General features: G+C 43.6%; 1 protein-coding gene and 1 long non-coding RNA gene across 2 annotated transcripts; both read right to left on the minus strand.

Annotated features, from left to right (window-relative positions):
- Positions 1-382: 382 nt before the first annotated feature.
- On the minus strand, positions 383-56,085 carry LMCD1 (LIM and cysteine rich domains 1). Its single transcript, XM_081903089.1, has 6 exons — positions 55,694-56,085; positions 32,014-32,102; positions 24,596-24,851; positions 13,574-13,909; positions 5,017-5,232; positions 383-4,017 (listed from the first exon to the last, which is right to left on the minus strand). The coding sequence occupies exons 1-6, from the start codon at positions 55,718-55,720 to the stop codon at positions 3,859-3,861; spliced, it is 1,083 nt and encodes a 360-aa protein (XP_081759215.1). The 5' UTR covers positions 55,721-56,085; the 3' UTR covers positions 383-3,858.
- A 51,745-nt stretch (positions 56,086-107,830) lies between these two features.
- On the minus strand, positions 107,831-109,155 carry LOC309365460. The gene is made up of 2 exons (XR_014166168.1): positions 108,045-109,155; positions 107,831-107,978 (listed from the first exon to the last, which is right to left on the minus strand). It is a non-coding gene; the product is annotated as an uncharacterized lncRNA (long non-coding RNA).
- Positions 109,156-144,179: the final 35,024 nt, after the last annotated feature.

A 144,179-nucleotide genomic window follows, 5' to 3' on the forward strand; every position in this document is an offset into this window, starting at 1 on the left:
TAGAGAGCTGCAAAAATTCAGAGAAGTGCATATTTCGAAGTATGGCAGTGTTCTGTGAAAAGAGCAAAGCAGGTAAGTTCACATTTAAAGGTGACTCTAAATGAATTCCACATTCTAATGTGACCAAAAGACAGAGTTCCAAGCACATGCCGCTCATCTATTATTGCTTTCTCTTCTCTCTCAACTATGAGGTGACAAGATGAGGGCCGAGACCTGAACTCCAGCCTTCCAAATCTCAGAGTGAAAGCATTGCCAGCATTATTCTTCTCCCCTTTCTGACTCTGCCCCTTCTGCATAGTATATTCCTTTCAGGAAAAACTTTTTAAAAGCATCTGAGTTGCTTAAAGGCCAAGATACAACAGTGATGAAGACAAGTCTCAAAAGGCTTCCATTTCTTTACATTTTATTTTTCCCGAATACTTTATATTTAAGCATTTAGAAACATTTTTTCTATGTCTTGTCAGTTAATGGTAGGGGAAGTATTCGATATTTTAAGCTCCACAACTTAAAGAACATGACTATTTCTTTATTATTCACACTATACACATATAAACTACCTGTGCTGAGGTGATGGGCATAATTCTCCAAGTGCTATTTCACCTGCAGTCCCCATTAAAAGAAAAAGGGGGATGGATTGTATGGGGGTCAGAGTTTGGTGAATTCTGTCCCCATCAAACTGATTGCCCAGACTGTCCAATCAGAACTATGTGATTCGCCTTAAGACATCCTCCCAAACTTATACAATGGATTACTTCTTTTAGCACTGTGGTCAATGGCGGAGCAACATGCTGCAGCCCCTGGAGCGAAGAACAGGCGGGGGCGTGGCTGGCATGCGTCCCAGGGGCATGATGCATCACCCGCGGGGGCATGGTGAGTGATGCAGGGGCAATGGGATTACATGCAAATCTGATCATACAGTCACTTGATGCAGCTGACTTCACAGACTGCTACGTGGCAGAATGCTACAAAACCATGGACGCCATCTTTACAATCCATTCTGAGGCATTATAGGAAGTCCAGCATGCTTTTGATGAGGCTATTGCTCCTTTGACCCATGTACCGCATGGCCCATCTCTCTGTGGCAGAGATGGGGAATCTGCAGCCTTCCAAATACTGTTTGACTACAATTACAATCAGCCCAAACCAACCATGTCAGTGGTCAAAAATGATGATGGGACTAAGAATCAAACAACATCTGGATGGTCACAGGTTTTCGGTGCATGAGTATGTGTGTTGAAGAGAAGAAGAGTAGAAGAAGAGTTTGGATTTGATATCCTGCTTTATCACTACCTGAAGGAGTCTCAAAGTGGCTAACATTCTCCTTTTCCCTTCCTCCCCCACAACGAACACTCTGTGAGGTGAGTGGGGCTGAGAGACTTCAGAGAAGTGTGACTAGCCCAAGGTCACCCAGCAGCTGCATGTGGAGGAGCGGAGACGCAAACCCGGTTCACCAGATTATGAGTCTACCACTCTTAACCACTACACCACACTGGCTCTACTGGCTGAACACCCAAATACCATCCCTATAGATGTCTGCATTGGAGGTGTATTGACACTTCAATAGGCTTCTTAAAAATAATAATAATTTTTTTAAGTGTTAAGAGTGCCACATTGGTTTTAAAGTAATTATTTTTATACCAGGTGAAATCATATATAACATTGTGGGGATTTTTCCTTCTTTTACCAGTGACCACCTGCTAAGAAATGCTGTTCAAGTATACATTTCCACATCATCTGCCATTGGCCAAACAAGCTGTGCATTTTATTTTTGCTCCAGATTTTAAGTACTCACATTGGAGGGGCTGGGTAAATAAATGAATATATTCACTGGTGTATTTACATTTACAGCCACAGGTAGGTGTCACAGGTAAGCACTACTGAAATCAGTGCACCCCAAGCAAGTTCAGAGGCACACACTGCAATGGCTCTTGAGCAGGTATTTGTCTTCCACAAGCCATTATGTCTTATTTACACATTGCTTGGAGTGTCAAATGCAGATACTACAATGGAACACATTTCTCAGTCATAACTGGTGGTGATTTGCCAGCATAGTTGCATCAACGGATTGCAGTTTTTATTTTCAACCCAGAAACTCACTGTGCATATATAACAGGCCGAATGGAGTTTTCCTGTGCTGCCAAAAAACGTTGTCCAAGACTAAATTTACTGGAGAAGCTTATGCTTTGTACATACCTAGTTTCCATAAATTCTTTAAACAGCCACACTGATAATACGTCTGAAAGCAAAATACAAGCATCTAATATGTGCTATGTCTCAAATCAGAAGAATTAATTGAAATTATTTTCCAGTTCTTCACCTCAAGTAACTTCTGCTCCCACTGTATCCCGACAGATGCTTACAGTACATTGGCGATTGTTGCTGGACTAGTCAACCAAACCAAATATTTACAGAACCAGTAATGACAACATTGTTTCTATAGTTTCTGAGGGCTCCCTTGGTTATCTGTTATAAATGGGCTTAATCCGAGTTAAAGTTTCAGCTTCATAAAGACATGCAACTAATATAGGCCTTGCTGCTAACCCCAAGCAAATGAACACTAAGGAACTAGATAGACTTTACATGTTCCAATGTACTCTTCTCACAAGAGTCAATGCACATCTTGTTGGATGTGCATTGGATAATGTTCAGGATCACATGCTGTTTTCTTAACATCGTACAGTTTAAGCTGATGAGAGTCTCATCATAAACATTAGGCAGAATAAGATTCAGAAGGACTTCAAGGTCTCCATATCTATAATAGGATTCAGTAGCTGAGACCAAATAGTAAGTGAGTTGACATAATGCCCAGGTTCATTATTATTTCTAAGTCACCAAAGCATATGAGCAAGTGTGTTTATGCCAACATTTGAGCTCATCCTCCAGTTTCAATGAAAATAAATAGAAGGAGTGGAGTTAAAAGAGAGTCAAGAAACTGTTGAGCACAAACCAGTTACTCATCACTCCTTCCTGTCTCTTGGCTGTCGCAATAGAACTGCTCCACGTGGCAGATTTTTATAGGTATGAAACTGGGTAACAAACTAATTGGGGGGAGAAAAAGAATATACGGGACAGACTAACAACCAACACAAACCATTTATCCATCCCCATAAAGCCCACTGAAAACTAAGTGTTAAGGCAAACACATTTTGTGTTAAAAACAGCTATAGCTATAGCTAGAATTATTTGAATGCCAGTTGCAATATACATCTGTTCCAATCGCCCTGCATAAGCCATTATTACACCAATATCTTGACGAACATGAAGACAAACAGTTTACTATAGTAATCTTAACAGCACTTGACTTGTAAACACAAGTTAATCAGCAGATCCCTTGCATCTGAGAAGTCGGTCATTACAACAAAGAAGAGAAGGTTCTTGTGAACATCAGGGTTATATACGTTTTGCCACTTAGTTCCATTCTTTAAAGCCACTAATTTGGCTGGAGTTAGTGTGGTGGTTTTGATCTATAACACTTTCATAACAAGAAAGGTAGTGAGCCCTGACAGCAAAATTAAGAATTCTGCATGTTTCTAGAGACCCTTGATTAGTTATTGTAACATGCAGTCAATCAGTAATTGAACATTATGGGCATTGGTTTCCAGAACATTAGTTTATATCTCTCTAGAAAGAACTAGAACATTCCGTTCTCTAGATTTCCACCCGATGTGTTTGCTACCCTGTCATCATTTCCCACCTCATTTCCCAGGATAACATGATTGTAAATAGCCATAGTAGTCCAAAGCTGCTATGAATTGACTTTCTTCACTTGTCCCCCCCTTCCCTGTGTTTTTATCCCATTGATTCAAATCTGGATGGCATCAGAAAATGAAAACTTTGCTTTGAGAAACTTCATGCCGACTAAGGATGCTTGTTTTTGCTACAAGTTGTACATAGCAGGTTGGCTGCATCCAGGATGAATGGTTGGCCTGTCAGAAAGGTCTCGCACTCCAGGCAGGTAAAGTGTTGCTTGTGCCAGGTGAGGCCTTCGACTCGCTGGTAGTCCTCAGAAAATATTATCTGTGGAAGTAAACAACTCCATTTATCATGTCACTTTCTTCCTAGAGCCAGCCAAGTCCTATAACTGCTTCATTATGGAAGCAACACACAAACAAAGCAGTTGACAAGCCAAAATGCATATAAAACAAAGCAGTGTTTGCATCATTACTATTTAGCAACACACCAAAAGAGGATACCTCTCAACATAAACTACGGAAGTAGTTTGGCCTAGCTAATTCAAAGCTGTAGGGCATGTTTATATTCTGCTTTCAGTTTTTATAGAACCTCTGCTTATTAAAATAAAACTGAAACAACAAAAGAGCACCTTAAAATGCTTCTGGTTTCCGTGATTTAAATATATTTCAAACCTTCACAACAGCTCATGGTTAGTGAGGAGAGAGGTTAAGTATCAGCCCAGTTTCAGATAACAAGGTAAGGCAAATCCAAATCCAAAAGTCCCTGGAGCAAAGAAGATGAGGGAGGAGTAGAGTGGCTGAGAGATCATCTCCATGTTGACATGGTTCTGGTAAGTCATAGTTTAGTTCACCACGTTAGGAAGATCAGATCACTGAGTTGAATTTAACGTGGTCCTTAGTGCAAGCAGAACGACCTGCTGTGCAATGGGACTTTCCCCTTCTCCTCTTCCCTCATCTGACCCCTACATCTATTCTAGGGTTTCCTCCAACCCTCTGGAGCAAATCTCAGCTGTGCACGCAGAAGTCATTCTACTCACACTTTTTTCAAAGCTGCACACCACTCCCTATATTTCTGTACCTGGTACTAAGCAGGTTCCTCCTTGAGTCGTTATGTTTCCACCCCCATTCACCTGTTCCATTTTCTATTCCTCAAACCCACCTAAATCCCCACCCCCACCCAAAAAGCACTCATATACTAGAGGCAAGTATTCATTTTGCAGAGGCATTTGGCCAAACGCAATTCCTCAGAGCTGATAGTTTCTTACAGGCCGAGAAATTATAAGCTATGCAGGAGAAGAGACTTCCATTTCCCCAGCTGTCATACCTCGTCACAAGCCGCACAGCGTGGCCTTACGCTCTCACAGTAATGACGCCCACACCAGATGGCCCCATTGTTCCAGAAGTAGATCAGGTCCACAAGTGGTTCAGAACACTTGCAGCACACAAAGCATGCGGGGTGCCACTGGCGATCATAGCCTCCTCTGCTGGCATATACCACAGGGGATTCTGAGGGCAGCACCTGCTTGCAGAGGTCGCAGAACTGAAGAAGAAAGTAAGGCCGTAATGAATATTCATCCACCCTTTTGCAAGGAATAATAAAGCACCGCTCAACTAATTCACAGCCAAAGGTACAATTTCATGCTTCGTGTCAGCCAGCTCCCATTCACCTTAACCTCAGGGCCAGCTTTTAGGATCTCATGCCTTAGGCCCTCCAAGTGGAAGCATTTTGATCAGCAAGTTTATTGCATGCTGTAGCTCAACACATCAATCAGCGTCACTGCATGAAGACTCTTCATGGCTCTGTCGCCAGCACTGGCAAGAGAACGGGACAACGTTGGTCCATGGCTACAGAGGGAGGGCAAAGCGTGTTGACGTGCCCTAAGGGTATTTCAGCAAGTATTCCAATTGTAACTCAATTGCAAAACAAAAAAACCGAACTGGGCAAAATGTAGACTACAATGAAGTCTTTCTCTCTTCTGGGTCATGTTAAGGCATCATAGAAATAATAAAATACTAATCATTCTTTACTGCAAGAACAGTCTTCAGAAATTAGATTCATATTTGTAATACTTATTTGTTTTATTAATTCAACTGTGATCTCCCGTGTTGGATTACAACACAGATAGCAAGCTATATAGCAGACAGTCTGCTTTAAAAAATAGTAGGGATATGAATCAAAACAGTATTCTGTAGAGTTGGAAAAGGTTCCGAAAAGGGGATGATAAACAGGATGGAGCCGCTCTGAGGGAAGTTTACAACATTTGGGGCTTCTTAGCTTAGAGAAAACATGATACAAGTGTATAAAATCAGCCAGAGAAGGGGGATAGAGGAAAGCTTTTCTTTCTCTCATAGCACCAGAACTCAGGGATATCCAATGAATGTTAGAAGTTCCAGGACAAACAAAAGAAAGTATTTCTTCACCTATCATAACTTATTTACCTATTAACTTCTACTTGTTAATAGCTGCAAGAATGTTATTGGATTGAAAATGGAAAGTTACATATACCCTCCCTGGAAACAGTGGCTTAATAAAGTTTGAGATTTGGCTAAGGCAGCAAAAATAACACCTCATTTATGAGTGCAAATGGCAAATGAATATAGAAACAAATTCTAGAAAAAAAGTTGCACTTTATACAACATGGCAAAGAAAATGGTTACCTCCTGCAAAAGTAAAATTCAAGAGTGTTTTTGTTTTTAAGTAACATCGTAATTTCATGTTAATATTATGCTACCCACAGGCACTTGGCTGGCCACTGTGAGACAAAGATGCTTGACTAGATAGCTCTTCTCGTGTTCTTATTTTAATAAAATGTTATTGGGATTTTTGATCCTGTTTCCTAGCAAATATTGCCAAATAATTTTTTAGTAGCATTCGTGAAGCCTTGTATGGCTGTTGTTCAAGAGGGCTTGTGTGATTATGGGCACCTCCTAAGATAACTGAGGCCTAAGACATCCCTCGTCCTTCTCTTTAGCTTCACATAATTATTTAATGACAGAGGTTGAAGGCTCCAGGGGAAAGATTCAGCAAGCTATAATGTTGACATTCAAATATAGATCCTACCGATCACCTTAAATTATTGAATTATTACATTACACTGGTACCTCGGGTTAAGAACTTAATTCTTTCTGGAGGTCCGTTCTTAACCTGAAACTGTTCTTAACCTGAAGCACCACTTTAGCTAATGGGGCCTCCTGCTGCCACTGCGCTGCCAGAGCATGATTTATGTTCTCATCCTGAAGCAAAGTTCTTAACCCGAGGTACTATTTCTGGGTTAGTGGAGTCTGTAACCTGAAGTATATGTAACCTGAAGCGTATGTAACTCAAGGTACCACTGTATTTGTTTCAGCATTTTATAGTCTTGGGCTGTAATCTTAATTCCTGGCTAGCCATGGCAGCAAAAAAACATTTTTGGTTTTCTATTGGCTACTGAATGGGGGGGACGGACGGACGGACGGACTGGTGGTGGCAGCTTTTGCCTGCTCACTGCAGACTCACTGGGGTGCCCCTCACCAATGGAGTTTCCTTGCTGGTGGAACTGGACAGCTTCTACTCCACTGAAGCCCCCTCTAGCATAGCAGATTCAGGGTCTGGCTTGCTCTGCCCATTATGAACTTTCCCCCATGCTGTCATGCAATTAAATAAATAAATAAATAAATAAATAAATAAATAATATTTATTATTTATTATTTATCCCCAGCCACTCAAAGAACAGTACAATTAAACACTATATGGTTAACAGTTGAGAGTGCTCTAGTTTGATCTTAGAAGGCACGCAGAAGAAAAAAAAATGCCTCTTTTTGATATAAGGCTAGTTTGTTTGTTTTTAAGTCTCTGCTATTGCAACCGTAAGGAAAGGCTGCTGTTCGCCTCTTGAGTATCGACGGTGAGAACTTATTTTCAATATGTGGCTTATCACATTGCATGCCAATGAATATTTCCTTAGTTAATACTGACAGCTTTTTATTTCCATTTCCATTTCCACTGAAATAAAATAAAACAAAAACAGCTTCCCCACAGAATCCCTCCCTTAAGCACACAAACCACTCTTTTCCTGTGAAGGGAAGCTTTGGCATCAGTGGAATATTTGTGTTCCAGCCCCAAGCTGAATCTCAAGAAAAGGACTCGGAAAGCCAAGACTTGTACATGGATTTCCCTAAACTCTTTGAAGACTGCAGTCTTTCGCCTCTTCCTTTATTAGGAGCTTGCTATGCAAGTTGACGACGTCACTGAAGGCCTACGGAGAGATGTTTTGCACTGGCGGGGAGAGCTTTGCTGAATGCGGGAGGTTTAAAATGAGACTCCAAGAGGTAGTTACTGTGGGTTCAGTCTTAAGACACTTACACCGAGTTATGAGTGGTTTGGACTGAGAAGAGGCCTCTACTTGCTTCTGGCAGCTTAGCCAGTTTCCTGCAAGTCAAGTAACACAGGCATCACTTTGCCAGTGCAGACTTCCCTGTTTCTGCCCACTCAGTGTGCATGTGCAAAGCCTGCTTGCAGTATCCCTGCTAGTGGGGATGGGTGGAAAGCTTTGACACAGGGCATTCTGAAGAAGGGGATGAGCCGAGGAAGGGGCTGAGCATCCATTGGATCCTCAGGCTGCGGTCACAGCCGGCATCGGAAATGATCACAGTGCCACTATGGAGTCAGGACACCATTGATTTCCTCCTCCTCCTGGTGCTGCTGCTGCAAGTGACTAAGGTAAAGGTAAAGGGACCCCAGACCATTAGGTCCAGTCGTGACCGACTCTGGGGTTGCGGCACTCATCTTGCTTTTTTGGCCAATGGAGTTGGTGTACAGCTTCCGGGTCATGTGGCCAGCATGACATGGCGAACCAGAGCAGTGCACAGAAACGCCATTTACTTTCCCGCCGGAGTGGTACCTATTTATCTACTTGCACTTTGATGTGCTTTCGAACTGCTAGGTTGGCAGGAGCAGGGAATGAGCAACGGGAGCTCACACCGTCACGGGGATTCGAACCACTGACCTTCTGATCGGCAAGTCCTAGGCTCTGTGATTTAACCCACAGCGCCACCCGTGTCCCCTGCAAGTGACTAGGTTTGCCATATTTCAAAAAGTGAAATACGCCAACATGGGCTGCCACACACTTGGATTTTCCCGGACATTTTGCCAATTTCTGCCAGACACCGCTTCCGAATGCAGAATTCCAGGTACGTCCAGGAAATTCCGTACGTATAGCAAGCCTACAAGGAACCGGACTGGGGATGTTGCTCTGCAGTTGCAGCAGCATAAATTTTGGGTTGCTTTGGCCCTAGGTTTAATTGTATAGACAGGGCCAGATTTAGGTTTGATGAGGCTCTAAGCCTTTATATATCCAGTTGTCCTTTGTCAACAACAAATTGCCACTGTTTTTTGTGCTGGATATATGCTATATGGTAATATATGGACCTAATAGGTATCTAAAGCCATTTACACATAACAAAATATGTATTTTATCGAAGTAATTGTTGAACTGAAATACAATTAAAAAGAAGTATATTAATAGTGAAATAATTATTAAGCTGTAACTTAAAATGATTTTTTATTCATAACAAACTTAATAATGCAAACACATTGGCACTTGGCAATAACAAAAGTTCCTTTAGAAACACAATTTACAAAGACTCATAATCGAGTCTCTAGAAACTTGTTTTAGCATGAAATAATAAGTGTAAATATATGATTTTGTTTTTTATCATATTTTGGAAATATACATCCAGTTTTTCCCCCTTTAAATTTTTTTGGGGCCCCCAAGAGAGTGGGGGCCTAAGCCATAGCTTGTTTAGCTCATACGTAAATCTGGCACTTTGTATAGATGTCCAACAGGAATTCCCCCATGAACTGTGGCAAGTCCACCCCCCCTCCCAAAATCAGTATAAACTGTGCTAGTTCACCATTATCTCAGATTTTAATGCTTGAAGCTTGAGCCACCAAAATTATGGAATAACAGCAAAAAGCTTCAGTGCCCCCCCAATCCAAATGGTTTCAGTGTTTGGCACTAATACTGGTGTTCTCTAATGTCTTGAAAGCTGAAGTCCTTGTGGTTGAACAAATGTGGGTACGTTTTCAGCGAGTGTTTATTTGACTGCTGTTGGCTTCAAAGAATGCTCTGGAACAGAGGTGAATTCTGATTAGTAGTAGATGGAAAGCTTGTAGATTTTCATGCTTCTGCGTCCTCTTTGCACAGTTCGTTTTCTTTCAACAGAGCCAGGGTAAAATGGGCAAAGGAGTGACTTCTCCACCAGCGCACAGAATGTTCTGTAACCATTCAGGTGAATCTGACTAATTTACTAAGATAGTACAGTATTGACTCAACAGTGCAGTTAACTTGTAACTTAAGCAACATGATTTTTTAAAAATCCAAACTGTACTATGTATTCTTAACGACTGCATTCTTAAAATCACAAAAATCCTTATACTTTGCAGAGATGCAAAAATTAGATGCATAGCTATGCTGTCACATTAAAGACTGATAGATATATTTGTGGACCAGAGCACACTTTGTCAAATGTATTTTTTACAAGCTGGCAGAGTTTGCATTAAGAAACCTGTCCTGTAGTTTTGCAAGGGATGCAAAAAGAGAGGCCTACTTGGTCCTGACCAGGGCTGGATTTAGGTTTGATGAGGCCCTAAGCTACTGAAGGTAATGGGGCCCTTTATATGTCCAGCTGTCCTTTGTCAACAACAAATTGTTGCTGTTTTTTGTGTTGAATATATGCTATATGGTAATTTATGGACCTAATAGGTATCTAAAGCCATTTGCACATAACAAAATATGTATTTTATCAAAGTAATTGTTCAGCTGAAATACAATTAAGGTGGTTCGAATCCCCGCGACGGGGTGAGCTCCCGTTGCTCGGTCCCTGCTCCTGCCAACCTAGCAGTTCGAAAGCACACCAAAAAGTGCAAGTAGATAAATAGCTACCGCTCCGGCAGGAAGGTAAACAGAGTTTCCGTGTGCTGCTCTGGTTTGCCAGAAGTGGCTTAGTCACCTGGAAGCTGTACGCTGGCTCCCTCGGCCAATAAAGCGAGATGAGCGCCGCAACCCCAGAGTCAGCCACGACTGGACCTAATAGTCAGGGGTCCCTTTACCTTTATATTTATAGTGAAATAATTATTAAGCTCTAACTTAAAATGATTTTTTATTCATAACAAACTTAATAATGCAAACACATTGGCATTTGGCAATAACAAAGTTCCTTTAGAAACACAATGTACAAAGACTCATTATTTGGGGGGGGGGGCAAGAGGGTGGGGCCCTAAACTACAGTTTGTTTAGCTTATACTTAAATCTGGTACTGGTCCTGACCTCCCTTAGAGTTGGGAGGTCACTGCTAAGTTTGAGTTAGGCATAGGGCTGAAAGTGTTTGGGCTAGGGATGGCTAAAACTGATTTAGTCTTAGGGTACACTGCTTCTTCCTTTGAGAACCCAATGCAGAATTAGCAATTTTGCACGTAATTATTTACAAATATGCCAGCAACTGTTATACTGTATAGGATGCTAGAAGACTCCATCCAAACTTTTATCACCATCCCTGGGTTTCCCCTCATCTCTCAGAGAAGTAGGGAACATGCAAGTGTGTATAGCAAAAAGTTTTTTAACAGGAGGGTCAAAACCTCTGTACGTGCAAAGGGACCACACTCAATGTGTCATAGAAAAGGGTTGTTATTGCACTGAAGGAAACTAGTCTGTGAACAATGCAGATTCTCACTTATTGCTTCATAATGGCAGCCTGGCACAGCAAAGTGCTGGCACATCACACACAATTCAATTTTTCCGGAGAATTATAGAGTAGACGTGTAATTGCTAATTTATTTATTTTTTAAAAAATCAAGATAATCAGATAAAAATTATAGGGATTTCAGCAGTGTGATGGTACGCTTACTGCCAAGTATTGAGATGTATTCTAAACAATTTGAACATGGAAGAAGTTTTAAAAAGTAGATCTTTTTTTGAGAGAACACCAGGAACCTGCAGTTGTAAACCAAAGTGAGAAGCAGTCACTTTGCATTGTACTTTGTTTTAAATTCTACAAGATTTTATCAACATCCTAACACTTGTTGATTGAATAGCCTGAGGGCAATCTATCTAACCACCCACCCACAGCCCTTAACACGGTGCCATTTTGCTAATCCAAACAAAAGCTTAAATGTTCCATTTTTTTTAGAATGTCAGAACCTTCCATGGAATTTTGCAGAGCAGCCCCATAGTTTAGCAGTCTCACGACATCTGCACAAATGGAGCTTTTGTAATTGCTTTTCAAAGAATTTAGCTTTTCCACTGGTGCCCAAAGGAAAAAAAAAAAGCATTAAATTCTTCTGGAGAATAAACACCACAGGTATGTATTTACTTGGAGGGATGAACTTGCAGTCAAAATAAACCTCCCTTGCCAAGATGGTTTTTACAAATGCCTTTAAGCGGAAGTCTTAGCCTTCAGTTAGGAAGGGTGGTGTGTATTTTTCCCCCCTAGAATGGGTAACAAAAATCATTCCCAGACTGAGTCACTGCAACGTGGTCTAGCAATGAACTTGCAAAGGGTTTTCACTGTTTGTAATATTCCCCCTTTTGATAGCTTGCCCTCTGCAATCCCCCACCTAACCTTCCTCTAGCAAAAATTTGAGCAGGGACTGAGACACTATCAGATATGGGGACCTTTCAGAGCCAATACAGTGGTACCTCGGGTTAAGTACTTAATTCGTTCTGGAGGTCAGTTCTTAACCTGAAACTGTTCTTAACCTGAAGCACCACTTTAGCTAATGGGGCCTCCTGCTGCTGCTGGAGCACGATTTCTGTTCTTATCCTGAAGCAAAGTTCTTAACCTGAAGCACTATTTCTGGGTTAGCGGAGTCTGTAACCTGAAGCGTATGTAACCTGAAGCGTATGTAACCCGAGGTACCACTGTATGTACGTTTCACTGCTGCTATAGAGCACTGGGCAAGAAAGAAAGATAAAAAGGAGCTCATACCTGCAAACTCCACTCCCCAAGCTCACCTTTTGGCAGTCCTCCACCCACTTCTGCCCAACCCATTCCTCAATCTGTCTCGCTCCCCCTATTCAACTTACCAGCTCACCCAATTCACACATCCATGACATTGCCACCAGTTTGGAAGAATGGATAATCAAGATGATAGAGCAGGCATAGGCAAACTCAGCCTTCCAGCTATTTTTGGGACTACAACTCCCACCATCCCTAACCACTGGTCCTGTTAGCTAGGGATGATGGGAGTCGTAGTCCCAAAACACCTGGAGGGCCAAGTTTGCCTATGCCTGTGATAGACTATGCCGAAATAGCAAAGCTTACCATGAGGATCAGGCAACACGATGAGAAGAAATTCTTACAAGATTGGGTAAAATTTATAGAATATGTTAAAGAACACTGTAAAACATTAGCAGGGTTGTTGTAACATTTACGATGTGTTAAATATGGACAATATATTTATAATTAAGATTTGAAAATTACAAAGGAAAAATAATTATATGCAAGATGATGAATGACTGAATTAGGAAGCCATGGCAAGTGGGAGGAAGTCAAACACGATGAATTTGGTGTATAATTGAATGTAAAAGTGTTGTCATTTTAAAAAATCCTTGGAAAATAAAAATATTAAAAAAAGACATTGCCACCACTTTGTTACAAAGGTTTTTCAGAAAAAGCTCCAAAATTAAGTTTGTGAGCATGATGGCCTCGTGAACTCAAGGACTAAGATTTCCAAGATTACTGGGGAGTCTATACCGAAAAATACACTTAAGTTGTTTTAAGCACTTCTGGCAGACAGATTGTTTTCTTTCATTAAACCACATTTGGCCAAACACAGAAATATGCTCCACCCCTTCCTATGCAACTCCGATTATACGCCTCCAGGGAAGCCTTTGCATACTTACCAATTCCTGCCCTTTAGGCACATCACCCAGGGTTCCATTGGTAGAAACCACTTCTTTACTTGCAGGAATGCCTTTATCAGGTTGTTTCCCATCATCTTTGGCAGTTCCTCCCTGACCTGGCAGTGCAACTTCCCCGACGCCAAGAACGCCATCTTTGTATTTCTTCACGAAGTCCTCCATCAACTTAATTTCACTCTCTGAAAGGCCCCGGCAGTGGGAAGGATCCTGGTCATAAATAGGAAGCTGTCTCATCAACCTCCTGCGACGATAATAAGCACCTTCTGTACCAGCCACTGGTTGCATTTCTTTCGAAATCAGTTCCATGTACTGGGTAGCCTGATTTATGTGGAAGGAAAAGAGAGAGACAAGATAATAATAATAATACCTTTATTGTCAATGTACAACCTGTGTACAATGAAATTAACTGAGACTCCCCCCCAAACACTCAATCTCATTGCACTCTGTGTGCTTGTTGCACAACACACCAAACCCCTAAGTCAGTTGCACTATATTATTTTCCATTCAGCAGCCTGACAGCCCACAGATAGAAACTGTTTTTTAGCCTGTTGGTACGACTGATTATAGGTTCGTATAGTTGGTACGACTGATTAAGGTTCGTATAGTTAAAGCTATGGTTTTCCCAGTAGTGATGTATGGAAATGAGAGCTGGACCATAAAGAAGGCTGATCGCCGAAGAATTGATGCTTTTGAATTATGGTGCTGGAGGAGACTCTTGAGAGTCCCACGGACTGCAAGAAGATCAAACCTCTCCATTCTGAAGGAAATCAGCCCTGAGTGCCCACTGGAAGGACAGATCATGAAGCTGAGGCTCCAGTACTTTGGCCACCTCATGAGAAGAGAAGACTCCCTGGAGAAGACCCTGATGTTGGGAAAGATGGAGGGCACAAGGAGAAGGGGGCGACAGAGGACGAGATGGTTGGATAGTGTTTTTGAGGTTACCAGCATGAGTTTGACCAAACTGCGGGAGGCAGTGGAGGACAGAGGTGCCTGGTGTTCTCTGGTCCATGGGGTCACGAAGAGTCGGACACGACTAAACGACTAAACAACAACAACACGACTGATTATACTTCTATATCTCCTGCCCAAGGGTAGAAGATTAAAGAGGTGCTGGCCGGGATATGAATCGCCCCTGAGAATTTTTCTCGCTCTCTTAAGGCAACGATCCTTTGCAATGTCATCTAGCGGGCTCAGGGGACAGCCCATGATATCGTGTGCTGTGTTCACCACCCTCTGTAAAAACTTTCTGTCCGTGGCTGTCAAGCCAACGTACCACACTCTGATACAATATGAGAGGACACTTTCTGTTGTGGACCGGTAGAAGGAGGTCAACAATTGTTGTTTAACATTGTTCTTTCGCAAGGCCCTGAGAAAATGGAGTCTCTGTTGGGCCTTCCTAACCACCTGAGTTATATTGTTTTTCCAAGTGAGGTCTTCACTAAGGTAAACTCCCAGGAATTTAAAGGAGACTCTCTCCACACAACGCCCCCTGATATTCAACAGGGCTAGTTCCCCTCTCTTCCTCTGAAAGTCCAACACTATCTGCTTTGTCTTGCTAATATTTAGGTGCAAGTTATTCTCGAAGCACCATGTAGAAACATTTTGAACCTCCCCCCGTACGCTGATTCATCTCCACCTGTGAATGCATCAAGTGGCATCTAGACGCCTGAAGGAACGAGAATGCCAAAGGCTGTCCATCTCTGTGACTTTGTCCACCATTTTACTAGGGAAGCCACTCTCTACGCAACACAGCAGATGACTCAGATCTTTGGGGTTTCTCCCTTGCATACAGTAGCAAAGGTGGGGTTCGGAGGCTGCAGAGTCACTGCTGCTTACTGGGAGAGTGTGAGGGGCAAGGTGGTGGGGAGGGCAGGTGAGGGCAAATGTGCTGGCAGGAGCACTGCATTGACTCCCCCACCTTACCACTCCCAAAGCTGAGAGGTCAGGCGAACAATGCCACCAACACCACCTGTGTCATCTGCTACTGCTTGTATCCCAATGGCAGCACAGACAACCAGTAAGGACTTTCCCAGTGGTTCCACACCACAGCCACCTTATGTGAGTCTTGTGCAGCCAAACTGTATGTCAGGTTTAGTCAAGTCAAGAGCATCCTTTCATGATGCAATACCCACGTACAGAGCATGCAGCAGAGATACTGTATCACAGGGGAGGGAAACGTGCAGCCTCCCAGGTGTTGTTGGCTCACAAGTCCTGTTTTTCCTGAGACATTGACAATGCTGGCTGGGGCTGATGGGAGTCGAAGCCCAACAACATCCAGAAGGCCACAGGTTCTCCATCCATGCTGTATCATGTCAAAGGCTTTTCACATTTTCAATTTTTTTAAAAAGCATTTCCCCAAGTATTTATATACTGTTCTTCAGCAAAATTGCTGGTTTTATACAATTAAATTGCCAAAAACAAAACACACAAGACAACTGGAGGATAAAAAAACAGGTTTACAAAATTTTTAACACTTGCAAAATATACAACTATGCTGTACATGTCATAATTCCAGCAGTTTTACTCTGACAAAGGTCTGAAGCTGCTAGACTAACTTCAAAAGGCAGCTCCATGTATAACATATTACAGTGGTCCAACTGAGAGGTCACTGGGGCACAGTTATGCCTTATCAGGATTTCTAGTCACATGAGGTGAGTATGAAGCAAACATGAATATAATCAGCCTGCAGACATGGGGAAGGTCAGGAACTGAGTGGGCAGAGACATTGGGGTGTGACTCATGTGAACATTTGTATTCAGCTGAATGCCTGAACACAAGTCTTGTCTACATCCTTGGACCACAGAAACTGTAACCCACCCCATAAAATCAAACCAGATGATACTGTTAACATTCTCAGACACTGCTGCAAATGAGGCATCAAGGTCTAAGCAAATATATGAGCAACTTTATCTTTTTAGGTGTCTCGTAAAGTCATCACAACAGGCCCCCTGAGGATTTGGGGATGATTACTTGTAAGGAGGATTGGGCCTAGTCTTGAACCACTCAGAATAGATATGCAATATCTATCTATCTATCTATCTATCTATCTATCTATCTATCTATCTATCTATCAGTCAGGGTTTCCTTTTCACTGCTTTTGGCTTGGTGACAACATACCTTGCTCCTGCCAGATAGGGTAGGACACAGATGCCCCATCTCTGCCCCACTCCAGCCTAAGTTTGATTGACATCCCAGAAACACAACAGATTAAGAAAGAGCCCCAGCACACATCAGGTGTCACAAAAACCAAAGGCACAAGTCCAAAACTTCAATCTCCCTTAACCTTTTTGGCATCCCTAGTGTCTAGCAAATATTAAGTATGTGCCTGGAGACATGCTTCCTATTTATGAAAGATTACATTCAAGTGGTTGCCAAAATTTAGCTGGCTAAAAGCCATGGAAAGGCAAGCTTGTTAACAGTTAACCACCAGCTGCAATGCCTTATAAACCCACATGTAGCACACAAACAGAACTTGGGCGAGATGTTAATGATTCTAATTTAGTGCTGGGGGAGGGGGGAGGACAAAAAGAAAAATTACGCAGGGTTGTATACAGTCTGGAAGGTCTTCCATTTTTTCTTCTGTAAAGCCATTAGTTAACCTAAGTAAGCTAATTTATAAATTAGTACTTTGCTGACTTTACACCTTTGAACACCGCCCCCCCCTTGCAATCTCTACTGCTTTTTCGAGTGCCAAACAGGAGAGCTGGTGGCAGGGGGTGGTCACCAGGTTCAGTGGCCAGTGGCCAACTCATTTTATTACTCAAGCACACAGTCCAATGCTATTCGGGGAGACGGGATGAGAAAAGTCTGCACTTTATTTGGAGACCCGTGTTTCAAATCTAACATAAAGAAGTTTGTAAGTAATCAAGTTAGCCATTGGCTTGTAATTCATTAGCTGGAGACAAAAGGCTGGTCTCATTCAAGATTAACATTTGCAAAAAGGATGCTGAGAACTTTCAGTGCAGTTACCGTATTTTTCACCCTATAGGACGCACTTTTCCCCCTCCAAAAATGAAGGGGAAATCTGGGTGCGTCCTATGGGGCGAACGCAGGCTTTTGCTGAAGCTTGGAGAGCGAGAGGGGTCGGTGCACACCAACCCCTCTCACTCTCCAGGCTTCAGAAACACATCCGCAGCCTAGGCAGCCCTGCGGGAGTTCCCGCAGGGCTGTCTAGGCTGCAGATAGCAGCCTGCTTCCCAGAGCGTGGGGCGTGCTGAAAGCAGAGCGCCCAGCGCTTTGGGAACACATCCGCAATCCAGGCAGCCCTGCGGGAGTTCCTGCAGGGCTCCCTACGCTGCAGATAGCAGTCTGCCGCCCAGCGCGAGGAGTGCCCTGAAGCAGAGCGCCCCTCGCGCCGGGCAGACATCTGCAGCGTGGGGAGTCCTGCAGGAGTTCCCCACAGGGCTCCCACACTGCAGATAGCAGCCTGCCGACCAGCGGGCAGGGCGCGCCGGACAGACATCGGCCAGCCCCACAAGCTCGGGGGACAGCAAGGAGGCGCAGTGCCGCCTTCCCGCTGTTCCTCGACCTGGTTTGGTTTCCCCGACCTGGTTTTGGGGGGGGGGAATAAAGGAATTTCCCCCTTTATTTCCCCCCAAAAAACCTAGGTGCGTCCTATGGGACGCAGCGTCCTATGAGACGAAAAATACGGTAATCTCTTTATGGAACAGAGTTTAGGAGAGAGAGAGAGATTCTCTGACAGGGACCTTTTCCCTCTTGTAGTGTGACTTGTTGGCCATTCATTGTTGGTTTTTTTAGAGACCAGCTTTCAGGAGAGTTCAGTTAATTTCCACCTTGGTCAGCACTTGCCTAATGAACAGCACAACTGTTAGGGTGTATATTAAACACCTCAGCAGGCTTGTATTGCTTGTTTGAAACATGCAACATAACCCACAAGTGTTTTGCAATTGAAGATCTGTTCCCCAAATGTTTAAACAATATACCCAATGCAGTTACACAAGCAAAGTCTGCCAGTGTGAGACCTCTTGTGACTGATTAAGTACAATGTTCGTATAGCACAGCTATCAACTGACACACAAAAGAAAGGCAGGCCCATTTCATTGCATAAAACCAGGCCTGTGCAAATTCGCGGGGAGCTTTAAAGTGTGGGTGTGTGCCTGAAATGCAGCACAAATGCATGTCTGGATGAGCCCTAAAATGTTAACCATTATCTATGTTAGTTTTTTATTTTAAAAAGAAAGCTGCTTCATCCCAAGTCAGATGGTCAACTAGCTCAACATTGTCCATGCCAGCCTTCCCCATCCGACTGGTGCCCTTCTAGTTGTTTGGGATTACAATTCCACCATTGGTTACCCTGGCTGAGGTTGATGAAAGTAAACCCTAAAGCAACTAGGGGGCACAGTGAACAAGGTGAACACCACACAAGCAGTCCTTCCTTTCTTCCCAGAAAGAAAATGCTGTAACCAGTGATCGATTAGGTGCGACAGCAGTCATTCCAATCCACATTTGGGCAACTCGTGGCCTTTACCCCTGTTTGGACAAACTGTCCATACAAACATGGATGCAAATGCTTCCAAACTGGGAATTGCTACCCAGCATGCCTCACTGAGGGTTGTCATGGGCGTCTTCTTCCTCTCAGACAGAATGCCGCCATACATCTGCTAAACCAGCAGCACAACACAATCTTCTCATAACTGAGGGAAAATTGCAGAAGTTTAAACATATGCCGAAACAACTTGCTTTTACCATGTTGGGCTGGTGGGGAGAAGCTCATGAAAAGAAAATTATTTTCACTATTTTAGGAGATAGTTCCTTCAGTTATTTTATGAACTAATTTCCTTTTTACCCTCAGCATGGCCAGGGATAATGGGTGCTGTAGACCACAAAAAGGGGGGGGCAGAGGAAATTGAAGGTGGAGTCTGCAGCCTGTTTCACAGAGGTTATTTCCCTTTCCCAGCCCTGCAGGACCAGGAGGGCACCAAACTGGCCACCCAGAGTTTAATCCATCACCTTACATTGAGGAAATGTCCTTATTTTTGGTGTACTCTGCCTCTTAATCTGTTGAATCGTATCACTTTCGCTTCCAAATCCCTCTTGGCATGTAGAACAGAGTTCTGGGAAACAGCTTAGAAATCAACTTAAGTCAGTTTGAAGGTGAAGAAAAAAGTATTTTTATTTAAAGTGTAGATATCACGGCACGCAGCTAAATCAAATCTTGCTGGCTAAACCTGTTCCAGATATCTTGAATGTATTTTCATGTGTTCTCACAACTGTATCAAGTCAGCCAAGTCCAAATACTGGGCATGGAAAGGAATGCTGGACCTGATTTTGGAACTTGTTAGGCTCCAGTCAGATGCTGCAGAAGATTATGCTATCAAAGCCACCGATGGTTCAATTGTAGTATTTGTGTTTCCAAGTTGCAAACAATATGGTCCCATCTGCACAATAGCTTTAAAACAGTATTATACCACTTTAAAGAGTCATTCTTTAAAGGAAAGTGTAATTTGTTAAGGGTGCTGAGAGTTGGTGGGGAGACCCTATTCCCCCTACCATTCTCAGAGTGATTTGACAATCATTCGTTTTCCCCAGGGAACTGTAGTTCTTTAAAGGGAATGGTGAGGGAAGTGAAAACTTTACAGGATTATTTGGGTGAATCCATGACTGCTTCAAGTGGTGCTATAGTGCTTTAAATGCAGCTGGGGGGCTAGATCTGGCACATTCCTTATGAATGTACTTTGGGTTACATGACATCTTTCAGAAGTGCTGGATATGAAAGGTTTCATCGCTATGCATGAGGGATAGAGTAGAGCACTTGAATGAATAAATGAGACCGATTCTCTCTGTGTGTCAAAAGTTATTCCCTCCTATGGAAACTAAAAACATCTAAACAGTCAACAAGAACCCAAAACTTTAAGGATCACAGGAAAATGCAACCAAAACACAGATAAAACTCTAAACAAAACATGTAAACTGTAAGCATTAAATAAATGTACTCGAGTTAAAGGGCACTACTTGTTTTCACAATGATAGGATATCAAATTCCTGAGCTTCACGTGCCTATATATAGAAGGAGAATAACAAAGGTATTTATTGTGGTCACAGAAACTTTATTGAGGGCTTACATAACTTCGTCAACTCAAGTAAGTAATTAAAACTTGTTCCTAGTGACACGAAGAAAACTTCAGTGCTGTATTCAACTAAATTGCTGTGCTAGTGGAAGCCTGTGGACGAAATGTTGAAGAATGCAAGACTTGCTCTTGTTCATTTTTAGAAACATATATAAATTCATACCCATATCTGAGGATGCATGCCAGTGTTGTAGCAATCCATATTACAAACCTTCAAAGTAGAATTCTTGGCACATTCTTTCACCTCTGGTGGACGTGCCCAAGGATTAAGGCTTTCTGGGAAATGATATATAATGAAATGAAAAAGGTATTTAAATATACCTTCTTGAAGAAACCAGAGGCCTTTCTCCTGGGTATGGTCAGCCATGTGGTGTTAAAGAAGGATAGAACTTTGTTTATGTATGCCACAACAGCAGCAAGGATCCTTATCGCAAAGTATTGGAAGACACCAGATCTACCCACCTTGGAAGAATGGCAGATGAAAATGACAGACTACATGGGACTGGCAGAGATGACGGGCAGAATCCGAGACCAGGAGAAAGAGACAGTGGAAGAAGATTGGAAGAAATTTAAAGACTATCTTAATAAACACTACAAAATTAATGAAGGCTAGAATGACATGGTTTTAAAAATGATGTGGCTTTCAGAGACATCGATTAGGAAAAGGAATGGAATTAGTAAAAAATTTTGGGAAACATGAGCATGAATTTGCTGATTGGATAATGAAATTAGAATTCAGAACGGGGAGGTATGAGGAAGTTGGAGAAAATAGGCTGAGAAAATAAGATTTGAAATTATACCTGTTGTTTTATGTTTGTGTATGTTTTTATTGTTGTTGTTTGTATTTATGTGTTGTTATTGAAAACTTTAATACATATCATTTTTTTGAAAAACAACAAAGTAGAATTCTTATCCCAAACTCTCTCAGTCCATCCAACTGTGCTACAGAGAAAGGTAAACTGTTTGTGCATTTGGAAACCGAGGGTTGTGTCAAAATTGAAGGTGTTTTAGAACATAAGAGCAGCCCTGCTAGACCAGGCCAAAGGCTCATCTAGCCAAGCACTCCGTTCTCACAGTTGCCAACCAGGTGCCCACAGGAAGCCTACAGGCAGAACCTGAACAACAGGTTCACATTTGCAGTATTTGGGAAAATAATCTTTTACTTTCCACCTCACAGAACTAGCCACCAATTACCCCAAATAAGATTCTCATAATATGCAATGAGTAAGCAGCTATTGACTACTGCCAGGTGGGGGACATTAGTGATCTATTATTCTAGATTCTTGGGCTACCTACCTCAGCTGTCATTATCCACTGAACCATCTTACACATTACACAGTCAGTCCCAGAGCACCGTATTAGTTACCAAGAGGACTGGGCCAATCCCAGACCACTTTGTCCGTGTGTGTTTGCCCTCTTTTCAAGAGCAACAGATATATTTTGGGACTGAGGCATGCTGCAGGAGATTGACAGGTTTCCCAAGAATTCCAGTTTCATTCCTTTCGTGTGACAAAGAACTTTTACAAACGGGGAGGTTTGAGGTGAACTGTAACTTTAGAAGGTCACCCAAGGCAACTCTAGGATACTTGCTTACATAAGGCTCTTCTTATTGCCCTCTGTCTGTTCTTGAGCATCTCCATCTCTTCATGCTAGTCAAGGATAGACAACATACTGGGCCATGGTGAAAACGTCTGGCCTTGGAAGTCCAGGCCATTTACATGAATGGTTTAGTGGAGAAAGCAACTAATGTCTTATAAGCTTCTAGGTGTAAGGATTGATAAACGACTACTCTGTTATGTATGCAGTGGTTAGAGTGTCAGACCAGAACCTAGGAGTCCAGGGTTCAAATTCCCACTTCGCCATGAAGCTCACTGGCTGAGCTTGGACCTCTCAACCGAGCCTACAGGACAGGATTTTTGTGGGGATTAAATGAGGAAGGGGAAGAACAATCTACACCACACTGAGCTCCTTGGAGGAAACGGTGAGATATAAATGCAATAAATAAATAAATGTTATGTATCTTACTATATAATAAAACTGTAAAGCTGTCATCAAGCTGCGGTTCATGTGGCCACCTACTTGACAGCAGGTGGGCAGTGCAGTCAGGCAAGTGAGTGATCGGACAGCCTGGCCTGTTCCTCTGTGAGCTGTCTCTGCCGCGGTTTGGCTGAGCTGTAAGTGGAGGTAGGTTTGCCTGAACAGGTGAGCAAACGAGCTGCCAAGGCTGGTGAGAAAGAGGTAAAATGGAGGTGGACAGAGCTGGGCAGGTGGGCAGGATCGGATCAGTTGGTGTGGACTTTTCAACCTGTCCTGTGCTTCTCCTTTCGTTGCCTCCACTGGCATAGGGATGGGGAATGAAGGGGAGAAAATATTTCTCCTCTTTATCCACCATCCAATCTCCCACTGCTACTGGAGAAAATAGCCTACATTTTCTGGCTTCCCACAGCAGTGGCAGTGCAGTGGGGCTTAAGGAGGGCAACAAACGTGGGGTTTGGGTGATCTGCAAGGCGAAGGGCGATCCCTCTCCTCCTCCTCCTCCAAGGTGCTATTTTGTGGGGTCTTCTGACCTTCCGGAGCTAGTGTGGGGCATGTGCAGGAGGAGAGGGGAGAATGCCCCACTGTGTCAGCAGGAGCACCGAGTAAGTTGAATTCAGCTCTTAGTATTTACCCCCAACTTCTTGAAAACTAGACCACTGAAGGGGAAAACTCCTCCTCTTGCATCTTACGCCCTACCAAACACCACATATTAATCACATGGGCTTTGAAATTAATACAGTACTGAATTCCATGTTGTTCAGCAGATTAATTTGGGAGGGAAAATTCAAAGGCCTCACGCCATATATAAAGAGGAAAAGCACACCATTCTTCAGATCCCCCCGCCCCCGAATGCACAACATACGTAGCCACAAAAGAGCCATTCATTCCTACTAGATTTTTCAGCACTAAACATTTCAAGCAAATGTGCTGCCTCAACATTATTTATTAATCAAGAAACAAGTAGCAGAGATATCTTTCTGGGGAAAAGAATAACTATTTGGTGCTTTCTCAAGCCCCCCCCCTTTACAACAGCAGAAATGGTCCCAGGAGGCAATAAAAATAAATTGCTTGGGGTGAGATATCACTGCAACTCATGCTCTATGCAGGAGATTTTGAAACACCATAGATTGATACTAGATCTGAGCTTCTAGTTCCATGTATTAACCATGATTAAAAACAGTCCAAGACAAGGATCTGCAGGTCTTGATTCAAAATTCATCTGTCTTTAAGTTTCTCACAGCAGCTGCTTCAAAAGTCTTGGTTATGACCTACAAAACCCTATATGGTTTGGGTCCTGGCTATCTGAAGGACCATATCTCCTTATATGAACCTGCCTGGGCTTTGAGATCTTCTAGGGAGGCCTTTCTCTCAGTCCCACCACCTTCACAGGCATATTGGGTGAGAAAATGAGAGAGTGCCTTCTAGGTGGCTTCTCCCAGATAATGGAACTCCCACAGAAGGCTAGGCTGACCTCCTCTCTTACTTTCCTTTCACTGACAGGCAAATACTTTTTTGTTCTGACAGCCTTTGGCCACTGACTGACTGTTGTGGCAGGGTCTCCTGAGGGTGGGTATTCCACTGTGTGCATGTGTGTTTTTATAAATGGTTTTAAGCATTTTCAGTGCTGTTTTAATAGGGTTACCTGCATGGTGTGTTTTCAGGTATATCTGTTTTAATGTAGGTGGCAAACCCACCTTGTGTGCTGCACTGAGAGAAAGGCAGGATATAAAATCAGTAAGTTAAGAAGATGTGAGAAAGGGAGTTCAGGGTCGGGGGAAAGGGACACACAGTGGAGATGCTAAATCCTTTAGCAGCTATTGAAACCCTGTGTGTTTTGGAAAATTTCAAGTAGTCCTTACAATTAGGTGAGTGATCTTACCAGCTTCTGAGTCAGTCCAGGTGGAGCCCATTCGTATGTAATAGTGTTAAATGTTGGATCTTTCCGAGACACGATAGGATTAGTGATAATCATACGGTTCCTTTTATAGATGCGAACACCATCACCTCCTTTCACCCGGGCAGTTAGCGAAGAGTATTTCGAATCGGAGAGCAAGCGGCCAATTTTCCGATCATCTTCTGCATCGGAGCTCAGACTGTGATCTTCCTGGCTGCATTTACATGACTTGCATATTTTCCTGTGGGAGACAAAATGAGGTCACCCTTTGATATAAGCTGAACCCCAAACAGGCATGTGCTCTTTTGGAGGCTCAGGAATGAACTTTCAAAAACACTGAAGGTTAAATATTGAAATGGATCATGGCGTAGGACAAAAGACCTTTGTTGGCGAGAACTCAATTTGTAAGCTGCAGACTAATGGAATTTGCCATGGTATGGAATATAAAACTGTAAAAACCCACACTGCAGAGACCCCGGAGAATCAGCCTCAGGGCACAATGACCAAGTGTTACTTCTAAGCTGCTGTGAATGCAGCTAGTCAGTTACACAATTTTGGAAAGAATCACCTGAGAGATGAGGACATGAGTCTCACTGCTTTGTTTATTTAATGCATTTATATCCCTCCTTTCTTCCAAATTGGAAAAGAACACCCGAGTCTTCAATATCCATGTACAAACCCAGTGTTATCACGCAAGGTGCATTATTTTCTAATATTTTATATAAGAATACATTCACAATTTTTCCACTGCCCTGATTCCAAAGCTAAACATATGATTTCAAGGGATTTGGATTCAAGCAGCAAAGTCGTTTTTGAGTGCATTGCCTTGGCAGCTAGGTTTAAAGGCATCTGATATATGTAAATAGCTTATTGCAGAATTGCAAAGGAAATATGGGCGTAAGATTCTTTGAAGTCAAGACTAAATAAAATAAAATAAAAATAAAAAGATTGTGGAAATTTCAGTTTATAAGATTGGGTGGGTGAAACAGAACATACGAGTGTCTTGGCTGCAAATTGATAAGATTAAGCTGTAAATTACTAATTCAGGGAAATATAGTATTGTTACCCTGCTCTTAAACATTTCTCCTCCTTTACTGGAAGACTACAATGGGAGAATGAGGGTGGTTCAGAGCTCTATGGCATGAATGGGTTTGTCATTAGTGTATCACTGCAACACATCCTAGGATGAGGTAAGATCAAAACATACAGACTTGAATGTTTAGTCAGTGTAGGTTATGTCAAACAAAGACCCCCCCCAATACATCCTGTTGTGATATCTATAGGCCTCTTGAGTCTCTGTGCTATTTCCCCCTGCCCCAGTTTCTTAAGAATATAAAGCATGGAAATTGTTATATTTGGGAGCAGGGTTATATTTGGGAGTATTCACATGGCAACTGGCCCTATTGGATAGAACTCTTATCCAACAGGCCTTTGGGGCACAATAAGAACAACATCACAGACTTCCCTTGATCTATGTAACTGGGCCTTGTACCGTTGGTCCACTGTATGCAGCTTAGAATCTTTGAAAGCATGAAGTGGCTTAGAAATACTTTTTAATAAAAAATTAACTCACTTGCTTTTGTGCATGCATTTCTATAATTAAAGGCCTGCTGTGCTTTGTACCATGCCTTAACTTTGCTTTAAAGGCTGTATATTTGTTCTTAGCTGCTCTGGGCTCTTGTGAGATGAAGTATTGGGACATAAGAAATAAAAACAGCAACATGTTTGCATTCACAGTACACGGCTGATTCTAAAACAGAGGCAAACCGCCATCCCCTCAATATAAAACAGTCATCTACAATACGTCTAAGCATACAAATACACATGCCAGGGACTTGAAGCTCTGTCGAGGGTATGCTCTGTGGCGTAATGCTGCATAATCTGGGCAACGAATCACATATTTTAAAATCATGTCACGGGTCTGCCACCAACAGACCTACTCCATTTTAAGTTAGTTCCCGTGTCTGCGATAGCAGCATTTCTGATCCCTCACAGTGATGTGGTCACATAAATAGGTTTCTCTGCTCCTTATCATTGGCTGACACTGGAAGCGGCTGAGCAATATGCCATAGTCAGTGAAGTCGCACAGTGAGGTCACAAGGCTAGCAACACTACACATTGTGGAGAAAGGAGAACCTTGATACAGGAATGCAGTTTGGGGCACCAGCTCCACAAGATGCATTGTGTGTGGTTTCCTCTTTACAGTGAGGCAGTTCAGCTAGAATCTCTCAGTTGCCTTGACATAAAAATAAGACAGGAGCGCTTGTAGTACAATAACACACATATCCTCTTTCTACACTTCTGACATTGTATTCAAAGTCTTTGTTTTATTTCCTTCTCTTCTCTAAAATATTCTTATTCTTAATACCCTGGTAAAGCAGTACCAATCTACTGCTGTAGGGTTGGGAGTCCAACCCCAGAGACCTATGGCGTCTAAGGGATTCTGAAAGCTCTGGGGGATTTGCCAATAGCCAGTGCTGGCAATTCTGAGGCCCGAGTCTTCCTATGGAATAGAGAAGCATGGTGGGCCGTTGACACAATTGCACCCAAGTGCTCCCTTTGGTTCCTTGAAGTTTAAGCAATTCCCTCATTTACTAGGGAGCTCTGGGCAATGGAAGCAGCTGGAATGCAAAGTGGTAGGAAGGGTGAGTGAACACACATAAACATATATTCAATCAGATACTCGAGATCTTAAAGTAAGGGTGAAAAGAGATTTAAGGGCAACGCAACAGAAATGCTTTCAAATCTATATGTATGCAAAATACACACTAATTGAGGGAAATTATTGAACTGCAGGGAGTTGCATGAGATGGGGAGGTGTAAAATCAGCAGATGTCACCTCTTATGCTACTGGACACATTTGTTGTATCAAGAACTGCTCTGCAAGTGGAAAGGCGGTGTTGAATTTTCATCCATTATCTCCTCTTAGCAGGACTGCCCCACCCATGAGATGACGCCTCAAGGTGAGATGACGCCGCAAGGTGAGATGACGCCTCAGATAGAAGGATCAACAGGGGCAGCAGATCTTGACATCAGTCTTTATTCTGTACTTGTTCATGATGTAGTTCTTCACTCGCCCCTTATTCCCTGGTGGGGGAGGCATCATTTGGGGGGTTTTCCTGAGGCACCAAAAAGTATTGGTCCAGCCCTGCCACCTAGTTTTTATAAGCATCCATTTCTCCCTTTGGAATTATACAAACCAAGGTCATTCTAGCCTCTAGAGGAACATTTACAGTTAATGTCCACAATTATCCACTAATGAGTTAGATGCAACGTTCCAGGATGGGGTCCATTTGAAGAGATTCTTCAAAGGCTATGCTTTATGTGGAACCACAATAAAAATATGAACCCAGCTCAGATTTCAAACAAAACAGACAGTGAACACACAAATAGATTTTCGGCAGTGATAAAAGAGTAATTTTCAGAAAATAATTTCAAGAGCCTTTCCAGAGCCAACCAAAAAGACATTGCTGTGCCCAGTAGGAGGAAAGTGAATGGAATATACTTAATAGTTTGCTAAATAGCCCCCATCTTGATAGCAAATAAGGAGAACAGGGTTTATTAAACTGTGTTGAAATAATTAGATCTGGAAGCCAGTCTCTCGCAGATGTAGGGAAAGGTATTACAGTGCATAAATCCACATGCAGCATAAAAGGATGCTGGATGGTAAGTCAAGTATAATTACTTTGGCATCTTGCCCTCTTCCCCCTGTTGTGCACATAAAAACCAGTCATGTGGTTGCTCTTCTCCAATTGGCTGATGCCACAGAAGAATGTCTGTTTTCAACCGGCCTTGCCAAAGTTCAATTCAGAAGGAGTACTAGGATTACAGCGTGAGGGCAAATGCTTTCTTTTTAGGATCCCTGATCTCTTCTACTCCCCAAGGAGCATTAAGTCAGTGTGATTGCATGTCATTTATGAAAAAAAGAAAGAATTTTAAATTATAAAAAGCATGTGGAGGCTTGGGTGAGGGGGAACCACTGCAGAGAACTGAGAAACTATTTCAATGTCTTTCTACAAATTCCAGTCTACAAAAGTCATTCTTTGTCCTAAATAGGTTCTTTAAAAAGGCAGAGTGTGAGGCAGACTGTTTAAAAGCATAGATATCCCTATCTGCAGGCACCTCTCCCTGGAAATCGTTGTCTCCAGTTCTGACCTTAGCAGAGGAGTACATGAAAAGAATGAACAGGGCTGGTGGTGCTGTTATTTGCCAAGGTAGGGATATGGAGGGTGAAAGGGTGATAAGCTTAGAGAAGCTCCAGATCTGTGGTGGCATGATGCAGGTGCCGCTGGAGCTTCCATGTCCACATTGCCATCTTACCTTGTCCCATTGTCATCCTGGCAAGTAGCAGCGAAAAGAAGTGCTGATGCTTCACCACCACCCAACTTACTGAACCTCACTAAAATCAATCTGCTTGAGGAGTTGGGCTCTTCTCTCTCAACAATGTCTCTAGAAATGCACAGACCTAAATATTGAGATGTCATTTAATGCACAGCCTGTCATACTGGTGGCAATCATTTTGAAGCTTGGCTAACAGATACTACAGGACCAGATATTACAGAATACAGCACTGCAAATATTATAGGATCTAGGCCAGGGATCTCTAACCTGACTGGAAGTGGTCTCAGGCTGGGTTCTTTGCAAGCCTATAGGTTAGAGAGTGATTTCATGTATTGGTTGTATAGATTGCTGGCTTTGTATATTGTTCTGTGTATTTTAATAGATTGCCTTGGAAACGCTTGGGTCAAAGGGTGGAATGGATCACAGGAAATGCCAGGGACTGACCCCTGGGATCCTTGCGCATGTGTTCTCCCACTCTGCCCTAGTCACAATACTATGATTATTCCCAAGCAGCTAAAGCGTTTGGGAAGAAAAGATGCAACCCAGACAGCAGCAGATTTATAGCATACTTGGCATGGGAACATGGATCCAAGCTGTCTTAAAATGTTATATTCCTTTGCTTTGCAGATCATAAGCCAGAGACTATATTCTTTCAGATTTTATATATTTGCAGACCATTGCATTAACAGCAGGTAACACCATCATGGTTCTTAAAAAGTGTTTCCTGGCTTCACAGTAGCCTTAATGTAAGGGAAGCAGAGCATGTGTTTTTGTGTGGGTAGGATGATATATTGGCACTATTGCTTGTAGCAAATGGAACCAATATCCGAACAGCTCTAATCCAGATCACTCCTTTTAAAAGCTTTTCTGAAACCGCATCTCAAAAGTAGTACACATGGTAAAAAAAAAAAAAGATTTTTGATGAAACGAAATTCATCTTTTTTCAATGATATATCACTTGTAGGTAATGCAAATATTTGGCACTGCATTTTCTATGATTTCTTGCACAGAGCAGAATTTGGAGGAAGCTATACTCAAGGAAGTCTGAGTAGATGCTAAAGGGGGGAAAGCCAGAGAAGACTAGCATCTTGAAAACCTCTCTGTATTATGATGCTCTATCGTACTAAAAGATAAAGGTGAAAGACACCTGGACAGTTAAGTACAGTCAAAGGTGACAATGGGGTTGCAGTGCTCATCTCGCTTTCAGGCCAAGGGAGCCGACGTTTGTCCAGACAGCTTTCTGGGTCATGTGGCCAGCATGACTAAACTGCTTCTGGTGCAATGGAACACTGTGACACAAACCAGAGAGCATGGAAATGCCGTTTACCTTCCAGCCACAGCAGTATCTATTTATCTACTTGCACTGGCTTCAGTACAGAATAATCAGATTGCTCCCCACCCAGAAGAGTGGAATGTGGTTGACAGTACTTAAAAGAGGACCAAAATAAATACCATATTTACTTAAGTCTAATGCGCCATCGAATCTAATGCGCACCTCAGTTTTCAGAACCTTGAAATAAATAAAGGATTTCCTGGCGAATGTAAATGTGCCCTGGAATCTAATGTGCACCTTAATTTTTGCAACGTAATTGGGCCAAAAAAGATGAGCATTAGATTTGAGTAAATATGGTAAATAAAAGTCCCTGAATATCTTTGATGTGAGGAGAAGGAATACTCTCCCAGCTCTTTACCTTAGTGGTGAACTGGAAGTGTGAGTTCAAGACATGAATATCTATGGCGCAATAATAATATAAAAAAATGGGGAAGGAGGAGAGAAATCCAGCAATTTTTTTTTTGCATAAACAAGAGAGAAGTACAACGCACAGATGGAGGAATCATAAAGTGGGTCCAGATTTGAGCAATGCTTTCATTGCCAGCCTGCCGCAAAAAGATGTCCTAATTGTGGGAGAAAGCCTATCTGCGACTGAGTAAGATTAAAAAGCAGGCAGGAAGGGCTGCTGCATTTTTATGTGTGTCTTGGATCACTGGTCTGAAAATGTTTTCCCACCAAAACCAAAACAGACCAGATTCACTACATGCCTGATAGCTTATGCGAACGCTGGCCGGGCAGATATATCAAAAAGCCTTGACTATTTGCATTCAAACGGGTCACTTGAGTCTTTCCAAACTGTTCCCTTGAGAGTGGAGACTTCAAGGAATGTGGCATTTTTAAAAGATGACATCACCGCTGAAAGAATGGTGTCCTTTGACTGGAATGGAAGGGCCAAGAGAGTCAGGGACACAATTATATAGGCTGACCTTTTGGTGGGGAACAAAAGCAGCAAGCTCAAGATTAACCAGTTGAGACTCTGAATCCTACACGTCTGAAAAACTGAAGGAACTTTGGTGTAACTCATTTTAACAGCGGAGCAATATTTGAACCGTCTACTCAGTTGAGTTTTAATTTGGTGCTAGCAATGGCTTACTAAAGGTCAATAAGTATTTTCTTCCTGCAAAAGATGGCTTTCTAAGCAGGCTTGCTTCTAGAAGAAGAAGAAGAGTTTGGATTTGATATCCCGCTTTATCACTACCCTAAGGAGTCTCAAAGTGGCTAACAATCTCCTTTCCCTTCTTCCCCCACAACAAACACTCTGTGAGGTGAGTGAGGCTGAGAGACTTCAGAGAAGTGTGACTAGCTGAAGGTCACCCAGCAGCTGCATGTGGAGGAGCGACTGCTTTCTAACATCCTTAACTCCATCATCTATATAGGAAGAGAACAGTGCTGGACTACCTTTCAACGTTGTTGCAAGAATTACTGAGTGTATGCAAAACTCTCTTGAGTGCTTGTGAAATGAAAGCCAGGCTGCTTTTGAGTACTTAGGGGAAAAGTGCTTTGCATCTTTTTTTTGTATCTATGGCAACCTCCATGTTAATTTAACTGTGAAATCACAATGAAAATCAGTAACAAAACCATTATTGATCTTATTGGGTGCAGGTCTTTCTATCCACTGCAAAGCACAAATGGCATTTAGTCTGTTCACAGCTGCACAAAATCAGAAGACAAGTCAGAACATGAACAACAACCAAAGTGGAAAAGCAGAATCAAGTATTAAAGGCACTACCTCCAAGAATGTGGCTCAAAGCCACTGCACATCCCTCTGCATCTTAAACATGGCACACCTCTCCCTGATGGTTGCTGGCTGATGGACACCTGAAAAACAAAGAACATGCTGTTATTTTCATTGCTGATTCCAGGGTGGTGTACAAGTGTAACAGTTCAAGCAGCATAAACTCAATGGATAAGAAAATGAATATGAGGCCAGGCAATCCCCATTTCTTTGATGCATGATGGTTCCATGAAGAGCAAAGAATGGAGCCAACATTAAAAAGATCATATTCCTCCATACTTTCTGAGGCTACAACAACCAAAATTCATGCCACAAAACCAGAGCAGATGGTGTTCTGGATATATCCTCAGACTGAACCACCATACATGCCTTTTCTTGACCTACACCCTTGTGCAAATTAATTGAAACAAACAATGTAGTTTATTGTACAAAACTCACATATACATGTACAAATCTCACATATACGTACATTAGTAACAGATATGACTTCCACTATTTTTAAGCAGCAGTTGAACACGGTTTGGCATGAAGTTTGCTAGTTTCGAACAGTCACTGTTGATTTTTGGATCCCTGTACCACACTTGAATCAGTGCCTGAATGAGCTTCTCCATACAGCATGGAGGTGACATTTGCATATACAGTGGTACCTTGGGTTACATACGATTCAGGTTACATTTGCTTCAGGTTACAGACTCCGCTAACCCAGAAATAGTACCTCGGGTTAAGAACTTTGCTTCAGGATGAGAACAGAAATCATGCTCCGGCAGCGCGGCAGCAGCAGGAGGCCCCATTAGCTAAAGTCGTGCTTCAGGTTAAGAACGGACCTCCGGAACGAATTAAGTACTTAACCTGAGGTACCCCTGTAGCCCACAAATTCTCATTGGCATTTACGTCCTGGGAATTCCCTGGCCAAACAAGTACAGGCGTATTTGCTGTTGTGTCATGAATTTCGATGTGTGACAGGGGATAAAACTTTGTTCCATTAGGGCCATATATTAACTAGATTGAAATATGTTAGAATTACACTGACTACAAGGCAGATGTTTACATGTCACAAATGGAAACCAATGGACTATACTCCAGCATAGCATTCCGTAGCTCAGCTCTGCATTTGCAAGGTCCCAGGTTCAATCCCTGGCATTTCCAGATAGGGGTGAGAGAAACCGCTGCCTAAAATCACAGAGAAGTGACATCAGTCGATAATCCCGTGTTAGGTGGGCCAATGGTCTGATTCAGTATAAGGCAGCTTCCTATGCTACTGTTCTATAGACTTTGCCAGATGGAATGTGCAGAAAAGGAAACACAGATATACAGAATGCAGAGGCTTAAAGTGAGTAGCTTGTGTTAAGGTTTAATTCTGCTCATGCCATATGTCTTCACATAGTTATGGGCGCAGAGGCCCAGATTTTCTTGGAAGTCATGCTTTGCGATTTGAACATCTCTTCCAAAATATGTGGGCAAGGGCTAGGAAAGGGAAGGTGCTCTTCATTTGCTATTAATAAAAACAACACAGCTCGTTTCAAGAATTGAAAATAGATCCCAGAGACTAAGCCCTGTATCATATTAAGCTCTGTAACCACATGAACGTGTTAACCTTGGCAAACCAGTGATCACAGCTCTGTAGAATGAGAAGCAGCTAGGATGGGTCAACCAACAAGGAACAACTCAGTTATGATAATGGCAAAGAACAGGGATTATTCCAGAAGAGGAATGGCATTAAGAATGGTGATTGGTGCTCTCTAAACAATGGCCAGCACTTTTCCTAGATGTTCTCATACCCATGTTCTCATTTCTGGTTCTAAAATGTAAAGATTAATTGGATAGATCAAGACTGTAAGCCAGCCAAGTGTCCAAAGCGCATTTATACTTAGAAAGGAACTGAGCAGCCATCTTTCACTGTGATAAGATACTTGCTTAAAGTATGTGATGATAAATGACACATTTAAAGCTATATTATCTTGGTAGGAGGTTAAGATAAAGAAACACAGTGCTGTCTTAGTTCTGGTTGTTGAAGAATTTGTTTTGCTGCAAGATAAACAGGGAAACATAAACTGAGCATTCATGAGATTGCAATACGCTAGTGACTTGATATCCAAGCTCATTTTTATAGGTGCTCTGTACCCAGAAAGACCTAAGAGTTATTTTGAGAATGTGGTCCTAGTTTCCACATCTTTGCTGCTACACTTTGTAGATGGTTTCCATGGTGAAAAATAAAAAGTGTCCTAGGAGAAAGGAAAGGGTGGGGTTGGGGGGGGGAGAGATTGCTGCAATCTTGCTCTGCTGTTCATTCATGAGAGGGCAGGCCCATTGAGAAAAGGGCCTATAAAAATTAATTCAAACGTAATGTTGGTCTTTTAAAAAGGTGAAGAACAGAGAACACTTCTAAGTTTACATGGCACAAATACTCCGGTAATTGTGCTCAAAAACGTAACAAATTCCTGCCTTTAATCTTCAGTAAATGATCCAGTGTGACTCTGTATTTAAAGAAGGGGAAAAATGTACTGGTGGCGCCAAAAATGAAGTTGTCCTAAAAGGAAATATTCTAGAGAAATGGATACCGTGGAATGCCGACTTCATAATCGGCCTTGTCATTGTCCCTCTCCCCCACCCCCAAGGAATTTTTCCAGGCTCCAAAATCCATTTCCTCAGACCTGGCAGAAATTCTTCTGCATGTCAAAGATTATACACAGAGGTGCCAGTCTGCCCTTGAAAGCAATGCAGCCTTTTCTCTCTCCTCGCCCCCCCCCCTTTAACAGGAAATATATTTGTGTGTGTCTATGGACGTGTAGAGGGAGCAAGCTGGCAGAAGTACAGTGCATTTTGGTACAGACATCGCACAGCCCTTCCGTATTCAAGCAGCTTATTCGCTCGTGTGGTTTACCCTCACATGAAGGAGAGAGCAAGCCTGTATTCACTGCTCTCATTCCTGCTGACCCTCGCTATCAATACAAAATCTGAAAGTGTGGGGGAATGGGACAGGCGATGGGGAGGACCTTCTATATCAACTCCCCAAGCATTTTGAACCCTGGTCCTGCAGGGTCCTACATACACATACGCAACATGTCCCTTGCTTCAGATCTTTCCAGCACGTGGGTGGTGGGGCTGGGGGCGCTACCCTACTCTATCCCTCATACGATATCAATTACGCAAAGCTAATCCTCACCAGCGAATGCCAGGCCACCCATTGCAACAGTTTTGCTTTGATGCCGCAGCAACAAGTTGCATTTAATGTTCCCTTTTCCTTTGCGAACGCTCTAAATCTCATCTGCCCCTTTCCAATGCCACTCTCTTTGATGTAGCTCCCTGCTTATGGAAGGCTCTTACCTGGTGCCATCATTACATATCTTTAGGCGCCAGGCAAAAACATCCCTTTGGCTTTGAATTATCTATGGCCTTTTCATGTGGGTGGGGTGTTTTAATCAAGTTTTTTAAATTATATTTTTTTAAGTGCTGGTTTTAATGCATGTTTGTGCTTTATTTGGTTAAAATAATTGCAGATAGAACAAACAAACAAACAAAAGAATAGCACAATAAAAGCAGAACAAATATAAACCAGAATGTTTGTGTTATTAAAATCCTCGAGAGAACCAGAGGGTGGCAACATGAGAATGGGCCTTTTCTGCAGTGGCTCCCTGTCTGTGGAATGCTCTCCCCAAGAAAGTTCACCTGGTGCCTTCATTATACACCTTTGGGCGCAAGGTAAAATGTTCCTTTTTTACCAGGCCTTGAGTTGATTTGATTGACATCCTACGCCCTTTTAAAATAAAATGGTACCTTGGGTTACAAACACTTTGGGTTATAGACTCTGCTAACCCGAAAGTAGTACCTTGGGTTAAGAACATTACCTCAGGATGAAAACAGAAATTGTGTGCCGGTGGCGCAGCGGCAGCAAGAGGCCCCTTTAGCTAAAGTGGTACCTCAGGTTAAGAACGGTTTCAGGTTAAGAACAGACATCCGGAACAAATTAAGTTTGTAACCAGGTACCACTGGTTTTGGGGGGCTTTTGGGGGTGGGGTGGGGTTATTTGGTTGTTTTTATTTTGATTATATATTTTTTGGTTTTATATTTTGATTTTGTTCTGTGAACTGCCCTGAGACCTCCGGGTATAGGGCGGTATATAAATTCAACAAACAAACAAACAAACAAGTTAGTTATGGCATTTCAGCAGGTCATTATGGGATATGTACTGATTGGAAAAACAAGCAGTGTGGCTACCCCAAAACTTTTGCAGGAGCCAACAGTACTGAAAGCTGGATTGAGTGTGACTGCCCCAATAGCACCATGAGCACAAATCATAATGAATGCACACAAAAAAGATCTCTGGAGGGGCCTCAATCTTCCTATAAAATAATCACGGCATTTCATGGTTCTCTAGAGCTTAGGGTTGCCACCTAACCAAGAAAAACTTTGTCCCTGTGCCTTTTTACTGATCAACCATTAACACTTATCTCCTTCGAATGCCTGCACAAAAAAAAGGCATAGCTAGAGAGGCTGGCTAAAAAGCTGGCAACAATTGCAAGCCTTAGATTATAGAACATCACTCGTAATGCCCCTGCCAAAAATGATTCTCTGTACGACAAGACTTTCAGTGTACTTAGGTTTTTGTTTTTTTTTAAAGAGCCTTCTATCCAGAAATATGGGTCTCTTTAGTTCGTGTTCCAAAGTCTCATAATAGTTGCTGGCAAGCTTTGGGAAAATGAGGGAGTAACTGAAAAAGACAAATTAGGCACAGGGGAAAGCACATTGCGGGAGATAAATAAGGAAGAAGCCTGGATTGTTATCCTGGTCTGAGTTTCTCCAGCTCCACCCATGCGCAAATGTTTCTTGAAAGAATGATGCAGTGAAATATGAGGTGAAGTTTCATAGGCTGAAAATGAGAGATGACTGTAAAAAGGCATAATCCTGCTAGATAAATTTAGATGTCTGGGTGTCTGGTGGATAAAACTGGAGAAAAATAAGCTCTACTTATCCGAACAAGAGATAACATTTATTTTTAAGATCTTTTCTTAGAAATTCATATTTAAAATGGTGCTTGACAACGCAACGGTGACTGGCTTCACAAGAGGAGAAGAGGGCCAAGACAATTTGTTCCAAGGAAGGCTGGTCTGGGGGTGGCAACCTTAGCTGGCAATCATCACCACAATCCTAGAGCAGGACACAGATGGGAGCGGAAAACTGCCTTCTCTCATGCTGTATGCATTCATTCCTATTGTCCATTTTTGGCTCCGAGCCAAATGGGTTTTGCAGGTTTTTGAAATAACAACAATAATAAAAAGGCGGTCTTCCTTCCTTCGTCTTTGACATTCTAGGCACAAGCTGCTTCCGTAGCACAAAGTAATTTTCACCAGCTGGTATGTTAGGACAGAGAAAGCTTGGCCTCATTTCTTCTGGGAACCTCCAAGTTAGACTACTGCAATGTATTATACATGGGAGTGCCTTTGAAGGCTGTTACTAAGGGTTACTGAAGGTTACAGAAGCTATTATGCCATGCTGATTGCATTGGACCTGAACTGCAGACGGTTGGACTAGATGGCCCTTGGGGGCCCTTTCCAACTCTACAATTCAAAAGTGCTGGATTTAACCTTTTCAGGTCCTTCACAGCTAAGACTATAGTACTTGAAAGACCACCTATACCTCCATACGTACAGTCTAGCGGCAGCTAAACTGGTGACGGAGCGGCCGCCGAGACCACATAACACCAGTCCTGAAAGACCTGCATTGGCTCCCAGTATGTTTCCGAGCACAGTTCAAAGTGTTGGTGCTGACCTTGAAAGCACTAAACGGCTTCAACCCAGTATACCTGAAGGAGCGTCTCCACCCCCATCGTTCAGCCCGAGCACTGAGGTTCAGCTCCGAGGGTCTTCTGGCAGTTCCCTCACTGTGAGAAGTGAAGCTGCTGGGAACCAGGCAGAGGGCCTTCTTGGTAGTGGCACCCACCCTGTGGAACGCCCTCCCATCAGATGTTATGGATATAAACAACTATCTGACTATTAGAAGACATCTGAAGGCAGCCCTGTTTAGGGAAGTTTTTAATGTTTGATGTTTTATCGTGGTTTTAATATTTTGTTGGGAGCTGCCCAGAGTGGCTTGGGAAACCCAGCCAGATGGGTGGGGTATAAATACATCATCATCATCATCGTCGTCATGAAGAACTTCAATGGAGGACGTCCTGCAGGTATTCCTACCATCTGAAGTGGGGCAGTCATCCCAGGGGCTTTCTCAGTACTCAGTACTCAGTTAGCATAGCTAATGGTCAGGGATGATGGGAGTTTCAATTTGAAACATCTGGAGGACACCAGGTTGGGCAAGACAAGTCTCATCGATGTAGGTTTTTCATTTAAGAGATGAACGGATGTCGCTCAGGAGGAGAGAATCGGCTTTGCATGGAGATTCCATGTTCCGTCTTGATATCTGCAGCTGGGGCTGAGAGAGACGCCTGCCTGAAACCCTGGAGAGAGTCACTGCCAGTATTGCCAATACTAAGCTAGATGAACCTGCTTGGTAGAAGGTCACTTCCTAGTCACACGTGGGGGATGCGAAAAGAATCCATTGACTTGGTAAGTCTTGCTTGTCAAAACAGCCTTCGAGTGACTGCATCTAGCCTCAACATGCCTTTTGGCAATGCGGCAACGCTTTTTTCATCCCTAGGTACAAGCATCTTGGTCTGCGATGCCGTGTTGTGGTGCAGCTGTTATTACTTTGAATCCATCGTGCTTAGTTGCTAGCACAGCAAATCCAGAATTGGCTGGCACTTTTAGAAGCGGTGTTAAGAACAATTGAGTTAACTTTTTTTTGGGGGGGGGAGGGAAATGGCCAAGTGGATAGAGTTACAGGCAGATCAACCAAGTATTCTGAACTCTGGCACCTCCCGCTGCTGAACACATGTACTAACCGGAGCCAAGAAGGACCCCTCCGAGAAAGTTATTCCACCCTTACGGGAATCAGAATGAACTGAGACATTCTTCCCAATATTAAGCAATTGGCTTGAAATGGATTCGCGGCTAGTTACTAGTCAGGATCTTGTGATGTGGTATTCATGCATCCAGCAGAGTATTCTGTTGATGAATGGCTCCAACGCACTGCCAGATACAATCACTGACCCTGTCGACTGTAGAGATCCCAAAGGCATAAACCTCATGCAAATGGTGGCTAGCAAGCGCTACAGACTGTGCTCTTTAGCCAATGGTTTATTTCAGCGGTCATGATACAAATGGATGCACTGCCCTTCCCAAACATCCTGAAGACATACTAAGAGGGCCTGGGCATAAAATACAAAGAAGGGCATTGGGGAATAATTGAAAGTGAATTCTCCATAGCAGTGGTGGCCCGTGTGGCGAAGTGGAACTGCAAAGCTGTCCTCTTGACCCCAGGGTCACTGCAGCATACCTGAATGGGGCTGGTCAGGGCAGCAGTGAGATCAGAACTGCACAAGTGCCTCTGCCGAGCCAACCGGGAAGCTTGCTGAAGCACTTGGAAGGAGACAGATCTGTATCTACTGGTGTCTGGCAAGGATTCCCAGCCCCTATCTGTTTAACCACGGAAGTGGGGAAAAAAAAGATCTCTCCTTAATTATCTTGTTACAGATAGGTAGCCGTGTTGGTCTGAACAAAGACATTGGATTCTTATCTCATTATACATGACAAAGCCATTTTTCACCTTCTCACCCCTTGCTTTTTCCTGTAAGACCTATTGCAGTCGTTAAGAGACCTCAACAGGCTCATCACAGCTATCTGCCAATCACCCATTCCCACCACCCTTCTGAGTAATACCCTTCCCCACCTTCTCACTATATAGAAGGGTCTGGTAACTTCTGTTTCAGTGTATCTGAAGAAGTGTGCATGCACACGAAAGCTCATACCAAGAACTAACTTAGTTGGTCTTTAAGGTGCTACTGGAAGAAAAAAATTTTTTTGTCTTAATTATCTTGTGAATGAAGAAATGGAAATGAAGAAAGATTGGGAGGAAACAATAATGATTTGGGGGCTCATAATGTCTGGGCTTACATCTTTTGCACCAGCCTCTGGATGGCTGGCCTTCAAGTTATCACTAAAAACCAAACCAAACCAAAAGCAAATCCCGCAAGCCAATCTGTCCACTCAAGTCCCGCCTTCGCCTACGAGGGAAGAGAAACACGGCTTTAGGGAAACGTGCAAGAAATGGACAATCACATATTGGCAGAAATTTAGAATCCAAGCAGATCTATACTACTGCCCTCTGTCTAATTCTAAGTTTATTCAAGGTGTCCCTTTGCTATCAGCTGTACTTTGTTCATTATATCATGATTTTATTATGTTAATGAGTTTTTATCCTCATCTACACCAGTTTCCAACTAACTGTACTAGGTAGTAGACACATTTATAAAGAATTTTGAGTTGCTTTTTGAAGCAATTCGACGGCATTAGAAAATGAATCCCCTTAGTCACACAATGACATCCTTCGCTTTAATCTTTCTCTTGTCCCTTTAGTATCATGCTCCTAGCTGCTGGTGCCACTATTACACACACACACTTGCTTCTTTCAGGAAGTTATTTAGAAGTGCTCAGTTCATAGAAAGCTGAATGGCTCTCGCCCCTTAGTATAAAAATCTCAACCACATCACAGCAGTCCCATACAGACCAAAAATATTCTGTCTGGCAATCATTAGTGCAATGCAGCTGGAGCTCAGGGTTTCCAAGTGGAGCTAAAGGCAGCCTACACATGAGTCGGTCAAGACGCCATCAGCTGCCAAACTTCCTAGGGAGTGATACTAGTCCCTTGAGAACAAGTGATGTCCAGAAGACATAGTCATTATCGTCCTGCACTCCCCACTCATCCTTAATGGTTTGCAAAGCAAGTTGCTTCCATTGTTTATTACATATACCAATTTGTATTAAAGGTCTAGTGTTGCTTTGCTTCTCACCTAGGACGATGAAGAGCTCCAGAGAATTCAAAAGCTTTTGTGCTATTTTGCCACAGTTTGGTTGGCGGAATAAAAGATATTGTCCCGATGTGGGTTGGGGCATTTCCAAGTTTCAGGTGTCTATAGGGCTGGGGATTCTAAGAAACATATTATGTTTGTAAGATGTTTTGATAAGACACTGTCCTAAAAAAAGAAGAAGCTTTAAGTCAGTGACTACAGTTACCAGCAAGCAAAACAAACAGACAAACATGAAAGAATGGTTGACAACAAAGAAGCTGAGAATAAAGAGGCTTTAGAAGCACAATAATGGCATAGAACTCCTGGCTATAATCCACCCAAGCCATGTTATTTCCAACAATCTGGAAAGTCAGGTAAAGCACATGTTTTTAAAAGGTATACATATTTGCAGATATACAACACAGAAAATCTTTTGGCCGTTGAGATGAGCTAAGAAATATCACTCAGCCAGGACTCAGGAGCAGTAGCCCAAGAGAAAAGTGACTTCACATTTTTACAGAATTATATTTTGGGCAAGAGACTACTGCACAGGCAGTGCATGGACTGTATCATCAGCACCCAATTATTGCTGTTCTTGGAGCTATTTTTCTAGAAAAAGAGGTGCCAGAACTCAACTTGTTTTCTTAGAATGGCAATGACACCTACCTGAGACATGCCAGAACTGAGTTCCGGCGGGTTCCGGCTGACCCCACCCCCCCGTTTGTTCCACTTTAAGCTGCAAGTGGAATAGCAGCTCTGATGCCAGATTTTGGGAATCTAAATGACGTTCTGCAGCAGGTGGGCAGTCCACCTAGCCACAAATGGTTTGTTGTGGGAGATAAAGGTAATTTTCATTGGGACTGTGGTGTTTTGAGACCAGGGAGGGGGTTCAATACTTCCTCCCCCCCCCCACCTTGCTGTACTCCCAATAATTGCCCCATTGTAATTTAAGGGGAAGAAAATAGATGTAAAAATACACAATTAATGTGATACAATGTTCATAGAAAGCAACGATGGACCATAAAAAATAAAATGGCTGCCACAGTCTATATAGGCAATGGCCAGCCAGAAAAGCTGTGTGACAAATCATCTATCTGCTGGAGAAATTGTGCAGCTGTTCCACTGCATTCAGAAAACGAAGAAATGATTGTAGAAACCTGGGCTCCCCTGGGAGGAAGGGTGGGATATAAATTTAATAAATACAATAAGCAGGTTATTAAGAAGCTTATCCATCACTATAAACCAGTTGTAATATCTTAACAAAAGTAGTTTCCAGGATTCTTTCAACATTCACCTTCAGAGTTGCTACATTATGTGGGCAAAAGAGTCTTTTGCAGGCATCTAAAATAATGAACTCTCTCTCTTTACTACAGAATCACTCTGAGGCATCAAAGATAAACAAAGCCTTGCTTTTTGGCTCAGTTCCACACTGTTGGATAGGGTTGTTACAACTTGGGGAGATGGAGGAAGGAGGGAGAAAAAGGATCTTTCAAGCAGAGAGCTATCAAGTGTTTGTGCATAAATGTAAACAAGGCAGCATCCCTGTGGTAAAAGCCGCTGTGGATTGCATTTGGCAACCATTAGTAGCCTTAATGAATCAGTTTGTTTTCTCTATAGTGGATCAGTTACATTCATACAGAACACTGATGAGTTGGCAGGACTAGGAGGCTTGCCAAGACCAAATCTACTGGGCGGGGGGCGGGGCGGGACGCAGGCAAATGAAGTTGCTAGACTTGCCCTTAATCCAATACAAATCAGGACATTCCTGTCAGGACTGTGTCCGCTGCCTTCTACAAGCAACAGGAGAGCCTTGTCTACAGAGGTTTTTATCCTTGTTTGAACTTCTGCACGTATTCATGAATGCAAAGAGTGTGCTGTACCAAAGTTTACTTTGAGTCTAAGGTGACAAGTATGGCAAAAATAGTCTGGGTAAAATAACCAAGGACTAGGTTCAAGGCTTCACCCACTCCTAGGAACAAAACCAAGGCAAATATTTGAGGTTCAAATTGTTTCAGTGCATAATAATCCCATTCACTCCTGCATTTCCTCAGCTGGGCCAAGACTGGGGATATTGTGAGAAGAGCTGAAAACACTGCAAGGATTCATTTAAGCCACTACTAAAGGATTCATCTTCAGCATGCAAGCCAACAGGCTCCTGCCCCGAGAACTTTTAGATCGTAAAGTCATAAACACTTCTCTCTCTCTCTCCATGCTTCTGGGGTTGTGTGAAAGAAGCAGGACTGGTTCCATCATGTCAATATGTGGAGTGACTCAACAACCTTTTGGAGCTCCCAGGGCCTATGGGAAAACTATCCATGCAGTCCAATCCTACCCATGCTTGCTCAGGTGCAGGGGCACCAAGTTGCCCCCAAGTTTGAGGGGGCCCAGAGTGTGTTTGTGTGTGTGGGGGGGGAACATCACACACATGCAAATCACGTCATCTGAAGGAGGCTGCTCAGTTGTAGAGATGGGTAAGTTTGTCAATTTCGGTCTCTAATTTTTCCAGTCAGTTCTTCGCATCAGTTTGCAATGTTTTCAAAAAGTTCTCATGAAAATTATTCAGCATTGTAGTGTGAATTTTTGGAAATATATTTCCCCATACGCATATACTGCATTCCTGTATGTCATTTACACCAATGCCTGCATTTTCAGCCACACTTTCGCCTCGTACAGTACAGTGGTACCTTGGGTTACATACAGTTCAGATTATATACGCTTCAGGTTACAGACTCCGCTAACCCAGAAATAGTAACTCGGGTTAAGAACTTTGCTTCAGGATGGGAACAGAAATCGCGCGGTGATGGCAGCGGGAGGCCCCATGAGCTAAAGTGGTGCTTCAGGTTAAGAACAGTTTCAGGTTAAGAATGGACCTCCAGAACGAATTAAGTACGTAACCAGAGGTACCACTGTATATGCATTGCACACAGTACTTGGCCACAGAACTGCGCTGCAAAATTTGAAGAAGTGCAAATTTCAAAAGACGCCTATGTCTCGGTTCACATATTATTTTGGAAAGTGCAAATCAGAGAGATTCACCTTAAAATGTGAACCAAATCAAATTTATTGCCCATTCCTACTCAGAAGTAAGCTTAGAAATATCAGCTGCTTGTGAAAAACATCCTAATGACACAGTAGCTTTATTTCCACATGTCAGCATTGTTTACAATAGAGTTCAACATTTTGCAGCATGTGACAGGAGTTGACAACATCGGCTAGGATCCAACAGATAAGTAAATTCTGTTGCACATTCATGTTCTACTAACAGCATTCTAGCAAATCCACAGATACAGATTTCACAACTGGTCACAAAATTCTGTCAAAAGTTTGAGGTTAAATTTCAGGATATTAATATTCAAAATTTTGAAACTGACAATTTACTGGGTTATTTTTTAAAAATAATAATAATAATTGTGAAATAGCATTCAAGCACCACAACATTGCAAGCAATGTAAAGCATATCATGCAGGCCAAAATTTAGTATGCTATTACTATGTCCAGACACAACCAGGGTCTTGGTGGGCCTTTGTAAATGTCCAGGGTGTTTTGACCTTTGTGGACAAGGCAGCAAATTGCAATGGATTAAAAACTCAGGGTTACTGTTATTACTATTATGGAATGCATTGGATGCTATGCAGTTTTATTCTAAGTTACAGCACATTTACATTCTCTCTCTTTGCAGTTCACTGCTGTAGATAGCCTTCTTGGGGGAAAACGAGTTGCTAAATGCTCTGCAGTGGGCAGAATTCAAAGCCTGAAGGAATTAGAGCTTGCTTCATATATATTCCACTAGGCAAACCCCAGAAGAGCCCAACAGTTATGAGTATACAAAAAAAACACAGAATGGGCTTTCAGGTTCTCTCCTCATTGCTTCAAAGAGAATATAAATATTCCCACGGTTTCTTGTATATAATATTTCTTTAAAGGGGGAAACAAGGGTGTATCAGTTCTGCATTGTTTATCAGGGCTCTCCTTGTTATGACTAGTGAGCAATTGTCAGGTCATTCAGCATTTCCGCACCCATGTGTCCGTACTAGTAACTGATGCTCCTCTTCTTCTAAAACCAGAGATAAGGAGCTGCTGGTGAACTATGTAGGGATCAACACCCTCAGACACCCGACATCCAGTCTCTTTCCCCCTCCAAACAAGTCATTAGGTTTGCAGTCATAAGGTTAACAGGCATCAGCTAGAATTAGTCGCCAATCCAGATTAACACTATACCACTCTTAATGTTGCACTGCTCCAATATGGAGCCAGGGGCAGTATTCCACTAAAGGATTAGTGCTAGCACAATGCAGCTTTCACTGCCCTGTCCCCCACAAAAAACAACACCCCCAAATCTGGTCTAAAGGATTGGGGAAACCCCTGGAAGAGATTTAGGAGGTGCATGGGAAGAATGAGATAGAACATTCTGTTGCACAAGAAAATCCTTGCTCAAAATCCACTTCCAACCAACATACTATCCTGTTCATGCACCGTTTCATATTCTTCTCTTATGCAATAGAGATTTCGATTCCAATTTCCCATGAATTAAAAAAAAGGGAAACAATTGGAAATATCATTGGAGAGTGGGGGGAAACTGGAAAAGGCATGCAAAGGCAGCAAGTTCACAAAATGGTAAGGCATTCTTGCTGATTTCTTGTTTGGCCAGAAATAATTGACTGCTCATTTATCAGTATCCCCCAGCAGGCACTCTTTCTAAGAGAAACTCAAGAATTAGAGATAGCAGATTTGATTGTGAATTTTTAGAAACTACCAAACCCAGAGCAAGGTTCAGTGCCGTCAGAATTATTTGGAAGCACCCCGTTTGACAGTGGTACTAGAAGGTGAAGACAGTTTTGCCAAAGAAACACTTATTTTGGCTATAGGCACACCCACACCAATGTCCAAGAAAACTAATCCAAGTGTATCTGCCAGATTTCAGCATCCCTTCAGTGTGACCAAGATATAACAGTGCAAAAGTCTCTGCAAATATCATGCCCTTCCAAGCACAAATACTTGACAGGATTCTTTTCGCAGGCAACAATGTGTGAATTCATGATAAGCAGGGGTGGGGGCAGGCTTTTAAAAATAGAGTAGAAAGATCTCCCACCCAACCCTGTATTAATTGGATTTAAAACTGGTATTTCAAAAAAGAAAAAGAAATGGACCTAGACTCCAAAAAAGAGAACAAGAGAGGGATAAGGTGGCACTTTGCTTGCGGCAAAATTCAAGGATATTCTAAATACAGAAATACAGAGAGCCAATGGGTACCTGGGGTCTCTAAACTTAATCTCAGAAGAGGAAAGAGGAAACTCAAGTATACTGTTGGACTAGGGAAACCCCCTCTGTGATTTGCTTGCTGGGAACTTTAAGAACAAAGATTGTACCAAACTAAATTCTACTCAAGAGTAGACCCACTGAAATAGTTAACCATGTCCACCTATTTCAACGGGTCTACTTTGAGCAGGAGAAGGCTGATCGCCGAAGAATTGATGCTTTTGAATTATGGTGCTGGAGGAGACTCTTGAGAGTCCCATGGACTGCAAGAAGATCAAACCTCTCCATTCTGAAGGAAATCAGCCCTGAGTGCTCACTGGAAGGACAGATCCTGAAGCTGAGGCTCCAATACTTTGGCCACCTCATGAGAAGAGAAGACTCCCTGGAAAAGACCCTGATGTTGGGAAAGATGGAGGGCACAAGGAGAAGGGGACGGCAGAGGATGAGATGGTTGGATAGTGTTCGCAAAGCTACCAGCATGAGTTTCACCAAACTGCGGGAGGCAGTGGAAGACAGAAGTGCCTGGCGTGCTCTGGTCCATGGGGTCACGAAGAGTCAGACACGACTAAACGACTAAACAACAACTTTGAGCAGGTGCAACCTCAAGTCATTTGCTTTTGAAGTGAGCTCGGCGCCTTCACTGAGGCAGGTTTCCAAATGCTCCATGAAGACTTGCTTTGCGAGATCAACTTTGAGTTCTTGCCTTGAAAACCTTTCCAATGTCTGGAGCCCTCAATTGATTAGAACAAATGTTCCCAACTTTCCTCCACCCCGCCCTATGGACCACTGGAAAATTGCCGGTGGTCTTGATGGACCACTTAATGGTTTTTCTGCCTGTTGTAGCAATTGCACCATGCCAAATGCTGGATATTTTTAGCTATAATTTTATTGCTTCTCCCCTCCAGACATACTATATTTTATTGTACTACAGTTTGAAATCCATAAAATTGTAAGACCATATAACTTAACATTAATACGACTATTTAATCTCCCAACCTAACCACAAATCCACAGACACACCGCCGAACTACCTGAATGAAGCTCACAGGCTACTGATTAGAAGGCTAAAGGAAGAATTATGATCTACTGTTGTATTAGCTTCTGGGTGGCCAATTGGGTCAGGGGCAGATCAGGGGTAGGGAAGAGCAATGCTGTGACACAAAATCAGTAGACTAAATCAAGAGGATGCCCCAGGCTGCCAGTTTTCAAGCCCCACTTAGAACTGGCACATAGCAGGTTTCCAACAACAGAATCCATGGCACAGAACCCAGTAGTTTAAATAGCAGTTGAGTGGCTTTCCTATAATAATAATAATAATAATAATAATAATTTATTATTTATACCCCGCCCATCTGGCTGAGTTTCCCCAGCCACTCTGGGCGGCTCCCAATCAGTATTAAAAACAATACAGCATTACATATTAAAAACATCCCTAAACAGGGCTGCCTTAAGATGTCTTCTGAACGTCAGGTAATTCTTTATAGTGGTAAAGCCATGTTTGGTTCTCAAACTAATGGAAATCTGCATTCCTCAGAAATCCTCTGCATGTACATGCAAATATTTCAGTCAGAATCAGGATGCATAAATAGCATTACAGACGTACCTTGGAAATCAAACAGAATCTGTTCTGGAAGTCCATTTGACTTCCAAAACGTTTGACTTCCAAGGCAAAGCTTCTGATTGGCTGCAGGAGCATCCTGCAGCCAATCGGAAGCAGCAGAAACCATGCCAGACATTTGGTTTCCAAAAATCATTCGAAAACTGGAACAATAATTTCAGGTTTCCGATCGTTCGGGAGCTCAAATGTTCGAGCTTACAGGCGTTCAGCTTCTGGGGTTCCACTGTATATCCTGCAGGTTGTTAAGAGTAAAGTAAATCTATTTTAAGGGCAAACTGCAGTGGAAGACAGAAGTGCCTGGCATGCTCTGGTCCATGGGGTCACAAAGAGTCGGACACGACTAAATGACTAAACAACAACAAATAGGAAGCCGTCAGAAAGACACATCCACCAATGCTAGCACCAAGGAGAACGTCTGGCTCTAAGCCAAATAGTGCCTCAGGCAAGTCACACCATTGACACCCCATATGTTCATCCCCCCCCCATTGAATTTAGAACCCACTTGTACATGACTGACCCCCCATCATCCAATTTTCCTCAGTGAATCAGATCACATCCATTCACAATCTCTTCAAATGCACACTGTTGAAAAATGGAGACAAGAGTCTTAACTTTTCCCATGCATCAAAACAAAATGTGAAGAAGGAACTGTTTGTACTATTTGTTTCAGCTGCTGAGTAGAAACCTTGTGACAGGCAGGCCCAAGCTTGCCCCCCCCCCCCCCGCTTCCCAGGTATTCACCTTTGGCTTAATCTAGCCCTGCCTACTTGAAGGTGCAGCCCAGAAACAGGCTTACCATCCTAATGTGAAATAGGCGTGAGGTTTTTAGGAAAATCTTTCAGCTGGTTTCTTCAAAGGTTTCAACATTTAAATTCAGCAACTAGTTTACTTGAAGTGTCAGATGGACAATGGGGTGAGGAATGCTGTTATCATATTCCATCCCCACAACTGCTGGTTGTCTCCACACCTCCCTTTCAGCCCAGGTTGGCAGCTAGAAAACCAGACAGGACTTCTCCCCGGGGCCAAATTTGGCCCAGGAATCTCCATTGGCTGAACTGTGCTGCACAAGGCAGCTGTGGAACCAATAGCTTTCAATATCACAGTGCAACCTTAGCCATAGCTACGCAGAGGTTAAGCCCACTTGAATTCAATGGCTCTGACTCCCAAGTAAGTGTGGTTAGGATTGTAGCAGTAGCATTAGCAGAGGTTTTCATATTATGGAGAGGTTTTCAGATCATGGTAAGGGATAAACTCATGCTATATGGATCAGGAGCCAAGCACACATTTCTATATTTTTTTAAAAGTCTATGATGTCACTGCAAGCACATTCCATGTTACAGTGGTACCTCTGGTTACTTACTTAATTCGTTCCAGAGGTCCGTTCTTAACCTGAAACTGTTCTTAACCTGAAGCACCACTTTAGGTAATGGGGCCTCCTGCTGCCACTGTGCCGCCGGAGCACGATTTCTGTTCTCATCCTGAAGCAAAGTTCTTAACCTGAGGTAATATTTCTCGGTTAGCAGAGCCTGTAACCTGAAGCGTATGTAATCTGAAGCATATGTAATCCGAGGTACCACTGTATAGGGGCATAGGAGTGGCTCTATAGTTAAGAGGAAAGCGAAGTCTCATTATTCTAAGCTTCAAAAATTGATGGCTTATAAAAGTGGAACCTGCTGAGTTTAATACCTTGAAACTTGGCATACATGCTACACCTAATGAGCCAACCATCAAACTAATCTGATACATAATACCACCAGGTAGAGCATTAAAAGCAGTGAAATGGACACTTCTGACCCTTTTTTCCTCTCCAGCTTGTATGCCCCTTTTTCTTTTGAAGAAACTACCAGTGCATTTTATTTAGGCTTGTCAAGGAGCATGTTTGCACTGGATTGGTGAAATTCTATGCAGCCTTTCACACATTATGTTTTCCGTGCCCCATTCAAGTCTATGGAATGGCAGGTACTGGCAGACAGTGCTAGGGCTGTTCATCATGGGCCCACTTGTGGCACTGATCTGTGCCCCCCTCCCAGGGGCCACCCACCCACCCCAATTTGGGAGAAGAGCTAAGGGCTTTTTAAACACTCTTTTAACATACAGTTCAATAAGGCTTAAAAATATGGACAGGAGGAGATCTTGTGCAGTGCTGCTCCTTCACGAATGGCTTCACTGATCTCAAGGCCTTTGCTTGTGCATCCACTATCCATTCTACTGTAGCCAATAGAACAGGTTGCAGTGTGTGTGATGCCCATTGCAGCTTCTCAGGTGTACAAATGTTTGCTGGCAACCCCTGGCCTACACAGAACTAGAGCAGTACTAAAGGAAGAAAAACAGTCAGCTCTCCCCTTTTTGAGAATGACACTGGGAACACATTTCGTTCGTGCTAGGTTTCTGTTGAAGGAGTTGTTGTTTCAATTCAGCGGGAGTGGGTTGTATTAGATTACATCTCCATCTTGGCGCCAACTGTTTCCAATAACGTTCAAAAGATGGAAGCCATCAAGCTCCATTCCAGTTTTGTCTTAAGATTCTTCATTTCAGATTTCTCAAGTTAAGCTCTTCCAGCTTTGAAATGGCTACCCTATGCACTGCCTCCCTTTTTACTAACAGGATGCCGTTTAAGGTATCAACAATAATTAAGCCCCAAAGTGAGTGAACAATCAACATTGCAGGACCCTGAAATGAGCCATAATGGATGCCAGATTCTGTAGTCACAGACTTGCACACACTGGCATTGCTAAGCCATGCTCCAAACTGACAGCAGTTTGCCTAGTGCCCAGAAAATGAGGAGACTTTCCCCCAATTTGGGGGGGGGGGGAGAGAGAGAGAGAGAGAGAGAGAGAGAGAGAGAGAGAGAGAGAGAGAGAGAGAGAGAGGAGTCATGCCGCCATAATGATGCCAGGCCTAGGCACGCCTTGGGCATCATAGTGTTATTCAAGGTCTTTTCTTCATTTTGACTAGGCAACAACATTTCTGTTCCGAAGTGTGGCCTAGCTGCACGACTGTTTTCTTTCTGGTCAGCCAGTGTTGTACTTGGTTCCAGTTCAGGTGTCAGGCAGCTTGGAATGTTACTCCACAGCAGTACAGGCCTCACACGCCATCTATGGTGCTGATATTTCTTGCTCAAGATGGCACCATTTCAAAAGAAAGGGAGGGGAGTGCAGATTTCGTACCTGACGAAAGCTAATTCTCAGAAGCTCTAGCCGGACCTCTCATGTTGATGGCTGGGCACCTGATGAGGGTCGAGGAGATCAAAGGGCCCCATTGCTGATCCATCTGAACCACTCTTCAGTGTTTCTGCCCACACCTTGAGCTAGGACACAGAACAGTGGCTGTTGCTAGTCACTCACAACTCCTTCCACCCCCCTGGTGGGTGAGCGATGGAAGCAACACTTTTATATGGGGGTTGTCAGTAGGATCCATGGCAACCCTTCCACCCTGTTGGGTTACCCCACATGCAATACTTGACCCAGTGTCAAAATCAGGGGAAGTATTTCATTCTGGCAAAACTTGGGCTAGTGCTGAGGAGGGGGCTTAAGCAGGAGTCCTGCTTAAGTTCAGACAAAATGCTAAGCCAATCCTTGGTGTATAGCTTAGTGCAGTGCAGCCATAAAAAGGACAAAGGAAGAGCAAAATGATTTCCAACTCTTCTCCCACAGCCTGTATGTCCATACCAACATTTGGGCAGGGCCGTCTTACTCATAGGTGCTAGGGGTGCGGGCACCTGGGCGCTGGGTTCAAAGGGCACCAAGCCGAGAGTCCGGGGCCCGAGTTGAGTCCGGGGAAGAGCCCGTCTGTTGGTCAGAGCGCAGCAGCGGGCTCTTCTGCTGTGGGCGGCTCTGCGCCGTGAGTTCAGGGCTGACTGAGCCAGCAAGACGCTGAGGCAGCCAGCCGGCTCTGCCGTCCTGCACGCCTGGGACTGGGCAGCCTGGGGGGGGGGGCGCCGAGTGGATCTTTGCACCCCAGCACCAAATATGCTTAAGACAGCCCTGCATTTGGGTTACTGTGTTGCATGAATCAAATATCCTATTTGCACTGAATTGGGTTTTCCATTACTGAAAAGACTTTTTGCTACTTCAAGCTAGCATGAAGCATTTTTGTCCTAGCATTTTTACGTTCAGGTGTACACTGTGATTAGAGGTCCTAATGCATGCCTAAGAAAGTCATTGGGTGTAGAAAGGACTCTAGATGCCTCTTCGAAGCCTAAATCCCTTTCGTCCTTTTACCAAAGGCACACAAGCTCCATCTTTTAACTGGACACCATTCTCAAGTTCACCAGCAGCTACGTGTTGTGAGAAGATGCCCCATGATGTTTTGGTTAACTGACGAGGAGCTATGTGCTAGCCATTTAAATGCTTTAGCACATGGAAGTTGTAATAAAAGTAGCATTCTGTTGCATCCAGCAACACTGATGAAGCCAGCTTTAGCATTTTAGCACCTCACCTATCCTTTACCCAACAGCATCACTAGAAGCTAGAGTCACCACCAATGACAGCATTCCCATATTATTGATGCAAGGAACATTTAAGATGCCACCACATAATTTCTAGTCACCCACAGGTACAACTTAGGGGAAATTAAATATGAAAGCCGTATTATGTTCTTAGACAAGATGGACAGCAAGAGAAGACGTGAAGGAGGGTTTCTGACACACTTTGCTATTGTAGCAGCATACAACACTCTTTGTGCTAGACGCACCCATGAAGTTATACAGTACTGGCATGGGGACTAGCCACATATTTGGTCCATTCTACATGGTTCCCTGAAAGCAGACCCTGGGTTGAATCCACACTTGTTTCTGTGAGAATGAAGGGGCTCCTTCAGTTGTGCAGGGAACTAGGATTCAGTGGAGTCTCACCACTGGAGGAAAGGAGCAAGGCAACAATTTCACAAGTGCCAGCTTCCATGCTTTCTTCCCATACACTTCCAAAATTGTTTGGGTGTGTGTTCCCAAGGAGACACAGGAGGCTGAGGACAATCAGCAAAAATTACTACCTGAATCCCTTTCCTCTAGTACTGATAGAGCACCACTGCGTACAAGTCAGGACCCAGCCTACTACCAGAGCAGTGTGGAATGGCAGTCCCACCACCACTGAAATGAAAGATCAAGTCCCAAGTTAAAGCTGACATGACGAAGACATGAATGTTGTCAATGTTCTCAGGAGTGGAGCATAAAGGATTGAAAACCATAAGTAAAGGCAAGAGTGAGTAGTCAGTTATGATAAAGTGATGAATATTTATTTTTTGAAATACTTATAATCCAGACTTTTATAAAAGTTTATCAAGGTGCCATACAACATACAAGATTTTAATAAAATCAGTAGAAGCATCAATAAAAACCATCAATACATACTGGTTGGTTAGAATGGTGGAAACAAATCACATTGCAAAGGCTGAACCACAGGGGCAGGGGGAACCACCAGAAGTGTCCCCTCAGAGGATCTCACTGAGTGAGATGGAACATAAGGGATCCCAGATTTTTGGGCCCAGAATAAAGTGACAGAGGAAGCTAAGGACCAAACTCTGGGGTACACTAACATAAAGGGGGGAGAGTATAGAAAAGAACTACAGTAGTACCTCGGGTTACATACGCTTCAGGTTACATATGCTTCAGGTTACAGACTCCGCTAACCAAGAAATATTACCTCGGGTTAAGAACAGAAATCGTGCAGCAGCAACGCTGCGGCACCAGGAGGCCCCATTAGCTAAAGTGGTGCTTCAGGTTAAGAACAGTTTCAGGTTAAGAACGGACCTCCGGAATGAATTAAGTACTTGACCCGAGGTACCACTGTAATGAATACAGTATGCATAGATTCAGTCATAGATACACAGAGAGTTAAAGGGAGAGAGATAATCAACTGTGCCAAGTTACTGAAGAGAAGCAGAATAGAAGTTGCTTGACAGAGCAGCTTGGAAGTCAGAGGTGGTTTCCCCCAGAAAGCTCAGAAAAAGCAAACTTAAAAATAAAATCAGCTGAAAAACTTCATATTCAAGGAATCTGAGAACAGGGGGCAGGAGAGATATTAAATTATCATAAGAGAGACAAGAAGGGTTAAGCAATAAGCTAGAAATGGACCTTTTGTTTTGAACAAGTCCGTTCCTGGATTTGTTGGTATGCACACAACAACCATCCCATGCCAATTGTGGAAAAGGTTTTGCAACATAAGCATGTTGAGGCTGGCTTTTAAAGTCCCTGCACCTAGTTTATTGGGACGACTATTTCCATGCTCCACTGTGCTGTGGTCCAGGTTATTTTAACCCTTTGCAAATACTGTAACACTGCCACTACTCAATTTTCTGACTATTAAACAGTTTTGTTTGCAAGCAAGCTTGCACACCTATTATATTACACACTAGACAAAGTGTCTTACAACATAATCACCGTCTGTTAGGAAATAGATCAAGTCCAGTACCTTGAGTCTCAATTTCTGCACCAATGACATCTAACTGCCCCCCTCCTGAATATCAAGATATATAAAGCTTTCACCCTCCCAGTCCCAAAGTTATGGCTTGAAAATGCATAAAGCCAATCTGAACAAGGAAGGGATGGGGGAAGGAAATCAATATTCTTATAGTTAAGAACAAAGGGCATGCAGTCCTGTTATATGCGATACCAAGTGAAAGGCCTTCTTTCAGGGCACAGGTTCCCAGAAATTCTTCTGAACTGCATCCAGGAATTGAAGACATTCTTATTTGTGACCCACCCATTGATCATTCCACTGAACCAGCACCTACTTCAACATAACCTTCCAATTCCACACAGGTCCAGACACTCAGTGCAAACAAGTCCAGTGATCGACCCACAAATTATTCAATACTTCTTTAGCATTTCCCAATACACAACATGATGCAGAGATCTTCTTCTCACGAGCCTGACCTTAACCACTCTTACTCGGAAATAAATTCCATTGATTTCAGTAGGATTTACTTCTCAAACAGTATGCTTAGGAATGATATCCTGGTCATTTAACCAGGGAATAACCCCCAACAAGAATTATGCCTACAAGCTGAAGGTATGATTGGATATTGACCCACAGTTCACAGGTCCATTTGCAGCGAATTCAATTACACCCATGAAATCCTGCCCCCAATGGCACAGTCTTAAACTTTATTACATAAAGAAAACTGCACAAGGAATAGCAATAGCTTCATGGCTACTTTTCCATATGCTTTGTGAAAGAAAGTGATCTGTATTCAAGCTGCTGGAGCAACTGAAACGCCTCTCCTTTTTGTTTTGTGTGACCTGTAACATCCAGCACATTATATGCACACACTCACAGAGCCTGGGCATCAGGCCAACAGACCAGGTTTGCCGCGGGAGAAGCAAAGGCTACGAACCTTATACTTCGCCTGTGGCTACTGCTTTTCAGCACATGAAGAAGTTTATAGACCAGCTGAATTTCTTTCCTTTCCTACAGTTACTGAAGTTGACTGTGCAAGTGAAAAAGCACGCACACAGTTTCCAGCCACTAATTTCTTAGAATAAAATCCAGAACAGTAGTAGAACAGTCTGTGCAAAACTGGATTCCCCTTATCACAATACAGTAGTATTGAGCGCACTTTTTAGACTCTTCAAGTCTGGGGTTTGTTCCCCATAAAACACCGACTGGAATCTATCAGCGATAAGATTACGGCAGCAGCAGCGCGTCCCTTCAACACGCTGAATGTTTCAGTCAAACAATAATTCCCACTTCATGCGATTTAATCCCAGGCTAGGTGTGTACAAAGGTCTATTTAAAGGGAAGCCCCAGTGATTTCAGTGAAGCTTCCTCGCAGGTAAAGTCTTTGTTTGCTGCGGTCTGCTGGAAAGCCACAGCTGTTGAGAGAGAAACTAAAACTAACCTCGAATATTCCTCAGCAATAACTACGGAAGCAGGAGGAAGTAAAGCGGAAGAAATATTGCAATTTACCTTTTGGATTCCTGAACTCGGATCCATTCTTCAGCTTGCCTTCCCTGCTTCGCGCTTCCTCCTATTTGAATCTGCCTGAGGCGTGCAAATATTTATTGCTGTAATTCTTTAGCTGGGACAACAGCTTTGGAGTGAGTAAAAATCGCAAACTGCTGTAGGTACCGAGGAGTCCCGGGAGCTATTAGCAAACCCCACGTTCCAATCCCCAGCGTTTATTCACAAGCTGCCTGCATGGAACCCCGTTAATTGGAGCTCACAACTCCTCTAAACACCCTGCCAGCCAATCAGATGAGGGCTTTAAACTTTTCCAGCCAATGGGAAGTGAGGCTTTAATCCTCAAGGGTCTTCGGCTTGCTTTTTAACCCCCAGAGGGAAAGGATGGAGCGAGCAGAGGCACGCTGTTTTCCAGCTGTGGAGGCAGCGCTCGCCCAGCTGCTTCGAGCGAGGAGACTGCAGTGATCCCGCCCCGGGATCTCTCGTCTCCTGCTTTCCCTTTTAAAGGATGAAGGGGAAAACCTTGCGCTTAAGCAAGCCAGTTCATTCACAGAAAGAGGAAGTGAGTGTGTTGCGGGGGGCGGGGGGGGGGAACCTGAGATATTATTAGCCCATTAAATCCAAAAATAATTTCTGATCTAAACTGTGGCCCTCATCGCCGTTGCGCTAATCAGACATTTTATTTAAGCCAAATGCATATTTTTAAGCCATGGCAACGTTTGTTTGTTACTGGTGTCTGCAGCTGGGGGAAAAACAGGGCAGTGCCTGCAAAAAGGGTGGTGTAACTCAAATGCCATTTCAAATACTTGCTTTTCCTCTGCCAGACTTAGGATGGCCCATGTAGTGATGTTGGGAAATTTAGCAAGTTAAAACTTTGGCTCATGTTAAAGAAGAGCATTGTGGAAGAGCCAAATGCTGTGGAATCCTGGGAAAGTGTATCTTTCTTTAATTGCAGACTTTCTGTCCTTAAGAGTGTTATTTTCTCCATCTGTAGGAAAGGGAGTTTCTAGCTGATTTGTGGTTCTTGACACCTGGCTGTCCCGTGGATTCAGTGTGAATGGGTTATCTTGTTAATTTACAACTCAAAGAATCTGTTTGTCTGTGGCTTTGCTTTAATCTTCAAGGTCTTGGGATAAACAGGATTCAGCTGCCAATTCTTCTAAAAAGTTTGAGTTATTGTTCTTCTATCTAATCATTGGCGAATTGCTAATTAATCTAAAGAACTGATTGGCTTTTGAGTTTTGAATCCACGTGGGTTCAAAGGGGATAAAACCTTAGGAAACCCACATGCAATTCTGCAGACCATCTTGCCAAGCAGCAACCAGCCTCATCTATTCTAACCTACTTTGCTATGTGAGACCATTGTCATGCAGAGAGGGCCTGCCCTGATGCCGGGATGTGCGCAGGCACAGGACACTAAAATGTGAGATCCAATCCAAATTGTAAAGAACAAGGCTCCCTGCTTGTTCTGGAGACTCAAAACATACTTTCCCAAAAGTTTTAAAGGAGGGTTTTCAAACTTATTTTCCTATTTTCTAGCCTAGTTGTTAACTACGTCTCTGTGAAGTGGCCCTAAACCAAACCTGCCATTTCCCATTTTTAACACACTGTTATGTCTTACTCAAATTTCTTCCACATGTTCATGAGGAAGAAATAGGAAAACAACTTTCGTTTCTTTGTTCAATAATGTAAATGGAAATAGGTTCTTAAGCGAACAAGCGGTCTTGTTCCTTGGGCTGCAATTCTGAGCATATTCACAAACCAGTAAGGCAGCAATCCTAAATCCACTTCCCATGGAGTTAACCCCAGTTGAACACAGTTGGACACACTTCCAAGTATGCATGCGGAAATTTGTGTTATATGTCACACTGAAGCAAGTGGGGTTTACCTTTGATACATGGTCTAAGATCTCTAGTCCATGAAAGCTAATGTCACAATAAAATGGGATCATCTTTTAAGATGCCACAAAACTTTTTATTGTTTATACTTGGGCTGCATACACTTTACTGTTTCCTCTGACCCCAGCATGCTGACACCACTGGTGTCAGAAGGCACGTACACATGTATCCTGCGGCTTCATAAGTAATACACCCGCTTGATTCATTTCCCCACAAACCAGGTTCCAACTGATTAGAAAACAGAAGCCTCAGTTAAGCAGAAGAGTGTACATTGGAGGCATCCATTGTGCGTAGGCAGATGGCAACTTAAGTGAATTGGAGTTTGGCACAGAGGAACAAGTCAGTTATGTGCATTGGCGTGTACAGCAAGACAAGAAAGTGGCTTGAAATGCAGTGACGAGAGGGAAACACAACCTTGCTGTGGTCAAGCAAGGTCTTTATGCTGCATCCTATACCCACTTACCTACTTTTATGATTTTGTGGTTTTAAGACCTATGCCACCTGAAAGCTAAGTGATACAGGGAAACAGAATTTTGAATTGTAAATAAAATTGCATGTGGGCTGTAAGGGTGACACCTTGTGACAGAGTAACCATCTAAGTCCATCTGCCATGAATTAACATTATTATTTTTATTATTTTTAAATTACATTGCATATCTCCCTTCATTCATAGATCCCAGGGTGCTTCACAGCCTATGTGTTGACAACTTCAAAGACTCAAACATGTTGCTTCCAAAGCTTTTGTGGCAGGTGTGGAGAACTTTTGGGCCTCCACATGTTGCTGAACTACAACTCCCATCAGCCCCAGCAAGCATGGCCTATGGAGTATGGGAGTTAGAGCAACATAAGGCGGGCCAGGGATGCGGGTGGCACTGTGGTCTAAACCACTGAGCCTCTTGGGCTTGCCAATCAGAAAGTCAGTGGTTCAAATCCCCGCAACAGGGTGAGCTCCTGTTGTTCGGTCCCTGGTCCTGCCAACCTAGCAGTTCAAAAGCACCCCAAAAAGTACAAGTAGATAAATAGGTACCACTCCAGCAGGAAGGTAAATCGCATTTCCGTGCGCTGCTCTGGTTTCACCAGAAGCGGCTTAGTCATGCTGGCCACATGACCCAGAAAAACTGTCTGCGGACAAACACCGGCTTCCTCGGTCTGTAAAGCGAGAAGAACGCCGCAACCCCAGAGTTGTTTGTGACTGAACGTAACTGTTAAGAGTCCTTTACCGTTTTAAGGAAGGCCAAAGCTTCTCCACACCTCTTCTATTGGAACAACATGATCTTCAATTATGCTCATTTGTATTACTAATAGATTGAGTTTCAGATCCTTCTTAAATTCTTTTTATCTAATTTTGCATAAGCAGATAGCAGCCACACCTGTACTGAGCTTTGACGAGAACCAAATAGCATATAGAGAGGATTGTTGGAGTCATCTCACACATTGTATCTGCCGCTGAGTGTACACTCAACAGAAAACAACAGCAACAACATGGTCAGACCTTGGTCTATGATGGTCTGCTTTCATGAAAGAAGTTTGCAATCATATTTGCTACATTCACACACATTATTAGGTGTTTGCGTAAAACATCTTACATAATAAGATGCACACCATAAAAAAAATCTAATATGAAAAGCAGCCCATAGTATCCAGCTCCACATGAATCAATAAAATACTGACCAAGGGATCTTTACAAATACATTTTGAGTTTTGGGTGTGCTTCAAGATAGTTCCTCAAGAGTTATCTGCAGCTGCTTTGTGTTTATCATGGAACACAAATTTAAGTGTCTCAAAGCTTACAAATAAATAAACAAGAATACAGTGGTACCTCGGGTTAAGTACTTAATTCATTCTGTTCTTAACCTGAAACTGTTCTTAACCTGAAGCACCACTTTAGCTAATAGGGCCTCCCGCTGCCGCACGATTTCTGTTCTCATCCTGAAGCAAAGTTCTTAACCCAAGGTACTATTTCTGGGTTAGCGGAGTCTGTAACCTGAAGCGCATGTATGTAACCTGAAGCAAATGTAACCCGAGGTACCACTGTACATGAAATGGTCTGTAATCAGGTTAGCTTAACAGGTAGAATTCTAGTCCCTTGGGGTTTTTCTAGACTTTCCCAGTCCCCATTATTGGCTTGAGAAGATAAATCATTTGATTCATTGAAATTTATCATTGTCTCTGGTAACATTTTAAAACCCCATCAAAAAGAAAAAGAAAAAAAGGGTGCTCTGAATGTTAATGAAACATAGGAGACAGCAGTAGCCAGACATGACTATTCAACTTTGAAATGGCATTTGAGCATCAAACAAGCTGAGTAATGAAAGCATTTGGGTTAGAAACATGGGGGAAATAAACAGAAAGTTCTGAAGGACATTGTCATGGAAGATGCTGAGATGCTCAGGCAGTGTGTTGTCTGGGCAGGGTTCCAAAAAATATTTTCTCTGACTGCCTCTGACTAATACATCTGTCTTATGCCTGTCTGCTTGTTATGAAGAAACTAAATCATTTTCTGACTAAATGTAGATTAAATCTCTGTAACGGTCATACTCTGGGAACTGACGTGACAGGCTGATGAAGGAGGAAATGGTCTTCATTATTGGAAAGTGCGCAGCATGGGAGATCACCTTCTTCCTGTGTATTTCGCAAGTCTGATGCATCCTGAAACGTATTCATGGGTGAGTAGTCCTTTAAGGCAGCCTACAGTGACAAAAGGAAAAGAATGGTTGCAATTTGGTAAATCTGCAGTAACTTGGAATTAGCGTGATATCTTAACTAAACAGAATTCCTTTCTTATTCTGAAAAGACGTTTAGGAAAGAAAAGCCTAGACTTCATGTCTCCTTTTACATCCTTTTATAGTTGTTTAAACTAGATTGCTGAAGTAAAAAGATGTGATAGGGTACCTAGCCTCTCACTTTTTTTATATCCACAACGTTTTTGATCGAGGTGCAACAAGTCATCGATGGGTGAATCTCATGTGTTACCTCACACATTACAGATTAAGAAGACATAGGCACATAAAACTGATGTTTGTGTTATAATTTACGGTAACTTGTTATGGTACTTGTAGAGGAAGGAAGGAAGATAAAAAAGGGAATTAAACCAGAGGAGGAGCAACCTGCTCCAGTATCCAGGGGGCGTGGCGTGAGTCCCAGGGATGTGACACATGTTCTGGGGGCATGGCATGGCGCCTGCGGGGGGCATGGTGTATGTGCTGGGGGCGCGCGTGGCGCCAGCCCTGGGAGGTGCCGGCGATCGGGGGTCAGCATTTTGTCACCCTCCCTTTGGAATAGCACATGAGGACAGTTTTTTGCCACCAATGTTGAAATAAGATGCAACTGCCAGTCTAATCAGTTTCAGTATATGGAAGGAAGTTGCCATGTTTTCTACCTCAGATAGCATAATGTCTTAATGTAGACTTGACTTTTAAAGCCCTTGGGACCAGGCCGGATACCTGAATCATTGCCCACTTCTGCATCTACTTACCTGGACCGTAAGAACTACTTTGGAGACCCTTCAGCAGGTGCCGTCACCACCAGGCAAAGTGCAGAGAAGGCCCACGGACTTGTCATTTTAGTGTGATGCAAAGGCATTTACATTTTTCCAGTCTTTATCCCTTCCATATGAGCTTGGGTACTCATGTCATTGACAGTAGTGTAGCAACCCCGCCTACATCTCTGCACCTACCTCATGTGAGAATGGAATGGGAGTAGAAAAGAAGTCTATTTGCCACTCTGAAGTGGGGTAGGGTTCTTTTAAGTTATGAAATAAATTAATAATATGGACATGAACCTTGTTTGTGTCTTGGATCCATACAGAGAAATCCACACATGGTATCAATTGTGCATATATTTATTGTTCTAAAATAAAAGCAATTTGCAAAGATGACTACTGATAAATATATATTTTCACACTGCTTTTGACTCTTTAGGTTTTTGTATTGCTCTTTTCTCGGGCAAAATTCAGGGATTTCTTTTGATAAGACCATGAACTAATCACTAGCATAGAGGAGTGGGGCCTGGGGGAGATGAACACTTCTACAGAGTTGGTTTTTTCCCTTTTTCTTTTTTGGCGATATATTTTTTAATCTACTCTTTTGAAATGAGGAATAACAATACCAAGAATCATTGACAGAGAGGTCAATATTCTTCACAGATAATCTAATCCTGCAGACTCTAAAATAAATGAAAATGAACTTGAGAAATGACTGGAAGAAGAGTGTGAAATGAAAAAAAGGGGGGAGGAACACAATTAAATCCAGACATCAGCTTTCATATTGATTGCCAGTAAAGCAAAGGAAGACGTTTCTGTATGTCAATTTTAGCTGTGATTATTTGTCCATAATTATATACTTTGGTGGAAAGGCAATATTGCTCTCGTTCCGGTCTGAGAGATATTTTGTGGCAATGAATTTTGGGCTCCCCCCCCCCATGTTGGATGCTACTAAGTAACTCAGTGTCAGGGAACTGACATCTAAAGCGCCGGAGGCGCAAAGGCTCACTGAGGGTGAGAGAGCAGTAGCAGCGGAAGAGGGAACCAGTAGAGGGCGAGCAAGAACTCCAAGGGAAAGTGAGTCGGAGGGATGGCTCAGAGACGCTTCAAGCGAAACCAGTGGGGAGGTCTCAGGACCTCCTATAGGGACACCCACACCTCGACGGAAACTGTCACGCCGAGAGGCCAGACGACGTGTTTCCGTTAAGGAGCTTTTATGTTGGAAACGTTTCCGAAAGCAGCCACTTTCGGATTCTACTAGTGATTGACGCAGCCATGCTGGAGGGGCTCCGTCACAGGCAGAGGTTTGAAAGCCTGATCAAACTCTGAGGGACTTGCATTTTACGCACAAGCAGCTCATCGTCCCATCACAGCAATCCGAAAGTCTCCGAAAGCCAGCTTGTGCAGGGAGAAGCATCATGAGCAATCCAGCCGGAACCGGGGAAGCAGGAGCAGCTGGAGGAGGTCCAAGCCTGGAAGAAAGGTACAGGGCGTTGGAGATCCAGTTGGCGCTGCAAACGGCGAGGCTTGAGGAGAGGAGGGCTCAGGATGCAGAAAAGGGAAAGGAGAAAACCACCCCGCTCGCCAGAAAGGTGCCAGGATTGGTGCAGAAATTCGGGGGGGATCCCAGGAACTATCATGCCTTTAGGACAGAGATGCAATACGCTCTAAACTTGCAGTTTGATGACTTCCCCGATGAGGAATCGCGAGTGGCGTATGTGATTGGCCATCTCGAATCCGGGGCGAAAGATTGGGTTAGACCCCTGATGGCAGCGAATAATGAGATCTTAAAGGACACGAGGAAGTTTTTTCGTGCCATGGACCTGATGTTTTCCAGCGATATTGAGCAGGGGGTGGTGCGAAGGCAGTTAATGGCTTGCCAGCAAGGAAGCAGATCTGTCCGTGAGTACTGGACTGAATTTACCATGTTGATTCACAAATTGGGGTGGGACCTATCGGCGGAGCCCATCCAAATGCTTTTCGAAGAGGGGCTTTCTTCAACCGTCAAAGATGAGCTTTCCCGGGGCCCCAGGGCGGAGTCTATGGACCAGTTAACCAAATCTGCGCTGGCCATAGGAGCGCGCCAGGAGGCGAGGGCTATGGAAAAGCGGGAAGGGAAAGGAGACCGTTGGAGGGAGTTCCGCATTCCAGACATTCCAGAGCCACCTTTCCCGCCGGCAGAGCCGATGGAAGTTGGAACAGCGCGGGCGCGCGCAGTTTCAAATCCCAGTGAAGGGCGGAAAAAGGAGGGAAAGAGCGCCAAGAGATGTTATCTCTGCCAACAGCCAGGGCACTTTGCCAGAGTTTGCCCACAAAGAAAGGAATGGCAAGGGATGGCAGGAGCTGTTGGGGGAAAGGAAGAGGAAGGCAAGGAGCAAGTAAAAGCCAACGCCTGGCTGCCACCGTTGGGGCACAGCAGCCAGGCCAAAGAGCAATGAAAGTGCCCATGCCAGAACCCCCCAGACCCGCTTTAGTGATAGAGGTGTTACTAGAACTGCCAAACGGACACCCACTAAAGGTCAAGGCGCTTTTGGATTCAGGCAGCTCCTGTAATTTCATGAGTAAGGAGTTTGCAGCTGAGCACCAGATACAGACTATCCCTTTAAGTAACCCCTTGCAGGTGACTACGATTGACGGCAGAGAGCTGTTGGGGGGAGAAGTTAGCCAACAGACTGTCCCGATGATAATGAGAGTGGCAAGGCACACCGAACAGATAGCGTTTAATGTGGCCATCCTGGGAGGAGCGCCCATCATTTTGGGGATGAGCTGGCTGGCGCTACACGATCCGCTAGTGGGCTGGCATCAGAGGGTGGTCTCCTTTGGGTCAGCGCATTGCCTAGAACACTGCAAGGAGGGGAAGGTTTCGGGAGGAGACAGAGTCACCCTAGCGGGGATGGAAGTGATGGACAAAGGGAAGGTGCCCCCGCAATACGCAGATCTGAGCAACGTATTCAGCGAAAGGGAAGCAGACAAACTGCCACCGCATAGACCCTTTGACTGTCAAATCAACCTACTCCCAGGGGCCCAACTCCCAGTAGGCAAGCTGTACGCCATGTCAGACAGGGAGATGCAGGAGCTGAGGGAGTTCATTGACAAAAACTTGAAGCGAGGTTTCATCAGAGAGTCCCGAGCGGTGGGGGGCAGCCCAGTGTTCTTTGTGGACAAAAAGAACACAGACAAACCGAGACTGGTGTGTGACTTCAGGGCCCTCAATGCAGTGTCGGAGCCCCTGGCTTTCCCTATGCCCCGAATTGATGACATTTTGACCAGAGTAAGGAAGGGAAAGATTTTTACAAAACTGGACCTGCGGGGGGCGTACAATCTGATACGCATAAGGAAGGGAGATGAATGGAAGACCACCATGTTTACCCCGTTGGGAGCCTTTGAATACCTCGTTATGCCCTTCGGTCTACAAGGGGGCTCCGCGTGTTTTCAAGCTTTTATAAACCACGTTCTGGGACCTTTGCTCTACAAGAATTGTGTGGCCTTTTTAGACGACGTGTTGGTGTATTCGGAAAATGAGGAACAGCATGTGAGGGACGTTCGAGAAGTGTTGGGCAGGCTGCAAGCCAACCAGCTGTGGGTGAAACTGGAGAAGTGCCAGTTTCATACCAAGGAGGTGGAATTCCTGGGGTACCGCTTGTCAGACAAGGGATTGGCCATGGATCCAGGCAAGGTCCAAGCGGTACTGGAATGGAAGACACCGAAGACCAAGAAGGACGTGCAAAGATTCTTGGGATTTGGGAACTTTTATCGGAAGTTCATCAAGAACTTTGCCCACTTGACGGCGCCCATCACCGACTGTCTCAGCAGCAAGAAGAAATTTGTTTGGACGGCAGAGGCGGATCGAGCCTTTGAAGAACTGAAAAGGGCTTTCGCCTCGGAAGAACAACTTCTGCATGTGGATTTACGAAAACCCATGAGAGTGGAAACAGATGCATCCGACCGGGCGGTAGGGGCGGTCCTTCTTCAACCGGGGAGGAGTGCGTCGGAGTGGAGACCGTGTGCCTTCTTCTCGCGGAAGCTGAATAAGTCCGAGAGGAATTACACGGTGTATGACAGGGAACTACTTGCCATTCACGAAGCATTCCGGAGGTGGAGACATTTATTAATTGGGGCACAACACAAGGTGCAAGTGTGCACCGACCACAAAAATTTAGAGTATTGGAGAACAGCTCGAGTGCTCAACCAACGACAAGTGAGATGGGCACAGGAATTCTCCAAATTTAACTTTGAGATTTGTTATGTGCCAGGCCCAGAAAACGTCAGGGCGGACGTGCTCTCACGCAAAGCAGAATATTGGGAAGGGGAGGGGGTGATCGAAGAGAGACATGTCATCCCGGAGGACCGCTGGGTGTGTGGGGCGGCGATGGTGGGGCAACGAGAACTGGTGGAGGAAACGGAAAATGATGAATATGCCCAGGATAAGCTCAGAGGTCTCAGGGGGGAGGGCGAGAGCCCCGGAGGTTTTGAGGAAAGAAATGGGGCATTGTATTACAAAGGGGCACTGTATATACCCGAAGGTGAATTGAGGGGGAGAGTACTCAAGCAGTTGCATGATAGCCCCACGGCGGGACATTTTGGGCAACACAAGACCATGTGGTTGGTTACCAGGGAATTTTGGTGGCCTAAGGTGAGGGAAGATGTAAGGGAGTATGTAAGAGGGTGTGACCAATGTCAGCGAGCCAAAGGGGAAAGAAGGGCGCCGGCAGGGTTATTAGAACCTTTACCCACACCAGAACGGCCTTGGGAAGCGATATCAATAGATTTTATGACGGATCTGCCAAGGTCCAAGGGGAAAACAGCCATCATGGTAGTAGTAGACCTGTTAACTAAGATGTGCCACTTTGTAGCATGCTCACATGCAGTCACAGCGGAAGAAACGGCGAAGTTGTTTGTGGAACATATCTTTAGGTTGCACGGGGCTCCCTCGAGGGTGATCTCAGATCGAGGCAAACAATTTACTTCCAGGTTCTGGAGGAAGCTCATGAGCTTGTTACACGTGGAAGTCAATTTTTCAACTGCCCGGCACCCTGAAACCAACGGGCAGGCGGAAAGGGCAAATGGCATTCTTCAACAATATCTTAGGTGTTATGTCAATGACAGAGAGAACGATTGGGTCGAAAAGTTGGCGTTGGCAGAATTTGCCTACAATAATGCGGAGAATGTGTCCACAGGGATGAGTCCCTTTTTGGCTAATTACGGGTGTCACCCCAGGGCATTTCCAGGGGAAGGAGGGGAGAGATGGAGCGTCCCAGCGGCTGAACATTTTGTAGAAGAGATGGAAGCCATCCATCAGCAGCTCCAGCTCAACTTAGAAAGGGCTAAGGCACAATATAAGAAGCAGGCAGACAAGAACAGAAGGGAAGGTGAAACCATAAGGGTGGGGGATCAAGTGTGGTTGTCAACCCAAGGGTTGCCGTTCAAAGGGGGTTGTAAGAAACTGAGGCCCAGAAGATTGGGACCCTTTGAGGTGATTCAGCAGGTCAACCCGGTAGCTTTCAAACTCCGATTACCCAATCACATGAAATTGCACCCAGTGTTCCACAGGTCGTTACTGTCACCATACAGGGGAGGAGGTGAAGGGGAGCACGTCAGGGGACCAGCCTTGGAAGAGAGGGAACGCCGCAACCATGTAGCGGAAATCCTCGATTCCAGGTGGAAGGGAAATCAGGTGGAGTATTTAGTGGCGTGGGAAGGGGAACCGGAGTCAGAAAACACCTGGGTAAGTGCGCAGGAAGTCAATGACGAGGTTTTAACAGAAACGTTCCATCAAAGGTTCCCGAGGAAACCTCAGCCGATAGCAAGGTTTAGGAGGGAGTATTTCGGCACCACCGATGAGGAAGAGGAAATGGAAGGGTTCGCGGAGTCGGAGTTGGAAGAGGGAGTGGACTCTGATGACGAAGAGTACCTAGAGAGTAGGAACAGCAACAAGTGGAAGGAAGTGTTCGCGACGTCGGAAGATGAGGGAGGTTCTTTCAAGGGTTTTACCTCCTCACCGCCAGTAGGAGAGGAGACGGGAGGGGGTGAAGGGGGCCCTGGAGGGGAGGTGGATGTCAGGGAACTGACATCTAAAGCGCCGGAGGCGCAAAGGCTCACTGAGGGTGAGAGAGCAGTAGCAGCGGAAGAGGGAACCAGTAGAGGGCGAGCAAGAACTCCAAGGGAAAGTGAGTCGGAGGGATGGCTCAGAGACGCTTCAAGCGAAACCAGTGGGGAGGTCTCAGGACCTCCTATAGGGACACCCACACCTCGACGGAAACTGTCACGCCGAGAGGCCAGACGACGTGTTTCCGTTAAGGAGCTTTTATGTTGGAAACGTTTCCGAAAGCAGCCACTTTCGGATTCTACTAGTGATTGACGCAGCCATGCTGGAGGGGCTCCGTCACAGGCAGAGGTTTGAAAGCCTGATCAAACTCTGAGGGACTTGCATTTTACGCACAAGCAGCTCATCGTCCCATCACACTCAGCAAATTTGATCTCATAATTTCAGCATAAAGGTGCATGCCATGGTTGTGAAGATAAGTCATCTTGCCCATTTCCAAATTTTGTTATGTTACAAATAAGAGAATTGGAATGCTAACCCTACTCGCATGGAAAATACAGTGGTACCTCGGGTTACATACGCTTCAGGTTACATATGCTTCAGGTTACAAACTCTGCTAACCCAGAAATAGTACCTCGGGTTAAGAACTTTGCTTCAGGATGAGAACAGAAATCATGCAGCAGCAGTGGGAGGCCCCATTAGCTAAAGTGGTGCTTCAGGTTAAGAACAGTTTCAGGTTAAGAACGGACCTCCGGAACGAATTAAGTACTTAACCCATGGTACCACTGTACTTGCTCAACAGGATTAATTCAACAAAGTTACATTGAAGAGACATGCATCTTCTCTGGTGTCATGTACTTTTCACTTGTTCAAATAATGGTATACCAGTGTGCTGTTCTGTAGGCTATTTGATCCGTGTGGCCAGACCAACATGATATCTGTGGGTATAAACAGGGCTACCAGTGGATTTACAACATACAAGCAACATGTGAGAACAAATCCCTTCAAGCATATAGTGTATCAGCAGCCACACGTTTTAAGCCTCTTTATAGATGCCACCATCACCAGAGGAATTGGGGTATCTGTATCTATGCAACCCACATGGGAGCACAACATATAAATAGCCACACTGTTTGGTCCCAGTCAGGCTGTGAGGTCAGTATTAATCCCATGCATTCCAGAAGCATTTATGTGTTGGCTGTCAAAGTCCGTTTAGGGAAAACAAAGGTTCATTTGCATTTGACCTAGGCAAATTTTCCCCACCACTCATATCCTTTCTTGAAACAAGCTAGAGTGAATCACCGAAAAAAGCCTCCTTTAGAAGGCCTCAGAAATCCAGACCTCTGACCAGAGAACAAGTCAGAACCGATAAAGTAGGCCAAATCTCTGCCTTACTATCAGTTATAAATGGCAAGAATCATATTTATAACAAGGTGTTGTAAGCTATTTTGCAAGGAGCTGATCATTGCCTTGCCCAGCAAATAATCTTTTTATTTACTTATTTTGCCTGAGAAGCTTTTCCCCTTTGGATTTAAAATGCGTCCTATAGCATCCAAACCATTGCTTTTGTAAAAACTTTGCTGTATTGCCTCAGTTATTCATATGTCCCAGCTTCTTCTTGGCTGACAGTAGGTATTCTTTTTTTAATTAACGGTGTATTGCTTAAGTGCCCCCACTTAAACTGCCATTTGCATCAGCAATAAATATTAATCAGCATCTATGAAAAAGAAAAGTGCCATTGTTGGAAATGTAAGCAATTTTGGTGCTACCTAGAGCTCCCTTACTTCTTCACAGACATGAGAACAAATGGTGTTTACATGCTGTGGTATTTCAGCAGACAAATACTCCAGGGTCTCGGTAAATCTCTCTCGCTTAAGTGCTTGCTTGTAAGATCAAGAAAACAATTATAGGTTTAGAAGAAAGTGGCTTAATCGTCAGAGTTTTGCATCAGTTTACAAAATCATCTTGGTTAAGACGAAAACATGCCTTACTTCAAATTGAACATGATAGGATGCTGCTCTTTTCCCTCTCGCTTTCAAGTTGGATAAAATGACAAATCTATTTATTTTCTCATTTTCTCAGTACAAGATTGAGAGAGGGGAGATGTGTGCAATCCAGTTTAAAAGGACATTGGCTCAAGACCATCATTTCTAAGTGTCTAATCTGAGCTCCGATTAAAATCACAAATGGCAAGAAAAACAATGTTTGTAACAGGAGCACTGACAGGGCCAGTCAAGTAGGAATAGCACCACTATAATCATGTTTAAACTGATTCATGCTTTCACACAGTTAATTACAATGATCGGCTCAGAACTGTAAAGCTACATTAACTAGCAGAGGTTTGGAGTGTGTGGGAGGGCAGAGCTCTGTAGTTGCAGAACATCTTACAGTTTATTCCTACATTAATCATACATTGGGACACCCTGCACCCCCACGATGGCTATGAAAAAGCATCATAGGTTGACCCCATAGCTCCCATAGTTGTACAAACAGAGAAAAGAATTGCTAGTGCTAGTTGGCCCATGGCTCATGAACCAGGTCAATGAGGAGTTGTGTTTTCAGTTTTGTTGACTCAGTGAAACTCCCTCCCATGTAATGCATTTCCGCCCACAGCCATCCCTGGATGGGTTTGAACCACCAACCTGGTTAAGAGCCAGACACACTGACCCAATGTGCTACCTCAGGGATTTGCCTGAGTGGAAGCCCTTTGCGCAAGCAGGCCGACACCATTGAATGTTTTACAATTGTATTTGATTGTTGTTTAATTTTTGTAAGTTTCTTAAAAAGCTGGTTCTTGAAAACAGGTCAGGCTCCCAAGAAAGAAACTATGCCACTGTTGTAATGTGTTAGATTGGCCTCAGATTAATTTACTCTGATGTGAATGTTTTTAAATAACATATTGCACTTGGCTTGTATATCTTTACAACTTAGTATCATTGGTTTGCATGTTAGCACCCAGGTAAAAGGTACCTAATGTTCATTGGTCTGTATTCCAAAGCATGGAACAAATTAGTCCATACTTTTCTACACAAGCAACCATAATGTGAATGAATTGAATTTGGTCTTTGAAAAGAAGAGCTTTCTTATTAATTTTAATGCAGGGCAGGATCTGTTGTTAATGATGCGATCGTAGAAATGATCATAGATATGGCATATTGTGCAATGACAAACCTAAACAACATCTTAAAAAGCAGAGACATCACCTTGCGAACAAAGGTCCGTATAGTTAAAGCTATGGTTTTCCCAGTAGTGATGTATGGAAGTGAGAGCTGGACCATAAAGAAGGCAGATCGCCAAAGAATTGATGCTTTTGAGTTATGATGCTGGAGGAGACTCTTGAGAGACCCATGGACTGCAAGAAGATCAAACCTATCCATTCTTAAGGAAATCAGGCCTGAGTGCTCACTGGAAGGACAGATTGTGAAGCTGAGGCTCCAGTACTTTGGCCACCTCATGAGAAGACTCCCTGGAAAAAAGACCCTGATGTTGGGAAAGATTGAGGGCACAAGGAGAAGGGGACAACAGAGGACGAGATGATTGGACAGTGTTCTTGAAGTTACCAGCATGAGTTTGACCAAAGTGCGGGAGGTAGTGGAAGACAGGAGTGCCTAGCGTGCTCTGGTCCATGGGGTCACAAAGAGTCGGACACGACTAAACAACAACATGTCATATTGTATCTTGTGCCAAGATTTCCTCCTGACGTCAGCTTGAAAGATCCCTGTGGAAATTTTACAGGAGAAATCCTAGCTCCAGTGGTATTAGTGACAGGGCTCCTGCAGACTTTAACAGGCCCTGTATTTCACCTTGTGGATTTATCTCTGTTCATCCATTTAGCTTAATGCTGAACTTGTTCATTACCTTGTTGTTGCTCTTTTTTCCCTTAAAAAAAAATCCCAGCAGCCTATTAATCTTACAGAGGCTCCCACTCAGAGCCTGTCTGCTAATTTGATTTAGGACACCATAACTCTTTAGTCCTGTCGCTAGAAAATATATCCTCTCTTTGTTCAACCATGCTTAGAGAAGCACTCAGTCTGAACTGGCATCAGGATGGAGGGATTATTACGACACATCCTTTTGGCTGGAAGACATCTGAGGATAACACTACACTTGCTGGCCTAAAAGTTTAGCTTCTACAAATACAACCAGATAGGGATATCAGACTGAAGAGTTAACCAGTTGAAAGGGACATCTACTAATCAATAGGACCCACTTATTATGGTGTGTTAATCTTAGGCATGTTCTGGGGAGGGGGAAGTCGCTGGGATGAGTGTGCTATAAACTGCTGTGCTCCCAGACGGTAGCTAAGTACCAGGAATTTGGTGAAGTTCTTTAACAGCAGAAAAACAGTTTTACTGGGCCAAAGCAGCAGCCAATGTATCCCATTATCCTTTCTGCAAACGAATCTTAGATGCTATAATGAGCTTCTCTGATTTCCTAAGAAGAGTTTCCTAAGAAGGGTTTCCTAAGAAGGGTTTCAGAGAGAGCCAGAACACGTTATAGTTGCCATGAAAATGTCAACAAAATGAGCGATTCCTGCCTCAGCTGTGTGACATCATTCCTTATATTATTGAACTCTGGAGGTCTGCTATGTATCACTCTGGCAACAAAATGGACTACAGTGGGTGGTGTAGGACGGCTGTGTGTCTCACCTGCAGCATACCAAGAGGGGGAGGGGCACCACAGTGGCAAGGTTGGCATGGTGCAAATGCACAAGTGGAACCAATCCAGCGCTCCTGCTGGCCCGTTTGCACCATGCCAACTCTGCCACTGTGCCCCTCCCCTTCTCCATCCCAGTATGCAGTAGTGACTCAGCACAACCCCACCATGCCATCCACTGCTGAAAATGGGGCAACAAGAGGGCACTTTATTTATAAAATGTATAATTCACTTACTATACAAACCTGGGCCTGTTCAGATGTGACCTTCTTGCCCTCTGCCCTTGGTTCCATCAGGATGGCTCCCCTCACCTGCAATTTACTTTTAATTAAAATTCACTCAATTGCCAGGAGCAGTCAGCATGGCAAGGTGCTGCTTAGGAACAGACCTCCTGGTAGCAGCTTCACTCCCACTTACTGAGACTTCTGATTGCAAGAGTGACGTCACTTCTAGTCTTGCCTGTAGGATATACTGGCTGCAGGCATTAGGATTGGGCAAATCATGAGTCCTTCCCTCACTGCAAATATAGGTAGGTACATAAGGTAAACAAAAGGGGGAGGCACGTTTTACCCTTTCCCTTCTTTTATAATTCTTCTAACCCTCCAGAACAAATTTTAGGGAGGGGGCACTGCAGACTGCAAAGGAGAGGTAGAAGTGAGAGAAATTTTCTCCTTTCCTCTTCTGTTGGCAGATACCTCCACTGCAGGAATAGTGCAAGGAGGTATTATCCACCATTTATATTTATTTATTTAAGGGATTCACACCCCACTCTTTAACAATTTAACAGGGCTGCTGCTTGTGGGAATGTTCAGGGTGGTAGGAGAGGATATATTGTTTATTAATATCCTTCCTAACTTGCGCTAGCAAGTTCCTTTACTTAGCAGAGGTTACATTCCCCTTCTCTCACACAGCAGAAATCTGGTTGCAGGCTCGTGAGAACCTCTTACTATTACGCAATTCAATCTCTCTCAGATTGAATTGTATGTTCCTGGTAAGATCCCCTTTTAAATCCCTCCTAAAAGAATAAAGACACCACAGTCTTATTCATCAGCAATAAAAAAAAAAAAAAGTTGACTCACGATCAGGCAGAGCATAGTGTGACCCCTGTAGGCAGGCTTTAGGCTGAAAGTTACAAACTCATATGAACAGGTTTATCCCATAAGGGAGATGACCTGGGGGACTGCTTGGCTGGCAGCCAGCAGTTCATTCCAGGAAGTTCACAGGACGAAAAGAAGATGGAAAAGAGAGAGGGAGTGGCAGCATGCCTTGTTCTTTTACCAGGTCTGAGAAGGTCACACCCACCCACTAGTCACAAGCAAGGAAGGATGCTCCAGGCCAGGAGGAACAGGAAGTTTGACTGGCTAGATCAAACATTCCCTTGCATGTCCACTCTAGCCAAACAAGGAATGTTGTACTTGACTGCTCCCAGTGGATTACATCCCACACTGCTTACTGTGGTTAGATTGACACTGACCTGTTTAACATTATTAGAATGATTAGATATATAATGCAGAATATAAAAACAGCAACTAAGCTATCACAAGGGCAAGCAGTATATTGCACATAAAAGCACAGGTATGAAATGCAGGGTATAAATCAGCAGGTAAAACTTAACAAAACAGAAATAAACAGCAAGCAATAAAAAAAAAGCTGAGTAACTGGCATATTAAGTCAAACTCTGTTGTACCATCAGGAGTTGCCATACAGGACTGTTATTGGTAATTGCAATGTAATAGATACAGTATACAGTGGCGGAGCTTCATGCTCTGGCACCAGGTGGTGGAGAGCATGTGGGGGGCGGGGCTGGCACGTGTCCCGGGGGCGTGGTGTGCATCCTTGGGATGTGGTGTGTTGCCCGTAGGGGCGTGGCACCCTGCACGGGCGGGGGGCAGCCGCGATGGTTCCCCCTGCATGCCTCTTCCTCCGCCAGTATATGAAGGGTTATCCTCAAACCAAAGTTGGTACCAAAGAGAATTAACCAACAGGATGGATGCTGCTGGATGGGATGGATTTAATTGAACGGAGTGAGGACTTAAGCAACCTGTGCACAGGATTGCAGCCAATATTAGTGGTTCCTGTTTTATGGGTAGACAACTGTTTGAGTGAAACAAAAGTATACTCTGCACTACATAAGAGCTGCCTGGGGATTGTAGTCTGCAGTTTTATGTGCCCATTTCCTTCAAGCAGTCCATAAAAATAACAATTTCTATAGAAACTGCCTCTTCGTCACTTACACAGAGAGACATAATGCATTGTTTACAGATACTATTGCCAATTAGACACCATATTTACCAGGAATCCCTTGGCGAGGATCTATTAAATCATAGAATCGGAACCGTAGAGTTGGAAGGGATCCTGAGGGTCATCAAATCCAACCACCTGCAATGCAGGAATCTCAGCTAAAGCATCCATGACAGATGGCCATCCGACCTTTGCTTAAAAGTCTCCAAAGAGGGAATCTGTTCTCAAACAACCTTGATATGGACACTATACTTCTGTCGATGCAGCCTAGAATAGAATTAGCTTTTTTGCTACTGCATCACACTGTGGACCCATGTTAAGCTTATGGTCTGCTAAGACTGCCTAGGTCCTTTTCACATCTAGCGCTGAAGCTTGGGATTTATTCAAATGAGATAACTTGATGCTGAAGAGAAACATCTCTCTCTCTCTCTCTCTCTCTCTCTCTCTCTCTCTCTCTCCCCCTCTCTCTCTCTCCCCCTCCCTCTCTCCCCCCTCAATTAAACAAATCAATAGTCCTGATCCTAATGCTCTACTGGATCATGAATCAACAACAAAAAATGCTGCTTATCCTTCAGATGGAGTATTGGATAGCCTGTGTCAACTGAACATTTTTCTGTATGTCTGCATAACTCATTATAGTAAAAGCAAGTAATCAGAATAATATATTAAAATGCCACCATGTCTATTATATGGTGCATTATGAATGTTTGGAAAAGCTATTTTTAGAATTAATAGTACTGTGTAAACCTACATCAGGCCACTTTTCAACTGAATAATATTCATTTTAAAAATACGATATGAAGTTTAGGAACATACCAGTTTAGTGATTCAGTGCATACCCTGGATAAGCTGTCATGCTGAGAATCTAGTACTCTCACCCGCTAAATCACTGTGGTACGTTGCATTATGACGTTCACTCTCTTGCAAGTGTGTGTGTGTGTGTGTATCTCTTTGTTTTCTCTTTTGCTGGAATAGGTGGTTCAGTATTAAAAATGTACCTTCTAAATTAAGCACTTACCCCCATGCCCAGGCAACTCCTGAATGCACAAAATATCCAGCCAACCAGAAGCATGGCTATATGGAGGTATTATTTCTGTACAGGTATCAAGCGCTGGTTAGAATTACAGTGGTACATCAGGTTAAGAACTTAATTCATTCTGGAGGTCCATTCTTAACCTGAAATTGTTCTTAACCAGAGGTACCACTTTAGCTAATGGGGCTTCCTGCTGCCACCGCGCCGCCGCACAATTTCTGTTCTCATCCTGAAGCAAAGTTCTTAACCCGAGGTATTATTTCTGGGTTAGCAGAGTCTGTAACCTGAAGCGTCTGTAACCTGAAGTGTCTGTAACCCGAGGTACCACAGTATAGGTTGTATTCATTTTCTCCCATATTACTGGATGTCTTGCATGGACTTCTGAATGGGTTGCAGTTGAGATGGGGGAGTAATTACAACTGCATCTAAGGTAGTATTTCTGCACAGTTTAAATCAGGCTCCCTTAAACTCGGCCCTCCAGATGTTTTTGGCCTACAACTCCCATGATCCCTAGCTAGCAGGACCGGTGGTCAGGGAATGATGGGAATTGGAGTCTCGAAACATCTGGAGGGCCGAGGTTGAGGAAGCCTGGTTTAAATGTTGGATCAAACAAGCGTAGATATTGCTTTCCCCCTCCTTTTCCATGTCTACTTAACCAGCTTAAGACACCTTATCTCTCTTCGCCACCCCCCCCCCGGCATGTTTATTAAGATTCTTGTCTTTTTTGGTAGTGACACTCTGATATTGGAATACCAGACTCCTTAGGTCCTTTTGATAGCTCATCAATACCATCGTATTGCATGCCAAGGCCCCATGAACCCGTTGCTCCCATAGCAAGGACAACTGGGATCAAATAGGTCACAACTTTATTGATTATAGATGTGCATGGTTTGGCTTAGGCATTGGGTATAACCATTTTTCACTCTGGCCCACCTGCTGGGAGTGCATCTAAGGGTGGACCAAATTTGATGAGGGGTCCCTATGACCAATAGGGGTAAAATGAGTGGCCCCTGCTTGAGGAGTGCTATGGCCCCCAGGGATGTTCTGTGCCTGAGCCTGCCTGCAATTGGTCAATCTGCAGGCAGGCTGCCGTCCCCACCAGTCAACGACCTCAGATCGTAGACACAACCGTGGCCAGGCTGCAATGCTGCCTGACTCCTAAGGTAAGCAGACTTCTCCAAAACCTTTTAGCTGCAGCTGACTCCTTCGTTCTTACCACAGTCTTATTATTATTATATGTTGACTGCATCCTTAGACTGAGCCAACTGAAATCATGTACTTAGATTTTCAGAAAGCTTTTGACAAAGCTACCGTACATCAGCGCTTGATGTTTTTCATAAGCTGTCAACATTGAAAAGGCTTTTGTGTTTGAGGTGTGCTTGCCATTCTGCACATTTATTTATTTATTTCATCAAATATATATATATATATACAGCGTTTGCTTGTTAAATAAAACTCAAAGCCATTTACCAAAAGAATAAAAGAATAAAATTATTGGTAAAAACCATTTAAACAACTATTTAAAACATTCAAAAAAATAAATAAAACCAGCAGTAAACTAAAAAACACACATTAGCATTCTAGGTAACTAGGTAGGATTGTTTAAGCAAGTTTTAGCAGGCACTGAAAACAGTAGAGTGAAGGAGCCCACTCGATATCATATTGATTTCCAACATATGATTTCTTACAAATGTGGAATGGGCATTATGTGGCACCCAGAACAATGCCATTCTTCAGATTGAAGTGGCTGAGTGGGCAAATGAACATTCAGTGTGGCGGTCGTCAAGTGACAAACATGCATGTGTGAACTCACCAAGAGGGCCAGTAGCAGGCATCACAAATGCTGCCTGACACCAACATTCTTCCACTCAAGATCTCTGAGCTGACATAAGATGGATGCTCACATTGCTGTCCCAACTGCATTCTGCCACCTCAGTTTTGTGTGGGGAAGAATGTCAGGATGTCTTCCCATGGTGCCATTTCTCACAATAGCAAAACGGTGTGCCTTGCCACCACAAATCGAAGCCTTTCAGTTATCGAGAGAAACAGAATAGTCTTCATTCAGGAACACTGCTAATTTAAGTGTTGAAAATAAACTTTTGAGTACTTCATTGCTCCGAAGTTAGTTTACACAGTGTGATGGTTACACTCAAATTGATTTCTTGTGCTGCCAGAAGGAAGGAATAAAAAATACTCAGTGCTGCTTAACAAAGCCTGTAACATAAATATGCCTGAGAGAAACTATCAAAATTATTAATGGTGTTTTTCTAACCTGTGTAATGAGGAGATACTCACTTCAGACAAAACTGGTATCCCTGGGTATGTGAGATTTTGTTCTGTCTCCTCCTCTAGGTGATTTAATTGAGCTAGTTATAAATAGTGTATCAGTAAACAAGACCTATTGGGCCTGTGAATCATGCCTAAAATATTTGGGAGCCCTCCACAATTTGTCTGCTGGTAAAGACTGTGCTCATTAGGCCAGTCCAGATGTATTCAGTGATCCAGTGAGAGTCTAATTCCACCATCCGATAAATCACTGGAGCAGTAATGCTCTTGTTTGCTGACAGCTAGTGCAACAAGACTGAAAGAGCAGCCTGCTGAACTGTGGAAGGGATGTCTCTGTTAGAGCTGGGCTGATGCTAGCTGGCACTTTCATCAAGCTAGACTTTTGACAAGGCGTAATTATTATTATTTTCCCGGTGCTTCAATTTGTGCTTCAATTAGTACTGAGAATTTCAAAGGGCAAGGTGGTCAAGGCAGTCTGCTTCTGTGACCCCTCTCCCATCCATTTGGATGCATATGGATATAATATGATTTGATCAGGAATCAAAGAAGAAAACCCTTTGTCCTCCACAGCCCAGTTGGTACAAAATGGCTGCCATTGCTTCCTGTCAGACATTTTAGACTGTGGCAACAATTCAGTCTTTTGCAGTCAGGGCGATGTTAACAATGTTTTGCTCCAGAAGGACAGGGTTCAAAATAGCATTGATCTTGTGGTCTTTTGACTTCTGGTGAAAATGTCAAACTTGGATGCAGATTCCCCAGCCAGCAGTCCTTATCTGACAATACTTCTTTTCTGGGAAGGCTCTTGAGCAAGTGGTTTCCCAAAAGACAATTCAAAGCATGTGAAATTTCTCTGGAAGCTTCTGAGAATTTATTTAGCATTGATGTGCCATTGTGAACAGACTGGGATGATGACAATCGAGCTGGCTGTCAATCAGGGCAAGATGTAACAGGCCAGTAATGAGATTACGAGAAATGGAGGATGTTCTACTCGTGAAACAGCTTTAAGGATCAGAATTCCGTGATCTGTGACTGCTGCTTCAGATTTCGTGTGCATGCACACTTCTTAGGGATGATGAGGTGCAATGGTGACAGCTCAGATAAGGTTTCTATTTGTAAATTCCTTAAACTCCACTGATGGTAAATGCTTAGCCATTGTCAGAAACTATTGTATCAGGCAATCCATGTGTCACATATAATTTGTGCAGAGCTGCAGTTGCTGCAGTAGAAGTTCATTATGGGACCAAGACCACCTCAAGTCATTTTGAGGAGGAGTCTGCCACAATCAAAAAGTTATTTCCCTGGAAGGGACTTGCAAAGTCAATATGGATTCTTGACCAACGAGTGGCGACCTTGTAGTTTGCAAATCAGGCTGTGAAGTTACAGGGGCTTTTAGCTCAGTCCTACTCTAAGATAATTATTATGGTGTGGACTAGAGAATCAGGCCTGATGTTCCCTAGCTACAAGCTTTGTGATTCAGCCAGGATAGACCCTGATTCAGCGCTGTACAAAGCACAGACATAATTTCCAGAAATTCTAAGCATTACAGTCCCACAAAGCAAAGTATGCACCTGTTAATGTGTGTCCTGAGTAGATGTGAAGATACATAGCACTGAGTACAAAAGGCCAGAACAATGCCCTGAAGTTGAATACATTATAATAACATCAAAGATCTGGAGCTGGGAGCTGATGGGTCATGTATCATTTAAATCTCCCTGGTGTTCTAGGACACGTGAAGAACAGACAGATAAAAATCAAAGACAGTGCAGTCAAAAGATTTTGCACATCAAATCCTACCAAAGCAGATAATAATCTCAAAGATGACCTGCCTTTGAAGGCAAATTATACTGTTTAAATGCAAGCCAGTAGACTCTGAAAACTGTGCGTGGCTAGGTGGCAATGGATATTTCATACTAATAACCCCAGCAATGAATGAAACAAATCAATGCAGTGAATGCTTCAAAGAGTTTGGCTCTTGATCCAGAAGAGCTGCATGCCATGCACAAGAAATCTGAATGTGCATTTTGGATCATCTAAGAGTGTAATCCTACTGATGTCTACTCAAAAGTGAGTCCTTCTGAATGTAGTGGGCTGTCTTTCTAAACATAGCTAAATGCAGATATTGACTGCGATCCAGCAAAATGAAATCTGATCACGTGAGCACACATGCATGGACCACACATGCCTTCCCCATCCCATAATTGTTTCTGCAGGCACCCATCTATCAGGCTTTTTATTTGGACTTTTGAAAATTCCCCTCTGCATTGGAAAGGAATGCAAAACATTTTGAATGGAGAGATTACTAGCTGATTTTTATTTATTTTTTACAAACATTGAGTAAAAACGTTATGAGTGATTCATCCATTTCTAATCAAAACGTAGCCCTTAACCATCCGTCAAATATTTCAAACCGAGAAAAACACTTCAAACTAATATTTCTGATATTACAAATGCCATATACTATAAAACTGTATTGCATCTGGTGTGTTTGAAATTGAAGACGTAATTTCAGTTTGGGAGGCTTGACCAAGATAAGGATAATGCAGACTTAGGTAATTATGAGGAATGGTTTTGGAGGTTACCAGCAGTGACAAGTAGGTGTGATCCTGTCATGGAAAGACCCATAGCTCACAGACTTAGCACCCTCTTTGCATGTAAAAGTTGTTAGGTTAAATCTTGACACCTTTAGTTATTTATTATTTATTGTTATTAAAAAGGATTTCAAGTACTGGGCTAGGAATGGCTTCTGCATGACTTCATGGGTTTATGGGTAAATTTGAATCTGCTTTGAAGTTCCTGCGTGATAGTGGCACCCAGGACTCTCAATCATTCTTGGTTGAAGATTGCTGGGTACAAGCTGTAATCTTGAGCATGTTGCTTTAGAACCTCAAGCGTGCTCTCCAGACTACAGCTTCCACCAGGCTTATCTACTTAGGGATGATGGAAGTTGGAGTCCAACAACATCTGGAGAGCCCCATGTTGGATACCTAGAGCTTATGTACCATAGATTGTTAGTAGGTACAATCCAGTACTATTGTAATTCTTGTCATGTTCATTTTCTTCAGCTTGCTTCTGGTGTCTAGAGCATGTTAATTAATAGAGGCCACAAGATCATCTTGTTTTGGTTTCATGCCAGTTAGCTGGATCTTATTTTATAGGTTTCAGTGAGAGTGTAACCAGAAACTACTTCTGGGAATAAATGCATCCTATGGAATAATGAATGATATCCAAAAGGCAAAGCCCTTCCCTGACACTCTGATGGGAAGCGTTTCAGGGTATCAAAATATTTATGCAATGTGATATTAAGCTGCAGTCCTCCTTTCACGGCTTGCTTCAGTCTGAGTAAAACTGCCAATAATTAAATTGTCACTGCTTTACAAATTGCACCAATTATCCTTCCATTTCATTCCGTTGCTGCTGTTAAGACCACCCCATTATTAATGATATCCCAAATGTTCCATTTCTAAATGGAGTAAAGAATATCTTTACAACTGAGGTCATTCCAATCTGTCAGATTTCATTAATTTTAATTAAATGTGCTTTGCTGGCAGGCTATGGTATTCCGAGTTTGGGGAATATGTGTTGTGGCTGGAGATGCAACAGCAGGATAATGAAGTCTAAGAAATTCTGAGATTGTACAGGATATATCTCCTTTGAGACAATCCTGGTTAAGCAGTGAGTATGCCCATTACTGACGATCCCTCATGTGAATATTTGATTATTTGATTAGATTATTTAATTTCTGTACTGCTTAATATATTAAAAATATCTCTAAGCAGTGTACCAAAAACTGAAGCAACAACAGATAGCTTAAACAAAAATATTACAAAAATACAGTTACATATAAAAATGTTACATTCTTACAAAGATAGATAGTTGATAGATAGATACAATAGATAGAGATAGATATTCAGGCCCTAAACGGCCTCGGTCCTGTATACCTGAAGGAGCGTCTCCACCCCCATCATTCAGCCCAGACACTGAGATCCAATACCAAGGGCCTTCTGGCAGTTCCCTAATTGCGAGAAGTGAGGTTACAGGGAACCAGGCAGAGGGCCTTCTCGGTAGTGGCACCCGCCCTGTGGAATGCCCTCCCTTCAGATGTGAAGGAAATAAGCAGCTATCTTCTCTTTAAAAGACATATGAAGGCAGCCCTGTTTAGGGAGGTTTTTAATATTTAATGCTGTATTGTTTTTAACACTTGATTGGAAGCCACCCAGAGTGGCTGGGGAAACTCAGCCAGATGGGCGGGGTATAAATAATAAATTATTATTATTATTATTATTATTATTATTATTATCTGACACATTCATTTCCATTTCCTACCTCTTAGCCTCCAGGTTCTCACCCAAGGTCCTAAAAAAACCTCAGCTCACCCATAAAAGTCTCAAAATGAGAAAAGTTCCTGGAAACAGCAGCCATCACCATAGTCTCTCACTCTAGACTTGCTTTTTATGGGAAGGCCCAAGGTAGATCCTCAGGCATTCCCGCAGCTGTGTCCCATTCAGCTGCTGTGTCCACATCCTGTTCCAGGTACAGCAGATCTGTGGAGTTTCCCAGGAGCTCCAGAGGATGGAGAAAGCACCCCCTTCTCCTACACTCACACCTCTTATGCAAGCCACTCATACTTTGGCCGAAGTCCTTCATAGTTTAAACATGGACATTCCCCCAATAGATATTTCAAGCATTTGGTATCCTGCTCTTTCACAGGAATAAAAGAAAACACCTTTTCCCCAGGCTGTCTTCCCAAATCATACAAAATTCAAAAATTAAGCTCATTATCCTTCATTTTTCTTTTATCATTTTTACAGCACGGTTTCACTACAAAAACAAATCAGCTAGGATTGGCAATCACAAATCAACATGGAGCAGACAGTGGATGTGGAGCAATTAAGAGACCATCCACCACTAATCCTCACAGGTTAGATTACGCTATGCATTTGATCATAAGGAAACACTCAGAAGGTCTGGTTTCTTTGTAGTATCGAAGGTGCATAGAGAGCCCTCTGCTTGCCATATGTGAACTACACACTTTGTTTCTAAGTCCTGGAAACCTGTTTGTAAAGAGAGCATAAGCTCTGTGTTCCAATCTGTTGCTCAGAAAAGCATGAAGCCAAGGGCTTGTCCACACCAGAACAAAACATGGACCCCATCCAGTGTTGCCCTGGACCTTTCCCACTTTAAATCTGGTTTTGTTCTGATTTTGATGTCCCAAGGGTGAAAACTCCCCACATTTAAAGGCGGAAAGTTTCCCAAAAATGCTGGGATGGGGAGGACGCCATGTGGACACTCCAGCTTTCATGGGGTGACACACCATTGTGAATCCACGTTTTCCTCCAGTGTGGACAAGTCCCAAGAAACATTGAATGATCATATACGTGGCTTGTATACCACATTGATATCAGGCTATAGAACCATAGCTGGAACTGGTTCTGTAGCCAGGAAATTCTTCCTTAACTTCTAGCTAACCCACTGTTAACTCCTTAATGGACAGATCTTTTGAACCTATAATCTTAATGTATAGATAGATGTATAGTCTTTTAGTATCTGCTAGGTATGTGTGTTGGCTCTGTGTGGGAGCTGAATAATGAGGTAAATCAGGGTGATAGGGGGAGGTGTCTCCCCACTCCTGAGTCAAAGCATGATGTCAGTAACTTCCCTAAATCAGATCTGTCCCACCTCAAAACTTGGGTTGCCTTGTCATTATGTTTCTTTACTTTTCTGAGCATTGTTCTTTGGTTGTGATTCCTGCATTGCAGAGGGCTAGACTACATGACCCTTGGAGCCCCTTCTGTGATCCTATATTTTCCTATATATCTCTTATATTTCTCTAGGTCCGTGTGTTTCGTAAGAAGGGTGGTTTATCCTATGACAGCTGAAAACAAATGAAATGAAAAACAGAGAGAATGCTTCTCGAGAAAAATCAATGGTATGGATTGATTAATAATGGCAGATAAACTTGACACTCTAATTTTATTATGCCATGGTTGTTGTGTGCTCGGTTGTTGCACAGAGCTGGCTTTCTTCTTCTTCTTCAGTCATTGCATTCCTCTTGCCCAGATACTGAAGCCCTTTGCAACAAATTGTTCTTTTTCGTTCAGTGGTCTTAAAGTTGGCTGCAACAGGGGATCTAGACATTGTTCTCTAAGGGTATATGCACACAAATCACTTGTTTGTGATTTCTAAAAACAACACCAAATGAAAATGGGCATTACCTCTGCCCCTAACCCCCCCCACAACCCTCCACTTTTGATTTTGTGAAACACGACTAACTTTGTTTTTGTTTGTTTAGTCGTTCAGTCATGTCTGACTCTTTGTGACCCCATGGACCAGAGCACGCCAGGCACTCCTGTCTTCCACTGCTTCCCGCAGTTTGGTCAAACTCATGCTGGTAGCTTCGAGAACACTGTCCAACCATCTTGTCCTCTGTCGTCCCCTTCTCCTTGTGCCCTTTCCCAACATCAGGATCTTTTCCAAAGACTCTTCTCTTCTCATGAGGTGGCAAAAGTATTGGAGCCTCAGCTTCACGATCTGTCCTTCCAGTGAGCACTCAGGGCTGATTTCCTTAAGGATGGAGGGGTTTGATCTTCTTGCAGTCCATGGGACTCTCAAGAGTCTCTTCCAGCACCATAATTCAAATGCATCAATTCTTCGGTGATCAGCCTTCTTTATGGTCCAGCTCTCACTTCCATACATCACTATACGGACCTTTGTTGGCAAGGTGATGTCTCTGCTTTCATGACTAACTAGTGGTTGGTAAAACGTGCTCTTCCTCTTTTGCACCTGTCAGGGAACTGACATCTAAAGCGCCGCAGGTGCAAAGGCTCCCTGAGGTTGAGAGAGCAGTAGCAGCGGAAGAGGGAACCAGTAGAGGGCGAGCAAGAACTCCAAGGGAAAGTGAGTCGGAGGGATGGCTCAGAGACGCTTCAAGCGAAACCAGTGGGGAGGTCTCAGGACCTCCTATAGGGACACCCACACCTCGACGGAAACTGTCACGCCGAGAGGCCAGACGACGTGTTTCCGTTAAGGAGCTTTTATGTTGGAAACGTTTCCGAAAGCAGCCACTTTCGGATTCTACTAGTGATTGACGCAGCCATGCTGGAGGGGCTCCGTCACAGGCAGAGGTTTGAAAACCTGATCAAACTCTGAGGGACTTGCATTTTACGCACAAGCAGCTCATCGTCCCATCACAGCAATCCGAAAGTCACCGAAAGCCAGCTTGTGCAGAGAGAAGCATCATGAGCAACCCAGCCGGAACCGGGGGTGCAGGAGCAGCTGGAGGGGGTCCAAGCCTGGAAGAAAGGTACAGAGCGTTGGAGATCCAGTTGGCGCTGCAAACGGCGAGGCTTGAGGAGAGGAGGGCTCAGGATGCAGAAAAGGGAAAGGAGAAAACCACCCCGCTCGCCAGAAAGGTACCAGGATTGGTGCAGAAATTCGGGGGGGATCCCAGGAACTATCATGCCTTTAGAACAGAGATGCAATACGCTCTAAACTTGCAGTTTGATGACTTCCCCGACGAGGAATCGCGAGTGGCGTATGTGATTGGCCATCTCGAATCCGGGGCGAAAGATTGGGTTAGACCCCTGATGGCAGCGAATAATGAGATCTTAAAGGACACGAGGAAGTTTTTTCGTGCCATGGACCTGATGTTTTCCAGCGATATTGAGCAGGGGGTGGTGCGAAGGCAGTTAATGGCTTGCCAGCAAGGAAGCAGATCTGTCCGTGAGTACTGGACTGAATTTACTATGCTGATTCATAAATTGGGGTGGGACCTATCGGCGGAGCCCATCCAAATGCTTTTCGAAGAGGGGCTTTCTTCAACCGTCAAAGATGAGCTTTCCCGGGGGCCCAGGGCGGAGTCTATGGACCAATTAACCAAATCTGCGCTGGCCATAGGAGCGCGCCAGGAGGCGAGGGCTTTGGAAAGGCGGGAAGGGAAAGGAGACCGTTGGAGGGAGTTCCGCATTCCAGACATTCCAGAGCCATCTTTCCCGCCGGCAGAGCCGATGGAAGTTGGAACAGCGCGGGCGCGCGCAGTTTCAAATCCCAGTGAAGGGCGGAAGAAGGAGGGAAAGAGCGCCAAGAGATGTTATCTCTGCCAACAGCCAGGGCACTTTGCCAGAGTCTGCCCACAAAGAAAGGAATGGCAAGGGATGGCAGGAGCTGTTGGGGGAAAGGAAGAGGAAAGCAAGGAGCAAGTAAAAGCCAACGCCTGGCTGCCACCGTCGGGGCACAGCAGCCAGGCCAAAGAGCAATGAAAGTGCCCATGCCAGAACCTCCCAGACCTGCTTTAGTGATAGAGGTGTTACTAGAACTGCCAAACGGACACCCACTAAAGGTCAAGGCGCTTTTGGATTCAGGCAGCTCCTGTAATTTCATGAGTAAGGAGTTTGCAGCTGAGCACCAGATACAGACCATCCCTTTAAGTAACCCCTTGCAGGTGACTACGATTGACGGCAGAGAGCTGTTGGGGGGAGAAGTTAGCCAACAGACTGTCCCGATGATAATGAGAGTGGCAAGGCACACCGAACAGATAGCGTTTAATGTGGCCATCCTGGGAGGAGCGCCCATCATTTTGGGGATGAGCTGGCTGGCGCTACACGATCCGCTAGTGGGCTGGCATCAGAGGGTGGTCTCCTTTGGGTCAGCGCATTGCCTAGAACACTGCAAGGAGGGGAAGGTCTCGGGAGGAGACAGAGTCACCCTAGCGGGGATGGAAGTGATGGGCAAAGGGAAGGTGCCCCCGCAATACGCAGATCTGAGCAACGTATTCAGCGAAAGGGAAGCAGACAAACTGCCACCGCATAGACCCTTTGACTGTCAAATCAACCTACTCCCAGGGGCCCAACTCCCAGTAGGCAAGCTGTACGCCATGTCAGACAGGGAGATGCAGGAGCTGAGGGAGTTCATTGACAAAAACTTGAAGCGAGGTTTCATCAGAGAGTCCCGAGCGGTGGGGGGCAGCCCAGTGTTTTTTGTGGACAAAAAGAACACAGACAAACCGAGACTGGTGTGTGACTTCAGGGCCCTCAATGCAGTGTCGGAGCCCCTGGCTTTCCCTATGCCCCGAATTGACGACATTTTGACCAGAGTAAGGAAGGGAAAGATTTTTACAAAACTGGACCTGCGGGGGGCGTACAATCTGATACGCATAAGGAAGGGAGATGAATGGAAGACCACCATGTTTACCCCTTTGGGAGCCTTTGAATACCTCGTTATGCCCTTCGGTCTACAAGGGGGCTCCGCCTGTTTTCAAGCTTTTATAAACCACGTTCTGGGACCTTTGCTCTACAAGAACTGTGTGGCCTTTTTAGACGACGTGTTGGTGTATTCGGAAGATGAGGAACAGCATGTGAGGGACGTTCGAGAAGTGTTGGGCAGGCTGCAAGCCAACCAGCTGTGGGTGAAACTGGAGAAGTGCCAGTTTCATACCAAGGAGGTGGAATTCCTGGGGTACCGCTTGTCAGACAAGGGATTGGCCATGGATCCAGGCAAGGTTCAAGCGGTACTGGAATGGAAGACACCGAAGACCAAGAAGGACGTGCAAAGATTCTTGGGGTTTGGGAACTTTTATCGGAAGTTCATCAAGAACTTTGCCCACTTGACGGCGCCCATCACCGACTGCCTCAGCAGCAAGAAGAAATTTGTTTGGACGGTGGAGGCGGATCGAGCCTTTGAAGAACTGAAAAGGGCTTTCGCCTCGGAAGAACAACTTCTGCATGTGGATTTACAAAAACCCATGAGAGTGGAAACAGATGCATCCGACCGGGCTATAGGGGCGGTCCTTCTTCAACCGGGGAGGAGTGCGTCGGAGTGGAGACCGTGTGCATTCTTCTCGCGGAAACTGAATAAGTCCGAGAGGAATTACACGGTGTATGACAGGGAACTACTTGCCATTCACGAAGCATTCCGGAGGTGGAGACATTTATTAATTGGGGCACAACACAAGGTGCAAGTGTGCACCGACCACAAAAATTTAGAGTATTGGAGAACAGCTCGAGTGCTCAACCAACGACAAGTGAGATGGGCACAGGAATTCTCCAAATTTAACTTTGAGATTTGTTATGTGCCAGGCCCAGAAAACGTCAGGGCGGATGCGCTCTCACGCAAACCAGAATATTGGGAAGGGGAGGAGGTGATCGAAGAGAGACATGTCATCCCGGAGGACCGCTGGGTGTGTGGGGCGGCGCTGGTGGGGCAACGGGAACTGGTGGAGGAAACGGAAAATGATGAATATGCCCAGGATAAGCTCAGAGGTCTCAGGGGGGAGGGCGAGAGCCCCGGAGGTTTTGAGGAAAGAAATGGGGCATTGTATTACAAAGGGGCACTGTATATACCCGAAGGTGAATTGAGGGGGAGAGTACTCAAGCAGTTGCATGATAGCCCCACGGCGGGACATTTTGGGCAACACAAAACCATGTGGTTGGTTACCAGGGAATTTTGGTGGCCTAAGGTGAGGGAAGATGTAAGGGAGTATGTAAGAGGGTGTGACCAATGTCAGCGAGCCAAAGGGGAAAGAAGGGCGCCGGCAGGGTTATTAGAACCTTTACCCACACCAGAACGGCCTTGGGAAGCGATATCAATAGATTTTATGACGGATCTGCCAAGGTCCAAGGGGAAAACAGCCATCATGGTAGTAGTAGACCTGTTAACTAAGATGTGCCATTTTGTAGCATGCTCACATGCAGTCACAGCGGAAGAAACGGCGAAGTTGTTTGTGGAACATATCTTTAGGTTGCACGGGGCTCCCTCGAGGGTGATCTCAGATCGAGGCAAACAATTTACTTCCAGGTTCTGGAGGAAGCTCATGAGCTTGCTACACGTGGAAGTTAATTTTTCAACTGCCCGGCACCCTGAAACCAACGGGCAGGCGGAAAGGGCAAATGGCATTCTTCAACAATATCTTAGGTGTTATGTCAATGACAGAGAGAACGATTGGGTCGAAAAGTTGGCGTTGGCAGAATTTGCCTACAATAATGCGGAGAATGTGTCCACAGGGATGAGTCCCTTTTTGGCTAATTACGGGTGTCACCCCAGGGCATTTCCAGGGGAAGGAGGGGAGAGATGGAGCGTTCCAGCGGCTGAACATTTTGTAGAAGAGATGGAAGCCATCCATCAGCAGCTCCAGCTCAACTTAGAAAGGGCCAAGGCACAATATAAGAAGCAGGCAGACAAGAACAGAAGGGAAGGTGAAACCATAAGGGTGGGGGATCAAGTGTGGTTGTCAACCCAAGGGTTGCCGTTCAAAGGGGGTTGTAAGAAACTGAGGCCCAGAAGATTGGGACCCTTTGAGGTGATTCAGCAGGTCAACCCGGTAGCTTTCAAACTCCGATTACCCAACCACATGAAATTGCACCCAGTGTTCCACAGGTCGTTACTGTCACCATACAGGGGGGGACGTGAAGGGGAGCACGTCAGGGGACCAGCCTTGGAAGAGAGGGAACGCCGCAACCATGTAGCGGAAATCCTCGATTCCAGGTGGAAGGGTAATCAGGTGGAGTATTTGGTGGCGTGGGAAGGGGAACCGGAGTCAGAAAACACCTGGGTAAGTGCAGAGGAAGTCAATGACGAGGTTTTAACAGAAACGTTCCACCAAAGGTTCCCGAGGAAACCTCAGCCTATAGCAAGGTTTAGGAGGGAGTATTTCGGCACCACCGATGAGGAAGAGGAAATGGAAGGGTTCGCGGAGTCGGAGTTGGAAGATGGAGTGGACTCTGATGACGAAGAGTACCTAGAGAGTAGGAACAGCAACAAGTGGAAGGAAGTGTTCGCGACGTCGGAAGATGAGGGAGGTTCTTTCAGGGGTTTTACCTCCTCACCGCCAGTAGGAGAGGAGACGGGAGGGGGTGAAGGGGGCCCTGGAGGGGAGGTGGATGTCAGGGAACTGACATCTAAAGCGCCGCAGGTGCAAAGGCTCCCTGAGGTTGAGAGAGCAGTAGCAGCGGAAGAGGGAACCAGTAGAGGGCGAGCAAGAACTCCAAGGGAAAGTGAGTCGGAGGGATGGCTCAGAGACGCTTCAAGCGAAACCAGTGGGGAGGTCTCAGGACCTCCTATAGGGACACCCACACCTCGACGGAAACTGTCACGCCGAGAGGCCAGACGACGTGTTTCCGTTAAGGAGCTTTTATGTTGGAAACGTTTCCGAAAGCAGCCACTTTCGGATTCTACTAGTGATTGACGCAGCCATGCTGGAGGGGCTCCGTCACAGGCAGAGGTTTGAAAACCTGATCAAACTCTGAGGGACTTGCATTTTACGCACAAGCAGCTCATCGTCCCATCACAGCACCCTTTCCATGGGGATTTATTTTTAAGATGAATGTGCACAGGTACAGAACTAGTGATTGAGGGGACAGAAGAGAAAACACAGCACCAGCAAGGACCACTGATGGATGTAGACGGGATCCATTGGAATACCTTAAAAAAAACCAACCAGTTTGTAGAGAGTATCATGCCAATTGTGCACTCAGAAAGGATGGATCAGAATCACACACACACACACACACACACACACACACACAGAGAGAGAGAGTTTAATCAAAAACATATAATTCAATGAAGTACAAAAATAAAAAACAAAAACAAAAAATACAATTCAATTAACTCACCCCAATGGATCATGTTACTCACCAATCCCTGGGAATAATAACTATGATTTTTTTATGTTGGAGGGTGATAACATATTTTATTTTATTTTATTAAAAATATTTGCAAAATAAACAATGACCCATTTGTAACATAAAAGCCCCATCTGGAAGCACCCTAAGGGACATTGGCATGAACTGGAACAGGCCTTCTGTTGACTCTGAACACATTGATTTAATGAACTCCTGTAATTGATTCTAATTTAATTCAAATTGTGCTATTGTTTAGACTATGATCTTTATGGGACAGATGAAAACGCATTGTAAGGCCCCTTTTAACTAGGTCCACAAAAATCTAAATGTGGCTCCATGAACGTATGGTAATTGGCCATAACATACTGATGTGAAATTGAGCATTCTGTAATTGATTTTGGATCTGTGAACCAGCACCATCTGTATCATTAGGATTTTGTATCTCAGCCTTACAAACGCACTGCTGTAGGAAGAGTGGGTGAGGAAATGCAGTGTTCGTTTCCTGAAGTTCAGCCAGTAGCCAGGTAGTTCAAGAGCAGGAAAGCAATCTCTTGCATTCCGTCCATAATCGTCTTATTCTTTGAAATGGAAGCCTCTCAAGGGGAAGTGCAGAATGTTTATTTGGTTGAAATATTGGAATTAAAACATTCTGGCAATGGGTAGCTATATGCTTATGTATAATACAGGGGTACCTCAGGTGAAGAACTTAATTGGTTCTGGAGGTCCGTTCTTAACCTGAAACTGTTCTTAACCTGAGGTACCACTTTAGTTAATGGGGCCTCCTGCTGCCGCTGCGTCGCCGCTGCACGATTTCTGTTCTCATCCTGAAGCAAAATTCTTAACCCAAGGTAATATTTCTGGGTTAGCGGAGTCTGTAACCTGAAGCGTATGTAATCTGCAGTGTATGTAACCTGAGGTACCACTGTACAGAGGAATATACACAGCCACTTGCCTTGGCTGCATACCTATCCTTTAACACAACAGAAGTCCTCCTGGATTAGGCCAAAAGTCTGCCAAGTTTTGCCTTTCACAGTGGACAACCAAATGTCTATAGGAAGTGCTTTTTTCTGGGGGATTGTGGTCAGAATTGTCCACTCATGAATTCTGGGCTAACACAAGCTATACTAAATAACAAGCAGGTGAAGAACATACGACAAGCCCTGCTGGACCTATCTAGTCCAGTATCATACAGATACCTCTGGGAAATTCACAAGCAGGACATGAGTACAGCAGCACTCTCACGCTGTCATTACTCAGCAAGCTGCATTCAGATGCATTGTTCCTCTGAGCCTGGAGGTAAGATACTAGTAATATGCTATATGCCTGGAGGTAATATACTAGTTAAGGGACGTGGGTGGCGCTGTGGGTTAAACCACAGATCCTAGGACTTGCTGATCAGAAGGTTGGCAGTTTGAATCCCCGTGACGGGGTGAGCTCCTGTTGCTCGGTCCCTGCTCCTGCCAACCTAGCAGTTCGAAAGCACACCAAAAAGTGCAAGTAGATAAATAGGTACCGCTCCGGCGGGAAGGTAAACGGCGTTGCCGTGCGCTGTTCTGGTTTGCCAGAAGCGGCTTAGTCCTGCTGGCCACATGACCCGAAAGCTGTACGCCGGCTCCCTCGGCCAATAAAGCGAGATGAGCACCGCAACCCCAGAGTCGGTCACGACTGGACCTAATGGTCAGGGGTCCCTTTACCTTACTAATATACTAGTAGTATAGTATACTATTGGTTTCATGACTAGTAGCCATTGGTAGCCTTATCCTCCATGACACTGTGTGTCTGAACGGTGGCCCTTACCCATATCCCCAATGATAGCATTGTTATTTTCCAGGTCACAATGGTTCTCTATGAAAGCACTCTTGGGGGATTCAGATTTTAGCTATGACAACCCAGTCTTTCCCCCATGGAACGAAGGGAAAACCCACTTTCCACTTTATTTTGTGTGTTAGTGGCACAATCATTTTAGAAGATGAATAAAAAGGTTTTGTGATCCAGGCAGAGCTTTATATAAAGAGACCACAGTTTCCTGGCCCCCCTAGAGTTCTGCTTACATCTTTTCCAGTGTAGTAACACGGGCATGCCATGACATTTTGAAGCTCCTCTCAGCTATCAGCCAACTGCGATTTTTTAAAAATAATAATAAACAAACCAACCCTAAGTTGTCACACAGGATTCCCTTAGGAGATGAATGCAATGGCATCTGAAAGCAGTGCTGGAGTTTCAGTGAATACAAGGAGTCTGATTCATTAGGTGGCTGGCTTGCCAGGCAGTGCTGTTAAGTGCAGCTGAAATCTTTTTGTTGTCTGCTGCTCTGAAAAGTGACCTGTGGGACCGATAAAACCTTGCTGAGATGGCAGTTTTGGCTTAGCAGCACCATAGAATCGACACAGCGGTGTCAGGATACAACAAACAGATAAATAAAGAAGCCCCACATAGAAATAATGCAGGACCTGGTGTGTGCAACCTTGTCAGAATGCCGGAGAAGAGCTTACCAGATCAGGCGTAGGAAGAATCAAAGACTAGCAGTGCGCAGCTGCAGTGATGGGATAGTTAAATGGCTGCAATGCTTTGAAGCAGGCAGGGCTGGCCCTACTATTAGGCAGAGTGGGACAATGGCCTCAGGAGGCAGATATTGGGTGAGGATGGAGTGACAGCAGCCTACATTGGTTCTTTGAGAGCCAGTGTGGTGTAGTGGTTAAGAGCGGTAGTCTCGTAATCTGGGGAACCGGGTTCGCGTCTCCACTCCTCCAAATGCAGCTGCTGGGTGACCTTGGGCCAGTCACACTTCTCTGAAGTCTCTCAGCCCCACTCGCCTCACAGAGTGTTTGTTGTGGGGGAGGAAGGGAAAGGAGAATGTTAGCCGCTTTGAGACTCCTTAAAGGGAGTGAAAGGCGGGATATCAAATCCAAACTCTTCTTCTTCTTCTCTTCTTTGTCCAGAAACCCCACCCTCAGTTGTGTGTGCCAAACGACCTGCCTGTGTCACCTAAACTAACTACCTGCCCTCAGGTGTGTTAGAAGATGCCATCTTGTTGTCAGCATTGAAGTATGATTCAATGCCAGTCAGTGGCCAATCAGTTGTCTTCTGTATGTGGAAGGGGAGGTACCATCCTCCCATGTGCCTCAGGCTTCAAAATGTCTTGGGCCATCCCTGAGAGCAGAGTGGAGTGTCTTTTTCTGTTGAGGGCCACATGCTGCAGATATTCTATGGGGAGAGTCATGCTGGTGGTTGGTGAGGCCATAGCCCAATGAACCCTCCTTCTTCCTCTCCCCCGTTTTGACACTTGCATGGAATTAGGCTGAGGACTCCGTGTAAAGGTGTTTGATTTTGTACAATGAACATAAGAATTGCTTTGCTGAACCACAGCAAGGTCCAACTGGTTCCAGATTTTTTGTCTCCAAGAATGCATATTTTAATTTAATGTTACCTATACAATTTCTTACTTTCTCATCACCCTAAGACTCCAGAGTGCGTTGCTACAAAATAATATGCAATGATAAAACCAAGGGAAAGGGTTTAATGTCACATGAGATCCTGCTGGTTTTTATCACTGCAAGGAATGGACAAAAGAAATTGAGCTGTAACATTATTACAGGATTTTATGATGAGATTTAAGAATGTTTTTGTTTTATGTACCCAATACAAATGAAATTCACATCTCATTTAACCAAACCTGGAGATATCAAAAATGAATCAGAGTTGGAAGCCTTCATATCTAGTAAATGGAGATTACAATAGAATGGTGATTGTTTTTATATCTGAATCAAAAATTTTAAAAGTGACACACTTATCTCTGGATTGGAGGTTGTTGGTGGTAGTATTTGTTGGTATTATTATTATTCTCCCCTTAATTATTCTAGGGATTAATATTTGAGGCAGGAAAATGAAATCCTCTCAGGAATCTGTTGCCTGAAAGGACTTGCATTGTTTCTGATGAGACCAACCCTAGAAGTAGGGAAGTGAGAAGACATCATTTTCCATTCTGTTCCTTATTTGTTGCATGCAGCACTGTTTCCGTTCTGCTATAGTTTATCTTCTGCCAAAAACTACATTATTCACCTCACTGTTTGCTGTGGAGAAATTACATAACTTAACAGAACAAGGCACCTGTTCTGGTGTGACATCTCCCAGTCTCATCTTCCATTTCAGTCAGGAAACTGCTATTCATATGTGTAACTTTATTTCTTTCCCCCAGTAAACAAAGTGCTCATGTTTCATTCATTCCCAGAGCAACCCTGTGAAGTCAGCCTCTTACATTTTCATTTGGCAGCTAAAGAGCAGAGGCTGAGAGACCATTACTTGCTCAAAGTCTTGGGTTGAGTAAGGTTACTCTCTGTTGACTGCACCACAGCCACTCACAATAAATAATTCACTTTAAAAAAAAATCATTTTCTGCTGTGTTGCCCAACTTTTCTTCCATGTTGATTTACATTCCTAGTAGAATGGAACCAGACCATTAGCAGTTACTACTTTGTAGCCTATGGCAAGGTATGTTCCTTCCTCTCAAAACCAGTCAACAGCTTTGCAAATGGTATTCTGAACCAGGTATGAGGAACTTTAGGTCCTCCAGATGTTGCTGAACTACAACTCCCACCAGTTTCAGCAAGCATGATCAATGGCTGTGGATTAAGGGAGTTGTAGTGCAGCGACATCTGGAGGGCCACACCTGAACTAAAGTTTCCAAACTGTGTTTGCAGGCAGCTTTGTTTTTTAGCACATTACAGTAATCCAGCTTTGATGTTACCTGAACATAGATAACTGTATCTAGACGATGGTCACATTTTACCATCGTGCAGGCTACCATCTGACTGCCTGAGGCAGCAGGTTCTGGGTTACAATTAAAGAGCAGCAAACTGACAATTGTTTCATTTTTATTGAAACCACCTGTGGGAAGGCTGCATGGATTTTCTGTGCAAGGCACCAAAATGTCTTGGGCTGTTCCTTACACTATGGGACTATGAAAACCATGTCCGTTGCACTTGGGTCTTGTTTATGGGCTTTGCCCAAGCATCTGGTTGGCCACTATGAGAATAGGATGCTACACTAAATAGGCCTTTCAACCAACCCAGTGGAGTTTTTCTTATGCTCTTATATATCTGTTCTCTTTTTGCAGGCCTTATAAAGTGACTTTTCTTAAAGCATCTTCATTACCATTGTACTGGATTTCATTGTGTGCAGAGTAATATAAGGCCATGGGCTGCTGAAAAAAGTGAATTAGTTTATGCTTCTTAGATTGTGCTTCTTTCCATTTCTTTAATGCTCTTTATCACACAGAGAGGGTTCACGTGCGAAAGAGTTAACTGCAGTACATTGTCTGATTCCATTGCAGCAAAGCCGGTATGGACTATGACCTAGAAGAGCTGGGTTCAAATCACCAGTCAGCCATGAATCCCATTGGTGTCTTTCTCTCGGCTTAATATATCTCACAGGATTGTTGTGAAGACTAACTGGGAATGGGGGGGGGGGGAGCGCTCTATATGTCACTTCGAGCTCCTTTGAGGAAAGGCAGGACATAAATGTGATAAATAACCTAATATAATTTATGTAATAAACAACACAAGCCCCAAAGGAGAAGAATACACCAGGTAAATAAATAAATAAAAAGAGCAGTCTGCTCAAATTCACTTAGAGGAATTTTATGGAATATATAACGGATGTAAAGGGCAACATAAACACTAGCAAAATGCTAAATAAAATGGTTCCTGCGCTCCCAGGAGAGCTTGTGTCTGTTTGCAGCATCTTGAGAGGAACAAAGATACCTAAACTATAATGATCTCATAAAATGGGTCACATTGTGAGTGACAGAATAGGGTCAGAACAAGCTCTAATGAGAAGGAAATTGGAATCCCTCAAGCGTAAGTGAGCTATTCCATGTTCTGTAATCAAGGTGATTGTGATTCCTTATCTGGGAGCATGATAAGTGCTTTGTCCGATATGCCAGAGCTGACATTTTAGATCGGCTGCACAATGAAAGATACTTCCCTCCTCCTGTGCTCATCCACCCTTTCAATCTGTGTGTCATGTAGTCGCTGGCCACCTTGTAGGCAAACTCAGTCACTGGTCAGTATTTTGTGTGTGTGCTTACAAGATTTAGGACTGATTGCCACTGTTTGGCTGCTTGTGGTGGAGCAGCAGCCTTGCCGCATGGCCAACTTTGAAGCCAGTTTGAGGATTCCTAGTTGGTTTAACCATCTGGCTGGCAGTTGTATGGTCCAGGCAAATGTATAGAGCTTGACATTTTGCCTCCTGCGGTCAACCTTGCCAACGTGGTGTGAGCAGTGTGTGGCCTTGCCAAAACAGCAGGGTAGATTTGTGGGGGCTGAGTGTAACAATCCATTTGCCAAGACAGGGGCTTGGTACAGGCTGTGAAGAAAGCAGAGGCCACAGGCAGCATATATACACGAGCTGGCCTTAAACTGGAAGCCTGAACAATGACTATGGAGAAATCAGCCCAGAATTTCTCATCACTGAGTATACACGGAGAAGATTGAACCTTATGAGTTGTTCTGAACATTCTTCTTTCTGGTGTATTGCTGTCAGCGCACAGGACTTTGCCATGCTGGGAAAGGGCTGTGACTCAGTGGCTTTGCATGCAAAAGGTCGCACATAGAATTGGGCATGTTGACATTCCTGTCCAGCAATCTTGAGAGTCACTGCCAGTCAGTGCTGAACTAGATGGACCAATGGTTTGATTCAAGACAAGGCAGCTTCCTATTTTTGTGGGATGAAAGCTTCCACAATACTAAGCGAAGAGTTACTGCTCTCAAGGATAAAGAACTCTGTAATGTCATACATCTGAGGCAGTTATTTTCAGTTGGTACAGTTATGGCAGTTATTAACAGTCTTAACAGTTAGAACAGCAGATATGTTCTGTTGCACTACTGTCTGCCTCAGAGTTAGTCTGTAACCGTTAATATCTCAGATATGTAAAAAATGTAAATGTAATGTAAAGGACCCCTGGACGGTTAAGTCCAGTCAAAAGCAACTATGGGGTTGTGGTGCTCATCTCGCTTTTCAGGTTGAGGGAGCCGGCGTTTGTCCACAAACAGCTTTTTGGGTCATGTGGCCAGCATGACTAAACCGCTACTGGCACACGGAGGACCGTGACAGAAGCCAGAGGGTACAGAAACACAGTTTACCTTCCTGCTGCAGTGGTACCTATTTATCTACTTGCACTGGCATGCTTTTGAACTGCTAGGTTGGCAGGAGCTGGGACAGAGCAACGGGAGTTCACCCTGTCATGCAGACTCGATCTGCTGACCTTCCGATCCGCAAGCCCAAGAGGCTCAGTATTTCCAAATGCAAGTACACTAAGTAAAAGCTCTTTGTTATTTAAACTTTATCTTGGTGTTCTTTTACCGCTTAAACTTGCACGTGCCCAATTAGGCTGTGTGACTCTACAATAAGGGTGGGGAATTTATTGCCCCCTATATGCTGCTGGACTCTAGTTCCCATCAGCCCCAGCTAACATGACCGGCGTTCAAGGATTATGGAAGTTGTAGTCCAGCAACATCTGGAGGACACCAGGTTCCTCACCCCTGCTCTACAAGATACAGAAAGCAAACCCAGCCCAGTATGTTACAAATCAGTGGTACTTCCTAGCAAAGCCGCCTGCAGTTCGAGAAGAAGAATCGCTGCAATTATTCAGCTCTGTTTTACCTAAAAAAAGAGGAGCTTGCAGACACAGTAACTTCCGAAACAGTCCCTCTTTTTAAATATTCCAGAGTGATGTAACCTAGTCTGACAAACTCACTGACAGGTGAAGCACGAAAGGACAAACTGTCAGCTGGGAAATGTTAAAGGGACTCACAGTTGCAGCCGCTGAGCATCTGAAAATGTTAAGTGCCCTTTCAGTGTACAGTAGAACATCTGTTATCAGGTACCCGGTCAGCAAAAAGGGAGAGTATAGGAAAAAAGACAGCATAAGGCTGTGTACGCTCTTGCTTACATTGTGTGTGTACTGTATGTGTGCATATACACCCATCCACACATATAGTACTCACATCCCCTTGAGCAAAGTGCACACATCATTTGGTTGTGTGTGTGCATAAATATAGTCATTTATTTAGTGACTACATTTATGCCACATCCTTCCTCAGGAGCTGAGGATGGTATTCCCCCCCCCATCTTTATTTTATCCTCACCACAGCGCTCTGAGGCAGGCCCAAAGTAACCCAGTTAGCTTGATCTGAATGTGGGTCTTACCTGTCTTTCTTCAATACTATGGGTATGATCATTTGTATATTACTGGATGTTATTAGACAGCACAGGGGTTGTGTTCCGTATTGATAAGCTGGAGGAACGAGTTCTGCTCCATTTCTCTAGAGAAGCAGCTAAAACAAAAACAAACCCCTCAGCTCTGCAGAAACTCATGCCATGCAGAGACTGCCAATGGTACTTGTCAAAACCTAGCATGCAATATCTTTCTGCTTGTCACTTTTCCCATCTATATGAGTCATTTTTTAAAGAACTCTTTTTAATTGGCTACTTCGGGACTTTCCAGATAGTGAACTTCTTAGTGAAATAAATGACGTTGTTATCCATTTTGCTCTTTCCCTCAAGGCTTTGCTTCTCTTCCTGGGGGGTTAACATTGGGATCCGTGTATATTTTGCACCACTGAAATGCAATAAACACCCAGGATGTTGGTGTGAACAATATATCTGCTTCCCCAGCTGAATATTATATGTTTGCAGCTGAATATTATATGAAGAAACAAAACACTAGAGCTTGTGCAGAGAGGGGCCTTCCACGCAGATCAATTTCCATGGCCCCAGACATAGCATTCTCTGTGGCAGCCCCTAAATTGTAAAGTTCCCGCCTCACAAAGGTGCCCTTGGTGTCGTCACTATACAGCTTTCAGCAAATGCTGAAGACACAGTTTTAGTTTACCCTGACATTTGACACATGAAATAAATGTTTTCCGGGCCCACTCCTCTATTCCAGTGATTATAATCTGCTTTACATGTTAAAAATGCTTTAAATTGCTGTACAGTCATACCTTGGGTTGAATATGCTTCAAGTTGAGCGCGTTTGAGTTGTGCTCTGCAGCAACCCGGAAGTAATGGAGCGCGTTACTTCTGGGTTTCGCCACTCGCGCATGCGCTCAAAATAATGTCATGTGCATGCACAGATGTGCCGCCGCTAGTTATGTTGGCTTCTGGATGCGAACGGGGCTCTGGAATAGATCCCATTTGTATCCAGAGGTACCACTGTAATTCACTTTGGGACCTGCTGGTGAAGGGCGGGTAATAAAACTGCCTACAAAGCATAGTGTTTCATGAAGTGGGGTGGGGGGTGGGGTATGATTACCCCAACACTGTCTTTCTCAAGCCTAAAACGCTGGAAACGTCAGTGCTGGGACAATTGTGTTGGAGATGTCTGAAATGCAAACACTAAAGAAACGTTTTGCGCTCACAAAAGCGTGCGACTGTAACCAGTTGCCAACCCACTCCAGGCTTCTTAATATTTTCAGTCTTGCCTCTGCAAAGTAATTATGATAATTGCTTGCCTCTTATCCACATTTCTTGAGACTGTTTGCTTGGTAATGATTATTTGCTTGCTTCAGACGTGGTTTTCTCAGGTCACGAACAAAAGCAGCTAATTAAGCACTTGGGAAACAAAAGCAAACAAGTTTGAGTCCCCGGTTTTCTTGCTTTGTGACAAAGCATTAAAAAAAAATCTAGCACAACAAAGAAGTTGAAAATAGCAAGAAATGCTGTCCCTTTTGTGGATATATCCTTGGCACTGTGAACTCTGCTGACTTGCCTGAACAAACAAATGCAGTGGGGGGGAGGGAGCCCTGGAAAGGGATGAGATGTTTAGGAACCACCAATATGGTGGGACTAAAGGTCATTGAATGAGTTTGGTATATTTGAATGCTTAGTAGTCATATTTCATATAACTCAAACCTTTGTCTCAACTCTGTGATTAATAACACACCAGTCAATGCTGGATCCAAGAGCAAGCTCCCTTTATGTTAATCGGTTTCTATGTGGAGGAAAATCACATCTTAATAAGCTGTTGAAACTAGAAGCCAGCTTACAGGTAACCTCGAAAATATTTTGCCCATTATCTTCAACTTGCCAGATAATTTTCTGCTGAGTCTTGGACATATTTCCTCACTTTTTTCTTTCCCCCTAGTATTTCACCAATTCCTTCTGACACTTTTCCCTGTGCCATTTGCATATCATATTTTCCCTCCTGCTGCTCTTAGACATTAGCTGTACTGATAAAAGCAGCACTGTCTCCTCAGACTTCCCAGACATCAAGCCACAAATGTCCCGAGGGACCGTGTTTCTGTTTTCTTCCGAACACCATTAACTCCCCACTCGTCTTTACCCATCTAGAATCACCATGTGTTCTTTGTTAAGCTCTCCACAAGGTGGCAATGTAGTAATATGTTTAATTTTAATCAAATCCTTCCTCAGACAAGCCTCTAAGTGGCAGCATTGCATGTACAAATGCCAAACGTAAGCCATCCTGATAGTCCTTAAAAAATGCTTTGCATTTATGGGAAGGAGATTGATCTTTAAGGTGATGCTGTCTAATGTAAAAATGATATTTCCATTTAGCATCTTTGCCCAACATGGCAGCATGGAAAAAGCAGGTCTTTCTAATTAAGGGATCATCCATGGGACCAGTCCAGGAAACACTGCCATCACTTATTTTCCATCAGCATGCAATCAAACCTGATTGGTTATGTAGCACTGTGATGTCATCCTATTGGTGTTCCCTGATTAGCTGGGAGCCATGTACATAGGTTGAAGCAGCACTAAGGAGGGAAAATTGCACTGAATCAACAGCAGACTTGTGGAACAGAAGCCGTGAAGCTGCAAACTAGATTGAATGTTCTTAGCAGTAGACTTGTTTTTTAGGAAATATTTTGCATGCCCTCAGAAAACATTACTTTCACCCTGACCACCAGCAACTGACAGCAATTCAACACAGCCCTAGTTTAGGGCGAATTTTGGCTGCATTTTTTTCTGAATAAAATCAGAGCATTTTAGTAAATGTCCTACTTTCAACTAACATAGCAATAATTTGTGCAGCTATAGCAAAGGCTGAGCTGGCATAGACACTAATAGTGTGGTGTATGTTATTAGTGCTTTTAATGACATTCAGTCAAACTGATCCTGGTTCAGAAAGCAACCTCTTGAAGTGAACCCCTTAGTAAAAGATGAAATCCAACAGTGGCTCCCTTGTGTATTATCAAAGATACGTCAACAGCAATATATTATACCACTGATGGGAATGTCTTCTTTATGGCCCTGCTTAAGATTACTGAGATGCATTCTGCTGCCTTTGGAGAAGGTTCAGAAACTTTGGTTAGCACAGAAATTTGACGTCATCTTGTATTCCTTTCTGGAGTGTTTTGACTACCAGAATGCGGTCCTAAGAACAGCACCTTGGGACCTGATGATCTGACTGCTTGTTTATTTATACAAACATTTGGTATGGAGGGAGGACCAAGAAAGTGGGGGCGGGGACAAAGGAGAACATGATACGTCAATAATAATAATAATTGGTGTTAACACATGAATAAGGAGTGCACTGTCTCATCTTGAAGCTAACAAGCACATCAGGTTGTAATTCGAGTGAACCAATTGTAGAACTAGAAAGACCCCAAAACCCCTAATCACACATGAAGTGTGTTGAGCAGCCTTTGGAAATTCTGCTGCCTTTTCAGCCCAACCTCACTGCACTCTTATGAAAATAGTTTTGGAAAGCATCTTATCTTCCTCTTCTTTGGCGATCACTCGTAAGATTGTCTTCCAAAACAGTGTTTTATCAGTGAGTCCATAAGTGACTGTGAAGGCCAATTCTGGACCCACACGCCCTTCCACAGTGGGGACATAGGTTTCCGGGCAGGAGTTGATCACAGTGTGGATTTGCCAAGTGTGCCTTCCTCTTAGCACGTTTCTCCCTTGCGTCCTGAGTTTGAGCGTCTTCAAAGTCCACGACATCTTTAGTAAAGGCTGTTCTCCAATTGGTGCGCTTGCAGGCAAGTGTTTCCCAGTTGTCAATTTTTATACTACATTTTTTTAGATTTGCCTTGAGAGAGTCTTTAAACCTCTTTTGTTCACTACCAGCATTACGCTTTCCATTTTAAAGTTAGTAATAGAGTAGTTGTTTGGAAGACGCATCCGCACAACATGAGCAGTCCAACGAAGTTATAGAATACCCTAGAAAGAGCGGACTGGCATGAAGCCTTACAACGAATTGTTGGATTAGTAGGATTATTTATATATAATCTTAGTAGGATTAGAGCTCAGATGCACCGTGGATCAGTGCTGCCTGGATGCCACATCTATTCTTCTAAAAGTGCCATATCCTAATCTGAGAAAATGGTTTGATGCTTATGGTTACTCAGAAATTGTTCTTTGTACATGCTCAGAGGAGCTCTGCTATTTGGATGTTCCAGGACAAAACCCCGAAAGAATTGCTGCGCTTACTGAAATCCCTGGATTCTTAACTGAAATTGGCACATTGCAGGCAACACTGACAGCTGCCTCTTCTGCTGGAGTGAATTTATTTTCTGATGAACGGATCCCTGCCGAAGCTTGAAGAGCAGAGCTGGAATAAGGCAGCGCATCTGACCGCTGCCTGTCTGCTTCATGATTTCACCCCTTATTCATTTTTGTTTCAGCTTGACAAGGCTCTGAGAACACTTTGTTCCAGACTAGTGGCCTATATCAGGCTGGGCTGGGGGCAGTGTGGGGCGGGAAGAGACAAGACTTCATCCAAATACGAAATGCACACAGAGAAGTCTGGAAAATTGAAACAGAAAGGTTGGGCTGCTAACTTAGGTGTGGCCATTCCAAGACAGGAGCACTGAAGAAGATCTGCCGACAGAATTTGCAGCTCTGCATTATCAGATGATGAAGTCTAGTTTTCTGAAAGGGAGATTCAAGAAAATCCCAGGAGATCAGTATTTTTGCAACTGCGGCAGTACCTTTTACTCTTTAGTCCCTTGGTAGACTATATGCACTATAGGGGGTAGGCAACCTAAGGCCCGGGGGACGGATGCGGCCCAATTGCCTTCTCAATCCGGCCCGCGGACGGTCCGGGAATCCGTGTGTTTTTACATGAGTAGAATGTGTCCTTTCATTTAAAATGCATCTCTGGGTTATTTGTGGGGCATAGGAATTCATTCTCTCTCTCCCCCCCCCACTTCTTCAAAATATAGTCCGGCCCACCACATGGTCTGAGGGACGGTGGACCAGCCCATGGCTGAAAAAGGTTGCTGACCCCTGCACTATATGCTATGCTGTAAACTGTATGAAACACTGAGGCAAAAATATTTAGAGAAATCTTCAGCAGTGGTTCCTACCCTCCATGGTATGGATAAAATGAAGGATCTGTTGTCAGATTCAGACAGGTCTATAAAGCAGCTAAATTTGCCCTTGAGATCTAAGATCCTGTTTTTCATGTATGTTGTATGTATTCTATAGGTCAAGGTGTTTCTTTCTGACCTATGTCCAGACCTTTCTGTTTGGCTACAATCTGCATTTGGTTGCTTTGTTTTTTAAAAATAAGCATTCAACTTAATAGCGCCCCCTTCCAATCCTTACACTGTTTCCTTGGCCTCCCCCCCTTTTCTCTCTCTCTCTGATTTCTTGTCCTATCCTTGGAATCAAACTTAGGAAGGTCTGAGATGCAGAGAAGGATGGAAAAAAAGAGGGAGAGAGGCAACCAGGCACTGAGTTTCTGTTTGGTATGTTGGCGCAGGCTCTGCAAGTCAATTCTTCACCTTCAGGCTTCTTGTTCTCTTGGATGACTGTCTGGCAGTAAATCAGATGGTGCCCTGAAACAGAGATTATCTTTGTAAACCAATTCCCATTTATCGCCACATGACGCTTGGGGCTTATTTCGGTGCACTTTGTTTAACAGCAGTTAAGTAGTTTATTACAAAGTGGAGGCAGACTCTTTGCAAAAGATTCTGCATCCTCTAGAATCAGAGGGATGGACTCTGCTTTTTGTGTAGAGCGCAGCAGATCGATACCAAAGAGTCCCTGCTACCCCCAGGCTACTGCTCAGGTCCCTTTCATCCTAGACAAGTTTCGTTTCGAGTCCTGAGTCACTCCGACTTCAAGGAAAGAGCAGAAGTGGTCAGCAAATAGGCAGAACCAAGACTATCACAAAGAATTAGGTTTCATTCACTCGTGTTTATTCATTGCAGAAGCCCTGGGAGAAAACTGCTGGTTACTATGTGGTTCATGTGGGGTGGCAAAATGCTCACCTGACACCAATGTTGCTGTGGATGACCTCAACAGAGCTGGAACAGGCTGGTAGGGTTGGGAGTGCCACCACCAACCCAGTGCTCCCATTGGTGCAATGAAGTGGCCTCAACCTTGACATCACCCTGCTCTGGCCTCATCCTTACCCTAGTACAGGCAACCCCCTATTTACATGTATGTATCACACACATTGCACCTAATGTGGAAGTGACCTGAAAATGTCACAAAAAGGGGTGGAAAGGGCAGAGACATAATAGGGTGTTTGCAGGCTTTTTCAATGGTGTTTCAAATATATGTGATTTCACATGAATACATGGTGCCTTGGAACATAATCCCCATGTAAATTGGGGGTTGCCTGCATATGCATTTTGTACACTTGGCTGGAGAACTGGGCTGCAAAATTCAGAGAAGGCTGAATTTCAAAGGATGGCTGTGTTTTGGTTTGTCTGTTGTTTCAGAAATTGCAAATTAGGTACCTTTAAATGTGATCTGAATCACATTTCTCCCTGATCCCTACTCCCTGTGTATGGGAGTATTAGACAGGCACCCTCACAATATTGCTTTAAGTAAAGGTATAGCGACCCCTGACCATTAGGTCCAGTCATGCCCGACTCTGGGGTTGCGGCACTCATCTCGCTTTACTGGCCGAGGGAGCCAGCGTACAGCTTCCGGGTTATGTGGCCAGCATGACTAAGCCAGTTCTGGTGAACCAGAGCAGCACACGGAAACACCGTTTACCTTCCTGCTGGAGCGGTACCTATTTATCTACTTGCACTTCATGCTTTCAAACTGCTAGGTTGGCAGGAGCAGGGACCGAGCAACGGGTGCTCACCCTGTCACGGAGATTCGAACCACCGACCTTCTGATTGGCAAGTCCTAGGCTCTGTGGTTTAACCCACAGCGCCACCTTCTCCCAATATTGCTTTAGGCACCTGCTAAAACTTATTTAGCAACCTGTGCAGGTTGAACACAGTATATCCTGAATCATGTAGGGCCATGCATTCTAGTGCAGTGCCTGATTCCCATTCAAGCTGTCCTGCTCCCCCTCACATTCCCACATTGGTCAAGAAGGTCTGAAGAGGGATTGTAAGAATATTCTGCTTAATCGTTCTTGTGATTTGGCTCCCTAGATCACTGGGGTTCCTGATTGCACAGGGCTTGAAAGTGCAGCTGGTCAAATGTCTTTGCAACCCTCCATCCGATTTTCTTTCTTGCTCACAGTGCAGGAAGGGCTCTGGCAGTGATGGGGATAGTGGAGTCATGGACTGCATGCATGATCTTATGATTGTCTTCACACATTCTCAGCAAACACTTTAAGAGGGCTCATAATCCTAGTCAATATGCAAATGCCTATCTGCTCATTAACACCATGGAAAATACTGCTCATATCAGATTGTGGATTGCCAGGTAAGAATATTCATGGAAGCACTCTTGTGAGCGGAGATCTTTACATTCCCAGCATGCTCTGCTCACAGAACCAGAGCTCCTCCATGTTCCATCAACATTCTTGTCTGACGTTATGGTTCATGCAAGTAGATGACACAAGCCGGGGTTATTTGCAGGGGTTAACTGGCTATCAAAAGATGTGAACCAGTTCTAACCACTGACCATATATAATCCAAAAAGTTTTTGACTTCTTAAAAAAAATGTCATTTTCCCCACTGAGACAGAAAGCATTTGAAATGTGCAAGTGTTAAAAGTGAACATGACAAATGTGGCTTTTACACAGAATGTTTTCTGCATTTCTTGTTTGAAAGCGTTAGAGACCACTGGGGAATTATCTGACAGCAAATGGCACTTTAGGTGGTTTGCCTGTGCTAGCACCATGGTTAAGATAACTCTGAATTCATCTTCCCTCTGCCCTTTTACATACCTGAGATTGTGGCTCTCCAAAGCCCATTAATTCAATACGAGCTTTTTATAGTCTCTCTCCTGTCAATGGTGAAGTTCACCTTTACCTTAGACAATTCCCTGCGTTGTGACAAAGGGAGAATAAAGAAGATGTAGCCACTTAACGCTAGGCTGGAAGATGGAAGATAACGAACAAAATTCTGGGACAGTTCAAGAACTGCAGAGAGGCTGGCAATCAAGCGAATTCTGCTTCCTTTCTTGGACGTCATCCAAACACATATTCCTTTTGTTGTTGTTTAGTCATTTAGTCGTGTCCGACTCTTCGTGATCCCATGGACCAGAGCACGCCAGGCACTTCTGTCTTCCACTGCCTCCCACAGTTTGGTCAAACTCATGCTGGTAGCTTCAAGAACACTGTCGAACCATCTCGTCCTCTGTTGTTCCCTTCTCCTTGTGCCCTCCATCTTTCCCAACATCAGGGTCTTTTCCAGGGAGTCTTCTCTTCTCATGAGGTGGCCAAAGTATTGGAGCCTCAGCTTCAGGATCTGTCCTTCCAGTGAGCACTCAGGGCTGATTTCCTTCAGAATGGGGAGGTTTGATCTTCTTGCAGTCCATGGGACTCTCAAAAGTCTCCTCCAACACCATAATTCAAAAGCATCAATTCTTCGGCGATCAGCCTTCTTTATGGTCCAGCTCTCACTTCCATACATCACTACTGGGAAAACCATGGCTTTAACTATACGGACCTTTGTTGGCAAGGTGATGTCTCTGCTTTTTAAGATGCTGTCTAGGTTTGTCATTGCTTTTCTCCCAAGAAGCAGGCATCTTTTAATTTTGTGACTGCTGTCACCATCTGCAGTGATCACGGAACCCAAGAAAGTAAAATCTTTCACTGCCTCCATTTCTTCCCCTTCTATTTGCCAGGAGGTGATGGGCCCAGTAGCCATGATCTTCCCCCTTCATGGATCACTGCCTTGCCGTGGCGAAGGTGCTTGAATAACTCAGAGAAGCTATGAGCTATGCCGTGCAGGGCCACCAAAGATGGACAGGTCATAGTGGAGAGTTTTGATCAAACGTGATCCACCTGGAGCAGGAACTGGCAAGCCACTCCAGTATCCCTGCCAAGAAAACTCCATGGACAAGGACAAAGACATATTCCTTAGAGAAGGAATATGCATGTCTTCCAAACAGATTGAAAAATGTGTGTGTGTGGGGGGGGAGTACAGGGATGTGCCGCTTTGTACTGTCCATTCTGTTAAGTTCAATGGGACCTACTTGAAGGAAATGTGCATTGTATTGCCTAATGAAGAATAGCAGAGGAGCTAAATGAGAAGTCAATGTTCTGCTGCAGTGTAATTCTGAATACTGGATGCCGGAGACAAATAATGAAGGAAGGCTGTTGCTGTTGTGCTTTGCTTACATGAGAATTTTCCAGAATCTTGTGTGTTTGAGGAGGGACACAGGATCCATCAGATCTTGGTCCTGTTCAGTATTGGCTTATGTTCTTATCCATTTAAATGACTTTACAATGGATCAGACAAATTGAGAACATGTAGACACACGAAGAGATCTTGCCAGAAATATACTGGATGCTCTAATCAGTTCCTTGCCACTCTGTTGCTCCTTGATAACAATCCTGTTATAAGCTACAAGGTGGCCAAATTTTGTGCAGCAGCAATCAAAATATAATGATTAGCGCCCAGGATTAGTATAATACATAATATAATATATCAACCAATGGACATTTCTTGATCAGAAGGGTTTCCTTTCTGACAGATAAATGACCACCTAGAACTGCTTTTTTAAAAAGTATATGTGATTTTAAATCATTTTATCTTGTTTTGAGCTTTTAAATTTTGTAATTGGTGTTTTTGTCTTGCTACTGGTCATTGACCGTAATAAAACCACTTGTGCTTGTACATGAAGAGATATTTTGCATCAGACAAAGACCCACTTAGGCTGACCAGAGGCCCCTGGGAAATCCACAAGCAGGATAGGACAGCAATAGCATTTCTCTACTGTTGTTCCCAATAAATTGGTGTTCAAGGGCATATTGCCTTTGACAGTGGAGGCAGAACATAGTCATCATAACAAGTAACCATTGATAGCTTTATCCTCTATGAACAAGCAGGTGATCGGATTGGCAATGTTGACCTGCTTTGCCTCCTCTTTGCAAGTAACTAAAATGTATTTCACCCAATGCATGATCAAGGGGAAAATGTCCTTATCACTGTTTGTAAATTTCTGCTTGGCACTTTCTTTATCCAGGAACAATGGCTTGATGAGGAAGCCATTGCTACATTTGACAGCCTGTGAATGGAATCTTGACAATGTTACTGCAGGTGGGAGAGACAAACCATTCAGTGTCTATGAAGCCACAAGCCAGTCATGGCACAAAGCTCTTTTCCCAGGGAATCTGTCATCTCAAGGATGAGAGTATAGCACTTTCAAGTTCAAAAAAGAGGGAGCACCATAGAGAGTTGCCCTCAAGGGTGTTTCTGCACTTGCTTGTTTGCACTGGCTTTGCTTTATGCTGTCACTTCAGAAATCAAGGGGTTGGACTGCAGCGTCTATTTATTTTAGAGTTAGTTTTACTGGACATGTAACTCTGCAGTGGTCAGGAGTGCGTTTGCACAGTTAAAGAAACTTCAATTGGCTCAGAGAGGTACAGCCAGATTGTTGACTAGGGCTGGTTATAGGGAGCACGCAACCCCCTTGCTACAACAGTTCTACTGGCTTCCAGTAGATGCAGAAGAGGGCCTTCTCAGTGGCTACTCCCAGCCTTTGGCAATCCCTCCCTGAAGAAGCTAGACTGTCTTCCTCCTTGTTGTCTTGTCCTTCCACTGGCAGATAAAGAGCATCTTGTACCAACTGGCTTTTCGGAATTGACTGCTTTTAATGAAAGAGCCGGTGCAGTGCTGTTTTTATTGGCATGCTTTAAGCATATTTTATATGTATATAGTTTTAATTCTATTAAAGTTTAATTTTTTATTAATTGTTTTTTTCTTTTCTTTTTTAGCTATTCTTGTTTCTGTTATCTGCATAAGGAGAAAAGGTGAGGTATAAAGTAACAACAACAATTTTACTGGACATTGATCCAAAGGAGCATTAAGATAGGCGGACAGGGTTCAATTGCATCTGAGAATGGTAATAATAATAATAATAATAATAATAATAATAATAATAGTAGTTTATTATTTATATCCCGCCCATCTGGCTGAGTTTCCCCAGCCACTCTGGGTGGCTTTACAGCATATCCAGTGCTGAAGAGGCAAACTGTGTGTCACGAACACACAGTAGTGTCTGCCCAAAGTAGAGAAGTCCAGCATGAGTTAGAAAGCAGCCAGGAACAGAGAGGCTTGCATTTCTCTCAGACAGCTGCAAGCAGTTGGCTGTCAACTCCCCCCCTTCTGAAAGGATGTAGATAGGCCATTAGCAGAGGCTGGGCTGGAGAGAAGCTAACTCTCTCAAGAAGCACAGGCAGGATCAGAAGACGGGAGGGGGAGCATTTCCTCACCGGAAGAGGCGGACGTTAACCCCATGAACCCCAGAAGTAGATAAATGGGAAAGGTATTAGGGTCATAGGTTCAGGATATTCTGCAGAAGCCGGAAACATTCCTTAGAAGGGTCAACTGAATCATAAGACATGGACACTGGGCTAGAAGAAGAAGAAGAAGAAGAGTTTGGATTTGATATCCCGCCTTTCACTCCCTTTAAGGAGTCTCAAAGCGGCTAACATTCTCCTTTCCCTTCCTCCCCCACAACAAACACTCTGTGAGGTGAGTGGGGCTGAGAGACTTCAGAGAAGTGTGACTGGCCCAAGGTCACCCAGCAGCTGCACGTGGAGGAGCGGAGGCGCGAACCCGGTTCCCCAGATTACGAGACTACCGCTCTTAACCACTACACCACACTGGCTCCAATGTCAGAGGCTAATTGTTTTGCAATAAATCTTCAAGCTAATTACGTCTTGCATGCTGTGATATCAAGACAGCAGCCTGGGCTCCTGACACTGTGCTTGTGGTTCACTCCAACTCATAGGGAGATATCCAATGAAGCAATTATAACACAAAGCCTTTGGGCTGTGCAATGGATCTTCCCCTCCTTCTCCTCTCCCCATGTGGCTTGAGTGTCTCTCCCTCCCCAAATCTGTTCTGGGTTTCCCTCCAACCCCCTGGAGCAGATTTGGGGAAAGAACCGGGAGCCCATGAGGGGAAGTTATGTTGTGCAAGTGGAAATCTTTGCTCTAGCTAAAGTATGTTCCTCCTCCTCCCTGGTCTTGGAGTTAAATAGGAGATGAGAAGTCAAAGAACCTGAAAAGCATTTGCTTGATTTAAATGTTTTGCTACATCTGCAGAAAGAAATCCACTTTCCCCTCACTATAATCCACCTAAACACACAGAGAGACTTTTTGCAGATAGAAGTGTAATGGGGAAATGTATGAAAAAGTGTGGGGTAATTTATTGACTGATTGGCGCCATGCAGGCAAATCAGTATGAATGTTCATTGCAGCATAAACTCCCCACAAACCAGAATGAATGTACACTTAAGGGTGGGCATAATAGAATCTCTGTGAAAGCTTCCTGCAAACAAATCAGGATGGATACTCAATGAACAGGTCATCTGGGAGGGGCCTAAAAAAGAAATTCAGATCAGGGTCCCATTCTAGTAACTAACTGGGCACATAAGAGCACAGATATATAACACTGAGTCCATTAGTTGTCCTGTGTCTGAAAAGGCCTTTAAGGGTGAGCAATTAGGCTCTATAACTGCAATTTTGAAGTTCACTGTGCCTTTCCTTGTTATAAATCTGGTTACTGTGCTTGATGCAGTGCATCTAGAAACTCTATTGGGCCCTTGGAAGCTGGTGGCAAACAGCCCCCTCCATAATTTCGGCAAGTCATACAAACCCTTCATGTGCAGAAACGTATTTCAACTCCATCCCAACACAGACTTCTTACCGTCATCCCCCAGGGAGCCTTTTCGTTCAGATCCTTTGCTCAATCTGGACTCTGCACTGCTATTATTGGGGAAACCTGAATTGTCAGCACATTGGGAGTTTTCATATGCACATGTCGAAGACACACAGCTCTACTTTGCTTTCAAACCTTCTCCCCCTGAGGTGCTGTCTGACTGCCTGTCTGATATTTGTGGCTGAGCGAATGGAATTTTCTATCGCTTAGTGCAGCGAAGAAAAGTCGTGGGAGATATTTTCTTGGCTGGATGGAAGCAACTGTCCAAACCAGGTCTAGGGCTAACATTTGAGTTTGAACACAAAAGGGAGTCCAGTAGTTTTCTTCTGTCATCTCACACTCATCATCATCATTTTATTTATATGCCAGCTTTCCATAGTTGAAACTATGCTCAAGGTGGCTTACAACATGGCAAGATTTACACAATTACAAACATAACAAAAGTCATAAACAATAGAAAACACCAAAAAGTACACAACCAAATGGAAACAATTTCCACATAAATCGTAAGATCCAAAACCAATGATACTACAATAATAGCAACCACCTGTCCCAAACCCCCATAAACAATACTCCAGCCCAAGAATCTGTTCAACACCCTCGTTCATTGCACATTTCAGAAATGAACCTGTAGTCAAATTTAGAACGAGAGTCAAAGGAGTCAGCTACATTGGTAAAGAAAAAATGCTTTATATGTGTAAAACACTGTGACACCAGATGGCGCTGTGGAGTCCCGTCTTTCACCAATGGGATTTCCCTTTATGAAGTTTACGAACTGAATTGCTTTTTTGATGTGTATAGATCCAGCCATAGTTAGGGGAAAGGCTGTAGTTCACTCATAGAGCATCTGCATTGTGCCCAGAAAGTACCAGGTTCAGTTTCTAGCATCTCCAGGAAGGGCTGAGAATATCCGCTGCCTGGAACCCTGAAAAGCCACTAATGGCCAGTATTAGTATTGAGCTAAATGGACCAGTGACCTGATTCAGAACAAAGCAACTTCCGAAATTCCTTTGAGAATGGATCTTTCACTACCAATTTAAAATTCCCAAGCTGAATCTCAGACTCGGTGTTTATTTTTACACTGATAGCCGACAGAGTTCAATGAAGGAAATCGATTAGAATTGGGAGGTAAGAATTCAGATCCCTGTTTAGCCATGTTTTTATTGTATGTGCTTGAGCCTTTGGCTCTCTATCTTCAAAACTGGCAGAAAAAAATAGAAAGAAAAAAAGAAATAGGAAAGAAAAGAAAAAGGGCTACTTCAAAACATTCCTCTCCTATGGCAATGGTCTGTATTTGATGTAGTTCTTATCAAAATGTTATGGAAATGCAAGGTTTACTCCTTGCATGACAGAACATTTCCTCTATTTCCTCCACACCTGTAAATCTGTTCTGGGGGTTCTCTGAAGACTACGGAAGGTTATGGAATTGCCAGCAGATAGGCACAAAAGCAATGACAAACCTAGACAGCATCTTAAAAAGCAGAGACATCACCTTGCCAACAAAGGTCCGAATAGTTAAAGCCATGGTTTTCCCAGTAGTGATGTATGGAAGTGAGAGCTGGACCATAAAGAAGGCTGATCGCCGAAGAATTGATGCTTTTGAATTATGGTGTTGGAGGAGACTCTTGAGAGTCCCATGGACTGCAAGAAGATCAAACCTCTCCATTCTGAAGGAAATCAGCCCTGAGTGCTCACTGGAAGGACAGTGAAGCTGAGGCTCCAATACTTTGGGCACCTCAAGAGAAGAGAAGACTCCCTGGAAAAGACCCTGATGTTGGGAAAGATGGAGGGCACAAGGAGAAGGGGACGACAGAGGACGAGATGGTTGGATAGTGCGGGAGGCAGTGGAAGACAGGAGTGCCTGGCGTGCTCTGGTCCATTGGGTCACGAAGAGTCCGACACGACTAAACGACTAAACAACAACAACAAGGCAAAAAAGTATGGGGGGGAGCAGCAAAAATGTGTGTATGTAGGAAATCGGCCATCACATAACTGACATCTTGCACACACACCCCATTATGTGTATCCTACCAGTCCCTGAATTTTTTTTAGATCTTTTGCCCCTATGGATAAGCTTCCATGCATTTCACACACTAGCAAGCCATTGGGAATTGCTTCCAAGTTCCATTAGAGATGCTTGAAGGATTCAGTCTTTGTGAATTCCGATGAGAACTCAGCTGATCAGCACCTCTCAGACTAATGTGTGGATTAGAGTTAATTATCCACTTCTCAGATGTTCTGACACAGTGCTGAGCTCTAAAAAGTATCAAAGGTATGTTTAAAATGCATATTTTGGGACAAACTATATTTAAAACTAGACATTTATGCATGTGTAATTAAATGTGTTATATGTATGAATGCACTTCTTTTCAAAACCACAGATTTCTGCAGAAATGGAACAAAACAACTCAAGGGTGAATGTATGTAAAAATGAAACAGACAAACTCACCCATACCTATGAATATACAAAGAAACCAAACTTTGTGGTGAACATTTTTATACACTCACAGAAGCAAAGTAGAAGCCAGCAGATCACCTTTGTTCAAGTACACTGGACTCACCCATCATGAAACTATCAAATCCATTTGTGCATAGAGCAGACTACGTACTGTTTTGCAGATACTTAATACTGTCCATGTACAGAACATAGGCATGACATAGATCTAGCTTGAAACATTTTAATAGCAGATGACAATCACTACTAGAAATCTGCTACCAGGGGAGGGAGTTAGCAATCTGTATAAAATGCATCAGGTTTGTTAGCTATATTTTGTCGCGCCTTACATATTCTTGGGTTGGTCCCAGAAACAATCATTTCTGAAAAAACATTAGTTTCATTTTTCTTGAAATAAACATAAACCATCACAGCCATTGTGTATGTTGGATCTGATGGATTGCTCTGCTTTAATGACACTCCATCAATTTCTAGTGGTATATTAAGCTACTGGATATTTCTAAGATTTTTTGTTGACAAAACGTATTTTAGATTGTAATACAATCACTCAGATATATTCCGAACATCTACTCAAGCCACCTCCTCTAAAACTGAAGAACATTCCAATGGATCACTCCATGGCTTACAAAATTTTGCAGGGCTTTTTGTATATAAAGTAAAGGGCATATTCACACCATATGTTGGAAGCTCACCCAATTCACCCAAATAGCACATTACTTCTCCCAAAGAATCCTGGGAACAGTGGAATTATGGCTCCACAAAGTGATACCCAGGATTCTTGGGGGGGGGGGCAAGAGTCATGTGATTTAAATCTGTGACACATATGCCTTAAATGTGTGCAAGTGCCCCAAAACTCAAAATTCCAGAAGTTGGGATCACCCCTGACATATGCCTCCCTCAACACTTTGCCCAAGGGAAAAAAAACCTACCAGTGTATATTGCTATTCTGTCTGCTCAGACACAAACAACGGAGGTTGTTCCATTTATTTGTAGTTGTTTTATGTTTATATACTCTGAGGTAGATTTGTGGTTATTCAGGATGGCTGAGCGATGTGCACATTATTCCAATACATCTTATCAAATGTCCCTGAGGTGACCAGATGCCCTGCTCTGGGAAACCACAGTCAAAAAGGGCTGGAAGAAGTCCAAAAGATTTCATTTATTTTCTTCTGATTAAGGGGAACACTACAAATTTACTTGGATATGTAGTGGCCACACACTGACTGGGTCCCATTGACTTTGAGCTGTAAGTATTTTAGTAGAATAATTGGTTGTCGTTGTGATTGGCTTGTAAACGGCACTTTCCCTTAATTGTTTCAGGTGAGGTGAGGAAATATTTTTTCCCTACCTGGAAGTTGCAGTTGGCAGAAAAGGCAGGAAACCATAACAAATTGATGGCTTCTAGGACAATTCCAAGGCAGGCATGTTTGATGAAAGACAACCCCCTGGTTATTTTTCTCAGGAATGATCTTCCAATTTGCAAGGAGACAGGTGAAAATTTATCAACTGATTGATAGGTAACACACTTGGGAATTAATTTCCCAACAGTGTCACTGAGATTACTACAGCTGGGTTTTCCTACATGTGCTCAATGGACTGCAGCACACCGTAAATGGCAGCGACACCTGGAATGCTATTTGTTGCCATTGCTGATGGGTGAGTTTGGAACTTTTCTTGCCTGGAGGAAATGGAACACACATAGGGAATGAAGTGCAAAGTCTCACCTTCTCTGCTCTTGTATCTCCATGCCCTCAAATCTGCCCTTCTTTTTTGTGGAGGTCTTTGTGGCGCTGTGGGTAAAAGCCTCAGCGCCTAGGGCTTGCCGATCGAAAGGTCGGCGGTTCGAATCCCCGCGGCGGGGTGCGCTCCCGCTGCTCGGTCCCAGCGCCTGCCAACCTAGCAGTTCGAAAGCACCTCCGGGTGCAAGTAGATAAATAGGGACCGCTTTCTAGCGGGAAGGTAAACGGCGTTTCCGTGTGCGGCTCTGGCTCGCCAGAGCAGCGATGTCACGCTGGCCACGTGACCCGGAAGTGTCTTCGGACAGCGCTGGCCCCTGGCCTCTTAAGTGAGATGGGCGCACAACCCCAGAGTCTGGCAAGACTGGCCCGTACGGGCAGGGGTACCTTTACCTTTACCTTTTACCCTGTTGCCTTTAAAGGTAAAGGGACCCCTGACCATTAGGTCCAGTGGTGGCTGACTCTGGGGTTGCGGCACTCATCTCGCTTTATTGGTCGAGGGAGCCGGCGTACAGCTTTCGGGTCATGTGGCCAGCATGACTAAGCCACTTCTGGCGAACCAGAGCAGTGCACGGAAACGCCGTTTACCTTCCCGCTGGAGCGGCACCTATGTATCTACTTGCACTTTGACGTGCTTTCGAACTGCTAGGTTGGCAGGATCAGGGACTGAGCAACGGGAGCTCACTCCATCACGGAGATTCAAACTGCTGACCTTCTGATCGGCAAGTCCTAGGCTCTGTGGTTTAACCCACAGCGCCACCCGCGTCCCCCTTTTGCCTGTAGTTCTCTCCAAACTTCTTTAGGATCCCTCCTCTTCTGTCTTCTTGTATGTCTTTGAATGTGTCAGTGAATTAATTAAGTCAATGTATTCTGAAAAAAATGGGTTGTGGTATTTCAGTGGAAGAGGCCCAGGATGAAAGCTTACTATCGTTCAAGAAAGCTAGCCTACCAGGTCTTTGGGTGCATGGATGGCAGCATCTACATTTTGCATGGATAAATGACTTCATTATCAACCAAGACAATGCTGGGATAACATCGTCCCTTGATCTATGAAATGTCATTCTGGGAGAAAAATAGGACAGAATTATAGAAAATGAGCTTGGCTCTGTCCAATTATTTCTGTTGTATTGATTCTACTCATTTCTCATCTAGGTATTGAACAGACCAGTTGAACAAGCCCAAATCCATGTTATAGATTAAGGATCAGCAAACTAAGGTCCGCAGGCCAGATCAGGCCCAATTGCCTTCAGGATCTGCCCAGCAGACTGTCCATGGATCGGCGTGGGGATTCTGTTCATTCAGACTGTGCCACCCTGACTTCTCCCTGCCCTGCCTAGAGGAGGAAGGGGGCTGGGTTGAGCTGGCTGAGCGCCATTTTAAGCAGCCTCTCCGGAGCCAGCCCTTTCGTGCTGCTCATCTTCCCTCTGCCCTCGCCGTCCTGGTGCTCGTGTGGGCCAGACAGTGGAGCGGACGAGCTCGCTCTGCCTACCCATGAGAAGCAGCAGCAGTGGTGGTGCTGGTGGTGGCGGCAGCCCCTGGGAAGGTAAACGCAGTGCTTGGGGCTGGGGAGGAGGACTACTTGCCCTCCTCCCTTCTTCTTCTGGTGCTGCTTCTGAGGGACAGTGGACTGGCCCGTGACTAAAAATTTTTGCTGACCCCTGTCATAGATAGATGGGTAGATGGATAGATAGATAGAGTGTGTACTAGTCATCAGCATCAGGGCACATCTACATAAGTTTGAGACCACTTGGTTAATTTGTTTCCGTGACATTCATATAGGTAAAATACCCAGCACACAACCTGCTATGTGGACTACTCTGAGTGCCTATATTTTGAAATATATTCATGCCTCTGTAGATTTGGATCTCTCATTAGGAAAGAAAAAGAAATGGAAAATGCTATCTTGTTATGTAACCCTGCCAAGGGCTAAGCTATTGGTTATTAACTATTCATAAGTGACATAAAAAATAAAGAAACTAATGAGGTATATCGCAAATGCAGAAGAAATTGACCAACCTGTTGTTTTGGTTCTTATTATCTCTAGTATTACCTGTCTTGGTAAATAGGTAGGTCAGCAAAGAAGATTCCTGGGGCGAATCTCTATGTACTGTATGATTGAATCAAACACTCCCTCCTTTTGCTATTATAGAATGCAGGTCATGTGTTTTTTGTCTTCCCAATCAAGTCCTTACCTAGAGGGCAGGAACAACTATGCATTTCTTTCTTCTCTAGTGAATTCTTAAGGAACGGAAAGTTCCAGAAATTTAGGGACCTGTGGTGGAGGCGGCTCAAGAGTCATTTCAGGTCCTTTCAGTAGGATGGGCAACTCTTTAACCTAACTTGGTGCTGGACCTTCTTGGGTAGTTTAGCTAGTAAAACTAAAATAAAGACAAATCACTAGGACCAATGTATGGTTCATTCTCTAGAAATTATTATTATTATTATTATTATTAATACATGTCTGTTAAAAACTAATGTTAATTTATCTCTCCCTTCACCAAAGAGAGAGACAGAGATACAGATGTATGTATTTTCCCAATATTTTCCAGAGAATTGGCAGTTTTATGGGTAGAATAATGCATATTCTACTGCAATGCCTGTCAATCCTGTTAACCAAGAGCCAGCGGGAACCACTTATTTCTGGCCAAAAGGAAATCTAATTTGCAGCATACCTAATTAGTTTAGCCTGAATGCTAAAATAGGCTCAGTTTGCCTAATGAAGAGCTCTGTGTTACTTTCAGCTTCCTCGTAAATGTGGCCAGTTGGATCAACCTTGAATATAAGATGGGTGGTGCTTTTAAGTGCTGATCAGAAAACCTTCTATATAACACCCTCTTAATGGAGACAACTCAAGCCCAAGTGAGATAAAAATGTGGCCTTAGCTGATGAATTTTGATTCTAGAGAAGCAGAAAGGATCTCAGTACTGTATAAAATATCCTCATTAGAATTAGAAGGGAGATGGCCACAAGATTCTGATAGCATTGGAGTAGAGATGTTTGGGCTTAAAGTTCAGTGTACCTGACTAGTACAGTGTATTTCTCATATATATGTTTTCAAAAGCCACCTGAGTTTCCATAATCAGATGGATTTCCCTTTTAGTGACAGAACAAGGATAGTCAACATGGTGTCCCCAGATGTGGTTAGACCCCAATTCCAATCAGCTGTAGCCTGCGTGACTGATGGTCAGGGATGCCGTGAGTCCAAAAACATGTGGAGGGCATAATTGTGCCTGAAAAAGAGAATTATCAGAAAATAATATTTTTCATAATTTTGGGCTTATCAGTGAATGGAACTATAGTGTTAGTTCATACTGCTGGTTGAAGGAAGCAATGATTTCAGAGAGGAGGGACAGAAGGAGCAGGGAACAAGCCCATTGCTTTCTTGAACAATATTAAAACATTTAAGCAATCATTAAAACTGGATCCACAGCTGCATCACCTTCGTCACAAGCAGAGAAGCTTAGCAGGCATTTCACAAAATATTCTCCTCAACGGCCTGGCAGTAGAACCTGCAATTGACTAGTCCTCCACTCTCCCAGGTGTGTTGCTGGTGGGGGTCTGATAGTGGAAGGGTCTCAGAGACGTACTATGCATCTTGCTAGGGAAAGCAATGGCAATGTATACAATTTAAAACATAACTTTATTATTGTACAGCTGGCAACTTGTTCCTTTTCATTTGTGCTAGTTATTAAAAGCCGCCCAGAGTGGCTGGAGAAACCCAGCCAGATGGGCGGGGTATAAAGAATACATTATTATAATTATATTATAAAATGACATTTTCAAAAATCTATCAGAAAATTGTTTTCTGAGAAATTTCAGCCCAACCCTGATATTTAGGCTTTGTCAGATGAAACAGAAGGGATCATTTATTTTCCTTCTGCCAGATGTTGCTTCTGGGAAACTCTGGACACTTTATACTTTTCATTCATTTGGAAGATTTATAAACAGCTTGCTTCAAGAGCTCTCTAAGCAGCGCGAATAAATAAATCAAATTGTGGATAATTATCTACAAACAGGATTGCACATGAAATTGCAGATTCATGTACTGTCAAAGCACAGAAGGGTTTGTCTTTTGAAGCTGCTATGTGGAAACCCATTTTCTTTTGAGACAAGGCTTAGTGCAGTCATTAATTCAGGCCTGCACAACTTATGACTCACCAAGCTCAGGGTAGCCCACTGCTTGATAATGAATTTTCTGATGTAACTCTCATCTTTGCTACTTGCTGATGGCTGTAAAAATGCAGGCCACAATATGTGGTTGATCGCAAATTGTGCAGTTCTGGTTTAATATTGAAAATACTGTCTGACTTGAATGCTCTTCACCTTATTTCCAGACCTGTTTGTTATCCCCCAGTAGTGAAAAGAAAAGACACTCTGGACAATTTCAGAGGCTTTTACCTATTTACGAAATATTTTCCTGCATTTTGAGCTGGCCCCCAAAGTGTCATTTGTGAAGTGTTTCATGAACTGAAATACAGCGATGGGGAAAGTTTTACCTGGTTAATTTGTGTTTGTCAGGCTGCTTTTAGGAGGAAGACTGATAAATCTGTCTATGCTCGAGAATGATTGTTTTGTTTCAGGACTGAACCTTCCACTGAAACAAGGTCCTTGGGCTTACACACAGATGGTCACATGGGAATGCTTGAACAAGTATTTTTAAATTTTTTAAATCACTCCAGGAAGATTTGAGAAGTCCTGTCCCGTGTTGTACTCGGCAACTAGGATGACACAGCGGCCTCATCCCCACAGGAGTTTAATCTTTAATCCGAGGGAAGTTAACAGTTTGAGAGACAGCAGTGCTATTTGGTTTCTAGACCCCAGCTCACATCCACTGCCTGCTGCCAGGGCATTGCTGCTCCTGAAGCTCATTAGAGGATTAGTTAGGCCCTGCAGTTGATCAACTGACTTCAGCAACTGATCTAATTAAGAAGTTTAGATAAAGGATGAGAGAGAGCAGTAGAAAACTGGAAAATAGAAAAAGTATACTTTAGCTTGAGAGAGAGAGGGAGAGGGCAGAATGTGTAAACACATTACAAACGCATCAAGTATTTTACTTTCTAATTGGCCCCCTTGAGAAAGTGTTTTGCCACTGGGGTCCTTGTCCTAGATCTGCATTCAAATCCGACCTTGTCGAAAGCACCCTGTCTGCTTCCTCTCTTCATGTGCTAATTGTGAAGTTGGACAGTTCCCTCTGAGCAGTTGGAAGTTCGGGAAGGTTTCTTAATTGGTACATCTTTTTACGTACAAATTGAAAAGAGAGGCTTCCAAGTGGTTAAGAAGAAGCAGGGAAATTGGCAGCGGTCTTAAAAATACAAACGGTTCTCGTTTTATTTTTAAAACCCCTCCAGGGCCATCTTACCATAGGCGCTAGGGGTGCAGGGCACCTGGGGGCCGGGCTCTCAGGGGCACCAGGCCGAGAGTCCAGGACCCGAGAGTTGAGTCTGGGGAAGAGCCTACCCATTGGTGGGAGCGCCGCGGTGGGCTCTTCTGCTGCGGGTGGCTCTGCATCGCGCGTTTGGGCTGACCGAGCCAGCGAGACGCTGAAGCGGCTGGCTGGCTCCGCCTTCCTGCACGCCTGGGACTGGGCAACTAGGGGGGAGAGTCCTGGGTGGATCTTTGCACCCTGGCGCCGCATATGCTTAAGACAGCCCTGAACCCCTCCTCCCTGATGTGACAATCCTTAGCAGTCCCATTTCTTAAACTCCCTCTGCTGCAACCAAGCTTAATGAATCATTGAAGCTGCATCAATATTTTTCTTATTAGTAGTAAGTTGCATTATCTTTCTCCTTCTCATGCCTAGCCTGTGAGCAGGGTGATAACTATTCTGATTCTACAGATGGGAAGAAACTCAAGCTGAATCACTCACCCTGAGGGCCATGATTGGGTTAGACTGCATCTCCAGCCTCCCAGGTGTGATGGCACCCTAGACCACATACCACTCCTGTGATGTTATACACTAATCTGTGTTCATTTGTGATCTAAAAGAATCAATGTGTCAGGATGGTGTCAGTGGCTCCTAGCTGGTTGCCCAGGAAAGTATGAAGACAAGGAAAGTTTTTGTCCTTTTTTATTTCAATATTTACACAGAGAGGCTATAGAACCCAGCCTCTTGGATAATGGCATTGTCCCGAGTGAGTCTCCACCTCCCCCGTCTCTCCCACTTCTTCATTTGTCACTTCTATGGGTGCTGCTACGTGCCCTCTGTCTTTGAGCTCTCTACTCTCCTACTTTCAAGGCCTGCCAGGTTCTGGGAGATGGCGGTTCTGGGATGCTTTCTAATGACACCGTGTCAGTCAGCAGCCGCTCCGCTTCTGCCTCCTACTCTCCCATGATTTCCCAACTTTCCACCTCATCTGCCTCTGAGCTGTGACCTCCCACAAACCCCTGTTGTAAATCTATACTGTCTTCCTCCTCCTCCTCCTCAGGATGGGGAGGCAGTCTCCACCATTCCTCCTCTGCCCAGTCCTTGACACAATGCATATTAGATGGTATGCACTGCATTCTCCTCTTTATTTATTTCTCTTTCACATTTGAAGTCACTGTAGTTGACTCTTACCCGCCATCAGTAGGAGCTGGTGGGGCTGTGAGGGTGGGGCTGTATGGCTCTCCTCTTTTCTCGATGCTGCACATTGCTGTGCTCACCAAGAGGGAGAGGGGCAAGGCAGCGGGAGCACTGCATCATGTTAGCGCAGTGTCAGGAAGGTTGGCTTATGGGTTTATTGCATTTCTATCCCACCTTTCTCTACAAATTGCTCAAGGTGGTGTCCATGGTTCTCCCCTCCCCCATTTAATCCCCACAACAGCCCGGGGAAGTAGGTTGGGCACAGAGACAGGGACTAGCCCAAGGTTGGATCCAGTGGGCTTCATGGCCAAGCGGAAATTTGAACCCTGGTCTCCCAGGTCCTAGTTTGACACTCTAGCCACTGCCCCACACTGGCCATGCCATGCTCACTCTGCTTTGCCCCCTCCCTCCGAGGAAGCGGTAGCAACACACAGCAATGGGCAGATTGGAGAGCAATGTGGGCCCACCCACAAACCATAAGTGAAACGAAATTTTGTCAAAATCCTAAATTTAGAAAAAAATAGTATATTTCTGTAGTTTCATGTAGAAATGCATGTTTAAGAATAACCCTATGAGCAATACCTTTGTCCATTGTACTCATTAGCTTAGTCATAACAATAAAGGCAGTAAATAATCCAATAATAACTACTCAGTCATACAGATGAAGTGAGGAATGAGAACAATGCTAATATGATTAGGTAATTCAATCCAGAAATTTAAAAGGAGGCTGAACGGTTGTGTGGTTGTCAAACCAGTCATAAATGTACCATTTTTCTTGATAAAAGAGAATATACTGTGCACACTTGCTGTTGAATTAGTTCCATTGAACTGAATAGGTGACATGAAGCCAAGTCGTGCACAGAGTGGACCAACTGAAATCAGTGGCTCTATCCAACTCACTTGTACCATCAGTGCAAAGATTTCCACTCATACAATGGAATGTCTCCCCTCCTGTCCCCACAGGGCTTGAGGAAACTCCAGAACAGATTTAGGAGACAGGCAGGGGAAGAGAAGGTGGGGAAAAGCAGAGGTCTGTCCTGTAAGAGGAAATGCTTGCACTGGGAGCTGGATACTTCCCAATGACTTCAACTGGTCTCCTTTGAGCATCACTGACATTGGATATCACCCATCAGACAATGTAGACTGGCTATGTTTTTCATGTCGTTTCCCCCTTCTTCAAAAAATAAATACCGCTTAAGATATTCCCCCCACCCCTACTCCTATACTTGAAAAGCTTTTAGAAGATATATCTGTTTCCCATGTCTGTATCGTTCACATAATTTTTATCTCAATGCCTCTCTTCTTGTTCAGTGGCTAGTAGCCACAATGGCTATGTTTTACCTCTACTGTTGGAGGTAAGTCTACCCCTGTTGCTGGGAATCACAAGTGTAGAATGTTGCACCCAAGTTCTGCTGGAGGGCTTTTGAAAACAGCACTGGACTAGATAGGTCTTTGGCCTGATCTAGCACAGCTCTTTTTATGTCCGTATGATTGACTAGTTGTCCTTCCTTGCACCCTCTTTCTTCCTTTTCCTCATGTGTCTGTTTTTTTATTTAGACTGTAAGCCTTAACAAAAAAAAAGTAAATCTAAAGAATGAGTGTAGAACACACACAGCTGTTCTGCAACAAAAAATAATGATTAGCTTTACATGATCAAATGAGAGTAGCTTTTCTCCTTGTCTAATGAACCAAGAATCAAGGTGTAGTGTAGCATGGGAATGCATAGCAGTAAAAATGTCTCCATTCTATAGATTATGGATGGGGAACATGTGGCTCCCCAGATGTTGCTGAACCTCAGTGCCCACCAAATCCATCCACCACGGCCAGTCATATGGAATGATAGGGGTCGTGGTCCAACAACATCTGAAGGGCCACAGGTTCCCCATATGCGCTCATCTTGTCCACAAATCTCAGCTGATCCTTCCACTTGTGACATCCATGCTGTGGCTTAACCAGACTTCGCATAAATGTCTAAGCCTGAGCTGTCTGAAGAGTGATAGCCAATGAGTCAGCTCGCCTTATGGAAGCATCAAGAAGCTCACTGCTAATAGTAACTGCCTTGATAGATGTCGTTAAGAGTCAAACTCCAGGGGTATTATCTGGCCCATAGAGTTCCACAGTGAAACATCTGGCAGGCCTAACAAGTTGCCAGCCCCTCTGTTTCCACATGTGAATGGCAGCTGGCTGTAAATTCAGCACAATGCATGTATTTGTAGTCATTAAACACACTTCCAAGTCTGTGCTCTATTTTTATTGGAGTGAGCAAGTGTGCTGTACCAATTCTCATCCCATTTGTCTCATTCAGCAATACTTGTCTTGATTTATTTCAGTGTAGTATGCCCAGATGGCCTATACATATCTCAGTAACAAAGGCTTACTTGAATATCTCTTTTGCCGTGAAGACGCATAAATAAATAAGTGCCACTCTGTATTAGAGCCATCTGGAAAAATCCTGAACCCAGCACAACCTAATTACTCACAATCATTAGGACGATGGTTTGGAAACAGGCAATCTGGTCTGCAAGCCAGTTAAATCACAACCCAGTTAAATCACAACATTTGCATTTAAACTAGCTAAGATGCATCTCTCACCTTAGCGTTTGTGTGAGCTTGTCTTGCTCTCTGAAGCACAGCTGTAACAAAACAGTCTGGAATATAACGCCGCCACTGCAGTCCTGCTTGCCTAACAGTTTTCATTGGCCTGTGCTGCAGCATCTTAGAATCAGGCAGGCAATGGGTTCAGATCCACTTTAAGCAGGTTGTAGGTGGTGGCGGCGGCACATTTAATATTTCCTTACTACTTCACTATTATTAATTATTATTATTATTATTATTATTATTATTATTATTATTATTATTATTATTATTATTTACAGAAGCTGTATTCATTGTCACTGGTCAGCCCTGGAATGTGATAATAAAAAATAAGACTAGGAGTATTCCTGAGCATGTGAAGAGTGTCTTCTTCACTGAGTGGCTATCTACATCCTACATCGTTCCTTAGTTCATATTTAGGACTAATGATGAAGGGTATTCAGACAGGCGTGAGCACCACAGATGCATGGAAAAAGGAGAGTTTGAATTAATACACGTATAATAATACTTGCTACATTAAATTAATGTTTCCTGAACTATTGAGAAGAACTGGAAGCACAGTTTCACTCTCACATATTTCTTTATCCATTCCCAGGGACCAGTGGGCAGGTATCCTCTTTGATGGTCCTTTAATATGGTTCCTGCTCCTGTCCTTCCCTTTGCCCAGTCGGTCAGGATTGATGGATGGAGGTCCGTGTGTGTGTGAGAGAGAGTTTTTTTAACTTATTCATGAATCCTCTGAGTTTACAGTCAAACATAACATCAGTAAAAATAATATAATCCTTCAAGACAGGGGTGGGGAACAGCTTAGGTGGCTCAAAAAGAGCCCGGGAGATTTTTCTGTCACTGTGCACTGTGGTCCTATGCACCAGAGATTAGGGACCTGTGACACCACCACCCCCATCCAATGCTATTAATCAGTAACTCCCATCATCCCCAACCATTGGCCATGCTGACTGAGGCTGATGGGAGTTGTAGTCCTACAACATCTGGAAGGTCGCAGACTCTCCATCCCTCCATTAATACAACATAAAGCAGAATAGTTTAAATCCAGTGCTAAAACCAGAAATCAATAGGCCTGAGCAAATCCATTCCCCCCCCCCCACATAGTGCTGGAAAAAAACCCTAAGTGCTGGGAGAACATCTGTGGAAATGGTGTTCCAAATTTGCAATGCCATTGAGGGAAGGTCCTATCTAGTTATCTGCAGGTCTTGCTTCTGGTAGTTGAGGAATCCAGAGAAGGGCCTCTGGGAATGGCCAATACCTGGGCAGGTGGATGCTTCTGTCTAGCCTGATGCAGGCTGCATTAGTGAATCTCAGCGCAGTCTTACTTTTCCCCAAGGATGATGCCACTGCCCATATATCAGAAGAGAAGGATGGGGGCCATGAGTTCTACTTAACAGAGGACATGACTGTATTGAGAAGGGCTGTCAGAAGATAGTCTTCTGTTTGACGATATCTTTTCATTGAGGGCTTAACCATCTGAGTCTTGCTGAAAGATAAGAAACCATAAAAAACATTGCTTATCATCTGATCACAGCACCTGGTCAGCAGAATGAGTAACCTGGTGCCAACCTCACTACGGTGAGAAGGCTTGCATTTCTATTTAAATTGTAGTATTGTTTTCCCTTAATTTGCATCTATAAATATAGATTAGCCTGCACCTTTTATGAAAATTGGTGACCTCTGTTTGACCATGTGTGACTGGGCATCCTAAAGATCAAAATAAATGTTTTGTCCTCATTGCTTTGCACAGAGTAGTCAACAGATGCATCCGACATTATGACTTCATTTTTCAGGGCAGACCTCTCCAGAGCACCAGGGCACTCAAGCATAATCTTTAGGAATTTGGGTATTTCTCTCGCCACAAGATCAATTTTAATTGCATGCGTATACAGTATGGCTGGGTTTACCTAGATCCATTTCATTTCATTAGGTGGCTGCAATAAAGGAGTTATTAACAATACATTTGTTAGTTTGGTGATGACTGCTTGCCCTTTCTTGTTTCAAAATCTGGTGGCAAGTCATTTTTCACAGTGCCTGAGCATGTTTCCTGGATTTGAAATAGTGTATTGTAGAGTTGTAAACACAGTTGAAGCAGATAGCCTGAAGCATCTTCTCTGAAAAAGCTACAGGAATCCCTCGCAACAGCTGATGCTGTTCTGAATTTGCAGCCAGGCTCAGTGACCCTTTAGTTATAATGTTGGAGAGTATTAGAAGTGGATCTGCAAGATTGTTTTATTTCAGAAGGGCAGGAGCTGACACTATAGTATAAAATATGATACATGGTTCAAAAGAAGTTGTGTGTATCACCCTGAACTTGATGCCAGGAGCCATTCTCTCTCCCCGCCCCCATTTTAAGCATCATTTTTCTCAATTCCCTGCTACCCTAAGGGTGGCTATTTTGGAAGTTTTTTGAATAAATGAAGATTTAGAATCCCACAGGAAATGGTTTATCCATAAAATGATCACAGACCTAATAAAGGCAATTTACTGGATGTATCTGTGTGTTGGGGGAATGGTAGTTAATGCCATATTTGCAATTCTAGAGAAAACAAGTCATGATCACAACTTGTCATATAATGGGAAATACAATTCATGTTAAAGGGGAAAAGGTAGAGGCACAACACATTGGGAAATGCCATTTCCTAGCCTACTGTTCAGCATAAAGATTAGACAAAGGAAAAATGTTTTGTGAGATATTTGCTTTTTGGATTCTTCTTCTTTGGCGATCACTTGTAGCTGAGTAAGACTGTCTCCCATGAACATGGTCTTAACAGTGAGTCTGTAAGTGACTGTGGAAGTCAATTCTGGATCCACACGTCCTTTCACAGTGGGGACATAGGTTTCCGGGCAGGAGTTGATCACTGTGAGGGTTTGCCAAACATGCCTTCCTCTTTCTTTCGTCCTGAGTTTGAGCGTCTTCAAAGTCCATGATACCTCTGGTAAAGGCTGTTCTCCAGTTGAAGCGCTCACAGGCCAGTGTTTCCCAGTTGTCAGTGTTTAGACTTTTTAGACTTTTTAGATTTGCCTTGAGAGAGTCTTTAAACCTCTTTTGTTGACCAGCATTACGCTTTCCATTTTAAAGTTTGGAATACAGTAGTTGCTTTGGAAGACAATGATCAGGCATCCGAATAACATGACCAGTCCAATGGTTGTTGTTGTAGAATCATTGCTTCGACACTGGTGATCTTTGCTTCTTCCAGCACACTGGGATTAGTTCACCTGTCTTCCCAAGTGATGTGTAAGCATTTTTGGAGACACCATTGCAATCCTATATACATGATTCTTCAGAAGTAAGCCTTCTTGAGTTCAGGGCCATAACTGTCTTTTATTTTGAGAGAAAGGAAAAATACAAAGCAATGAAAGAAGATGTGTAGAAAAGAAATGAGATAAGGGAGATCAAGTCATTAAGCGGCCTGCAAAAACCACCAGCAGGAAGGGGGTGAGTTGTTTGGGAACCACTTTGTGATCACCACCTTACTGAAGTTACCAGATCTGTTTGGTCAATAACTGGATAGATCACCTTGCCACCACCTATATGGTGGGATAGAAATGATCTCTATGTCCACAGCATCACCACCAGCAAAGGTCTTGCTGCTTTGCGTGAGTAACTCATATAAAACCCAAGGATCCTAGTGACAATAATGGTTTTAGTAGCACTTGCAAAATATGTACCTTCTCCTTTGGGAGAAACAGAGCACGGTGTTATCAACAAAGCCAAGCTCAGTGAAAGAGATGTAGACAGTTCACTGCATTGCAAAATAATGCCCGAGATATTTTCCCCCCTCTGTGAAGCAGCTGTATGAAAAATTGTTTTACATTTTACATTTCCCCCCCAATCTCTTCACAGTTTCATTTGAGCTTCAAGTATTCCACAAAAGAGCCTTTGAATCTGTTGAAAGACATTCATGGATAAAAGAAAAATAAGCTTTGAAATAGCAGAAAAGAGGAAACAAAAAGAGAGAGAAAGGGATAGAGTAGGTTAAATATCACTTGTCAGACTTAATATTCCAATACTCTCTGGAGCGGTGGGGAAGATAATCAGGCCATTTTGGGATGTTGATCACTTATAACAAAGCTATTGGAAGGAGGTGGGGTTTTTTGCAGTCATTTATTTGAAGTAGCTTCAATGTTTGATCATCAGTAAGCCTTGCTACATACAAATCAATACCATGCAGGCATAATCAGGGTCAGCAGCAAGGACTGAAGGCGCTTCAGTGTTAGCAATCTCTGTACTAACTCTGGTGGGTTCCAGTAATCATGCTGACACGTGGCTAACAAATAATAGTTGATTAAATGGAGTAGGTAAACAAGGGGCCTGCTGAGCACCTAGAGTGTGGTATCACCCTTCTGTTTGTGTCTTCCCACATCTCTGCTGTTTGCCACCTCACTCAGCCTTTTCTGTCCTTTAGTCACTCTTTCTCTGTGTGTTTCACAGCTAAGTCCCATGGAAATCAATGAGCTTCCAATGCACAACGCAAGGGCTTTTGGCCCCCTGATTTCAGCAAGTCTTAGCTGTGATCCTATGTACACAGTGGCCAACACTCTTATTACTATGGGAACTTGCTTCCGAATGAAAGTGCATAGAATCGGGTTGTTAGTCATAAGTTCAACCAACTGTTGTCTTTGGACTGCAGCATTGTCTTGCACCATTATTAAGCTGCTAGTAGTATGAAAATGAAAACGATAACACTGGTGGAGGAAGAGGAGTGCAGGGGGAGCGCACCACCCCCAGCAGCACATTTCTGGTGGGGTGCGCCACTCCCCCAGCATGCGTGCTACATCCCTGTAGGCGATGCACCACGTCCCTGCAGGCGGTGCGCCCCGCCCCTGGAACGCATGCCAGCCCGCCCCCACCTGTTCTCTGCCCCCGGTGCCGGAGCATGAAGCTCCACCACTGGATAATACCAATGATGATTATGAGGATAATAGTAACGGAGTGCCTCAAGGTCCATAAATAGCAACACCCTAGTGGTCCCGGGCCCTAAGGAAGTTAGATTAGCTTCAACCAGAGCCAGGGCCTTTTCAACTCTGGCTCCGGCCTGGTGGAACGCTCTGCCTCATGAGACCAGGGCCTTGCAGGATCTGATTTCTTTCCGCAGGGCCTGTAAGACAGAATTGTTCCGCCTGGCCTTTAGCTTGGAGCCAATTTGATTCCCTCCCCCTCTTTTTCCTTTCTCCTCCTGTGATGAGGCTGCATTTTAATATTTTAATTTTTCAATATTTTAATGTTGTATTTTAATCTTGTTTTAAGTTGTATTCATTCAACTTGTTTTTATTAGTGCTTGTTAGCTGCCCTGAGCTTGGCCTTGGCTGGGGAGGGCAGGGTATAAATAAAAATTATTTTTATTATTATTATTAATAGGATTTCCAAGACTTGGCAAATCACCTCTCTTGAATTTTTTTTTTGCATAAGCTAAGCGTCCAAGGGTCAAAGTGCTTGAGATCACTTCTCTGTCATTTAGTCTATTTCATATATATATATATATATATATATATATATATATATATATATATATATAAATAAAATATATATACATCCATACACAAATACAGCAGCTCAGGAGCATCGGGTACCACAGATCTATGCAAGTGTCTGGATTTAGTATATTTCAACGTTATTTTTTATCTTCTTTTTGGAAAGAAAAAAGTGTACTTGTTTTAAGTGAGATCATGGAACCCCTCCCTTGTCATTATAGATCAATATTTCCCTCTCAGTATGTTTTATGATTGACTTGGTAAATCATGTAGTTGTATCCAGGGCTTTTTTTCAGCCAGAGATCACCCGAACTCAGTTCTGGCACCTTTCAGGTGGATGCCATTGCCATTCTAAGAGACTGATGGCACCTCTTTTTTCCAGAAAAATAGCACTGCTTGTATCCTAGGCTTCTTTATTTGCAATTGTGGCAACATTTCTCTCTATATTTTTTTTAAAAAACACCCCCAAACCCTAATTTTTATTTCATTTCTTTTTCCTCTGTAACTTTCTTTTTGTTATTAAAATTCAATTTAATTTTTTTGTAAAAAACAAACAAACATGCTGTAAAAAAAAAATTGCTCCTATGTGCTCACAATTCTATGGCAACTTCTTGCCCCCCCATTTAGGCATTCCATTCCAATCGCTCCTCTGGTTAAGTCATTAGTAAAGTGAGTCCCCAGGGGAAAATATCAGATGACAGTGGAGGTGATATCTGACATTAACCAAATGCCATGCTTTTGATAGAGGCATTCAAATTAATCTTATATTGCAACATGAGCAGAGTCAATTTCCTGCAAGGTAGAAAGTACAAGAGGCAGTCTGATGACATTTTGATTATGGTCTCAAGTCAAACAGGCCTTACACAAGCTCCCTGCTTTCTGCATATAATTAAAGTCCACCATTGCCTTTAAATTGATTATCTTTTTACACATTAGGGTTGGTCCAAAACAGGGGTGCAAGATGATTAATTTAAACTGGGAGATTCAGTCATATTATGTCAATGCTTAATCAGCTTCATTGGTTCCTAGTCCATTCAAAATGGTGGACTTAACCTTTACAGTCTGTAATGGCTTGGCACCAGGATACTTGAGAGATCATTATCTTGCACATATACCTGTCCATGGCTTGAGTTCTTCAGAGATCCTGCTCTGGATGTTCCCACCAAGTGAAGGAAGGTGGCTGATTACCTGCTCAATATAAAAATGTAAGAGTGGGGAAATGGAATGAGATAAATTCATGAAAGTGTTGCATTCATTTATTCCATTTATCAACTCAAGTGATGGAGAGGTGGGACCGCCTACATTTCAGATCACAATCTAGCATGGGGACATCATCAGATGGGTGGGTCTCTGGGTGGGGATGTGCATGCTATACTGTGAAAACTGAGGTTTTTAACATGTTGCTCAAGACACTTCTGTTACTGCTGTTACTAGTGTTAATTGTAACATGACAACTCACTCTTAGTTTCAGCACTGGAGTGGGAAATGGAGACACCAGGAAAGCATTCTGGGAATCACCCCGTTACATATTGACATGGATTCTAGAGCCAGGAGGCCTTGCTATCCACTTTGGTATGTCACAGAGGTGCAGGAATTGACAGAATTGGAGAAACAAAAGGTTTACACAGTCTCCCATGGAATGTATATCCATTCAACCCCAAGAAGTGGAATTTCCTATTGCCAAAGACAGGATAAACCTATAATGCAGTCAAGGTGGACATACTTGGGCTAATAAGACAAAAAAACAAACAAACCCCACAACACCTCCTGGGAAACCATGGACCAGCATATAAACACTCTGCCCGAAACATTATAGCAATCTCAAATCTGGAGCTTCAGGGGAATTTTTAACTGATCATGGTGGGGAAATGTTCACCCCACTCATCTCTTTCATACATTCCTATGAAACCAAACTCCTAGAAGCCAGATTCTGGGAAGCCAGATTCTCCTCCCCCCCTTATTTGCAAGGAACATTTCAACACTGGCCCAGGAAGCTGCAAGTTAGGGATATGCTATAGCTTTGCTCCCCCTCTTGTCACATCCTTACTCAGAGCAACTGAATGTCAGGGCTGATGAGTCCTGGGAGCTGAAATCACATGAGAACCTGAGGCTTAGAATCCCTTTATCACTTTTCCAGTCTTCAGTTCAGTTCTCTACATTTCCACATCTGTTTGCAATTATTTTTAAAAAGTCTTCATGAAAATTCATCAGCTTTCTGGTGCAAATTCATCCTACACTACACATTTTTATACGGATTTTTCTGAAGCGATTTTCCCTAGCAGAATGCATTTTGTATGTTATTTTCACTAACATCCATTCACGTGCAGACTTCACCATAGTGCACATTTTTGTACACATTACTAGTCTGCAAAAGTGCATTGCAAAATTTGGGCAAGTGTAAATTTTTATTCATAGCTGTTTTTCAGTTTGCATATTGGTTCAGAAAATGTGAATTTGTTAAGTTTGCCTTTGAATGTGCCCTGGATCAAATTTCTTCCCCATTTCTATGAACGACCATAGCAAGACAAGAAGAAATTTATAGCCAACTAATTTCCTTGCTGGTTGGTTGTTGCCACTTGTTGGAACATGGCTCAGGTTTTTTTTGGCAGCATTTGCTCAGGCTCCAGCAGTCAGTAGCTCAGGCACCCATCTGATGTTCTGTCATGTGCAACAGATTAGCACATGTAGATTTTGTTTGAATCAATTGCTTTCATTTTGCCGCTTGCATCCTGTAGATAGAAAACTCAGTTTGTCCATTCCCATCTTCCGTAAACTCATTACTGCTTCAAGAGCAGTGCTATCTTTGATGCAGAATTCCAGCACTGAGAAGTCATCATCACCATCATCATCATCATCTAGGGTTCAGCATTATCTTATATCTTTTGTTAACCTCAGAATTATTGGGATGCTTACATGGTTCCTTGGAGCTACAAGGCAGCTTTGAAATGTGAAAATGTGTTACCTTGATCATTCATAAGGTAAAATATATTCAAATGAGCTCGGGATGTTGAGGAAATATGAAATTCAGGAAGAAGAAGAAGAAGAAGAGGAGGAGGAGGAGGAGGAGGAGGAGTTTGGATTTGATATCCCGCTTTATCACTACCTGAAGGAGTCTCAAAGTGGCTAACATTCTCCTTTCCCTTCCTCCCCCACAACAAAACAAAAAAAATTCCTTCCAGTAGCACCTTAAAGACCAACTAAGTTAGTTCTTGGTATGAGCTTTCATGTGCATGCACACTTCTTCAGATACCTGAAGAAGTGTGCATGCACATGAAAGCTCATACCAAGAACTAACTTAGTTGGTCTTTAAGGTGCTACTGGAAGGATTTTTTTTTTGTTTTGACTATGGCAGACTAACACGGCTACCTATCCCCCACAACAAACACTCTGTGAGGTGAGTGGGGCTGAGAGACTTCAGAGAAGTGTGACTAGCCCCAGGTCACTCAGCAGCTGCATGTGGAGGAGCGGAGACGCGAACCCAGTTCCCCAGATTACGGGTCTACCACTCTTAACCACTACACCACACTGGCTCTATACGTACGGAGGATGCCCATGCAACTGGGAACCCCAGAAGTGCAGGTTTTATGGACAGCCTACAAACACAAGATGTAGGTTCCATAGGTGTCATCTGTCCCTTATTTGGCGGGAAAGTCCCTTATCCCAGTGCTGTGTCCCGCTGCTGTCCCTTATTGATGATGCCCCTTAAATTTCCCAGGTTTCAAAGGAAGCATCTCCTCTCCGTCCCTCCCTGCCAGCCAGGGAGGAGGGAGGCTCCAACTGTGTTGCTTGGTTGCGTTGCTCACCCAATAAGGAGTCTAAGAACGACTGAGGGGTGGAGCTTGCATGCCTTGTGCCAATCAAAGCCTCGTTGCCTGGGGACTCGCCTTTGCTCAGCGCTTCCCAGCGGAGAGGTGACGGTGGTTTTCCTTGCTGCGTCCCCTTTGCCGGGTTGCTGCACTGTGGGAACCACCGCTTGAGGCTTCGTTTGGCTGCTGGCTGGGTTTTCTGCCTTTGGCTCAGAGGGGCTCAGAAGTTGAATATACCTGTGCTCGGAAAATCCCTTATTTTGGCTGCTGATCCCTTATTTTCGAGGCTGCTGGCCCCTTATTTTCAAATCTGTAAGTTGACAGCTATGGTAGGTTCTCCTTTTGAGATGTACTCCAAATGCATGAACCTTGAGGTGGGTGGAGTAGACAGTGTTGGAGGAAAGGCAAGTAGCCCCAGTCCTGCCCTCCCTTAAAAAAACTACAAAGCATTGTCCTCACTCACCAACATGATTTAAACTACGTGACTTCCCCAAAGAACCCTGAGAGTGGAAGTTTGTTAAGGTTGCTGGAAATGGCCACTATGAAGCAAAAACCACAGTTCTCAGGATGCTTTGTGGGAAGTCAAATGCTTTAAATGTGTGTTGAATATGCTTTTCATGTATAGCGTAGATCTGCCCTTGGCCTATGCATGAATGGAGGCAGTTTGTGAATAGAATATTGCCATGGAATGATGAGTGAGGGCAATACTTTGTAATCTTTGCCTGCAGCCTTGTGCAAATAAACAGATCCCAACCTGGGAGAATGATTGCTCTGACCAGTGTTACCTGGACTATGAAAACAAGAGTGTCAACAGCAGTTAAAAGGGGTTGGTGTGGGAGAAGCTGGTGTTGTGAAAAATCCCTCCCTTTGCTGCAACTCCACATTTGAGGCAGACTTCTGCAATGTATTTTATTTTATTGGTGGCTCTGCTCAACACAGAATGGAGCTTGAAGAATTAATCACCGTCGGACGGGAAAACCCCCTCAAAGAGAACTGCGTTAAAATATTATCAAAGGCATCCGAAATTAAAAGGAGAGAGAGGGAATCAACGTGACTCTCCAAAAGCAATCTCTAAAATAGGAGTCAAACATTTTGGCCTCCCATCATAATAAGACGCTGCAGGAAACCAAATTGATTTTCTTCTCTGTCTATTTGGCACCTTTGTAGCACGAAAGAAGCAATGAGTAGAAAGGTGTGTGTGTATGGGGTGTGTGTGCTAATGTGAGTGAACAAAAGGATCATGCTAAAATATGATATTCCTTCACTATTACCCTAAGTATGCGGCAAGTAAGAAGGAAACAGGCTTAAGAAACACTGTGAAATTAAACTTTATAGGATTATGCCTTTGTGGAATATACAGTAGCTGCCACATTGAATAAATGTATGTTTTTCATTATATTTTTATTGCACATTAAGGAGCAAGAGTGAAAAAAGAAAAGGAAACTTATTAGATTTAGCAAGTAATCACATCAGTTTTTATGTACAGGGATATTTTGTAAAAAGAGAGAACGATGTACCTCAGTTGTCCTTGTGGGCTCTTCAGTAAGTCATTTTTCCTTGGGAAAAATATTAATAGATGTTTGGCAAGGTTTGTTTTCCTAATGTATGCACATTTTGTCTTTTTTATTATACACTCTTATAAGCAGGCCCGTTTTCCCTTGCAGCCATCTAGCACAGTGACTAGGAAATGATATTGCGTCATTTTTCTCCCTAATAGATCGACACAGCTTTGCCGTATTTGTGCATGAGTGTGTAGGTGTGCATTGGCCAACACTTATGACAAATGTATTCAGTGGCCTGGCATCTAATAGCTCAGGATTTCAAAAGGGGCCAGAGCATGCCCTAAGAATAAAGGGGCAATATCAGGAGTTAGTACAACATGATTAAATGCAATTCAGGGAAGGGTTTCATTTGCAAGCAAATTGCAACATCATTTATTTAATCCCTTATGCACACCCCCTTAATATGGGTGCATGCTCGTAGGTTTTTTGAAAAAGGTCTCAGAAAGCTGAACTTTCCCCTTTCCCTCCCCCCACCTTGTCTACATGCCTTTTGTAACTTACTCTCCACTCCTAAACTCCAGGATAGATGGAACAGTTTATATCATTGTCCAAATGTCATTGTCAAGCATCCTTTTGAGCACTATCCATGAGAATCTAACGGTCCTGCTCACTGCGACCTTTACTGCAGATGTTTGGAATGAGTAAGTAGTCTTATTTTCTTTATTTCAGCAATTTATGTACTGCTTACCACCATAGCCCCTAAGAGGTGTGCAATAAGGTTACAAAAGATAAAGATAAAATCAGTTAGAACTAACCTAACATACCACGACTTGGCTGATGTACTGTGTATGAGGCTATCTTCTGGGATCTCTGTCCATTTCTTGGCAATATCTGCTTTACCTTACTCTGTGTATAGCTGTGGTGGTTGCGCTGTGCAACTCTCTGAATTGCACAATGTCTTAATCAAGTCACCCTTTTTTTACCCGTTTCGTTTGGTCTCTGTAATAACTGTTTGGATCAAGTCTTGATCCATCTTGATCATTCCTTTTGCCTTATGAGTCTGTTGCAGAAAACCAAGTGGCACATCAGAGATTGACAAATGTATCATGGCATGAGATTTCATGGACTACAGTCCATACAGTTATCCAATAAAATTAAAAATTAAAAAGACATCCAGAACTAACTGTCTGGATGCCCTTTGGTAATCTAGAACCCTTATTCAGAATGATGAATAAGTGTTTCTTGCTTTTAAAATGAAAATCAAGTGATATTTCTTGCCTTTGTAAAGAGCCAAGAGTAGTCTAACACAGAGGTAAATGCAGTTGAGATGATATATCTGGACAAAAAGGTTTTTGACCTAATCCCATATGACCTCATTTAAGAAAGCTTCAGAAATATGAGATAGAAGGGTCTACTGTGTGAAGAATAATAGTAATGAATAGATCAACATCAGACGGGGAAGAGATACCAATTCCAAGTCTGTTGCTTTTCAACAGCCTCGTAGGCACTACATTTATCAGATTTTTCAGAGGCTATAAAACACAACTTGCTGGATTAGAGAAGGAAGGGGTCTGATAGATCATATAATATCACCTTCATAGGCAGCTTATTCAGTTGGTGAACTGTTCTTGTAGTTAGGAAGCTTTAGGAACAACAAGATAGCTAAATGGATTTTCTTTCTCCCATCAATATTGCAGCTGAGCCCTGACACCTCCCACGTCAGAGAGAAAACAGACCTTTTTGTGGGCGTGTGTGAGCTCTTGCTCTGTTTCTGGCCTGGCTGTTAACTGATATGATGCCAGAGGACAGTGGAGGTGCCTGGCCCTGGCCTCATCTTCTGATAAAAAGAAAATTACAGCATCAAGTACACAAATCTTCCTCTACAAAAACGAAAAAGCCCTCCTTCATGCTGCACTGTTGCAGACACCAAACTGGGCTGGTTTCCAGAGAGGGTTTTTTTTTTTAGAAGCTTGAAGATACTCAGAGAGTACTAGGTAAAGTAGATGTCAACCAGATACGTAGCATGAAGCTACAGGTCTTGCTTTTCCTTCCTGAATTGCAGGCATATTGGAAGTGGGGACACACAGGGAATACTGCATGTAGGGAAGGGAGGTTTGTCTAGTAGCGTAGCGTGGGGCTGCAGGGGGGGCCGGCCGCACCGGGTGCAACACCTGGGGGTTAGGGTTAGGGGGCGCAAATCCACGGGTTAGGGGGCACAAATCCACGGGTGCAAATTACTTGCCTTGCCCCGGGTGCTGACAACCCACGCTACGCCACTGGGTTTGTCTTTTCCAAGGAATCACCCTACCCCCATGCAGCTAGGAGCCTTAAGGAGAAAATCCCCCAAATGCAAGAGAAAGAATAAGATATGTAGTGATGATCCATTTGAGGTTACCCAATGCTCCCAGTTGGTTTCTCTGCTGGTTTTGAGGGTAAGTAGAGCTAGGAACACACTGGCTTCTGAGAATCCTGCTTGGCAGGGGGTTGGACTCGATGGCCCTTGTGGTCTCTTCCAACTCTATGATTCTATGAATCAAGGGGATGTAAGTCTATGCAAGTCTCTTTCAGTCATTTTTAATGAGTAAAGTGACTAATAAATAATAATTGTAATGATAAATAATAATATGTGGGTACTGTTGATCAGATGTCATCCAACAGGACAGTATCTTTTGTGATAGTCTTAGAGCAGCTGCCCCTTCAGGCATTGGATTACATCTCCCATGATCCCTGACCAGTGGCTGAGGCAACCCAGTCAGATGGGTGGCATATAAACAATACAATTATGATGATGGTGATGATGCTGGCTGGGATTGATGGGAGTCCAGTGAAGGCTATAGGGCTGTAGGTTCCCTATTTGTGGGCCAATGATTGGTGAGTAAGGACTAGACTTACTGCAATTTCGGTAGTTTTTGGAATTACCTTGTGCAAAAGCAGCTCGTTTAGTCATTCAGTTCTCCAAGTGTCTTATAACAAGACTTGAAATCATTTATTGTGAAGTTGATGTAAGTGACTTTGACTGTCTCCTCCCTCCCTCCCTCCCCCCACCCCCGGTCAAAAAATCGCTTTGCAATTGATTGCACAACTAAAGTTCTGCTAATGTTAACCATTCTTGGCTGCCATCTCCACAGGTGCTACTGCATTTCCAGGGCTTGACGGTATCTTTATTCTTGGCAAAACAAAGTTATTTTCTTTACCTTACACTTCCCTCAAAAATCAGGACTTCCTGCAATCTTTTTTCCTTGTCCACAAAAGATTGATTGCCTCACTCAACTTGAAAGGACAACTCATTCCTGTTGTCCTTTGAAAACTTACATTTATTGACCATTTTTTAAAAATCTTTTTTAAAAAAAATAAAGTTTGAGGGTAGTGTGGTGGTGTTAGAATTGATAAGGGAATTTTAATTATTATTTTCATGTCATGTCTATCATCCTCCATAGGCATTTTGCCTATTTTTGAATTCCTCTCATGTCTCAATTTACTCACCACTCATGCCATCTGACTCCAACCTCCAGCCCACCTGCTGCACCTGATTTTACCCCCGCCGAGACTACTTGAGACAGGAGGCTTTCCTTGTGTTCTTATGCTCTCCCTTCTCTAGCTCAGGGAAACAAGCCTGCCGCCCATGTCGCTAGCTTTCAGGTGTTTGCCCAGGCTTTTGGTTCCCAAATTAGAATGTAAGGCAGTATGATTTATTGCTTGTTTCTGTTGCTCATCTTTAAGTGGGGTGGGGTAGGAGTCTGTTTGGAGCTGACTTCCCACACTCCTCTGCTATTATGACTAACCTATCTGCTAATTTAGGCACCATCGTGCTATGGTGAACCCTCCTTCCCTGAGTAACAGAGCAGGGTAGGTGGTGGTGAGGAAACCCTGCTTCTTGTGTGCCAATCTCATCCACAGGCCAAAGTGGGGGATGTACTCTGCTTTTACATCCTCTTTAGTACAGCCATACCTTGGAAGTTGAACAGAATCTGTTCCAGAAGTCCAACTTCCAAAACCTTTGAAAAGCAAAGTATGACTTCTGATTGGCTGCCACACTTATCCTGAACCCATGTTGCTAAGTGCCCTGTATATCAATAGAAGAAGCTTAGACCTCTCCTGGGCAACTGGCACAAACTTTTAAATGTTATGTGCTGCTGGTAATCTGTCTTCATCAACGGTCTAGCCACCATTCTGGACCAGCTAAACGCTGCACTATAACTGATGTTAAAACAAGACCCCCCCATGACCATTACGCTTAGATCATAACTTCAAGAATTTGCTGCTACAGTCAAATTAAAATATGGAATATGGTAAAACTGTGCTAACATTTGTCAAACAAGTAGGTACATAAATATCTTAGAGGAAGGACAACTTTGATGCACTTGGAAGACTCTGAGATAACTGTTTTTGGTCCTATAGATGGAGAATCAATAAATCTGAGGTCAGGTCGTTGTTGTTTTTTGAATGAACAAACAGAAAAGTTGAGTTTTCTGCATGGAAGCTATTGGATTAAATAAAATAATTAATCTGTGAGAATTTAGAGGAATGTGGAGGGATTACTAGATGTCAACAAACCCTTATAGAGAATAGCCATATCGTATAAACTTTTTTTTCCGGTTGGCATCCATCTGCCTCGGGAGACAATGAAGGACTGCGTCTTTGGGGGTGAGGTCAAACTGTTGGAAGGTTGCAGCTGTGACTGTAGAGACCAATACAGGAGAGAGATGTTTTGTTGCAGCTGGCGCAGATGAAGGCGTCCAGTTGTTCTGCTGCAGATGCGCCATGGCATTTCTTCTCTCTATGCTCCTCCCACTGGTCATTCATTCTGCTATGAATACGCGACTCGACTGCCTGGCTCCAGGCTTTGCAGTCATCTGCAAAGATTCCCACATTGCAGGGTTGATACTGCCAGCCTCCATGTCATGTTTTCAGACATCTTTATAACACAGAGTTGGTCTGCCAATTGACCTGGTGCAGGAAGCCAAAGAACACATCCTTGGGGATCCTGCCATCTTCCATTCTGTGTACATGACCAAGCCAGCATAGATATGACTGAGACAGGAGTGTGAGCTTGGGGAGAGCACATCTTTGTTTGAGACTCTGACCTGCCATGTGACCAGTGCCAGATTTATGTATAAGCTAAACAAGCTATAGTTTAGGTGGCCCCCCCAAAAAAAATTAAAGAAAAAAGAAACTGGATATACGTTTCCAAAATATAAGATAAAAAACAAATAAAATAAAACCTACATACAGCAACAGTGTTTTGTGTTGTGTAGGCTCCTATGATGTAAGTAATGGGCTCCGCCTGCTAGCCTGCTCCCTAAAATATCACTGGTTTGCTCATTTCTATATATAGGGTGCCGACATTCTGCATGTGCAAATGGCTTTAGATACCTATTAGGTCCATAAATTACAACATAGCATATATTCAACACAAAACAGTGGCAATTTGTTGTTGACAAAGGACAGCTGGACATATAAAAGGACCCATTACCTTCAGTAGCTTAGGGCCTCATCAAACCATATCCGGCCCTGCATGTGATGCCCAAATTCTTCCTGATGCAGTGCATGTGGAAGGCATAAAGACATTGCTCTTGGTCATTGTACCCTATGAAACAAACTCTGCTTATATGATGAAAAGAAAATTCCGTACAATGGTATTGAAATATAGTAAGTGGTCACATATATAATTTTTTTTAAAGACATTCACTTTGAATATCACACACCCTTAAGGGCAATTTACTAAAATCTCTGGGTGCAAAATCTCTGATGTAAAGCAACATAGGAAGCTGCCTTATTTCAAGCCAGCCCATTGGTCCATCTAGCTCAGTATTGCTTACACTGATTGGCAACAGTTCTCCAGGGTTTCAGACAGGAGCCTGGAGATGGATATGATTGAGCCTGGGACCTGTTGAATAAAAAACATGTTTTAACACTCACAGCACTGCTGCAGGTGCCTAATGGCATTGGATCCATCCCTTGCCAGTTTGTAGTAAAATCAAACATGTTTCAGAAAGATTAGATATGCTGACTTTTCCTTGACTTGACTAGCAACAGTCACTGTCCTGGGGAAAAGATTACATTGACAAAATGGCTGTTTCACTTGGGTAATTTCATAAAATGCCTGGAGCAAAAACAATTGTTTCGTTGACCTTTAGGAATAAAAAGAAGTGCTAAGTGAATACCCTACATCTAATCCTACTGAGATCTGCCACTGGGAGTACTATCTATTGTACATCATGGAAAGCATGCTATTTTTCATGTTGAATGAATGCATAAGGGGAGCAAAATTCTTTGGGATTGTCTTCAAACAACAGGGAAGAACTGTGTTCTTTTTTCCTGGTCAATAAAGAGATTTTGTAGTCAATACTTCATTTGAGCAAAATATGACACGGTGTACTATTTTCATCCTGCCCCTTTCTATCTAATGAAGAAGCTGAGCTCACATCTCTGGTCCTGGCAATGGCTTTAGCTTCCAGATTAGATTGTAAGATATGTAAGACACATTACAAGAATCAGCAGGTATCCTAAATACATGGGTAGGTGTGAGCTAGAAGATTGGGCTTACAAGCAATATGCCCTCTGTACCTTCCTTTGGAATAGCTTTAGTGTGGCAACTGGCTGGAGTCCCAAGACTGGGCACGTTAGTGAACACTCCTTTGGGTGGGATGCCCTGCATCTGTGGTGATGAAAGCTGAGACCCAGCCAGCTTGGCATTAGGCTTACTGCTAGCCCCTGAGTGACAGGAGAAGGCAAAGGAGGTAGAAGTGTGGAAGACTTGGACCCTATCTGAAGTCTGGATCTCCATCCTCCAAGCCTCTGCACCCCAGTGATCTGACATATATAGGGTGATGTGCTTGATCCAAGTGTTTGTGTTGCAGTAGCTACATTACAATGTTCTTTTTGTACCAAGACACATGCCAGACTTGACGAACAGCATTGTTGGTCCCTTCTCTTGCTTTTAGATCAAGTATTTTCAGATGCCAGCTTCAGGTGCTTTCCTTGATCCAGTTCGGATGCCCCCCCCCCAGTGGTGGATCTTTGCAAAGAGAAGTGCAGCAAGCCATTCCATCAGCTGGCTATTATTTTGTTCATGAAGATGAGTCTGCCTTTCACACAGTTTCAGTTCTGGGTGATCCTTCATTGCCCACTGTTAGCCATTGGAAAGGATCCAACTCAATTTGGGCTGCATTCATTCTAAGTTGGTGCTGCTACTGCAGCTGCATGGACTTACCCTAAGGTAACATTCAGGCAATTGGCAGATGATGATCTACTGGACACAGGATTTAAGGCAGGGACAAGTACCTAGCTTTTCCTCCCCTGGCAGTTGCACATGGCAATCTGCTGTATTGAAGCCAAGAACCCTGTTACAAATGGTGGCTCTTGCCTCATTACTATCTGTATTCTCCTTTTTCCAGGCTAATCTGTGCAACAATCCTGAGATCAGGGCTGCATGAATGCACTGCTGGAAGCACCAAATTGAGAGCCGCAGGCTTAACACCTCCCAGTATACAGCAGTGTCTGCTGTCAAGAGGCTATTCCTCTTCAGAGGAGACCCATTGAAGTTAGTGGACATAATAACTTGGGTTTCATGAATTGCAATAGGTCTAGTCAAAGTCGAACTTAGTTGGCTACAATCCTGTATGAGTAACTCTTAGTCCAATACCTACTGTAGTTAATGTTCATGTACAAATGTCCTGGTATGCCATTAGGAAAGTTATTGGAAATATTTAACAGCAGTATACATTTTTCATATTGAACCTTGTGGACAGGACAAGTTACACCTGGCTTGCTTGCATAGCCAACATTGTGAGGAGCTCATTCCTAAGCTACTACCAGCCAAGATGTGAAGGAAAAAGCTACAGCAAAAAGCTTTTAGCGTCTATTACACATGTGCAAATTTATCTGGAGAAACAATCTGACGAATACGCACCATAAATAAATGTTGTGAATAAGCCCATGAAAATATTGTGTGAAAAACAGGATATCTAGCAAAAGAGATGGAAAAAAGAAATCTTGGCAATAGAAAGATTGAACAACATCCCATCCTAGTAAAAATGTCTTGTGAAAAATAATAATATTTTCTTACATGTCATTTAGTCATTATAAGCACAGACCTGTTTTGCAACTATCTTTTTTAGTCTATCCCATCCACTTTCTAAAACTATAAAGTAAATATGCATTATTTGACTTTGGAACATTTATTTACACTGGTGGTCATAGGTAGCCCTTTTTATGCATGGTTACCTATTATTCAAAACATAGTTCTAATTATGCTTTCCCACTTTCAGTGCTTCCCCCACCATTTTCTTTATTTTCTTTTTATTTCAAAAACCACAATTTACCTGCAAAACTCAGACATCTGCATGACACATAATCACTTTGCTGTTGGGAGACTGAGACTATTTATCCCCATGCATTAGTTTTAAAGACACAATTCTCTGCAGAGAGCCAGGTAATTGGCTTTGCAATGGAAGGGTAATGTTTCACTGTTTTCCAGATGACTCCGAAACACGATTTTTAGCCAAATGATTGCCATTTTCTAATGTGCATAGATTTAAATGCAAGATTGATAGTTGCCTGAAGGCTACTAGAGCGCCATCAGTCAATCAGATGGGAGTTGCCTTAGGCTGTGTGCGAGTGAGTCAGGTAAGTGGGAGGACAGATGACTGAGACTGGGTAGAGAAGGAGCTGCAGCTGACTCACAACTGAATAGCGATGCTTCTGCTGCCAGAATATCCAAATTCTCTCCATTGTGATCTGCGAGGAGTGCATGGGTTTGGGCAGGTAGCTCTCTCAAATTTGGGTTTCAGTCATAATACATAGCTGAGATACTGCTAGCAGCAGTCACGCTATGCATTTAATTGAACCCCCTTATCTGCAGTTGTTGTTGTTTAGTAGTTTAGTCGTGTCTGACTCTTTGTCACCCCATGGACCAGAGCATGCCAGGCACTCCTGTCTTCCACTGCCTCCCACAGTTTGGCCAAACTCATGTTGGTAGCTTCGAGAACACCGTCCAACCATCTCATCCTCTGTCGTCCCCTTCTCCTTGTGCCCTCCATCTTTCC

The sequence above is a fragment of the Podarcis melisellensis genome (genome assembly GCF_964234715.1).
Source record: "Podarcis melisellensis genome assembly, chromosome: 2".
Taxonomy (NCBI): domain Eukaryota; kingdom Metazoa; phylum Chordata; class Lepidosauria; order Squamata; family Lacertidae; genus Podarcis; species Podarcis melisellensis.

Coding starts and splice junctions, on each gene's coding strand:
- LMCD1 (XM_081903089.1), bottom strand. CDS start 55,720: ATGGATCCGAGTTCAGGAATCCAAAAG. Junction 24,852..32,013: donor TTTGAGCCACATTCTTGGAG/GTAGTGCCTTTA, acceptor TGTCTCCCACAG/GAAAATATGCAAGTCATGTA. Junction 4,018..5,016: donor GCTGTGCGGCTTGTGACGAG/GTATGACAGCTG, acceptor TTACTTCCACAG/ATAATATTTTCTGAGGACTA.